Raw genomic sequence first — 130602 nt, forward strand, 5'->3', positions numbered from 1 at the left:
GACTTATTTCCCTCAGCATAATACCCTCCAGTCCCACCCTTGTCGATGTAAATGGTAAGTATTCTTCCTTTCTAATGGCAAGGGAATATTCCATTGTATATATACACATCTTCTTTATCCATTCATCTGTTGATGGACATCTCAGCTCTTTCCACAGTCTAGCTATTGTGGACATTGCTGCTATGAACACTGGGGTGCAGGTGTCCCTTCAGATCACTACATTTATATCTTTGGGGTAAATACCTAGTAGTGTAATTGCTGGGTCATAGGGTATCTCTATTTTCAACTTCTTGAGGAACCTCCATACTGTCTTCCAGAATGTCTGTACTCGCTTACATTTCCACCAGCAGTATAAGAGGGTTCCCTTTTCTCCACACCGTTTCCAACATCTGTTGTTTTAGCCATTCTGACTGTACACTAGAATTCTTTAGATGGCAGATTTATGAGTCAATTAAACACAAAGCATGTTTACCAATCGACTTAAATATCCTTGGTTTGTGTGCAGTAAGAAGCCAAAAGCACAAACCTAAGTTCAGTAATCAACGCTTTAATATCTTACCGTATTCAGGAAAGATTTAGATGGCCAATGAACTCATCCAATTTATCACTCAAGCAAAACTTTAAAGTTTCAGGTTACCAAACACTTTGAAAAGTATGGTACAAATTAACCTGGAAAATGTTAAGTTGGACAAAACTAACCATCTTGTAAAGTTATCTTTTTGTGAATAAATTGCAAGATTATTTGACCTTGAGTAAACCTTGGTAGAATAAAAGTTTCAACTAGTTTAAATACCAAATTACATTCCACTTGGGTCTGCTTAGAGTGCGTCCACTGAGGGAAAGTCCTGAGAAATTCCTGGAGAACCCGGGAAGAGTCCGGACTGGCAAAGGCTCTTTATCAGTGGCCACCAAATGTGTGTGTGTCGGGGGGGGGCAGGCTCCCCATGTGGGACCACCAAATGTGATGTTTAAATGGGGTGCCTGTCCCATTCGGATGGGGCCCCCCAAATGCGGGGCAATGATTGGGAAGAAACTGGTGGTACAATCTGTGAAAGAATTCACCTGAGACAGAACAAAGGAGATAGACGTTTATTGGTTACACTGCAAGGACACAGTGGCTGGGGACTGTTTGGGGGAAGATGAGGCATGGTGACAAAGGGCATTTTCTCTTTTTTGGTAACTGTGCAGAGTTGTAAGTAGCCCATTGGTAAGATTGGGTCTATGGATATTTTGAGATGGGTCACCTGATGGGCCTGTCTGTATTCAGCCAGGGGGACGCAATGGGCCATTTCTACAATCCATCACTCAAGCTTGTTTGCCTAAAAGTGACTTCTATGGTACGTTCTTTCCAGCAGAGAAGGAGAAGCTGGGAAGGCTGTTATGAACTGGAGTCTATTGAAGTCATCCGGGAATTAGAAGTGTGGAGGCTTCTCATTGGTGGAGCTCTTGTGATGCAGAAGGGGTGGTGGGTTGTGGTGACAAGGAGAGCCTTTCTTCCTCCCGCTGAGATAGTAAGGTAGGGCAAGGTCCAAGTCCCTGCAAGGTCAAGTCCATCGCTTCCTGCTGGGTCTGCATGGTAGGATGCGAGGGCGCCCCCTGCTGACACCTCCCTGCTCCAACTCAGTGAGGTTCACATTATTCTCTCTTGACAGAGGCACTTCTAGAAGGGGGATGTTTATATGGTCCTTTGGAAAATTCCTGAAGAACATCAGCTGAGACATCAATACCTTCATAGTTAAACCTCCATGGAAGATGTCTGCAATTACTTTCTCAAATGGCAGATTGAAGCTGGACAGCCATTGGGCTGGAGCCCAAATGTCCAAATGAACATGGCCTCCTGAGGACTGAGGATAACAATGCTACGAAAGTAATAGCTGACATTGATTATGTGCTCACCGCGTGCTCCGTGGCCTGTGTCCTAAACACTTCACATACATCGTCTGGCTTCATCGTCATGTCAGATAGGCACTGGCATCATCCCCTGATTTTAAGAATCTGAAGGACTAAGTCCTGAGCGGGGAGGTATTCGGTCATTTGTTCAAGGTACCTGTACTGGAGGGTGGCCCAAGCCCTGTGGGCCCAGCCATGCAAAAGGGGCACCTTTTCTTCATTTACCCAAAGCCACTGATTGGTCTAAACTCAGTCCTGGACTGAGCTGGATTCAAACCCCAGGAGCTCCAGCCTCAGAGGTCCCCACCTCTCATCACTGTGTGGTCCTGCCTTGTTGCATTAAATAATATGAGTCAGACTAAGGTAGGGATGTGGAGAGCTGTGTAGGCTCAAGCTGCTTCTGTGACCCTCTTCTCCTGAGAACAATCACAAGCTTCCAGAAGAGTCTCTTCCAAGAACTCTGCTCCTGACCCATCTCAGAGTAAATTGCTGACCTAATGTTTCAGAATCTCCTCTCATTCCTACAAAGACATTCTCCCTCAAAGTTAGGAAGTGGAAGCTGACACATTACTGCCGAGTAACCATCATAGCCTGTCTCCCCAGTGTCCCCACAATGTCCTTTATAGCCGAAGGACTTCACTTGGTCACTGATTTTACATTTCACCTATCTTTAGTCTCTTTACTTCAGTCTGAAACACTTACTTTGTCTCAGTTAAGGCTTTTGTTAAAGAACAGAATTCCAGCAATCAAGTTGAAGCTGTAATTGGCTTTATGAAGGGTTTCATGAACTGGCACCATCCCATCTGGCAAGTAGGTAGTTGCTTCCAAGAGGTGTACAAAATGCAGGGTTTTCTAGGAAGGACGGTGGGGCAAGAAGTGCACAGAGGGAAAAGAAAGGATTGTTTCTGGTCAAGACACCTTCCTTCTGGGGGATGGACTTTCAGGGTTTCTATCCTGAAGATGACTCACCAGTGGCAATCAGGAAATTTTAGATGGACTGTCAAAACGTCACCTTCCGGGGCGCCTGGGTGGCTCAGTGGGTTAAGCCGCTGCCTTCGGCTCGGGTCATGATCTCACGGTCCTGGGATCGAGTCCCGCATCGGGCTCTCTGCTCGGCAGAGAGCCTGCTACCCTCTCTCTCTCTCTCTGCCTGCCTCTCTATCTACTTGTGATCTCTCTCTGTCAAATAAATAAATAAAATCTTTAAAAAAAAAAAAGTCACCTTCCTGGGATAGGTTGAAACTCATTAGTCTTGGTTTGCTTTGAGGTGGGGCTGGGGGGGGGCAAGTGTCTCCAATCTGGGCTTGTTTTTTCTTTCTTTTTTTTTTTTATCACTTTCAAGACCTTGATTTTATCGAAGATTATACACTAGTTATAGATTAAGAATAGATATTCTTTTATTTGGTTTTGTCTGATCTTTTTGAGAATTTCTTGCAGGTTTGCCTCCCTGGTAAGAATATGCCAGAGGTGATGTTGAGGTCTTCTTACCCTGTCCCATTGGGGACTCTTGACAAACCACCCCTATGTGTGGACATCTTTCTTACCTAGCTTGGGCTCCCACACCCATGCCAGGCTGCTTCTTCATGCGAACACCCTTCGCACCCTACTTAGTTTCTGATTTTTCTGATTTGGAGTCAGTGTGACTCCCTTCTCAGCCCCTGACCCCAAATATGGGGCTGCCCACCTGGCTGTGCCCCACCTATGGCTTTAGGACTGAATTATCTAGGAAGGGAGGCAAAGGAAGGGAAGAGAGGAAAGAGAAAGTAGGGATAGGGTGGGGAAGGAAACAGAAGACTCCTCTGCAGCTCCTGATACCAGCCGAAATGGACAAATGCTTTTAGCTTTTCTGTCTAATGCACTGGCCAGTCAACCGTCCCTGATTTGATGTTCATTGTGTCAGGGCAGTTGGGAGCTGAGGCTGAAACACAAAGAGAAAGCATGTTCCCTGCCTACCAGAACAACACGTTAGATGAGATGAAAACATGAAATCAAAAGGAATCATATAATACTAAGTGCCTCAATCGAAAGTTACAAAAAACATGTGCTCCACAACGTGTAGAATTAAATTGTGAATATACTTTCTGACCAATGGGCAAAGTCACAGTGGATTAACTCTCACTTATCTTCATATATGACATTGGAGTTCTGAACGAGCTTCACCCACCCAGCGACTGGGATGGTCAAAACATTCAGTCACTGGCTCTCACTCCTTCAGTTCTACGGATTCCGCCTTAATGTACACAAAGGCATTGGTTAGTATTTTTGTCAAGAGCTGTTGACTGACTGGCTCAGTGTAATATTTCTTGTAGAATATTCAAAATAAGACATGTGATATAAATGTCACTACCACGGTCACCACAGTAATTCTTGTCTCCATTAACGTTTGTTGATAAAATTGTTGAGGAAGTTTTATTCTTGATCAACGGTCAGGGGAACAGATGGTACTAACTGGGGGTAGTCTGTGTGAACCGGACCGGCTGAGTCTACATCTCTGGGACTTTTTAGCGACTTCCTTCACTTTCCACAATAAATGCTCCACACAGACCCTGGAGAAAGCTAAACGAATGTACAGAATCCCTAGTCATCCGTCACGGGCAGTACATGAAGGCCATCTTCATTTCTGGGTTTTACTCACAAAGTAAACTGAAGTCTCTGGTGATCCGGGATCTTGAAGAACAAAGGGGAAGTCCTTCGGGAAAGTCAGGCTTTGTTTTCACTCCATTCTCTTGGCTCTACCTTGAGAACAATGGGTTTTTCCAGTTTAACAGCCCCTTGAGTGCTCCTTTCCAGGTGAATCTACAATAGTTAGACAAGCATATGAGAACCAGGAATGAAGCCCATGACAAGAAACACGAAGGACAATAATGCTTTTCAAACACATAAATACTATTAGACTCAGATATCTGGGATCTTACTCCTATTCTGTAAGCTGCCGAGACTGGAGGGTGGGAGGATACATCCGTCACTCATTCAGCAAATATCTACTGAGCACCTATGCTGTACCAGGCTGGGGATAACATTTTGTTGGGCTTGCGGTCCTTTCGCTTTAATTTTAAGTAAAAGGAATAAATGTTTACATTTTAAACCAGATTCTTAGGCATCATGTCAAAGCATTTTCAAAAGCAATGCAGAGTCTATTTTGTGTATGTTCAAGCTTGCAAAGTAAACCCGAGTGGGTCTTACACACTCTAATGTGTGGCCCTCGTCCCTGCTAAAGATCCCGTCACCTCTCCCAGTGGAACCATCCATTCTTGATGGCAGGAGTTCTTCGTGAAGCATGACGGTTGTTTTCTACCATCTCCCGGCTCCAGAATATAAGGCAAATGGTGAGCTGCTGAAGACCCTACAGTGTTCTGAGTGAACCGTTAGCCCCATTCTCTCCCAGTGACTATCCTAAAGAGTGGGGGAGCCCCAGGCAGAGTTACCTTCTAATGTCGGTTGACTGAAGGGTATGCAAACACCTTGGAAGGTGAGAACTGCCAGCCCGTGGGTGAGCAGGAGCTTTCAGGGAGTGTCTGCCCCGGCTCGGGTGTGCCAGAGCCCGGCTTTCTCTCAGGGCTTAGACCCTCGTTTGTAGTCATTTAGTGCTATGCAGCTGCTGCAAAGCCACAAATAGAATGGAGACTAATTCTGGCTTCCTCCTCTTCTCTGAGGAAGTCTAATAAAGGGAGGAGCTGTATAAAAAATGCACAAGTCCTAAAAGTAGGCCATATTGTACAGCCTTGCTTGAGATGATTCAGTGGCAACAATTCTTTATGTTTTCCAGATCCTTCTAAAAATGTAACTTGTTATTTTAAAATTTTAAATGGCATGCTTGTATTTCCCCTGCAGAAAGACAGACGACACACACACACACACACACACACACACACACCCAAGCCTATACACAAATGTCATTTGTTAATTATTAAAATTAAAATTCTTTACAATTTGCATCCCAGGGCTCTCAATGAACTTCAAATCACTTGTGAACTTTACTGGATAACTATAAGCCACTGGTGGGAGTTTAAGAAAGGAATTAAATGAGATGCTAGAGTTAAAGACGCTCTTAGGTCCAAAGAAAACATAGAACGGAGTGGCTGGATTAATGACAAAGCGTTCAGCTTGGGGACTCTGCTGATGACAGTGGCCTGTAGTAGCCTCTAACAGAGCAGAGGAGGGAATGGGATCTGGTGCATGGGAAGGCTCCAGGGAGGGGCTTGGCAGGGACTGACCAGGCCTGGAAGGATGAGAACAGATGGGAGGAGAGCGTGCTGAGCCTTCACACAACTCGGACTGGGAAGGAAAGGGAACACAGCCTGACTGGAGCCCGGCTTGCAGAAGGTGGGGCCAAGCACACAGGATGGCCTGGATCATGGGAGTCCGTCACATCTGGCAGACACGCTTCACACCATGGATTCTCAACCTTGTGTCCTCATGAGAATCCATGGAGGCAGTTTTAAAGCCACATTCTGGGTGAACTATGTTAGAAAATCTCAGATGACCTGGGCATCAGGATTTTTATTGATTTTTAAAAAATTTTTCTTATTTAAATTCCAGTTAGTTAATGTAGTATAATATGAGATTCAGGCATACAACATAGTGATTCAACACTTCCACACATCTCCCTGCGCTTATCACAGTGTACTCCTTAATCTCCATCACCCATTTCACCCTTCCTCCCACCCCTCCCTCTCTGGTAACCATCAGATTGTTCTTTATCATCACGAGTCTGTTTCTTGGGGTGCCTGGGTGGCTCAGTGGGTTAAGGCCTCTGCCTTCAGCTCAGGTCATGATCCTGGGGTCCTGGGATCGAGCCCTGCATCGGAATTTCTGCTCGGCAGGGAGCCTGCTTCCCTTCCTCTCTCTCTGCCTGCCTCTCTGCCTACTTGTGATCTCTGTCTGTCAAATAAATAAATAAAATCTTTAAAACAAAAAAAAAAGAGTCTGTTTCTTGGTTTGCTACTCTCTCTCTTTTTTCCCCTTTGTTTTGTTTCTTAAATTCCATATACGAGTGAAATCATACATTTGTCTTTCTCGGACTTATTTTATTTAGTGTAATACTCTCTAGCTCTATCCAGGTTGTTGCGAATGGCAAGACTTCATTCTTTTTTAAGGCCGAGTAACATTCCATTGTATATACATGCTACACCTTCCTTGTCCATTCATCAGTCAGTGGACGTTTGGGTTCTTTCCATAATTTGGCTATCGTAGATAATGTTGCGAGTAACATCAGAGTGTACGTATCCCTTTGAATTTGTATTTTTGTATTCTTTCGATAAATACCTAGTAGTACAACTGTAGGGTAGTACTATTGTTTTTGGTATCGATTTTTAATTTACATTGTAGTTAATTGACATACAGTGTAATACTGGTTTCTGGAGTAGAATTTAGTGATTAGTCACTTACATATAACATCCAGAGCTCATCACAAGAAGTCCCCTCCTTCATACCTATCATGGTAGTCATATTTTTGAACTTTTTAAGGAACCTCGATACTGTTTTCCAGAGTGGCTGCACCCGTTTGCATTCTCATGACCAGTGCAAGAGGGTTCTCCTTTCTCTGCACCCTCGCCAACACCTGTTGTTTCTTATGTTGTTGATTTTAGCCATTCTGACAGGTGGGAGGTGATATCTCATTGTAGTTTTGATTTGTATTTCCCTGAAGATGAGAGACGTTGAGTATCTTTTCCTGTGTATGTTCATCATCTGTATGCCTTCTTTGGGAAAATGTCTATTCATGCATTCTGCCCATTTTTTAACCTGGATTATTTCTGTTTTGTTTTTTATTATGTTCAATTAGCCAACATATAGTTAAGTACATCATTAGTGTTTGATGTAGTGTTCAACGATTCATTAGTTGTGTATAATAACCAGTGCTCATCACCACACGGGCCCTCCTTAATTATTTTCAGGGTGTTCACTTTTATAAGTTCTTATATCTTTTGCTATCAGTCCTTTATCAGATACGTGATTTGCAAATATCTTCTTCCATTCTGTCGATTGCCTTTAGTTCTGTTATTTCCTTCATTGTTCAGAAGCTTTTTATTTTGATGAAGTCCTAGTAGTATTTTCGTTTGTTTTCTTGTTTTTGTTTTTGCTATTGTCTCCTCTGCCTCAGGAGACGTATGTATAAAGAAGTTGCTGTAGATGATGCCAAAGAGATTTCTGACCATATTCTCCTGTAGGACTTTTATGGTGTCAGTCTCACATTAAATCTTTTTTTTTTATTTAATTTCTTTTCAGTGTAACAGAATTCATTGTTTATGCACCACACCCAGTGCTCCATGCAATACGTGTCCTTCCTAATACCCACCACCAGGTTAGATCTTTAATCCATTTTGAATTTATTTTTGTGTATTGTGTAAGAATGTGGCCCAGTTTCATTCTTTTGCACGTTGCTGTCCGGTTTAATAAACAGCATCTGTGGAACACGCTGTCTTTTCCCCGTTGGTATTCTTCCCTGCTTTGTCAAAGATTCTTTGACCATAGAGTTGTGTGTTCATTTCTGGGCTTTCGAATCTGTTTCACTCACCTGTGTGTCTATTTTTGTGCTACTGTCATTTTGTTTTGATCATTACAGCTTTGTAATATAACCTGATGTCTGGAATTGTGATGCCTCCAGCTTTGCTCTTCTTTTCAAGGTTGCTTTGGCTGTTTGGATTCTTTTTGTGGTTCCTTTCAAATGTTAGGATTATTTGCTCCAGATTCATGAAAAATGCCGTTGGTATTTGAAACACATTGCATTAAACATGGACATTGCTTTGGGTAGTATGGACATTTTAACAATATTTGTTCTTCCAATCCAAGAGCATGGAAGGTCTTCCCATTTCTTTGTGTCCTCTTCAATTTCTTTCATCTCTGTTTTATAGTTTTCAGAGCACAGTTCTTTCACTTCTTTGGTTAGGCTTATTCCTAGACATCTTAATTTTTGGTGCAGTTTTAAATGGGATTGATTCCTTGATTTCTCTTTCTGTTGCTACCTTATTGGTGTATAGAAATGCAACCAATTCCTGGCATTGATTTTGTATCCTGCAATTTTACTGAATTCATTGATCAGTTCTAGCAGCTTTTTAGTGGAGGCTTTGGGTTTTCTATATAGAGTATCACGCCATCTGCATGTAGTGAGAGTTCAACTTCTTCCTTGCTGACTTGGAAGCATTTTATTCGTGTTGTCGGACTGCTGTGGCTAGGACTTCCAGTATTATGTTAAATAACAGTGATGTCTGTGGACATCTGTCTTGTTCCTGACCATAGAGGAAAAACTCTCCGTTTTTCCCCTACTGAGGATGATATTAGCTGTGGGTTTTTCATATGTGGCCTTTATTATGTTCCCTCAAAATGTGCCTTGTTGAGGACTTTTACCATGAATGGTTGTTGTACTTTGTCAAATACTTGAAATGATATCTTCCTATCCTTTCTTTTTTTAATGTGGTGTATCACATTGATTGATTTTCAAATACTGAATCACCCTTGCAAGCCAGGAATAAATCCTACTTTATTGTGGTGAATGATTTTTTTTTTTTTTAATGTACTGTTGGATTCAGTTTGCCAGTATTCATTGGGAATTTTTACATCATGTTCATCAGGGATATTGCCCTGTAGTTTTCTCTCTCTCTCTTTTAAAGATTTTATTTACTTATTTGACAGAGAGACAGATCACAAGTAGACAGAGAGGCAGGCAAAGGCTCCCTGGCCAAGCAGAGAGCCTGATGTGGGGCTCCATCCCAGGACCCTGAGATCATGTCCTGGGCCAAAGGCAGAGGCTTAACCCATTGAGTCACCCAGGCGCCCCTACAGTTCTCTTCTTTAGTGGAGTCTTTTATCTGGTGCTGGTATCAGGGCAATGCTGGTCTTATAGAAGAGACTTGTGAGATGAATAGGCGTGAATTCTTCTTTAAATATTTGGTAGAATTTGCCTGTAAAACCATCTGGCCCTGGACTCTGGTCTGTTAGGAGTTTTTTGATTACTGATTCAATTTCTTTGCTGATTATTGATCTGTTCAAGTTTTCTATTTCTTCCTGTTTCAGTTTCAGTAGTTTATATATTGCTAGGAATTTATCCATTTCTTCCAGGTTGTCCAATTTGTTGGCATACGGGTTTTCATAATATTCTCTTATAAAAAAAAATTCTGTGGTATTGGTTGTTATTTCCCATCTCTTGTTTGTGATTTTATTTATTGGGGGTAATTTCTCTTTTCTTTTTGATAAGCCTGGCTGGAGGTTTGTCAATTTCACCCATTTTTTTTTTTTTTCAAAGGAGCAGCTCCTGGTTTCATTGATCTGTTCTATTGTTTTTATAGTTTCTATATCATTTATTCCTGTTCTAATCTTTATTATTTCCTTCCTCTGGCTGGTTTTAGGCTTCACTTACTGTTCTTTTTCTAGCTCCTTTAAGTATAGGGTTAAGTTGTTTATATGAGATTTTTCTTGTTCTTGAGGCACACCTCTATGCTACATACTTCCCTCTTAGGACTGCTTTTCCTGCATCCCAAAGGTTTGGGGTCATTGTGTTTTCATTTTCATTTGTATCCATGTATTTTTTTAAGGTCTTCTTTGATTTCCTGGCTGACCCATGCATTGTTAGTAACATTATTCAGTCTCCATGTATTTGTGGTCTGTCCAAATTTGTTATTGTGTTTGATGTCTCTTTTCATAGTGTTGTGGTCAGCAAAGGTGCGTGGTATGATTTCAATCTTATTGTATTTTTTGAGGCTTGTTTTGTGACCCAGTACGTGATTTATTCTGAAGAATGTTCCATATGCACTTGAATAGAATGTGTATTCTGCTGCTTTGGGATGGCATGCTCTCAATATATCTATTAAGACCCCTCTAAGGAAGATGTCTCAAGACAGCTAGAGAACAGATGAGTTTGCTTTTAATGAAGCCTAGATACCAAGAGCAGCACAGGACTGCAGCCACACATAGCATGGGACCTGTGTGTGCTCCTGAAAGTAATGGCCTTATGGATAAGAGGTCAGGTAGCACCTTTTGATAAGAGGTCAGGGCCCGGAGCTTCACAGAGTGTCACTGGTGTGTGGTGCCTGGGCTCTGCTGTTGTGTTTTGGCAGCTCTATCGTTCAGGCTGGCTGTCTGTAGAGCCCCTCCTTGCTTGCTGTGGGCAGTGTTTGGTCCCTGGCCTGAATGTGGTGAGCTTTAACTAGGTGTGCTCTGGTCTGCTTGTGAAATGAGACCTGACACCGACTCCACCAGAACCGAGGCCCTGTAGAACCCTCTGGTCAGGAGGCTTGGTGTGGGGAAGGGTTTATGCTGGTCTTCTGGGGAAAGGGTCTGCTATGCTGGGAGGCAAGCCTGACTGAGAAGTGCAGTCCCACCAAGCACAGGGAGGTGGGGCTCGGTGTAAGCGAGTTGGGCAGCCAGTACTGGCACTGTGCTGCTTCCGACAGATGACTCTGTGTTTGTGGTGAGGGGTGGGGGAGGAAGAGGCACCAGCCCGCTCATTTGTTCCTGGAGAGGCATCTTCGTGAACACTGCCTCTCAAGGATGCACTTCTAGAAGAGGGACGATCTCCCCTCTGTGCGCCCCAGGTGCTCTTCAGTCAGGATTTTCAAAAGAACCCACTGATTCCAATGTACAAACAGGGGTTGAGAACCACAGTCATGAGAGTGTCTGTAAGTTGTGGTGGAGAAGATCATCCTTCAAAAGTCATGTCATGGGGGCGCCTGGGTGGCTCAGTGGGTTGAAGCCTCCGCCTGTGGTCGTGATCCCAGGATCCTGGGATTGAGCCTCGCATCAGACTCTTTGCTCAGCGGGGAGCCTGCTTCCTCTTCTCTCTCTGCCTGCCTCTCTGCCTACCTGTGATCTCTGTCTGTCAATAAATAAACAAAATCTTATAAAAAACCAAAACAACAACAAAAAAGTCATGTCATGATAATCACTGCATGTCAAGACTATGCATGTTTCCTTCCTTTCAGTGACCTTGAGAGAAATTTAAAACATCGCTCAAGTTCAAAAGTCTGCATAAGCATGTCAAGCTATGTAACTGACTAGCTGACCCTTATGGTTGAGTGGTTATAAACCACAGACATGGCACTCATGAGCTGAATAATGGCCACGCATGACTCCAAATAGATTCTCTTGGCTGATAGAACAAATTATTAAGGATAAATGACCCCTCCCCGCTGACACACACATATCCATTATTTACCTCTTAGTTTGAAAAAAAACCCAGTAATATACTATTTATGTAGAAAGCAATCTCTCTGACCTGTGTTTCTTTACAAGGTTTGAAGGAGAAGTTCTGCAGGACTTTGACAAGGGCAAGTTTCATGCTCGTGGTCGCAAACCTCATCCCAATGCAGTTTCGGGGTCCGGTTCCAAAAGGCAGGTATGTATAAGGATTTATGCTGTCCTTGTTCTTCTTGCTGAACCTGGTTTCATGATACAAATTGGGAACACATTAGTGAAACACAGAAACCATAAGAGCCTACACGTTTGGGATTTGGGATTCTTACCAGGACTGTATGGGACACACTTTTGGGGGTTGGCGACTGAAATCTTGCTATGCTGATTCTGTGGTGACAACAGTAAACTATAGATCCTCCGCATTTCCCATACCCTATGGGAGCATTTAGTCTTGTTGAGATGAGACGAATGCTGTTGAAAAGAAGATTTATCTTAAACACTAGAATTACATTTGGCATGGTGAGATGTTCACACCCTGAAAGGCAAGCAGGAAATGAGCCTGACTGAAGGAAAGGTCGATTCCTGCCTCCACTCCCACTTACATAGGTCACATGCTCATGGAAAAAGAAAGTAGAGAAAATGCCTCCTATGACGGATTGATTGACTGACCGATCGATTTGACAGAGAGAGTGAGAGCATATAAGCAGTGAGGAGTAGCAGGCAGAGGGTGAGGAAGAAGCAGGCTACCCACGGAGGAGGGAGCCTGAAGTGGGGCCCAATCCCAGGACCCTAGGACCATGACCTGATACTTAACCAACTGAGTCACCCAGGCACCCCACCCTCCAGGATTTAAAGTTCTATTTTTCTCTTTTCATCCCTATCGTCTCCACCTGCACCTCCTCTCACTTTCAAAAACAAGTCAGAAGATTCACACGGGCACGTGATGCTGCTCTACTGTCGTCAAACTCTCCGATATGTATAACCAGTATAACTACTGTCTGTCTGTTTCATGAGGGTATAAATTCCTTGAAGGTCAATCCTAGATCTTATTTAAAACTGATTCCTGAATATTTGATTATATTAAGGGAAAATGTGGATTTTGGAAAAGTGATAATGGCATTGTGATGAGGTTATTTTTTAAAGTCCTTATGCTATGGAGAGCATTCTAGAATGATCACAGATGATGTACATAAATGTAATATGGGAATCAGATGAAGGATTACAACGGCATGTGGATGGGTTCGTGGTTGTTGGGCAGGTGACAGGCACACACGATGCATTAAAAGTATTTCATAGATGTGTGTCTCTAGGATATGCCTGTGTTGTGTCAAAAATGCTCCGTAGTAGCCTTTTTTTAATATGTGGATTTCTTACTCTCTGGCCCAGTCCCTGAAACACATAGGTAAGCACTTCTTCTCATGATTGAATGAATCACAGAGAAGCACCTGGAGTGCTCTCTGGTTTCTGTTTGAGAAGCCACAGGAGTGGGGACTGCTGAACTTGCGGGAACCACCAGGGTTCCTGGTCTAAAGAACAGACAACTTGGTCAATTCTGACTTTTTCCAGCAAGTACTGAAAACGTGATGCTAGCACTAGGGACACCACACAACAAGATAAGGCCTCTGCCATAAGGGCTTAGAGTCGGTGGCTTAAAGTCTAGATCTCTAAAAAGTTCACTCCAAATTTTGTTCACCGATACAATAAACAGGAAAGCACCAACTCTTTTAAGGAGTCAAGCTTTGCCCAAAGCCAGACTCTGCTTTGAATTCCCAGAAGAGAAAGCTCAAGACCCCTCTAAAGAAGATGTCTCAAGACAGCTAGAGAACAGATGAGTTTGCTTTTAATGAAGCCTAGATACCAAGAGCAGCACAGGACTGCAGCCACACATAGCATGGGACCTGTGTGTGCTCCTGAAAGTAATGGCCTTATGGATAAGAGGTCAGGTAGCACCCAGGGCCCGGAGCTTCACAGAGTGTCACTGGTGTGTGGTGCCTGGGCTCTGCTGTTGTGTTTTGGCAGCTCTATCGTTCAGGCTGGCTGTCTGTAGAGGCCCTCCTTGCTTGCTGTGGGCAATGTTTGGTCCCTGGCCTGAATGTGGTGAGTTTTAACTAGGTGTGCTCTGGTCTGCTTGTGAAATGAGACCTGACACCGACTCCACCAGAACCAAGGCCCTGTAGAAGCCTGGACCACAGCCAGAGATTTATGTAAAACAGATACAAGTAATAGGCCTAATGGAGAATTTAAAGCAACAATTGTAAGAACATTCACTGGGCTTGAGAAAAGAAGACATCAGTGATATCCTAAACTCTTTTAAAAATAAAAGAGTTCAAAAAGAATCAGAGATGAGCAGCCATGAGGCTGCTCCTCCTGCCAGGGATGAGGACTCAGGTCACAGCATCTGCTCTCCCACTAAGGCCAGTAGGAACAGGGCCAAGGTTAATAAACATGGAATGTGGGGGCTGGAGGGTGAATTCAGAGACCTGGAGAGGACAGAAAAACTTAAAGGGCAAAAAGGCCTATTTCCTGAAAGATGATAGTGGTTACAAAAAAATAAGTCATAAAAATATAATCGCACACAGAAATATAGCATGTTGTTTGTAGTCTAATGTTTCATTAGGCAGTTCAAAACCAAAAATTATAATATCATCCTATTTTTTAGTAATCTATAGTACACAGAAAAATGTCCATAAGGAGATACATGACATTATTATTAATTTTAATATATTCGGTCTGTAGATGAGTATAATTTTCTTCATTTCTATAGTTTCTAAGTCTATAGCTTATAAAATATTGACAACAAAGAATGATGATTTTGTAATAAGAAAAAAACTTCTAGGAGCACAAAGATGTCCAAATGAATAATTGTACAACCACATGCTTGTCATCTATATGAAGGAAATATCAGAATATCATCCAGTATGAGGGTGGGTTCCTCATACCTTTCGGGATGGAACTCCTCAGGCTCTGGCCAGAGATCCTGATCGCGGTGAAGAGTAAAGACTGGCACCATCACCACTGTCCCTTTGGGAATGAACACACCACCGATCTCCACATCTTTCTTACAGACCCTCTCAAGTCTACCACCGATTGGATGTAATCTCAGAGTTTCATTCAACACCATGTCCAGATACTCCATCTGTACAAGGGCATCATAAGTGGGTGGTGCCTGGAAGGAAAGAAACAGATTTTGATACATTGAGATTTGGAATCAACATTCAACTCACTCTATACACTACTGAAGTGTTAGGGACACCTAAGAATCATGTATTTTGGTAAAGGGCATTTACGGACATTTTCATATCTACCATGTCCTTTGACCTGCTCAGTGGCCCACTGACATGTGTAGAGACACAAGTCACTAGGGGAGACCGTTGGGACAACCCCCTAAACAGGGCCTAAGTCCCTCTCACCACCATGTAGTAGTTATTCTTCCTCATGTAAACAAAAGTGATTAAAAGTCTATAACCCTTACTCTTACTTGGAATATGCTGAAGTCACTGTTTGCTTTCAAAAGAGGGCCCACACTTCTGTACCAAGGAGAGAGAACGGACAACAGAAAAATTCCCTATTCCACATAAAGTCTTCTAGTTGAAATATCCTGCTTCCTAGTTTTTGATTATATATATAAAGTTTGGAGAGAAGCACTATATTATGTAAAAAGTCTATAAATAATCTGGGGAGTAATGAGCTCTTCTCTAACACAAATATGAGAAAAGAAGACTGAGATTAGATGGTCCCATGGTACACAATTTCAGTTCTAGGGAAAGATGTAAAGGGAATAAGAACCCTACCCTCAGCCCCACCCTCTGTTGCTGGAAGGGTCTCATAGTTGTTGCGTCAAGGTTGACAATAAACCAAGTAAGCTGCTCCAGTCCCAGAGGCCAGGTGTCTTCATAAGCAGAGAATTTCAGTTTGCGCAGAGGCCTGAAAACTGTGGGCAATTGTATCTATCGCTTAGTGTTATATTTAAGAGCCAACACCGTAGGAGTTATGAGTTCCATCAGGATCCAGGCAACCTGGTTTGTAACTTGGCTTTTTCACCACTAGGTATGTGATGTGGAAGAAAGTTATGTTATGTCTCTGTAGCTCAGTTTCTGACTTGTTACGTTGAGCTAATTAGAGTTGACCCTTCAGAGTGTGTGGGGCATAGACACTTACTGCTCACCCAAGATGCACGTAGACCCCCATAGTTCCCAGCCCACCCGACCTTAGGAGAAACCACTTTGCAAATGGGCTGTGATCTGAGGATCTGTATGTCAGTTTGGGGCCAAATACTGGAAAAGCAAGTGAGCAACACTCAAGTTTTTTGTTCTCCGGCCAACACAAAGTCTTCGCGTTCTAGATAACGCTGGTCTAAGAAAGCAGAGCCTCTTTACCTGTATCACTGAATACTCCCATCCTCAACTAATACCCATCGTGGACATGGGAATGTGAGTCAAAAGTAAACTTTTGCTACATAAACCCACAAGATTTGAGGGCTCTTCTGTTACTAAGGCATCACAGAGCTCATCCTGACCTCCCTCCTCAGATATGACCTGCTCACCTTACTCGGGAAAGTCACATCAATCTCCTCCTGTAGTTTCTGCTGGACATCAGGGTGAGTGGCCAATTCATATGCCAAGAAGGAAAGAGCAGTGCTAGTGGTCTCGTAGCCAGCAAAAAGAAAGGTCATAGATTGGGCCACGAGCTCCAGATCAGACAGAGCTAAGAGGAGAAGAAAGACATTTTAGCTAAAGCTGGTGAATGAAAAACATCACAGTTCAGATGACAAGAAACCCAAATGAAATTCCCAGATCCCTTGGGGGAAAATAGGTAAAAGCAGTTCGGAATCAGACTAGGAGTGGTCTGCATTCTGATGTCTATCCTACAGAGCCAGAAAGAGGCAAAAGTTGTTTTGATCTGCTTATTCCCCAGGATTATAACTATTTTCAGCCATCTGCTCCTGCTTATGCCACCTTCCCCACCAACACAGGTGGCTAATTTCAGGAGATGGCTTTTCTGTCTCACATACATAGTGTTTTCCGTCTATCTCTGAAGAGTCCTAAAAGTACTTTCGCTGTAAGTAACACAGGCTAGTATTCTTCCCCGGGAAAAATTTACATTCTTCTACAGCTTAATTTTTTTTTTTTTTTTTTTTTGAGAGAGAGTATGCAATGCTAAGGCTTAATTGTCAGGAAAATTCAATGAACTTTTATCTAAACATTTTGGCAGGAACTTAAGAGAACAATATTGGGCTACAGAAAAACTTTTGTCCTATGTGTGCTCCATGGACCAGCAGCATCAACAGCATCCGGGAGCTTACTGGAAATGCAGAATTTCAAACCTCATCCTAGCACAATGGAACCCAAATCTGAGCTTTCACAAAATGTGATGAGATGCACGGATTATACCTTCGGGAAGAATCTAGTAATAGCAGACCCGGGGCCCACTACTCTTCAAGTGGATCATCTCAGATGCGTACAGAAACTGTAACACAGACAAGAAGCTAGAAGAGGGGAGACTATGCCAGGTAGCTAATGCCATTAAAAGAGCATAAGAAGGGACCGGGGATGGAGACAAACCATAAGAGACTCTGAATCTTAGGAAACAAACTGGGGGTTGCTGGGGGATTGGGGGGGCAGGGTTGGGTTATGGACATTGGGGAGGGTATGTGCTACGGTGAGTGCTGTGCATTGTGCAGTCAAATGCTCTACCCCTGAGCTATACCCCCCGAGGGCTGTGCATTGTGTAAGACTGATGATTCACAGATCCGTACCCCTGGGGGCAAATAATACCCTCTATGTTAATTAGAAAAAAAAGCATAAGAAAGAATGCGTCAATAGAAGGGTACTGGCCAGCATGAAATACAGAGAAATAGAATCCAGTGAGTAGTGGCTCCACCCTATATGTAAGTTGGCCTCTCTGATTTTCTCCTGGTAGAAACTAAGCTGCCCAGGCTCTAACCTATTTGACTGGAACTGGATTAGGACCTTTAGATCCTTAGAGCACTGAAATGAACAAGGTACCTGCAACAGACATGAAATTCACAACTAGAAACAACACAGGGACATTGTAAGAAAGATTTTCAATGATACTTTCTGTGATGTCACTGTGGATAAATTCAACTATCCAACCTTTCCTCCTTTAGCGTGGACCCAGAGACATTCAAGTTTAGATCTACACTGCTCAATGTGACGGCCACTTGCCAGATGTGGCTGTTTAAATATAAATTTTAATCGAGTACATTAAACGCAATATAAGATTCAGCTCTTCAGAGGCACTAACCACATGTCAAGTGCTCAGTAGCCACGTGTGTGCCACGGTCACTGTACCGAACAGGGCAGATATATTCATCACAAAAATTTCTTGAACCAAACACACAGATAGATAGAGGTAGATGTATACATAGGTATAGATCTATTTTAGTGATGTGATAGAGTAAGGCTGTCCTTTTTCTCCAGAATCCATTGTTAAATATATAGGAATTTTGTGAGATGGTTGTGAAACCTTGATAGCTTGAAGTTAACCATGATGGGAATGTTTCTGACATTGAAAGAAATTATAAATCAAGGCAGAGAGCATGTCTACAATCACTGGTTATGGAGATATAAAGAAATATTTAGGTTTATCATTCCTGTGTAATATATATTTGATGTGATTAGCCTGGTCCACTGAGAGGATCTAGAAAAAAAAGCAACCCTAATAGCAATGAGCACTCCTAGATCCCAGGTTTTGGTTTCTTTTTTTTTTTTTTAAGATTTTATTTATTTATTTGACAGAGAGAGAGATCACAAGTAGGCAGAGAGGCAGGCAGAGAGAGAGGAGGAAGCAGGCTTCCCGCGGAGCAGAGAGCCCGATGTGGGGCTCGAACCCAGGACCCTGGGATCATGACCTGAGCCGAAGGCAGAGGCTTTAACCCACTGAGCCACCCAGGCGCCCCTCTTTTTTTTTTTTTTAAAGTTAAAATTCATTCATTTATTTTACAGAAAGGGAAAGCACACACATGTGTGGTAGGGGCAGAGGGACAGAATCTCCAAGCAGATTCCCCGACGAGCACAAAGCCAGATATGGAGCTTGATCCTATGATCCTTGAGATCATGACCTGAGTTGAAACCAAGAGTCAGATGCTCAAGTGACTGTGCCATCCATGCATCCCAGAGTTTGTTTTCTAAATACCCTTCTCACTAAAAGGAAACAGAGCTCCTTGAAGTAATGGCTGATTTCAAGGCTCATCAGGGGAAGTAAAAGGGAGACCTAGAATGTCTCATGTCAGAAGCAACAAGTGCTCATACAGTAATCTGTGAAAAGGATACAGGAAACTCTATGTACTATAATGGTAGATATGCACCATTCCACATTTGTCAAAACTCATAGAAATATCACATCAACAATAAATCCTAATTTAAACTATGGACTTAAACGGTAATAATGTGTCATTGTATGTATACTGATTGTGACAAAATTAGCACATGCGGAGAGATTTTGAAAGTGGGGGTGGCTGTGTGCAGGTGGAAAATACTGGAAATCTCTGTGCCTTTCACTCAATATTGCTTGAATCTAAAGCTGCTATTAAAAAATCTACTCAAGGGGCGCCTGGGTGGCTCAGTGGGTTAAAGCCTCTGCCTTCGGCTCAGGTCATGGTCCCGGGGTCCTGGGATCGAGCCCCACATCGGGCTCTCTGCTCAGCAGGGAGCCTGCTTCCTCCTCTCTCTCTGCCTGCCTCTCTGCCTACTTGTGATTTCTGTCTCTCAAATAAATAAATAAATAAACAAATAATCTTAAAAAAAAAAATCTACTCAAAACAAAACAAAACCCCAAAAAAGAAAGAAAAGAAAAGAAAAGGAGTAAAGAGAAAAGAAAGCACACAGGATCCCACTTGCAAGGGCTTCCAATGGACAAACCTGAGTGAATTTGAGGATCCAAATAAAGAATGATTTAAGAGACTAAGTTAGCAATATATGAGATCAGACGGACATAAATAAATTAATGAGAGAGAACGTGAAGCTCCCTTATAATGGACTATCACCCATAAATGTAGAAGAAATGATGGGATTAGAAAGTCACCATTTTGAAGCCATTACAGGAATAATGGTTTCAGTTAAATACCGTCCATGGATAATAAAAGTAGTAGATGAATGTTTGAAGAAAAACACAGTATTTACACAGTCGCAAAGGCATCTTGCACCAGTCACTTCTTAATTACAAAATGAGAAATAAAACTTTATAGCACATTAAGGCAGTGAACACAAGTTCAACCAAGTGTTCCAGGTGAAGGTCACCAACACTGGGCCCAAGTGCCTCCTGATGTGATTAAAAGACTTGATGCAAATTTTTAGGTAGAGGTTCCCATTCAGAGGGTCTGATTTGACCGGAGAATTGACATTGGAAGGAAGCTCCCCAAGAGTTCTGATGCAGACCAGTCCACCGACGGCCATGTTTATGGCTGCCCTTCAAGTACTGAACAGAGTTGTGGCTGCATGCTTCTGGAAAGTGGTTCTGGCTACCCTTTATATCTGAACATGTGTCTTTCTTCAATTTGCAGAAATTCCATCTGCTAAAATCTTCCTTCGCATCTCAGAACCACCTCTTGCCTCTGAACCTCCCCATTGCTGGCCCTCAGAAGCTCTCCTTGCTCACCTGTATGGGTGTCTGTTTCTTTAGAATTCTGGGAGTCAATCATCAGTTGGAGAAAATCCACTCGGTGCTGGAAGTAGAAAGAGAAGTTTCAATGATAAAATGTCACTTAGGAAGTCAGAAATAAATCAGGGGTGTGGTATCTAACTTCTTTCCTGAGAATATTGACCCTTTATGGCCAGAAGTCTGAATAGTGTTGCCCAAATCATCAGTGAAAAAAAAAAACCCAGTTATGAAACTTGCAGGGCAGAATGTTTCTCTGATAGGAATCCAGCCATCATGTCCAACTGATTTTTGGTTCTTGCCCTCTCTGATCTTCAGCTCGTCTGGCTTTTGAATATAGCTTTCTGGCCAAAGAGTTGTCTGCTCCCTGTCCTGTCACGCCTGGTTCCTTAAGAGAAAGTCCCTGACTTCAGTTCTTTTTTTTTTTTTTTAATATTTTATTTATTTATCAGAGAGAGAGGTCACAAGTAGGCAGAGAGGCAGGCAGAGAGAGAGGGAGAAACAGGCTCCTCACTGAGCAGAGAGCCTGATGCGGGGCTCGATCCCAGGACCCTGAGATCATGACCTGAGCCGAAGGCAGAGGCTTAAACCACTGAGCCACCCAGGTGCCCCTCTCCAGCTTCAGTTCTTAATGAATGGCCACATAGATCAATCCCCTGACCTCTGCTGAGTCCACCAGCAACCTCTGTGTCAGCATCTTCCAATGCCCCACCCTTCCAGCACTCTGGAATCTTCAGTGACATCCTGAGGCACCCAGCCCTGTATCCCTGTCTTACACACATCCTTGTTCTGACTGCCAGGTCTCAGGAAGGCAAAGCGGGCTTAGCCATCTTGCAGTCTCCTGCCCACTCCAGCCTATCACAAGCTCAAATTTAACACAGACACCAGGTGTCTGCTAGGAACTTCACTGGAGAATGTGTGAAGTAAAGGCTTGAAATGGAAGGGATCTCTGCCAATGTAAGATATGGCAAAATTATACTACCCGGAAAGTGATTTTTACATAGTGATTTTTATCCTCTGACAATTTATTGAGGGGAAGTGGTAGTTTTTCTCTCAACAAATCTTATGCAGTGACATACTAATTGCCATGCTTATTACTAAATTTTAATTGTTGTCTCTTTGGCTCCTAAACCTCCACCTTCTTCATTCTGCCCGAAATGACAGAACTCTTCTGATCTGAATACCGCATTTTTCTATCCACCCTAAAAATGCTGAGCGAAATAAGTCAAGCAGAGAGAGTCAAGTATCATATGGTCTCACTTATTTGTGGAGCATAACAAATAACACGGAGGACATGGGGAGATGGAGAGGAGAGGGAGTTGAGGGAAACTGGAAGGGGAGATGAACCATGAGAGACTATGGACTCTGAAAAACAACCAGAGGGTTTTGAAGGGGCGGGGGGGGGGGGGGGGGAGGGTGGGTGGGAGGTTGAGGAACCAGGTGGTGGGTAATAGGGAGGGCACGTACTGCATGGAGCACTGGGTGTGGTGCCAAAACAATGAACACTGTTATGCTGTAAATAAACAAATTTAAAAAAAAAACACACATAGAAGAGCACACACCACAGCTCAATTATCAAAAAGTAAAATACTGCATGTTAACGATCAACAGATTTACCTTCTGTTCATCTTTGACACGACTTTCTTTCATCCTTTTTACAGATTTTGTAAAAAAATCAGTAACCCTCTTCGGAAACACAGAGATATTGAATATTTCAAAAACCGGGGTAAGGAATGGAAAGAGTACTGTAAGGAAAAAGAACAACGGAAAGCACCGTGAAAATGGAACATTTACCCAGAGCAATTATAATTCGGTCTACCAATTAGAAAAGCAAAGACACAAGGAGTCATTGAAACTAGGAGTCATTCCCTCTATGTCCTTTCCTTCAACTTTCAAGCCAAGGACTAAGCCGGCGCAAGTCATTTGTAAGGCCACCACTACAGTAGTGAGATCAGTGGCCTCGTGGATATTTCTGGAGTGACTAAAGGAACAGGAGAACATTCCTAGACCTCTTAGCCTTTTATCTTTTGGACTAGAACCTCTTGGGATGGGGTGCCTGGGTGGCTCAGTGGATTAAGCCGCTGCCTTCGGCTCAGGTCATGATCTCAGGGTCCTGGGATCGAGCCCCGTGTCGGGCTCTCTGCTCCGCAGGGAGCCTGCTTCCTCCTCTCTCTGCCTACCTCTCTGCCTACTTGTGATCTCTCTCTCTCTGTCAAGTAAATAAAATGAAAAATTAAAAAAAAAACAAACTTAAAAAAAAAAAAAAAAAAAAAAGAACCTCTTGGGATAAACCAGACCATAATATGCTACTTCAATTAATTGTACCATTTAAGAAATTGTTGTCCGGATGCAAATAACGCAGAGTATGCCCTTCAACTGCAATAGAATAAAATTAGAAATCAAGAACAGAAAGAACATTAGGAAACTCACAAATATGTGGAAATTAAACAAGACACTGCTATATAACAATGCTTCAAAGAAAAAGTCAAAAGGGCACTTAGGAGTTCCTTGGAGACTGATAAAATGTGTCTGATATACCAAAACTCAAGGGATGTAGCAAAAGCAGTCACCAGAGAGAAAAACTGCTATATGTCTACATTCAAAATGGACCAAGATCTCAGATCAACAACCTAACTTTCCATCTTAAACACGCTGAAATAACAAGACCAAACTGCACATTAAGCAAGCAGATGGAAGCAAATAATAGAGACAAGAGGAGAAACTCATGAAATGAAGAATAAAAAAACAATAGGAAAAAAAAAATCAAGGAAACCAAGGCTGATTTCTTTCAAAAGACCTTTAGCTAGACGATCAAGAGAAAAGGAGAAAAGATTCAAATTCTATCATCTGAAATGAAAGGGGAGATTTGTACTAACATTAAAAAGGTTTTATTTTTCATTAAAAATTTTTTTATTTAAGTTCAATTAATTAACATATAGTATAGTACTAGTTTCAGAAGCAGAGATCAGTGATTCATCAATTGCATGTAATACCCAGTACTTATCACATCACATGCTCCCCCTTAATGCCCTTTCCCCAGTTATCCCATCCCGCCACCTACTCCCCCTTCAGCAACCCTCAGTTTGTTTCCTGTAGATAAGAGTCTCTCATGGTTTTTCTTCTCCATCTCTGATGATTTCCCATTCAGTGTTCCCTCCCTTCCCCTATGATCCTCTGCACTGTTTATTATATTCTACATATGAGTGAAACCGTATGATAATTGTCTTTTTGTGATTGACCGATTTTGCTCAGCATAATACCCTCCAGTTCCACCCATGTCGATGCAAATGGTAAATATTCATCCTTTCTGATGGCTGAGTAATATTCCATTGTATATATATACCACACTTTCTTTATCCATTCACTTATTGATGGACATCCTGGCTCTCTCCAAGTTTGGTTATTGTGGACATAGCTGCTATGAACATTGGGGTGCAGGTGCCCCTTTTTGTATTCTTTGGGTAAATACCTAGTAGTACGATTGTTGGGTCATAGGGTAGCTCTATTTTCAACTTTTTGAGGAACCTCCATACTGTTTTCTAGAGTGTCTGTACCAGTTTGCATTCCCATCAGCATTGTAAGAGGATTCCTCTTTCTTATACCCTCGCCAACATCTGTTGTTTCCTGATTTGTTAATTTTAGCCATTCCGACTGGTGTGAGGTGGTATCTCACAATAATATGGCGGTATCTTGTAATACTACGAACAAGAACATACTAATAGATTAGGTAACTTAGACAAAACAGAAAAATTCCCAGGGAGATACAAACAGGAAACGGACATAAAAAAGTAGACAATCTTAAAGACAAGTAAAACATTGAGTTGGTAGTGAAGAAACTCCACTACCAAATATTGAAAGTAGAATCAACACCAATTCTAAACCAGTCTTCCCCAAAGAGAGGAGGACATAGTATTTCCAGACATACTCTATGAGGGAGGTATTACCCTGATACTAAAAACAGACAAAGGTATCATGTCAAAAGAGAACTATGGGCCAATGTATCTTATGACACGGATGCACAAACCCTCAACAAAATGCTAGCAAACTGAACCCAGCAACACACCAAACAAAGGAAGGATATACCATAACTAAGAGGGGTTTATCCCAGCAATGTGAGTTTGTGTAATACACTCTATCAACAGAATAAACAGAATAAAACACAAAAACAATATAATCATCTCTATAGCTGTGGAAAAGTATTTGACAAAAATGCAATACCCTTTTGCAATAATTACACTCATCAAACTAGGAATAGAAAGGAATATTCTCAGTCTATTAAAGGGCATCCATGAAAAGCTCATAGCTAACACCATACTTAACAGTGAAAGACTGGGCATTTTCTCCTAAGATTAAAAACAAAACAAGTATTTGCCTTGTTTTAGTGCCTGTTGCCACTTCTATTCAACACTGTACTAAAGGTTCTAGCTGGGAAAGTAGGCAAGAAAAAGAAAAAAAGACATTCGTATAAGAAATAAGTAGGGACACCTGGGTGGCTCAGTGGGTTAAGCCTCTGCCTTCAGCTCAGGTCATGATCTCAGGGTCCTGGGATCGAGCCCCGCATCGGGCTCTCTGCTCAGTGGGGAGCCTGCTTCCCTCTCTCTCTGCCTGCTTGTGATCTCTGTCAAATAAATAAATAAATAAAATCTTAAGAAAAAAAGAAATAAAGAAGTAAAACCATCTGTATTATCAGATAACATGATGTTGTATATAGAAAATCTGGAGGAATGAACTGATAAAGTTTAGCAGGGTTTCAGGATACAAGATCCACATACAAAATCAATTGTATGTCTATATGCTGCAATGAACAATCCAAAAGTGAAATTAAGAATAAAACTCCATTCAGAGTAACACCGAGAACAATAAAATACTTAAGGATAACTTTCACAAAAGAAGTGCAAAACTTATGTTCTGGAAACTACAAAAATTGTTGAGAAAAATTACAGAAGATATGTAAATGGAGAAACATCACATGTTCACGGATCAGAAACCTTAACATTATCAAGATGGCAAGATTTCCTGAATCGATCTACAGATTAATGCATTCTGTTGTCAGAATCCTAGCAGGGTACTTTGTAAGAATCGGCATTCTAAACAACCAGAGGGTTTTGAAGGGGTGGCGGGGGGGAGGTTGAGGAACCAGGTGGTGGGTAATAGGGAGGGCACGTACTGCATGGAGCACTGGGTGTGGTGCAAAAACAATGAACACTGTTACGCTGAAAATAAACAAATAAAAATAATAATAATAAAAAAATCATATGGAATTGTAAGCGACCCAGAACAGCCAAAAACAACCTTGAAAAATGAGAAGAATAATGTTGTAGAACTCCAGGTTCCCATTTCGAAACTTACCACAAAGCTATGATGATCAAGGCAATGTGGTACTGGCGTAGAGAAAGGAATACAGATCAGTGGAATTGAATTTAGACTCCAAAAATATACGTATGTGTTTATGGTCAGTGGAATTTTGAGAAGGTTTCTGAGACCATTCAATGGAGAGAGACAGTCTTTACAAAAAACGGTGCTGAGACAAGAGGATAGTCACACGCAAAAGAATGAAGTTGAATTCTTACCTCATACAAAAATAAACCCAAAAGGAATCGAAGACCCAAATATGAGAGCTAAAACTACAAAATTCTTAGAAGAAAACTCAGGTGTGTTCATGACCTCAGATTTTGCAATGAATTCTTAGATATGACACCAAGGTGGTGGGTATTATGGAGGGCACGAATTGCATGGAGCACTGGGTGTGGTGCATAAACAATGAATTCTGGAACACTGAAAAGAAATGTTTAAGAAATTGGCCAACAAGCATATAAAAAGTGGTTCAACCTCACTAGCCATTAGAAAATGCAAAACAGGGGCACCTGGGTGGCTCAGTGGGCTGAGGCCTCTGCCTTCAGCTTAAGTCATGATCCCAGCGTCCTGGGATCAAGCCCCGCATCCGGCTCTCACTCTGCATGCCTCTCTGCCTACTTGTGATCTCTGTCAAATAAACAAATAAAATCTTAAATAAAAAAAGAGAATGCAAAACAAGAGCACACCCATTAAAGTGGATTATTAAAGAGACATCATTAAAAAAGACAGAAAAGTGTTGGCCAAGTGTTGGAAAGGACGGAGAAATCAGAACCTTCACATTTTACTACTGGGAATGTACAATGGTGTAGCTATTATGGAAAAACAGTTTGGCAGTTCCTTATTAACTTAAACACAGAATTAACTACATACCTTAGCAATTCCACCCCTGAGTCCATTCCAAAGAGACTTGAAAACAGGCAATCAAGCAAAAACCTGTGTGTGAATGTGGATAGCACCACTACCCAAAATAGCCAAGAGCTGGAAACAACCCAAACGTCCATCAAATGATGAAAGGATAAATAAAATGCAGTATGTCCTCAAAATGGAATATTTTTTGGCCATAAAAAGAAAGAAGGTACTGATGCATGGTGCCACATGGATAAACCTTGAACACATTACAGTAACGCAGGAAGGCAGCCACAAAGATCAGATGTTCTATGGTTCCGCCTCTATGAAGAATCCAGAAGAGGCAAATCTACTAAGACAGAAAGTAGATTACTGGCTGCTTAGGACTAAGGAATGTAGGTAGTGATAGTAAAAAAGTACCGATTTCTGAGTTGGCAACAATGGTCTAACAATTGACTATAGTAATGGTTGCACATATTTTTGAATGCACCAAAACCATTTTTTTTTTCAGTTTGAGTTTACAGATATACAGTATTATACAAGTTAAGGTACTGAATAAGGCTTTGGCATACACATATCAAGAGATGATTACCATAATAACATGTCCATCATCTCATGTATTTACAAAATAAAATTTTTTAATCCTTGTGATGAGAACTTCTGGGATCTACTCTCGTAGCAACTTTGAAACAATTTACACAGCTGTGTTAACTAGACTTATCCTGTTGTATATTACAAGCCAGCTTTTTTATCTTATAATCAAAACTTTGTACCTTTTCATCACCTTCATTCAGTTCCCACCCCCGTAACTCCTGCCTCTAGTAATCACAAATCTCACCTTGTTTTTGTATGAAGTTGGTTTCGGGGGGGGGGGGGTGTTTGATTCCATGTAGAAGTAAGCCCATACAGAATTTGTCTTCCTCTAACTTATTTAAGTTCCATCCATGTTGTCACAAATATAGGATCCCCTTCCTGTTATGGCTAAATAGATTTCATTGTGTATGTATGTATATACGTGTGTGTATGTGTGTATGTGTACACATTTTCTACATTCATTCGTTGATAGATACTAAGGTCATAAAAACCATTGAATTTTATATTCTAAATGGGTAACATATATAATAAGTGAATTATATCTCAATAAACCTATTGTAGAAAGAAAGAAAAAAGTGAAGGAAGGGAGGGAGGGAGGAAGGAAGGGAGGGAGGAAGGGAGGGAAAAAAAGGCAAGAGAAAGAGAAAAGAAAAAACAGTAGTGTACATACATATTAAGAACAAAAGTGGGTCAAAGAACTCAAATCTGAAGAGCTTCTTGGCATTTTCCACAAAGGGATCCTGTGGGTTGTTGAGGGAATCGATGTTCACTCCAAACGATGTGCTGGTAATCACGTCCATGCTGTAGGCCCCAAAGATGCTGTGAGAGAAAGAAAAAACGTGTGTAATTAAAATCACCACCTCTCAACACATGCAGCAAAACGTGCACGTAGATTCCGACGTCCAGACAAGACAAAAACCGCACATTCAGAACCAGCTGCTGCTTCATCTGAAGAGTCTAGGTGCCATCACACTCACTCACGAGGTGCTCGTGAGGTGCCAGTGATGCAGCTGGCCTTGTGTTAGGGGTGATGGGGACCCTGCGACATGTTAGACACACCTCTGAGCTCAAGGAGCTTAGTCACGAAGGGATAGAGACCCGAAGTTGGACAAATTACAGTAGCATGTTTTGAGTATGGGCAGCAGAAGGTGGATAAGCGCTGTGTCTGAGCAGGACAAATGGTGGGATAATTAACTCTTCCTCGTGGAGTCAAGATCCGTGAAACTGATCTGGATCTTCTCTCACCACAGTATCTGTGCTCAGAGCTGATTCCTCTTCAGCACATCACAGAACACCAACACCCTGTTCTGCGCTGCCAAGAACACCATCCCTCCTTCTCTACACCCTGGCTAAGTGTCCTGCAAGACCCACTCTGTCTCATCTTCACGGATCTTCTCATCTTCACCGAGATTGCCCTGAGGACTCATTCATTTTTGGAAAATGTGAGAACTATGAATGTTCCCAGAAAAATAGTAGATCACTCCAAAACTGGTTCACGGAAGCCCATAACTAGGTGATCATATGCTCCTAGTTTTCACAGGATAACCCAGTGTACCTCAGTTACTTCTGCATGATTAAAAAATACCCAAATTTAGGGGTGCCTGGGTGGCTCAGTGGGTTGGGCCTCTGCTTTCGGCTCAGGTCATGATCCCAGGGTCCTGGGATCGAGCCCCGCAAATATCCACACAAAAAAATCATGAAACTTTTAAAAGTTGTCCCGTATTCCACCTTGTAACTTTCCTGCCCCACCTACTGCCTGCCAATATGTACCTTCCCCTCCCACCACTGCACACATTCTACTCTCAAAACTTGGGTACAATTCTGTTTCTTCATTTCAAGAATGTATTTTGGTCTTCCAGAATAACCAAAGTGACAATTAAGTAGATAATTTAATCCTTGCTCCCGAAAGCAGGAGCCAATGCTCTCTCTTCTGGCTGCCCTGCCTTTCTAGGTGAGTTACCTCTTCGTGACTCACCCATCGGAGTTTAACACCAGACGCCTACTTCAGCTTGTTTGCTGGAGTAACTCAACAGTAAGAACTGGGCTTTACGGCAGCAGCTGGAAAGTGTCGTGACAGAGTTGGAATCCCAGCAACTGGACTCCTACTTACTCTTTCAAGTTGATAGGTTTGCCTTTCTCTGCCTCCTTCCTCAGGTTCCTCACCAACACATCTCCATACTGGCCAATGATGGGAAACATCTACACACAAAATATAACACCACCTGAAGTTAAATTGGAAAATCAAGTCCCAGAATGATCTGGCTTTCACAAACATGGAGAAGTAAGGGACTTTTTTAAAAAATTAAATTGTGTTTATGCAATTAATTTAAAAAAATTAATTGTTTTATTTTTATTTTTAATTATATATATAAATTATATACAAATATATAAAAATATAAAAATATAATTAATTTTTAAAAATTTCTTTTCAGCATAACAGTATGCATTGTTTTTGCACCACACCCAGTGCCCCATGCAATACGTGCCCTCCCTAATACCCACCACCTGGTTTCCCCATCCTCCCACCCCTGGCCTCTTCAAAACCCTCAGGTTGTTTTTCAGTGTCCATAGTCTCTCATGGTTCACCTCCCCTTCCAATTTCCCTCAATTCCCTCTCCTCTCCATCTCCCCATGTCCTCCATGTTCTTTGTTATGCTCCACAAATAAGTGAAACCATATGATAATTGTCTCTCTCTGCTTGACTTATTTCACTCAGCATAATCTCTTCCAGTCCCATCCATGTTGCTACAAAAGTTGGGTATTCATCCTTTCTGATGGAGGCATAATACTCCATCGTGTATATGGACCACATCTTCCTTACCCATTTGTCTGTCGAAGGGCATCTTGGTTCTTTCCACAGTTTGGCGACCGTGGCCATTGCTGCTATAAACACTGGGGTACAGATGGCCCTTCTTTTCACCACATCTGTATCTTTGGGGTAAATACCCAGTAGTGCAATTGCAGGGTCATAGGGAAGCTCTATTCTTAATTTCTTGAGGAGTCTCCTCACTGTTCTCCAATGTGGCTGCACCAACTTGCATTCCCACCAACAGTGTAAGAGGGTTCCCCTTTCTCCACATCCTCTCCAACACACGTTGTTTCCTGTCTTGCTAATTTTGGCCATTCTAACTGGTGTCAGGTGGTATCTCAATGTGGTTTTAATTTGAATCTCCCTGATGGCTAGTGATGATGAACATTTTTTCATGTGTCTGATAGCCATTTGTATTCTTCGTTGGAGAAGTGTCTGTTCATATCTTCTGCCCATTTTTTGATATGATTATCTGTTTTGCGTGTGTTGAATTTGAGAAGTTCTTTATAGATCCTGGATATCAACCTTTTGTCTCTACTGTCATTTGCAAATATCTTCTCCCATTCCGTGGGTTGCCTCTTGTTTTGTTGACTGTTTCCTTTGCTGTGCAGAAACTTTTGATCTTGATGAAGTCCCAAAAGTTCATTTTCCCTTTTGTTTCTTTTGCCTTTGGAGACATTTCAGACCAATATCACTGATGAATATGGGTGCTAAGATTCTCAACAAGATCCTAGCAAACAGGATCCAGCAGCACATTAAAAAGATTATCCACCATGACCAGGTGGGATTCATCCCTGGGTTACAAGGATGGTTCAACATTCGCAAAGCAATCAATGTGATAGAACAAATCAACAAGAGAAGAGAGAAGAACCACATGGTCCTCTCAATTGATGCAGAGAAAGCATTTGACAAAATCCAGCATCCCTTCCTGATGAAAACGCTTCAAAGTATAGGGATAGAGGGAACATTCCTGAACTTCATAAAATCTATCTATGAAAGACCCACAGCAAATATCATCCTCAATGGGAAAAAGCTTGCAGTCTTCCCGTTGAGATCAGGAACATGACAAGGATGCCCACTCTCACCACTCTTGTTCAACATAGTATTAGAATTCCTAGCAACAGGAATCAGACAACAAAGAGAAATAAAAGGTATCCAAATTGGCAATGAAGAAGTCAAACTCTCTCTCTTTGCAGATGAGCATAAAATATACCACCACCTGAAGTTAAATTGGAAAATCAAGTCCAAGAATGATCTGGCTTTCACAAACATGGAGCAGTAAGGGACTTTTTAAAAAAATTAAATTGTGTTTACTTAATTAATTTTTAAAAATTGTTTTAGTTTTATTTTTAATTAATTATATATATAATTTATATATAAATATATAACAATATAATATAATTAATTATTTTTAACTAATTGTTAATTAATTTAAATTGTGTTACTCAACATATAGTGCAATATTGATTTCTGGAGTGGAATTCAATGACTCATCGCTTTCATACAACACCCAGTACTCATCACAACAATCACCCTCTTTAGTAACTATCACCCATCTAGCCCCTAGCCCACCCACCTCCCGCCACCAACCCTCAGCTTGTTCTCTCCTTAAGAGTCACTTAGGGCTTGTTTCCCTCCTCCTTTCTTCTTTTTTCCCATTCCCATACGTTTATCTTTTTTCTTTCTTAAATTCTACATATAAGTGAGAACCTTAAAAAAAAAAAAAAAAGATGTGGCATATAAACATAATGGAATATTATTCAGTCTTCAAAAAGAATGAAATCTTGCCTTTTATAATAATGTAGATAGAACTAGGGTGTATTATGCTAAGCAAAATAAGTCAGCCAGAGTAAGAGACATTTAATGACAAATCTTATCATGTGTTTACTAGGACAGAAAGAGAAAAGACCATTTTTGGGAAGCCCAAATATAGAGCAGACTACTCCCTAGAAATAGAATATGTTCTTATTTCCTACCTGTCCCCAGATGTATTCCTTAACTTTTTAATTAAAATCCTCTTCTTTCTTACCTCTTTGATCTTTCCACTGGTGAAGGTTGGAGATAGCAATGTTCGTATTCTCTTCCATTCTTCATCGTCAGACATAGAGACGGAATTTTTCATAAATCCCACTGGACCAAGAAACTAATCAAAGAAAAACACATTTTACCCCACATAAGTTTTGGAGATCTCCAAGTTTGTAGAAAACCTGTTAAATAGGTGTGAATTACTCACCAAATATTTTGTGACTGCCTACTTAATAGTAGGCCATATGCTAGATGCTTAATAGATATTAATCCCAAACGCCTAGCTTCCTGCAAGGTTGAAGGAGGCATCCAGCCACCTGATATGCTTTCTAGCTTTTATGTCCCAGTTTCCTTTCCAATATAAAGATGGTATGGAATAATTTGGTAGGGAAACTACATCTCTAGGGGAATACACACAATTAACAACTGGTACATTCTCTTAAACTATGCAGAGTAGAATTGCAAAGATGGAAGGCAGCCAAATAGACTGGCAATGTGTGTTGCTTCTGAGCAGTTCAGTATTTACATATATGTACAGCATGCGAATCTGGAAAAGCAGATGTCTTGATACAGTGATTCTTTAAAAAAAATAGTACTGAAGACTAAAACCATTAGGAATCTATATGTTATTGTGAAGAAATGGTACAGTTACACGGAAATCTCCCCCCCACCCCCTTATTTCTCCAAAGGGACAGAAGGAAAAAGAGATAATTCTATTTCTCAGCTTGGGACTGGCCTACCAAGCTAACTATCCCCAATCTTTCCCCCATCTTCCCAAACTCTATGCATTCATGATAAAAACTCACAAAGAACAGAAGGAACTTTCTCTGCTTAATAAAGAGCATCTAAAACCCTACACCTAACGTTACCTCAGTGAGGAAAGACTGACGTGATATCACGAAGATGATGGAACAGGACACTCCAGCCTCTGTCACCCCACAAAGGACAACAATCAGACAGCTATCCACAAACAAAAATAGGCCTCAGAGCTTAGGAGCCCATTGAAGGAGTTTCAACAACAGTGGGGCAAAACTCTTGAGAAGAACTGTACAAGAAAAGTAGGGAGATTTAGCTTCATTTTGCCTGCATCACCCCATGACCCAGGACGGCACTGCTCAGCACCAAGAGGACACCCTCTGACCCGAGATAGTTCCCCTTCCTGGTAAATGGGCAGAAGGGTGAGTGGCCATTGGTCCCTCCCCTTCAGGGCATGGTCCAAATGATGCACTTCGGTTTCACCGCACCCAGAGACTGGCATGGCTGACACATCTAGACACCGCTAGGGACAAGGAGGGACAGGACTTCCAGCATTAGCCACCTGGCACGAGCGACCATGTTTCTCTGTGTCCTGTTCTGCAGAAGACCCTGACAGCCTGAGCTGCTAAGGAAACCAATAGCTGGCACAGCACTGTGCACCCTCTAAGATTTTGCTGTTGATGGTCTCACAGGTTTTCATATTCACAGACTCCAGCTGCCTGAGTCCAGCTCTGCTCCCTCGGCCCCTACTTGAATCCTGTCACTGGACTGCACTGCCACATGAGTCCACAGCTAAACCCTGTACTTTGCCAGCCTGAAGTCCGGTCCCAAGTCCCAGTGCCATGCATGCAACAGTGGCTAGCCCCCGAAGTCACACGAGTGCACACAGACAGCACTCAGTGCTACCTATGTGCCTGCATTCGTCCTTGGCCCCTGCTGCGGGGCCTAGCCCTCATTTGGGGCAGGTGCCTCCGTTCAGTGCCTGCAGGTGAATGGGTGTGCAGCACCAACCCTGGCCACCATTCTGCCTGCTCCAGTCCACTGATGCGGGATCTGGGGGTGCTACTGAACAACCAGAGAGCAACACAGCCACAGTGAGCCCTCACAGCTCTTGCTACTACGGACTACGCACTTGCTGATGTTGTGGACCCCAACTGCCTGAGCCAATCACACTTCTCTGCATTTGAAATTCTGCAGTCAGTGTCAGGGAAAAACATGAAAAGAACTGGGCAAGAAAGCCTACAGGATTTACAGGACACCGTCAAGTGGAACAATACATTACGGGAATCCTACTAGGACAAAATTTAGAGGGCAGAATGCTTACTTATAGGAACATTGGCTGAAAATGTCCCAAACCTAGGGCAATATATGAAAATCTGGAATATGAAGGTTAAAGGTCCCCAGTCACCTAATGTCCTCCATGCTATTCCTTATGTTCCACATATAAGTGAAACCATATGATATTTGTCTTTCTCTGCTGGACTTATTTCACTCAGCATAATTCGCTTATATGTGGAACATAAGGAATAGCATAGAGGACATTAGGAAAAGGGAGGGAAAAAGGAAGAGGGGGAAATCAGAAGGGGAGATGAATCACGAGAGACTATGGACTCCGGGAAACAAACTGATGGTTTTACGGGAAAGGGGATGGGGGAATGGGTTCGCCCAGTAATGGGTATTAAGGAAGGCACGTATTGCATGGAACACTGGGTTTTATACACAAACAATGAATCATGGAGCACTACATCAAAAACTAATGATGTACTGTATGGCAACTAACATAACATAATAAAAAAAAATGTCCCCAATCAGATTGAATCCTAAAAAGACTTCACCAAGACATGTTATTAAAAAACTGTCAAAAACCAAAGACAGAGAACCTGGAAAGCAGCAAGAAAAAAGGAGCTCATCGTAGACAAGGGAACACCTACAAGGCTATTCAGTGGATCTAGCAGCAGAAATCTTGAAAACCAAAAGAGAGTGAAATAAAATATTCAAAGTCGTAAAAGAAACAAACAAAAAAGCCCCCCAAAGCAAACATTAGCAACCACAAATAATTTACCTGGAAAAGCAGGTAATGAGGGAGAGAGAAAGTCACTTCCAGACAAACACAAGTGGAAAATTTCATCACCACTAAAGCTGCCTTACAAGAAACACTAAAGGGAGTTCTTCAAGGTGAAAAGAGAGGACACTTACTAGTAACATGAAATCATATGAAAGTACAAAACCCATTGGTAAATGTAAATATATACTCAAATTCAGAATACAGTAATATTGTAATGGTGATATACAAATCACTTATAACTCAAGTGTAAAAGATAAAACAAAAATACCTATAACTATAAGAATTTGTTTATGGATACACAGTATAAATATATGTAAATTGTGAATTCAAATACATAAAGTAGAGGGGGAGTAAAAGCACTGAGGTTTTGAACGAGAACAAAGTTAAGTTCTTTTTTTTTTTTTTAAGATTTTATTTATTTATTTGTCAGAGAGAGAGAGTGCGCACAAGCAGGCAGAGAGAGAAGCAGGCTCCCCGCCAAGCAAGGAGCACTACATGGGACTTGATCCCAGGACCCCGGGATCATGACCTGAGCTGAAGGCAGCAGCCCAACCCACTGAGCCACCCAGGCATCCCCAAAGTTAAGTTCTTATGACCTTAAAACAGGGTGGTATATCTATAAGACTATAAAAAGTTTCATGTAAGCCTCTTGGCAACTGCAATTCAAAAACCTAGAGTAGATATGGAAAAGGCAAAAATAAAGGAATGAAAGCATTCCCCCATAAAAAACACCCATGAAATCACAAAGGAAGACAGGAAGAAGGAACAAGTAATCTATGAAAAACTTGGGCTAATGAAATGCAACAGTAAATCCTTACCCATTAATATATACTTTAATGTAAGTGGACAGATGAATGCATAAAGAACATGGAATTTGTATGGAGCACTGGGTGTGGTGCATAAACAATGAATCTTGGAACACTGAAAAAATAAAATTAAATTAAAAAAAGAAAAGAAAATGGAATATTTCTTAAATAGAAAGAAATTCTGTGCTCTCCAAAAAACATGGACAAACCTGGAGGACAACATGCTAATAAGTACAACTGAATCAGACACAGAAGGACAGATAGATACTGTATGATCTCACTGATAAGTGAAATCTAAAAATAAAACCAAACTCAGTAACAGAGGGTAGAATGATAGTTATGAGAACCTAGAGAGGGGGGTGAAGGGCAGTTGTTAATCAAATGGTACAAACTTTTGGTTATAAGAGGAAAAATGTCTGAAGACTAAATGTACTGCATGGTGATCATAGTAAACACTGAAGTGTATACTTGAATTTGCTAAAAAAAAAAGTAGATCTTACATATTACATCTTACATAAAGATAACTCTGGGTGGTAACGGTTATGTTAATTCATTTGTGTTCATCATTTCAAAATGTAAATACATACATTACAACAGCCCACTGCGCACCTTAAAAATACATACTTTTAGTTGTAGTAAATAAACAAAAAAATTTTTAATTGGTGAAAGACCAAATGCTTCCCCTTAAGATCAGAACAAGAAAAAATGTCCACTCTCGCTGCTCTTATTAAAATCTCATTGGAGGGGCGCCTGGGTGGCTCAGTGGTTTAAGCCGCTGCCTTCGGCTCAGGTCATGATCTCAGGGTCCTGGGATGGAGCCCCGCATCGGGCTCTCTGCTCGGCAGGGGGCCTGCTTCCCTCTCACTCTCTCTGCCTGCCTCTCTGCCTACTTGTGATCTCTCTCTGTCAAATAAATAAATAAAATCTTAAAAAAAAAAATCTCATTGGAAATTCTAGCTGGCACAAGAGAGGAAACAAAGAAAAAAAGGTATACAGATTGGAAAGATAAAAATCGTAGTGATCCTATTTTAGGCGACATAATTGTCAATGCCGAAAATCTTAAGAAATATAAAAAAGAACACCTCTGCATCTAATAAATGAGCTAAGCTAGTTGTAGAAAATAAGGTCAACACACAAAAATCAACCACTTTTCTCTCTCTATACATACAACAGAATATTATGCAGCCATCAAAAAACCCTGATTAACTTGCCATTTGCAACGAGGTGGATGGAACTAGAGGGTATTATGCTAAGTGAAATAAGTCAATCAGAGAAAGACAACTATCATATGATCTCACTGATATGAGGTATTTGAGAAATAAGATACAGGATCATAGGGGAAGGGAGAGAAAAAGGAAACTACATGAAACCAGAGAGGGAAACAAACCATAAAAGACTCTTAATCTCAGGAAACAAACTGACAGTTGCTGGAGGGTGGGGGTGAAAGGGATGGGGTGTCTGGGGGATGGGCACTGGGGAGGGTATGTGCTATGGTGAGCGCTGTGAATTGTGTAAGACTGATGATTCACAAACCTATACCCCTGAAACAAATAATACATTATATGTTAATAAAAAAAATCAACTACATTTCTATATAACAACAATGAATATTGTAAGGACCTATTTAGCCAGAGGGAGCCATTTTGTTGTTTATGCAGTAAACTTAGATTGACCCTATGCAATAAACTTAGATTGACCCTGCCCCTCCCAGAGAAACTTACTTGCAAAGCCCAGATACAAGGGCGGGTCAGGCCAGGTGGAGACATCCAATCAGCAGGGCGTGCATACTGTCTCCCTAGCTACCAAGGAGAGTGGGCCCCGCCTTTTCCAATTCTGACCAAGGTGATAGGCTAGTTCAAATATCTACTAGGGTAAATTGTAATTCAACTGGCCGCCCATGTGTGACCTAGCATGACTGTACAGTTTTCTCTGTGTAATGTAATCTCATTGGCCACCTGTGTGTAGCCAGGCTCAACTACCTCTATAAAAGTTAGTCTGTGAGGCTGGGAGAGGTCGCCTCTTTGTAAGAGACGGCCCCGACCAGTCGGTTTGATTCTCGATGCTTGGCACGAAATAAAGCTTTGCTTGACCTTCGCTTTGTATCAGTCTCATTCCTTTGATTACGAACCCTAACAAATATGTCAAAACACATGCAAAAAACAGTAACAATTATAATCATCCAAAGAGTTGAAATACTTTATGTGCTCATTTAACAAAATAGGTGTGAGGTCTCTACATGAAGAACTAAATGTTGGTGAAAAGAATCAAAGAAAACCTAAATAAATGAATGAGCGTATGGTGTTCATACCTTGAAAGATAGGACTTAGTAAAGACATAGATTTCCCCCAAACTGATCTGTGGGTTTAAATCAATTCTTATCAAAATCTCAGCAAATTGTTTGTAAACAAAGATAAGCTGACTCTAAATTTGTATGGAAAGGCAAAGGAGCTAAAATAGTCAACACAATTCAAACAAACAAAAAAAAATGGAAGGCTCATGGCTCACAATGCTGAGATTTACTATATGGCTGCAGTAATCAAGAGAGCCTGGTACTGGCAGAGGAAGAGATACAGAGATCAGTGAACAGAACACAGAATGAGAAACAGCTACATGCCCATGGGCCCAACTCAATTTTGATCCTGGTACAAAAGCAATTTAGCGGAGGAAGTATAGTCTTCTCACAAATGGTGCTGGAGCAATTAGACATCCATTGGCCAAAAACAAAGATCTTTGACCTAAACTTCACACCTCACAAATAACAGGACTCTTTTTTTTTTTAAAAGATTTTATTTATTTGTTAGAGATTACAAGCAGTCAGAGAGGCAGGCAGAGAGAGAGAGAGGAGGAAGCAGGCTCCCCACTGAGCAGAGAGCCCCACGCGGGGCTCGATCCCAGGACCCTGAGATCACGACCTGAGCCGAAGGCAGAGGATTTAACCCACTGAGCCACCCAGGCGCCCCCAGGACTCTTAACTATAGGAAATAAACTGAGGGTTGCTGGAGGTGAGGTGGGGGAGGGGATGGGGTAAGTGGGTGATGAGCATTAAGGGGGGCACCTGATGTAATGAGCACTGCATGTTACATGCCACTGATGAATCACTAAACTCTACCCCTCAAACTAATAAAGCACCCCATTAATAACAATCTGTTAATTAACTGAATACTTAATTGAATATTTAAATGCAAATACAACTTTAAAAAATTATAACACAAAATGTATCAGACTTCCATGTAAAACATCACACTATATAAGATTTACATTATAAATGTAAAACATAGAATACATAATATATTAAATATAAAACATAAGGGGCACCCGGGTGGCTCAGTGGGTTAAGCCGCTGCCTACGGCTTGGGTCATGATCTCAGGGTCCTGGGATTGAGTCCTGCATCGGGCTCTCTGCTCAGCAGGGAGCCTGCTTTCCTCTCTCTCTCTCTCTCTCTGCCTGCCTCTCTGCCTACCTGTGATCTCTCTGTGTCAAATAAATAAATAAAATCTTAAAAAAAATATATATATATAAAACATAAAACTAAATACTTGGAGAAAGTCTTGGGACCTAGGGCTAGGTAAAGAGTTTTCAAACTTGATGCCAAACTCACAACCCATAAAAGGAAAAAAGGATAAACTGGCCTAATTAAAAAAAAAAAAGGGGTGCCTGGGTGGCTCAGTGAGTTAAGCTGCTGCCTTCAGCTCGGGTCATGATCTCAGGGTCCTGGGATCAAGTCCCACATCGGGCTCTCTGCTCAGCAGGGAGCCTGCTTCCCTCTCTCTTCCTGCCTCTCTATCTACTTGTGATCTCTCTCTGTCAAATAAATAAATAAAATTAAAAAAAAAAAAGTTTGCTCTGCTGAAGACCCTGAGACAATGAAGAGAAAAGCTACACACTGTGCCTATACAAGAATAGTAAGAGGGAGATTTTTGGTGATGGGAAAGCTCTCTAACGTGACTGGGGTGGTGGATACACAAATCTACATGTAAGATAAATATTCAGAGACACGTGCACACGCGCGCATACGCACATACACACACACACAAATGAGTGCACAAAAAACTTGAAATCTTAATCTAACTCTGTGGCTAGAACCAATGTCAATTTCCATTTCCATACAAATTATAGTTTTATTACCTAAGGGGAAATAATCTGAAGGCCACAGGACATGGGATCTCCTGAGACAACTTCCTATGAATCTATAATTATTTCCAAATAAGAGCTTTATAGATTAATCAATCTGTGAATTAAAACTAAACTGATGCCTACCCGCCGGTTTGTGAAGACAGAATAACATTCTTTCACTAGTACTGTTTTGATCATGTCCAGATCCGTGATAGCCAACACAGGCTGTCGTCCATCATAAAACCTGTGTCGGGAAAACAGACCTGATTACACTTAACATAGCGCTTTCTGTAGCTGTAGCCATGCCTGGAAGTCCAGGCCTTATCTTGGCATTACATAATCCAAACTCTGACATCTGATTAGAAATAACATTAGAGGGGCACCTGGGTGGCTCAGTGGGTTAAGCCTCTGCCTTGGGCTCAGGTCATGGTCTCAGGGTCCTGGGATCGAGCCCCGCATCGGGCTCTCTGCTCCGCAGGGAGCCTGCTTCCCCCTCTCTCTCTGCCTGCCTCTCTGCCTACCTGTGATCTCTGTCTGTCAAATAAATAAAAAATATTAAAAAAAAAAGAAATAACATTAGAGGGGCACCTGGGTGGCTCAGTTGGTTAAGCGTCTGCCTTCCGTTCAGGTCATGATCCCAGGGTTCTGGAATGGAGCCCCACGTCAGGCTCCCTGCTCAGCGGGGAGTCTGCTTCTCCCTCTACCTCTGCTGTTCTCTCTGCTTGTGCTCCCTCTCTCCCTCACTTGCTCTCATTCTATCTGAAATAAATAAATAAAATCTTAAAAAAAAAATAAATAACATTAAAATATTTGTTAACTCTAGGCGATGTGTACATGGGTATTTCCTGGGTCATTCTCTGTAATTTTTTGCATGTTTAGAATATTTCAAACATCTTAGAAGTATTTCAAACATTTCAAATAATTTATCTATATTATCAAAAAGAAAGTTGGGTTAGTAAGTAACTGAAGGCAAGTGAATTATCTAGGAAGAAAAAAATAACAAGGGAGTCTACCCACCAGGAAAGAAAAATTATAATTTTTAAAGAAATATCAAACACGTGGAAGACATATGTTAGAATATTAGATGAAAATTGTAGATACACTGATCACACACATATAAAGATATATCTGCAAATGACAAAATCTTGGAATGCTCAAAAAGTGATGGTAGGATTATGAATGATTTCTTTGCCCTATTTTCTAAAATTTCCTTCCTAGTTTGTAACTTTTCTTTTTAAAGATTTAATTAATTTATTTGACACAGAGAGACACAGCAAGAGAGGGAACACAAGCAGGGGGAGGAGGGGAGGGGAAAATGGGCTTCGCATGGAGCAGGGAGCCCAATGCGGGGCTTGAACCCAGGACTCCGGGATCATGATCCGAGCCAAAGAAGATGCCTAATGACTGACCCACCCAGGTGCCCCAGTTTATAACATATTAAAGAAAATATTATTTTAACCATTAAAGAGATGTCTTTGGTAAGATCAAAGTCAGAAAAATTTGAAAAGAAAGGACAAAGAAAATGAATAAAGAGAAACATGCATAATCCATTTTCGAAGTATTTTCTTTTTATTACTTGTGTTTATTCTTGTATGTGGGTCCCAAGTGTGAGCTCCTTGGGCTCCCGTAGGTGACATCCCAGAGCATCATAGCATGTCTCCTTTTGACGCATGTCTCACACACCAAGCTGACTCTTTGTATGTGATCCATCCCCATCCAGCCTGACCTCCTAACTGTCAGTATGCCTGTAAAAGGCAAGGGGCAACTGGCCCCTTGAGGTTTATTTTAATCTTAATTACACCACCCTCTGGCATTTTATTTTCCATTAGAAATCATTTGCCAGAACAAAATGGAAGATTTTCCACAAGTCCCCTGCTCTTTCTTTGATGTCACAGAGGAATTTTAAGTGGTTTTATCATCACATCTAAAAATGGCTGAGAACCACTGTACTAAGTGTTCCCCAAGTCTAAAAAGTAAAATGCAGAAAGCTGAAGTGGGAGTCGAGTATATTTAGTACTGAAGCGGTGATAGAAATTACTGAAGTAGCACATAAGTTCACTCTCCCATCAGCCTGGTCCTATTTCTTGAATGATTCCCCTCGTCTCATCCTGTTTGTTCAAAAACACCTGGATGGACAAGAGACAGTGGTTTGGTGTAACCCTTTACCTTCATGGTCTCACCCAGCCCTAATATTGCTTCCACCGCCAGTTAAATTCAGCTTTGGGGTCCCACCCCACATCCTCCAGATTTGGTGTTGCTGAGGGATGGAAACCAAATATCTATTTTAATTTTAATTTTATTTATTTAAAAGGGTTTTAAGATTTTATTTATTTATTTGACAGAGATCACAAGCAGGCAGAAAGAGAGAGGAGGAGGCAGACTCCCTGCTGAACAGAGAGCCCGATGCGGGGCTCGATCCCAGGACCCTGGGATCATGACCTGAGCTGAAGGCAGAGGCTTTAACCCACTGAGCCACCCAGGGGCCCCAAGAAGATCCATTTTTAGCCAGATCTCCCATGAGGTTCTTTTCTATCGCTAAGCACAAGAATCACGTACTAAGGACAGAACTGGGGCCAATGACGTAAGACTGACTCCATCCAGAGCTGACCAGTATCGACTACAGGAAGTGGCAGGGGAATGCAACTAGCAGCGACCCAGCGATCTGTATTCTTTCTAGTCTACCATGTTGCTTATGGGCCACACCAACTCAGCAGGACCCTATGGTGTCTGAGGACTTGATGAGAGAAGGTAAAGAGGTGCGAGAAGGTACAATGCTGGCTGTGAGCATCCCAGCACCACAGTGTACCTCTCCCTCTACTTCACCAGACCTCCAGCCGCTCTGAATGGGAGCAGCCACTGCAAGCAGCAGAGAACACTCTACATAATCACAAGTCCATCACTGCACGAAGAACACTGGTTTAGAAATATTCTACATCTCTTCAAGTCTGTAGAATCAAGAGAAACATATATATATCTGCACTGAAAGAAAAGACTTGGCCCCATTAAAACAAACAAACAAACAAACAAACTCCACAGTTGCAGAGAAAGAAAAAACTGAGCAGAAATGGCTTCCCATTGGAGCGCCTGGGTGACTCAGTGGGTTAAGCCTCTGCCTTCAGCTCAGGTCATGATCTCAGGGTCCTGGGATCGAGCCCCACATCGGGCGGGGAGCCTACTTCTCCCTCTATCTCTGCTATCTCTATATCTGCTGCTCTGCCGACCTGTGATCTCTCTGTCAAATAAATAAAATCTTAAAAAAAAAAAAAAGAAATGGGTTCCCATTCTGTCCACCGACACCCCCACAGCCACCTTTCAAAAGGACATATTTAATACAAAATTTAGGTATGGGACCTTTGGCTCTTAATGAAAAGTGAATCATGTGGGAAAGAGGTAATGAGAGGCACTGATGGGCACATATTAGAAAGGCTTGAAATAATGCATTTTTGCAATTAAAGGGGACATAAGGAGGGAAAATGGGGAAGAGGGTAATCACAAGACAGAGTAGAGAGCGATGTTAGGAGTCCCTGGGCAGCAATGTCTGGAGATCAGTGATGACCTGCAGCTCTCCAGGTCCGAGCACATTTAGATCTGTACTCTGGTGATACATGGGATCCCAGGAAAAGACTCCAGAAGCTTTACTACAGCAGGCTTCACCCCAAGAGGCTCTCAACTGAGACTGTGTATGTGGCTGGGAGCCTCATCATAACAAGCCTATCCAATGGAAGTTTCCAGAATACTCACCCCCAGAATCTTCCATATTTCTTAAAACATTTCTTGTCAACATTCCAAAAGCCCTGCAAGAAGAAACAAAACATAGTACTAATCTAAATGTACTGAGCCCTACCTCTAATGGGGACAAAAATAACTCAGATCTCATGAAATGTAAGGCTTACTACATCTCACTGGCAGTTAGAGAGAAGTTCTTGCTCACAGGCCTCTTACCAGAAAGGAGAGAAAGCAGAGGAGATATTGAAACAGAATTTCAGGTCCTTCTTAAATCCCAAGTATTGTAGATACTGAACATCTTACCCCGCCTGTGAGGACTGTGTAACCCCCATCTTTCCGACACGTTTGGCTTGTGCGTGAGTTTTCTCTAAAACTCAGAACCCTCTGAATTATCACCTCCAGGGCCAACTGGAGCTGAGGGAAAGTGGCTTGCATCCTCTGAACCCTCAAGTTTCCACCCTGTTCATTGATCTCAGGAGCCCTACTAGAATTCCAAGGGATTTAGAAAATTAAGACACCAGAGATCTCTTTCAGTCTACAGATTTACAGAAGTCTGAGACACGTTTGTTGAGGGAGAAAGTGAGTGATGAATGAATGAATGAAAAGGTGGACTCACCTTCCAGTCATCTACCTCAACACGGGAAAGAGGGGATGGTCCCACTACTTCACAAAGGACAGAGCAAGTTAAAACACTTGCTTGTGTCCACAGTAGTGAAATTGTGGAAGGAGCCAAGATGTCTTATCAACAGATTAATGGATGAAGAAGATGTGGATCATATATACAATGGAATATTACTCAGCCATCAGAAAGGATGAATACCTACCATCTGCATTGGCATGGAAGGAACGGGAGAGGGTTATGCTAAGTGAAATAAGTCAAGGAGAGAAAGACAATTATCATATGTTTCATTCATATGTGCAACTTAAGGAATAGGGTGGACAACCACAGAGGAAGGGAGGGAAAATTGAATGTGAAGAAATCAGAGAAGGAGACAAACCATGAGAGACTCTGGACTGGGGGAAACAAACTGAAGGTTACAGAAGGGAGGTGGGTGGGTGGATGGGGTAACCAGGTGATGGGTATTGAGGAGGGCACGTGTCATGACGAGCACTGGGTATTATATGCAACTAAGGAATTGTTGAACACTACATCAAAAACTAATGACGTACTATATGTTGACTCACTGAATATAATAATAAAATAATAAAAATTTAAAACTTAATTCAAAAATAAGACACTTGTTCTGTGTTTTCACTTTTGTCAGTTAGGAAAAAAAACAATACTTCCTGTTGCTAAGTTTTGTTGTGATATTTGATGTTTTAACTACACAAAGGAAGGTCTCAGAAATGTGGGTCTTAGGTGTATCTACTAAGTAGTTGATCTGGGAAAAGTGGAAAGGAAATTACTGTTTTGGAGGGGAAAAGTCCAGGAGTTCTTAGGCAGTTTTGGACACTGTGAGCCTCAGAGGGGAGGAGTGGGATTTGAGAAACAAGCCTCAGGTCTACAGGACAGGAACTCTACAGCAGACAGCAGCCTGCACATGAGACACTACCTGTCCGCCTTGGACATGAGCTCCTAAACTTCTGTCCAGAGGCCCACCCTCAGGTGAGGCATCAGACCTAGATTAGCCACAATGGCTCCACCAACATTCAGTCCGTGTGTCAGATACCACATTCCATTGAGTTACATTAATTTCTTAATAATTTTCTTAAAGTGTCTCTTTTCTAATGATTTTATATGAGCAGTTCTACCATTGTGTGCAAAACAACCTACATGCACAACTTGTTCAAAAGTTAAAACCTGCAGTCAATGGACAAGCACCATCTACTCTCAGTTATACTCTCTCCCAGCTCAACTCACCCGGAAAGTGCCTTCTTTGAAGATAGAGAAATAAAGCAGACAACTCTAGTTCAACCTCACGAATCCCGAAAGATGTCGCGGGTGACAAAGGGAGAATTAGAGCCATGGAAATAACTGCAGGGGTTGGCCAGTTATTGAGGGAATTCAAGTATGTGCAAATTCCCCAGAAATGAATCCTGGGCTTCCCAATAACCTGAAGTTCCAGAGCTACCCAGGAAAATGAAAAGGCTACCCAGAGATCGTGCTAGGAACTTAAAAGTCTGACTCTAGGGTACGCAGCTTAATGGACCACTTGTCGACCTCCTTGATGCTCTTCTCCTATTTCCAAATATAATAGTGCCTTCCTGGGAATCTGTACCTGCCAGAAACAGCTTCTTCATGATGCTCACAAGCTAGAACATCAAGTCCTGTGCTAATTCAGTCAGAGAGCTGGGCAACCTACTGAGGGAAGCCCTGAGGCTCCAAACAGCAGATAACAGAGCCCTGGGGTAGACCTGGTCATGTGCTGGGTAGGGCCCAAGACATCATTTCTCCAAAGTCTGAGACTTAAGCACTTCCTCCCAAGGAGGAGAGTATTCACTGTGGAATTAAGCTGGGATTCGCAAACACAAGATGCAAAGAGGGAGCTCAAACAACACGCACCTCACGGTAGTCCAGAATATTTCCCACAAAGGGCAGGGGTTTTGGCCCAGGAATTCCCAGCTTCTTAAAAAGTCCATGTGTGGAGGTCCCATATCTATAAAGTAAAAGAGAAAGCCAGGTCACAGGAATGATGTAATAGGTGCTGGGTCTGGCCAGTCATTGATGCAGAAGTGGAACAGGTGAGGGAGGGAGGTAACATGTAGGCAATAAATAATACCAGCAATTCCAACGGCAATAATTAATTCCCTCATCATCTCCTTTCCCACCTCCACAGTGAGACCAACAAAAAGAAAGGATGATTAGCTAAGAGCAGCAAAATACCACACGGTCTCAATCCTAGAATGAATGCTTGAGCAATGTGTCCACCCTTGAGAGCTCCTGAAAGTTTCATGCCAATTTCTTTCAGGAAATTCATTCACGCTTATTTAGTAAATGACTCTTCCATGATTTTGGAGATTCTCATTCTAGGTCGAAAGGGGAAAAAGTGTTTCTCTCCTCCAATGATGAGATTTTTTTTAATTAATTTTTTTTATTTGTTTATTTACAGCATAACAGTGTTCATTGTTTTGGCATCACACCCAGTGCTCCATGCAGTACGTGCCCTCCCTATTACCCACCACCTGGTTCTTCAACCTCCCCCCCCCCCACCCCCCCCCCTTCAAAACCCTCTGGTTGATTTTCAGAGTCCATAGTCTCTCATGGTTCATCTCCCCTTCCAGTTTCCCTCAACTCCCTCTCCTCTCCATCTCCCCATGTCCTCCATGTTATTCGTTATGCTCCACAAATAAGTGAGCAATGATGAGATTTTGCTTAATTGTATCCACTCAAGAGCCGAGGGTTACTGAAAGCCTACCACGAAAATGTTCTTATAGTTTCCTCAGAGGTTTTCCTTCCTTGTAGGCCCTGTCGTTCTTTGGGATCTGGTCCCTCTTAAATCTCTCATCATAGAGAGGCTCTGAGCAGCCACAGAATTCTCATTCTATACAATGAAAACTGTGTCCAAGGTTCCACTGGCTCATAAAAAAGTGAGATGCTTTCAGCTCCGTCTGTCTGTTTTCAGGCACTCTGGTTCTCTTGAGCTGCAGAGAAGGGGGACTGACTCATATGTCCCCTTAATGATACAGTATTAAGGAATCAGTGACTAAACAATCCATTTTTGGACCATTCTTCCCTGTGGGACATCTGGTCTTCTAACCTGTAATACTCGTGTTCAGCACACTGCCAGGCACACTCACTTTTTTCAAGATGGCCACTCACAAAACTGTCAGTTTATTGACTGTGAATCACCTATCTCAGAAACCCATTACGGATGGTGCCCCTTATGACACAACGGCTTATAATTCATCTTTCATTAGACTGATGAGGAATTTCATAACTTGGTGTTCTGGATCTTTGCAAGCTTTCTTCTTGGGTGTTGGTGAGTGATGGCAGAGTGGAGGAAGAGGAGAGGCTGAGCGAAAAGGCTGCCAAAACCAATTTCAACCATGAACTTGCCAGGCCTAAATGGCTAATCCCATAGTGGCAAATTAGGAAAGTATGGTGGGAAAGAATGCTAGGTAGAAATGGTTCAGCTACCCTGTAGGTGCTTCTAGCTAACAGATAGGGGACCCTCCAAAGTTCAGATACCCCCAACTGATGGCAGATTGTGTTACAAAACATAAAATGAGTAATAATAAAATGTTCCGTAGAATGGAATGAAGACCTTATCTCTTCATCTCTGGAGTGTAGCCTTTAAGACAGTACAGTTCCAAATATTCTGTAGAAGTCCAGCAAATCTTATATTGTGTAACCAAATAAACCCACACAATTGCCTAAAAGGACATGTGTTTGAGGGACCAGCAGAGAGGGACCACAGCTGGTCTCAGCTGGATGTTTAGTACTTCCTCCAGAGCAGGTCACAGATGCATGAGCACCAAATGCCAGAAGTAGGGTGACCTTGGTTAGTCCCACTTCCATTTCTTCTTGCCATCATGACCCAACACATGGATTTCTGCTTCTGTTTTTTTTTTTTTTTTAAGGATTTATTTATTTATTTATTTATTTGACAGAGAGAGATCACAAGTAGGCAGAGAGGCAGAGAGAGAGGAGGAAGCAGGCTCCCCGTGGAGCAGAGAGCCCGATGTGGGGCTCGATCCCAGGACCCTGAGATCATGACCTGAGCCGAAGGCAGAGGCTTTAACCCACTGAGCCACCCAGGTGCCCCGGATTTCTGCTTCTGATCATTCAATGTGCTCCATGAACTCCCAAGTGAGGCCAAGCAAATGAGCGAATGTGTCAGCAACACCGGTCCCAAGGAAAGATCTGGTTTAGAGTCTAAACTCACATGGCTCCATAAGAAGGCAGAGGGTGGGCTGGGTGAATTTTTCTGATTCTTTCCAGCTTCCTTCTTCTTGGGAGAGTCATGCTGCTGCTGGCACAAATGAAGGGGCCAACAGTGAAGCTACTCCGTTTTATTGCCATTACACGGCATTGCCTGCAGAGGGCGCTGTCTACAGCTACAGACTCCCCGCTACACCAGCGTCAGAATTCTAAGTCCCCGCGCAGCTTTGATTGCCTGGTGGTGACGGGATCCAGTGACCGCCGCACTGCCATACAGACAACACACAGTGTAGCTTACATGGTGGTCCTGTCCCCTGGCTTCAAAGAGATGAGATGCTAACCCTGTGGTCCCGTGACGACCTTCTGTAGGACCAGGATCAAGGAGTATCTCTCAGAGGTCTGCTCTGAGGGAGAATGTTCTCCCACTCCATACTGAGTACCACCTGGATGCTTCTCACATCAGTACTGGCTCACAGTCTCACTACTCACCTGTGCAGAGAGGTTAAAATAACTTGCTGTGTATATTTAAAAATATACACAGCTTATATCATAGAAGTATGTGTGGGTCCACTAAATTCATATTCTCAGCGTTATTCTAGAAGGCTGAGGTTATCTATGTACCTTGATTGTCAGAAAGGCTGAACCACCAGCCCTCTTTTATCCTTCGGAAGAACATGCTAGAAATAGCCTTATCTCAGCAAAAAAAATCTATTATTAAATACAATGAAATTAAACCACATCAATTAATCTTAAATGTCATCACACACAAAAATATGTTGCCACAATACCTGGCATTCCGGCTTCTGACCTCCTGAACTGTAAGAGAATAAATCGGTGCTTTTTAAAAAAAAAGCCGCTTAATTAATATAATAGGAGAAGATAAAGGGGAGAGAAAGTTGTGGTGGGTGTTAGATCTTAAAATGGGTATTGTTAAATCCAAATAAACAGCGCTAGATTGGGGAAATGCCAGATATGGGGAAAAAATGAAAATGAGGCTTCCGTATTCTATGTTCATGTCCTCGTGACTTCCTACTCTTAAGAAAGTGCAATTGAGACAGAAGTTAAATGTGATGGGGGGGTCTGTCCCTACCCATGGTGTGAAACTAAGTCCTTTCCCACCCTGCTCCATGATGCCAGGAATCCCACCACTGAAAGGAATTCCTCTGCTAGATGTTTTAATTCCTCCTCCTGTACTATAACATAAAGGGAAAAATAATGCCTAAAGTTCACACTGGCTTTCAGGGCCTGCCTTTGCAGGCTGCTAGCAGACTTCATATTGGGGAATAGGGGGAAGAAATTTCCATACCGGTGCCAACCCTCCCAGAGACTGGAAGGAAAAGGTGAAATGAATAAAATTTGAAGATTTCTGCCCAATCTCCTCAGTTCTAAAGATGCTCTCTTAGGGGTAAGGAGTTCTGCATATTATAGGACTGGCTAGGAGAGGGACACAGAAAAGAGGGAAGAACCCAGACAGAAGAGGGAGATGAGGCATCTCCAGGCCCCTTAGAAGTCTGGGTGCCCAGGTGCCTTGAGTACATGGGGCCTGGTGGTGGAGGGAGGGGATCAGGACCACCCGAGTGACACAGGCCCAGTCTTTCTACATGTCTCCTGCAGCAGACACAGATCAGAAGGTGAAGATAGTGAGACAAAGACCCAAGTCACTCGTCTGCCTCCAGAATCCCCACAGCTTGGGAAGCAGGTGAGGACCTCAGAGTCTGCGTCTGCTGAATTCTGCTGGACTCTGCTGGACTGGTCTAGGTCCGCACTGGTGGCCAATGAGAAGATCAGCCCCAGGAGCAAATAAGGTCACTCAATCCTGCTAGCTACAGAAAAGCGATTGGAGGACGGAGCTACTCCTCCAGCCGGTTTGGGGGAGGTCAATAATAACCCCTATGTGTTCCTAGCATTTCTGAAGCACCCAACACTTATGCAACTCCCCTTCTGTTAACTCTTGATCCTCCAAACAGACAAGGAAAAGGGGGTGGATGGTGATTAGCAACCCAACTCAAAGGTTCTGGAGGCGATGAGCCTGGACAGTTACTCACAGATAGAGGGGGACCAGGCTGGTAGCCAGGAGAAGCCAGGTTTCCATGGAAAAGCTTGGGATCAGGTCCATGGCCACTTTTCCTCTGTGAATTCTCTCTGCTTCCGTTCAGCAGTGTGTGCTAGTCCTTGCTGGCTTGTGTGTGTGGAGCTTCCCTTCCCACCGGCGGTGATTCAGTGAGGCTGGACTATATATAATGAAAAGGGGGTGGGGCTGGACTGCAGTCACTAGCCCGCTCCCCCCCACCCAGCCCCACCAGCCATGAGTGTTGGCAAAGCACTGTGGACACTCCCAGATTGACCTTTGAGTTCATATTCTGTCCAAAATCAGTAAACAACTCAGTCAGTATTATTGGTAATTTTAAAGGTTACAGAAACTGAGGTAGTCACTGTCCTTAAATCTCTAACTTGCCCTTGTCACATGGCTGCCTCTACCTTTAAATACATGAAATCATTCAAACAAGCTTGGTCTGCACATCTTTACCCATGAAGGTTCCTCTGCCTAGAAATGCCACCGTGGCCCTTACAAGGAACTACTTATCCTTCAAACCCATCTCTGGCAGGATCCCCTGTGTTAGGGTCTTTCCTCACATGCCTCCTTTAACACATAAACCAACCACTTCCTCCTCTGGGAAATTTCTGCCTCTCCTCCCTCCACCCCCGCCCTGCCCTACCCCAGCCCCAGTTCTGTTATTGTCTTCTCCACCTTCTAACCCCATTATTGGTCTCCACACCTATTAGCCTTAGATAGAGAGCTTCTCAAGGGTGAGTCTGAGTATTGTCAACATTATGTCCCTAGTCCCTAGCAATGCTCTGTATACTCAGTGGGCACCCAGAAAGGTTACTGGATTTGAGTTTTTGAAGTGAAATTGTTGGGCTTCTTGTGTGTCCTTTCCATGAAACTTTTTGGACCATGCCACATACCTGCTGAGAAAGATCCAGGGACAGAGGATCTGGAAATTACGCTTGTTCATTATCATCACTCTGACCCATGATCTGTGTCTGCATGGCCTGAGAATGTGTGGTTTAATGCAGCATACCTCTGGAATCTCTGGGACAATGGAGGTATTAAGAGAGAAGTAGCTCTATGCTTGCAGACCACCAGTGGAAAGACATTAAGAAGCTGGAAGATGAACCCCAGGTAAAGGAGAAGAGAGAGTCCAAGGAATTCTGAAATATTTCCCAGGGCACCATTCAATAGGGTTGTGCTATTATCCCTGTTTACAGAAGTGTATACTGAGACTCAGTGACTGCATCGGGCTTTCCAACCACCATTGATCACAACAAGAACATGTTGTAAATAAGCAAACAGGAAGTGAGATTGAAAAGTCTTCTGGATTCTGCAGTACCGACATTCAATGTTTGCCCTTCCCTGAGAAGAGTCGCTATGGGAAATAGTGAGACCCTGGTTACACAGCAAACTGGTTAAAAGTCTGTTCCTATCTACATGGCAACCTGCACAACAGCCTTATCATGGGTCTTCCACATCAAAGGTCCACCTCGTCTTAGCAGGGAAGACATGTGTTAATCAAGATGATACTAAGGGTAATTGTCGCGTAGAATCTCCCTCCCTATGTTCCCCAGAAGAGAGCTACAGAGAATATGTGCAAACAAGGAAGGATGTGTGTCATCTGATAATTTTTTTTCTTTTTCTTTTTCTTTTTTTTTTTTTAGAGAGAGTGAGCATGAGTTGGGGGAGAGTCAGAGGGACAGATTCTTGAAGCAGACTCCCCGCTGACTTCAGAGCCCAATGTGTGGCTAGACCTGAGCCAAGACCAAAAAGTCAGTTGCTCAACCCATGAGCCACCCAGGCAGTCTCATGATAGTTCTTGACCATTCTGTCACCTAAACACAAAGCTTTTCTTATTTTACTGGAAACTAAGTCTCTGTGGCAACTCATATGTTTTCATCCTTCTCCAAAAGGCAAAGCTATCTATGATGATTTCATAAGTGAGCCTAATAGGATCATCTGTAGCTCTAGTCCCCTCAGGGCCTGCGCCAGCTGGTTGCAATCTAGAGACAGGCTAGTTGCTCCTGAGGACCAAAATGCAGCCAGCACTGAATCAATGCAGATGACCTGTCTACAAAAGGACACTATAGAAGTGTGAGCTTTGTGCCCCATCCTTCCCCAGAAGGGAACACCTGACATGAAGAGACTCGAATCCTCAGAGTTGTACAGAAGGTGTGAAGGAAGACATGTGTGTCAGAACACCCCCCACACCCCGTGGCTCTCATCCACTCCTTTCTGTACTACGCTCATCATGAAGTCTCCAAACTCTGCTCTAAATTCATGGGGTAAAAACTTATCTAAGATACAGACATCATTCAGGTTGAAGATAGAGAAACCGACAGATAATTATTGTAGAGCCAAGTGAAAGTACCTACTCGTCCATCCTTCTCAACAGCGAAGGATTTATCTGTTTTCTCAGTCTCCCTAGATACTGGCCAAAACAGAATCTCAAATACCATTCAGGGAAGCCTTAGGCTCGGGTATCAGTGTAGGTGGACAAGTTGGGAGAAACCGATGATACAGGAGCTCTGGCTAATATTCCCATCCCTTTCCATCAGGAATGGGACGCCTCTTTCAGAAGTTGTGCCTGATTTCCACTGGCCAAGAGAACTGCTCACAGTAACAGAATCAGTATTTCTCTGGAATGATTTGTGCATTACATCCAAATTTCACAGGTCACGATCTTGAGTGTGCAAAAATGAAAGAAAAGTTAGGTGTCTGTTTTTCCTGTCTCAGGTCCCCATTCTTCTCAGTAAGACCACAGTTGATGTTGCCAATTTCTAGGTGGTATCTATGTTTTGGTGGGTGGGCCCTATGGTTGGTGTGGGAGTGGGGAAGGAAGTGAATGGTCCATGGACATTCTTGGCATTGGAGGAGGTGGGAGCTCCTCCCATTGTCATTAGATGTTGGTTGGGTTCTACACCTGCTGTTTTCAGTCCGTGCACCAAGCATTAAATATAAAATAGTAAAAATCCTTCCTTTGTGAATCCAACACTCTAAAGGGGAGAGACACTAAACAACCACTGAAATATTGAGCTATAAATCAAAATACCTGCTATAAAATAATGGTATTGGTATATCTGGTGACTTTGCTCACCCAGATATCTGACCCTTGGCAGGCCCTTTAGAAATGTTCACTCAATATGTAAACAGTTCAATTTGTATCTAAGAGAGGATAAGAGTTAAAGAGTAACCCCAAATTATGCAATGTATTTTCTTCAGCAGGAGGTGGAGACATGAGTTCAAGATTAACTGAGACATAATTCTGGGGCGCCTAGGTGGCTCAGTGGGTTAGGCCTCTGCCTTCGACTCAGGTCATGATCTCAGGGTCCTGGGATCCAGCCCCACATCAGGCTCTTTGCTCAGTAGGGAGCCTGCTTCCCCCTCTCTCTCTGCCTGCCTCTCTGCCTCCTTGTGATCTCTCTCTTTGTCAAATAAATAAATAAGATCTTAAAAAAAAAAAAAAGAAAGAAACATAATTCTGAAGGTCTTCTTTTAGTTCTTTTGACTGTTTGCTTTGAGGTGCAGAAGGCTTTCATCTTGATGAAATCCCAATAGCTCATTTTTGTTTTTGTCTCCCTTGCCTCCAGAGACATGTCTAGTAAGAAGTTGCTATGACCTATATCAAAGAGGTTGCTGCCTGTGTTCTCATCTAGGGTTTTGATGATTTCCTGTCTCATATTTAGGTCTTTCATCCATTTTGATGAAGGTACCCTTCTCCTTCAGAATGAGAGAAGATATGTGCAAATCACATATCTGATAAAGGGGTTAGTATCCAAAATCTATAAAGAACTTATGCTAACTGAAATAAGTCAGTGAGAGAAAGACAAATACCATTATGATTTCACTCATATGTGGAATTTAAGAAACAAAATAGATGAACATGGGGGGAAAGACAGAGGCAAACCACAAACTAGACTCTTCACTATAGAGAACAAATTGACAGTTGCTGGAGGGGAGGTGGGCAGGGATGGGTTAAATAAATGGGTGATGGGTATTAAGTGAGGGTACTTGTGATGAGCACTGGGGGTTATATGTAAGTGATGAATCACTAAATTCTCCTCCTGAAACTAATATTATAGTGTATGTTAACTAACTAGAATTTAAATAAGAATTTGAAAAAGAAAGAAACATAATTAAAAGACTGGGAGTTTGCTGGGTATGGATTGTTTACTTTTTCCTTCTTTTTGAGTGTATTTAACTGGCTCTTTTTACCTCCTGGTCTGTGAGGAGTCCTTGAGCTTGTAAATGTTTAGAGACTTCATTTCCTGGATTCTAACTGGAGCCTGCAGTGTTTGTCCAGCTGTGTAAACACAGGGTGGGCAGTAGGACAACCACACCTCACTTTTCCCTACCCCTGTAGGACCCAAGGCCCCATTAGGTTGCTACAACTCTTGTTCAACTTCTCCTAGTGTGCAGAATTTATCTCTGAACAATTTACTAAGTAAAGTGCCTTGTAGGCCAAGAAATGTTATACCCTAAAAAAAATAAAATACAGGAGTAAGGATGGTTCATTCTCTCCTTATCAACACAGTGACTCTATAGAATTCAGTTGGGACTTCAAGATAGGGCTGGGACAAGAGAAGAGTGAGAAGTTCCACTTGACCACAAAATTGCCAAAAATCTCAGTAATTGGAGATGCAGCAATAGCAGTCCTAAGAGGGAAGTATATAGACATATAGACCTAGGTCAAGAATCAAGAAAAATCTCAAATAAACAACCTAAACTCATACTGAAAGGAGGTAGAAAAAGAACAACAAATGAAGCTTAAAGCCAGCAAAAGGAAGGAAACAATAAAGATTAGAGCAGGAATAAATGATATAGAAATTATAAAAGCCAATAGTACAGATCAGTGAAACCAGGAGCTGGTTCTTTGAAAAAATTAGTAATATTGATAAACCTCTAGACAGACAGATACATCAAAAAGAAAAAAGACCCAAATAAATAAAATCACAAATGAGAGAGAGGAAATAACAACCAGTAGCACAGCAACACAAGCAATTATAAGAGAATATTATGAACATCTGGGCTCTTTCCATATTTGGCTATTGTGGACATTGCTGCTATAAACTTTGGGGCACAGGTGTCTCTTTGGATCACTATGTTTGTATTCTTTGGGTAAATACCTTGTAGTGCCATTGCTGAGTTATAGGGTAGCTCTACTTTTTGAGGAACCTCCATCTTGTTCCTGATGTCCATCAACAGATGAATGGATAAAGAAGATGTGGTATATATATACAATGGGATATTACTCAGCTATCAGAAAATGAAATCTCACCATTTGCAATGACAGAGATGGAACTAGAGGGTATTATGCTAAGCGGAGTAAGTCAACCAGAGAAAGACAATTCTATGATTTAATTCATATGTGGAATTTAAGAAACAAAACAGAGGATCATAGGGGAAGGGAGGGAAAAATAAAGTAAGACAAAATCAGAGAGGGAGATAAACCGTAAGAGACTCTTAACTATAGGAAACAAATGAGGGTTTCTGGAGGGGAGGTGGGTGGGTGAATGGCATAGGCAGGTGATGGGCATTAAGGAGGGCATTTGATGTAATGAGCATTGGGTGTTACATGCAACTGATGAATCACTAAACTCTACCTCTGAAACTAACAATATGCTATATGTTAATTAATTGAATTTAATATTTTTAAAAGATTTTATTTATTTATTTGACAGAGAGAGAGGGAACACAAGCTGGGGAAGTGGGAGAGGGAGAAGCAGGCTTCCTACTGGGTAGGGAGCCCAATGCAGGGCTCAATCCAAGGACCCTGGGATCATGACCTGAGCCAAAGGCAGACACTTAATGACTGTGCCACCCAGGCGCCCCTGAATTTAAATTTTAAACAGGAGAATATTATGAAAACCTACATGCCAACAAATTGGATAACCTGGAAGAAATGGATACATTCCTAGCAGCATCTAAACTATGAAAACTGAAAGAGGAATAAATAGAAAACTTGAACAGACCCACAACCAGCAAAGAAATTGAATAAGTAATCAAAAAACTCCCAACAAACAAAAATCCAGGGCCAGATGGCTTCACAGGCAAATTCTACCAAACATTTAAAGACAAATTAATGCCTATTCTTCTCAAACTATTCCAAAGAATAGAAAAAGAAAAAAAACTTCCAAACTCATTCTATGAGGTCAGCATTCCCTGATACTAGCACCAGATAAAGACTCTACTAAAAAAGAGCACTACAAGCCAGTATCTCTAATGAATGTGGGTGCAAAAATTCTCACTAAACTACTAGCAAACCAAATCCAGCCACACATTAAAAAAAATCACTCACCATGATCAAGTGGGATTTATTCCTGGGTTGCAAGAAGGTTTAATAATCACAAATCAATCAATGTACTACATCACATCAATAAAAGAATGGATAAGAACAATATCATCATTTCTATAGATGTAAGCAAGCATTTGAAAAGTATAACATCAGTGACACCTGCGTGGCTCAATCACTTAAGCATCTGCCTTTGGCTCAGGTCATGATCCCAGGGTCCTGGGATTGAGTTCCACATTGGGCTCCTTGCTCTGCAAGGAGCCTGCTTCCCCTCTGCCTGCTGCTCCCCGTGCTGTGCGCTCTCTCTCTCTCTTTCTGACAAATAAATAAATAAATAAAATCTTTTAAAAAAAGTATAACATCCATTTGTGATAAACACCCTCAACAAAGTAGGTTTAGAGGGAACATATCTCAACATAATAAAGGCCATACATGAAAAACCCACAACTAATATCCTCCATGGGGAAAGACTGAGCACTTTACCTCTGCGGTCAGGAATAAGACAGGGATGTCCACTCTCACCAATGTTATTTAACATAGTACTGGAAATCCTAGCCACAGAAATCAGACAACACGAAGAAATAAAAGGCATCCAACTCAGCAAGGAAGAAATCAAACTCTATTTCAGAAGATATGAAACTCTACACAGAAAATCCAAAAGACTCCACCAAAGAACCGCTAGAACTGATCAATGAATTTCAGCAAAGTCATAGGACACAAAATCAACATCCAGAAATCTGGTGCAGTTCTACACACCAATAATGAAGCAGCAGAGAGAGAAATTAAGAAATCAATCCCATTTATAATCACACCCCATGTAAACCTGGTGATTCACAGACCTGTACCCCTAGGGATAAAAAGACATTCTATGCAGCCACATGCAGAAAAATGAAATTGGACCACTTCCTTACACCACACACGAAAATAGACTCCAAATGGATGAAGGACCTCAATGTGAGAAAGGAATCCATCAAAATCCTTGAGGAGAACGCAGGCAGCAACCTCTTCGACCTCAGCCGCAGCAACATCTTCCTAGGAACAACGGCAAAGGCAAGGGAAGCAAGGGCGAAAATGAACTATTGGGATTTCATCAAGATCAAAAGCTTTTGCACAGCAAAGGAAACAGTTAACAAAACCAAAAGACAGCTGACAGAATGGGAGAAGATATTTGCAAACGACATATCAGATAAAGGGCTAGTATCCAAAATCTATAAGGAACTTAGCAAACTCAACACCCAAAGAACAAACAATCCAATCAAGAAATGGGCAGAGGACATGAACAGACATTTCTGCAAAGAAGACATCCAGATGGCCAACAGACACATGAAAAAGTGCTCCACGTCACTCGGCATCAGGGAAATACAAATCAAAACCACAATGAGATATCACCTCACACCAGTCAGAATGGCTAAAATTAACAAGTCAGGAAATGACAGATGCTGGAGAGGATGTGGAGAAAGGGGAACCCTCCTCCACTGTTGGTGGGAATGCAAGCTGGTCCAACCACTCTGGAAAACAGCATGGAGGTTCCTCAAAATGTTGAAAATAGAACTACCCTATGACCCAGCAATTGCACTACTGGGTATTTACCCTAAAGATACAAACATAGTGATCCGAAGGGGCACGTGTACCCGAATGTTTATAGCAGCAATGTCTACAATAGCCAGACTATGGAAAGAACCTAGATGTCCATCAACAGATGAATGGATCAAGAAGATGTGGTATATATACACAATGGAATACTATGCAGCCATCAAAAGAAATGAAATCTTGCCATTTGCGACGACATGGATGGAACTAGAGCGTATCATGCTTAGTGAAATAAGTCAATCGGAGAAAGACAACTATCATATGATCTCCCTGATATGAGGACATGGAGAAGCAACATGGGGGGGTAGGGGGATAGGAGAAGAATAAATGAAACAAGATGGGATTGGGAGGGAGACAAACCATAAATGACTCTTAATCTCACAAAACAAAGTGGGGGTTGCTGGGGGGAGGTGGGATTGGGAGAGGGGGAGCGGGCTATGGACATTGGGGAGGGGAGGCGAACCATAAGAGACTATGTACTCTGAAAAACAACCTGAGGGTTTTGAAGGGTCAGGGGTGGGAGGTTGGGGGAACAGGTGGTGGGTGATGGGGAGGGCACGTTTTGCATGGAGCACTGGGTGTTGTGCAAAAAGAATGAATACTGTTACGCTGAAAAAATAAATAAAAAGGGGGAAAAAAAAAGACATTCTATGTTTATTAAAAAAAAAAAAAGAAAGAAAGAAAAGAAAGGATGAATACCCAACTTTTGTAGCAACATGGACGGGACTGGAAGTGATGATGCTGAGTGAAATAAGTCAAGCAGAGAGAGTCAAGTATCATATGGTCTCACTTATTTGTGGAGCATAACAAATGACATGGAGGACAAGGGGAGATGGAGAGGAGAAGGAAGTTGAGGGAAATTGGAAGGGGAGGCGAACCATAAGAGACTATGGACTCTGAAAAACAACCTGAGGGTTTTGAAGGGGTGGGGGTGGGAGGTTGGGCGAACCAGGTGGTGGGTAATAGGGAGGGCACGTATTGCATCGAGCACTGGGTGTTGTGCAAAAACACTGAATATTGTTATGCTGAAAAAAATAAATTAATTAATTTTAAAAAATTAAATAAATAAAAGTTATAATCACACCCCAAATTATAAGATTTTTTAAATTTTTTATTATTATTATTTTTTAATTATAAGATTTCTAAGAACACATCTAATCAAAGAGGTGAAAGACCTGTACTCTGAAAATTGTAACAGTGATGAAAGAAATTGAAGAAGACACAAAGAAATGAAAGACCTTCCATGCTCATGGATTGGAAGAACGAATATTGTTAAAAATGTCTCTACTGCCCAAAGCAACCTATACATTTAATGCAAACCCTATCAAAACACCAACAGCATTTTTCACAGAGGTGGAATAGATAATCCTAAAATCCCAAAGAACCTGAACAGCCAAAGCAACCTTGAAAAAGAAAAGCGAAGCTGGAGGCATCACAATTCCAGATATCAAAACATGTTAGAAAGCTGCCGTTATCAAAACAGTGTGGTACAGGCACAAAACAGACACATAGATGAATGGAAGAGATTACAAAACCCAGAAAGGAACTCATTAACTATATGGTCCATGAACCTTCAACAAAGTAGGAAAGAATATTGAATGGGAAAAAGATAGTCTCTCCCACAAATGCTGCTGGTTAAATGGAACAGCAACGTGCAAAAGAATGAAACTGGACCACTTTCTTATACCATATACAAAAACAAATTCAAAACGGATTAAAGACCTAAATGTGAGACCTGAAACCATAAAAATCCTACTGGAGAACGCAGGTAGTATCCTCCCCGCTGAGCAGAGAGCCCGATGCGGGGCTCGGTCCCAGGACCCTGAGATCATGACCTGAGCTGAAGGCAGAGGCTTTAACCCACTGAGCCACCCAGGCGCCCGGGAGGCAGAATCTTAAGTCATCTTCTTGGTGAGGTTGGAGACGGAGCTAAGGCTCCATCTCACACCCTGAGATCTTGACCCGGACAAAAACCAAAAGTTGCATGCTCAAAGGACTGAGTCACCCGGACGTCCCAAATTTCTTCCAGCTTTTTAATAAATAGAGCCCAAGGGGAATCCCACAGTGAGAAAGACCCGCTACTATCCCAAGGGGCATCCGGCCAAAGGGACTGGAGCTCCGGCTGGGGGGTCCGGATTTCACTCAGGGCGACCCGCTGACCTGAAGCGGAGGACCCACAGGAGGCGGCAGACTGTTCCAGGGGCGTCCCACCACGGCGCGGGTCACAGCAACCGGCCTGGCACTTCCTGTGGGGACGTCCCCTGGCAACAGGGAGAGCCGCACACCAGTTTGGCCAGACCGGCTGGGGAAAAGGAACGGGAGGACTCACCGCTCACAGGAGCGGGAATGGCGTTGCCCGAAGATCCACACCGCGGCCGGACTCGCAGGGAGAGAGGAAAAGGAGCCGAGGCTGAAGAAGCTGGGCGGCGGCGAGACGCCAGCGTCGGGACACACCCCTGCCCCGCCCCCCACCAAGCCACGCCCCGAACCTCCCCTGTGCGGATCCGCCCCGGGCCAGCCAATTGCGCAGGAAGCTGGAAACACACCTCCCAGGGCGGGGTGCGGAAGCCCCGGGAAGGGGTCCTTCGCCCTCCCAAGTGCCGGCAGTCTGAGCTGGTGGCCCTCAGACCGCGTGGGAGAGCAGCCCCAGCCGGAGGAGACCTTCAGTTGTCTGAGAAGTACTAGGGTTAGACTGTGGAAGGGCCGCAAAGAGGGGGGGATCGGGCGGGGCGGGGGGAGGACCTCCCCGAAGGGCAGACGGGGAAATCCCTCACCCTTCGGGGCAGGGGCGTTTGAGCTGTTTCCCCTTTTGGGGCTGGGGACCCTCAGCAAGGAGTCACCTCAGCGGAGGTGGTCAGTTCCCTGAGGAGTACTGGAGTGAGTCCACCGAGGGAAAGTCCCCATAAATTCCTGGAGAATCCGGGGGGAGTCACGGGACCGATAAAGGGATCTTGTGTGGGGGGTTCCCCCCGCCATGGGCCACTAAATGTGGTGTCTGAATGCAGTGTCTGTCCCGATCAGGGGGGCCCCCGAATGTGGGTCGACGATCTGGTGGAAGCCTGCGCAGAGGCTGCGAGAGAATTCTGAGGCAGAAGGAAGGAATCAATAAACAAGTACTTTATTGGATACACTGCAAGAGAGCGGAGGGCGGGATAGCAAAGCAGAGACCGTTTGCAAGGAGGCAGTGCCTGGAGGTTGTTTTTTTGTTTTTTTTTTTTTCTTTTTTTTAAAGATTTCATTTATATATTTGGCAGAGAGAGAGATCACAAGTAGGCAGAGAGGCAGGTAGAGAGACTGGAGGAAGTAGGCTCCCTGCTGAGCAGAAAGCCCCATGCGGGGCTCGATCCGAGGACCCTGAGATCATGACTTGAGCTGAAGGCAGAGGCTTAACCCACTGAGCCACCCAGGCGCTCCCTGGAGGTCGTTTTTAAAGGGGGGCGGTGAGGAAGTATGGCCACAAATGGCATTTTTCCTTTTTTGGTAAGTGGGCCATCGGTGAGTTAGGGCATGTGGATATTTTGAGGTGGGTCCCCGATGGGCCTGTCTGTATTCAGCCAGGGGAACACGGTGGGCCCTTTCAACATTCCATCCCGCAAACCTGTTTGCCTAAAAGTGGCCTCTACAGTTTTGCTTCCATCAGGAGAAAAGGGGAAGCAGGGAAGGCTATTACAAACTGGAGTCCCTTGGAGTAATCCAGGATTTAGAAGTGTAGAGGCTTCTCATTGCCCGAGCTCTTGTGAGGCAGAAGGGGTGGTGAGTTGTGGTGACAAGGAGAGCCCTTCTTCCTCCAGCCGGGATAGTAAGGTAGGGCAAGGTCCAAGTCCCTGTGAGGTCAAGTCCATCTCTTCCTGTTGGGTCTGTGTGGTGGGGCATGGGGGTACCCCTCCAACCCAGTGAGCTTCACATTATTCTCTCTTGACAAAGGCACTTCGAGAAGAGGGATTTTATATCGTTCTTTCGAAATTCCTGAAGAAATCAGCTGAGACATCAGTACCTTCATAGTTAAACCTCCATGGAAGATGTCTGCAATTACTTTCTCAAATGGCAGATTGAAGCTGGACTTGCCTCGGCTGGAGCTCAGATGTCCAAACCAACTTGGCCTCCTGAGGACTGAGGATAACAATGCTACGAAAGTAATAGCTGACTTGATTATGAGCTTGCTGCATGTTCCTTGTTTGGTGTCCCAAACACCTCACACACATTAGCTGGTTCTGTCATCAGGTCAGATAGGCAGTGGCATTATCCCCATATTTTAACTGTCGGAGGAACCAAGTCCTGAGGAGTAAGGTATTAGGTAATTTGTTCAACGTCGCATGTCTGTAGTGGAGGGTGGCCCAAGTCCTGTGGGCCCAGTTATGCAAAGGGAGCACTTTTTCCTCATTTATCCAAAGTCACTGACTGGTCTAGACTCAGCCCTGGACTGAGCTGGCATTCAAACCCCAGGATCTCCAGCTTCAGAGCTCCCCATTTCTCAGTCACTGTGTGGTGCTGCATCATTGTATTAAATTATGCAAGTTAGACTAAGACAAAGGATAGGGAGAGCTGTGTAGGCCCAAGGTGCTTTTTTGTGACCCACTTCTCCCAGAAATAGTCACAAGCTTCCAGAAGAGTCTCTTCCAAGAACTATGTTCCTGATCCATCTCAGAGTAAATTGCTAACCTGATATTTCATAATCCCCTGTAATTCCTACAAAGACATTCTCCATCTCCACTGACACATTACTGCCATGTAATCATCAGGGCTGGTTTCCCTATCATCCCCAGAATGTCCTTTACAGCAGAAGGACCCCACTCGGACACTCATTTTGCATGTCACCCCTCTTTAGTAACTTTGTTTCAGTCTGGAACCCTTCCTTAGTTTGTCTCTGGCTTTTACTAAAAAAAATAGAATTCTAGAAAGTCAAGTTGAAGACCCAAATGAGTTTATTAAGTGGTTCATGAATCAACACCATCCCAACTAGCAAGTAGACAGAAGCTTCCAAGAGGTGTACAAAATGCAGGGTTTTATAGGAAGGACGGTGGGGCAAGAAGTGCACAGAGGGAAAAGAAAGGATTGTTTCTGGGGCGCCTGGGTGGCTCAGTGGGTTAAGCCATTGCCTTCGGCTCAGGTCATGATCTCAGGGTCCTGGGATCGAGTCCCGCATCGGGCTCTCTGCTCAGCAGGGAGCCTGCTTTCCTCTCTCTCTCTCTCTCTGCCTACTTGTGATCTCTCTGTCAAATAAATAAATAAAATCTTAAAAAAAAAAAGAAAAAAAAAAAAAGGATTGTTTCTGGTCAAGACACCTTCCTTCCGGGGGATGGACTTCCAGGGTTTCTATCCTGAAGATGACTCACTAGTGGCCATCAGGAGATTTCAGATGGACTGTTAGAAGTTCACGTTCCTGGGATGGGTTGGAACTCATTAGTCTTGGTTTGCTGTGAGGTGGGGCTGAGGTTGGGCAAGTGCCTCCAATCTGGGCTTGTTTTTTTCTTTTCTTATCACTTTCAAGACCTTGACTTTATTGAAGATAACCCACCAGTTACAGATTAAGAGTAGATATTCCTTTATTTTGTTTTGCCTGACTTTTTTGAGGATTTCTTGCAGGTTTTCCTCCCTGGCAAGAATATGCCAGAGGTAGGTGATGTTGAGGTCTTCTTACCCTGTCTCATTGGGCGATGGGCCATCACTTTTTCCTGTTCCTGATTAACTTCACTCCTTTGCCATGTCTCTGCTCTGCGGGCTGCTCTTTCCTCAGTAACTCATGGGTGTTTGAGTGGTAAGTACTATGAAACTGTGTGAGTATCCTCATTGATTGGAATATATCCCTGTATTTATCTATACCTGTGTATACTTGTGTATTCTTATTTTATTCAATGAGTCATTATTCCTTCATATTGTCAGTTATGAAATTGTGCCTGATGGGTCAGTGAAGCCCCGCAGGCTGGCTCTGCGTCCTGTGGATGTGTCCTCATCACTGTGGAGCACAAGATGCTCCAGGCTCAAATTGTGTGCTGTCCCAGCCTGGAATCAGCCATTTCTCCAAAAAGCCCTAGTTCCTTTGAGAGGGAAATGACATTTATAAGCCAAGATCTGGTCACAAGGTATGCTCATTGCTCTTATAATGTCACTGTTTCTAAGAACTGTCTGTAGAGAGAGGTAGGGAAAAGGAAGAGGAGATAGAAGGGACTGGAGGGGAGGAGAGAAATAGGAAGAATCCTATGCAGCTTCTGATACCAGCTGAAATGGACAAATGCTTTTAGCCGTTCTGTCCAATGAACTGGCCAATCAGCCATCTCTGATTTGATGTTCATTCTGTCAGGAAAGTTGGGAGCTGAGGCTGAAACACAAAAAGAAAGCATGTTCCCTGCCTACAAGAACATCAGGGCAGATGAGATGAAAACATTAAATCAAACTCAACTTTTGTATCAACATGGACAGGACTGGAAGAGATTATGCTGAGTGAAATAAGTCAAGCAGAGAGAGTCAATTATCATATGGTTTCACTTATTTGCGGAGCATAAGAAATAACACGGAGGACATGGGGAGATGGAGAGGAGAAGGGAGTTGAGGGAAATTGGAGGGGGAGATGAACCATGAGAGACTATGGACTCTGAAAAACAGTCTGAGGGTTTTGAAGGGGTGGGGGGTGGGAGGTTGGGCGAACCTGGTGGTGGGTAATAGGGAGGGCACGTATTGCATGGAGCACTGGGTGTGGTGCATAAACAATGAATTCTGGTACACTGAAAAGAAATTTTAAAATTAAAAATAAAAAAACTAATCATGGGGGCGCCTGGGTGGCTCAGTGGATTAAGCCGCTGCCTCTGGCTCAGGTCATGATCTCAGGGTCCTGGGATGGAGCCCCGCCTCGGGCTCTCTGCTCCGCAGGGAGCCTGCTTTCTCCTCTCTCTGCCTGCCTCTCTGCCTACTTGTGATCTCTCTCTCTGTCAAATAAATAAATAAAATCTTTAAAAAAAAACTAATCATGTAATACTATGTGCCTCACTCAAGTGTTATTAAAAAAAACAAAACCAAAAACTTGTGCTCTAAAACCTGAAGAATTAAGACATCCAGATGGCCCACAGACACATGAAAAAGTGCTCCACATCACTCGGCATCAGGGAAATACAAATCAAAACCACAATGAGATACTACCTCACACCAGTCAGAATGGCTAAAATTAACAAGTCAGGAAATGACGGATGCTGGCCAGGATGCGGAGAAAGGGGAACCCTCCCACACTGTTGGTGGGAATGCAAGCTGGTGCAGCCATTCTGGAAAACAGCATGGAGGTTCCTCCAAAAGTTGAAAATAGAGCTACTCTAACACCCAGCAATTGCACTATTGGGTATTTACCGTAAAGATACAAATTTAGTGATCTGAAGGGGCGTGTGCACCCGAATGTTCATAGCAGCAATGTCCACTTAATAATAGCCCAACAATGGAAAGAGTCGAGATGTCCATCAACAGATGAATGGATAAAGAAGATGTGGTATATATATACAATGGAATACTATGCAGCCATCAAAAGAAATGAAATCTTGCCATTTGCGACGACGTGGATGGAACCAGAGGGTATTATGCTGAATGAAATAAGTCAATCAGAGAAAGACAATTATCATATGATCTCCCTGATATGAGGAATTTGAGAGGCAAAGTGAAGGGTTTGGAGGGTAGAGTAGGAAAAAAAATGAAACAAGATGCGATTGGGAGGGAGACAAACCATAAGAGACTCTTAATCTCACAAAACAAACTGAGGGTTGCTGGTGGGTATAGAGAGGGTGTTTGGGTTATGGGCATTGGGGAGGTTATGTTCTGTGGTGAGTGCTGTGAAGTGTGTAAGCCTGATGATACACAGACCTGTACCCCTGGGACAAATAATACATTATATACTAATTTTAAAAAGGCTTTTTAAAATAAAATAACAAAAAAAAATAAAACCTGTAGAATTAAACTATGAACAAACTTGCTGAGCCATGGGCAAAGTCTCAAAGTCACAGTGGATTAAATCTCACCTACCCCTAATATATCACTTTGGAAATCTGAACAAGCCCCATCTACCCAGTGACTGTGATGGTCAAAAATACTTAGTCACTGGCTCTCACGCATTCATTCCTCAGATTCTCCATTAGCGTGCACAAAGGCATCGGTCAGCATTTTTGTAAAGAGATGTTGATTGACGGGTTCAGTATAATATTTAATGTGGAATATTCAAAATAAGATGTGATATAAATGTCACTACCACATTCACCAGAATAATTCTCGTTTCCATCAAAGTAGGTTGACAAAATTGTTGAGGAAGTTTTATTCTCGATCAGGGGAACAGATGGTACTAACTGCGGGTAGTCTGTATGAACCAGACAGGCTGAGTCTACATCTCTGGCATTTATTGGTCATCTCCTTTACTCTCTGCAATAGAGAATGCTCCACACAGACACCAAAAAAGCTAAGCGAATGTATGGAAGCCCTAGTCATCCGTCACGGGCAGTACATGCAGGCCATCTTCATTTCTGGGTTTTACTCATAAAGGAAATTGAGGTCTCTGGTGATCTGGGATACAACTTCTTGGAGAACAAAGGGGAAGTCCATAGGGAAAGTCAGGCTCCACTCACACTCCCATCTCTTGGCTCAACCTTGAGAACAATGGGTTTTTCTGGTCGAATTAACCCTTGAGCACTTAATTTCAGGGGGATCTGCAACAGTTAAACAAGGATTGAGAACCAGGAATGAAGCCCGGGCAATGACAGTTGCAAAGCCGGCAAGACACATGAAGGACAATAATGTATTACAAAAACAGAAATATGCTGTTTAGCATCATCTATCTGATTCTTTAAAATCACCCCGTAAGCTCTCAAGACTGGAGCATGGATGCATTCATCCATCAGTCATTCATCAGAATATCTACTGAATATTTACTGTGTACCAGGCTGGGGACAAACTCATGTTGGCTTATGTTCTGTTTTGATTTATATTTTAAGGGCATAAGGAATAGCATGGAGGACATTAAGAGAAGGGAAAATGAAGGTGGGGGGCGCAGGGAATCGGAGGGCGAGATGAACCATGAGAGAGTATGGACTCCGAGAAACAAACTGAGGGTTTTAGAGGGGTGGGGGTAGGGGGATGGGTTAGTCTGGTGATGGGTATTAAGGAGGGCACGTATTGCATGGAGTACTGGGTGTTGTAGGCAAACAATGAACTGTGGAACACGACATCAAAAACTAATGAAGTACTGTATGGTAACTAATATAACATAATAAAAAATAAATAAATAGGGGTGCCTGGGTGGCTCAATCATTAGGTGTCTGCCTTCGGCTCAGGTCATGATCTCAGGGTCCTGGGATAGAGCCCTGTGTCGGGCTCCCGGCTCAGTGGGGAGTCTGCTTCTGTCTTTCACTCTTCACCCCCTGCTTGTGTTCTCTCTCTCTTTATCTCAAATAAATAAATAAAATCTTAAAAAAAAGAATTTCTGAGATGACTTGGGCATCAGGATTTGGAACAAACCCACTGATTCCAGTGTATAACCAGGGTTTGAGAACCATAGTCTTGAGAGTGCCTGTAAGCTGTGGTGGAGAAGAGAGTAATTCAAAGTTATGTTGCAGTAATCACTGCATGTCATGATTGTATACGTGTTCCCTTCCTTTCTTTGGACTTGAAAAAAATTTAATACTTTGATGAAGTTCATAGATCCATGCATAATGATGTCACATGAACTGCATTGACCAGATGACCCTTATGGCTGGGTGGTCATAAACCACAGACATGACAATCAGGAGCTGAAGGACCCTTAGAAGTTCACAAGTTCTCTACATAGATTCTTCGGGCAATAGGACAAATTATTAAGGATAAATGAGCCCTCTCTCTCACAGACACGGACACATACACACACATACACACACATCTTTTAGGTTAAAAACACAATAAGATACTAGTTAAGCAGAAAGTAATCTCTCTGACCTGTGTTTCTTTACAAGGTTTGAAGGAGAAGTTCTGCAGGACTCTGACAAGGGCAAGTTTCATGTTCATGATCGCAAACCTCATCCCAAGGCAGTTTCGGGGTCCAGTTCCAAAAGGCAGGTATGTATAAGGATTTATGCTGTCCTTGTTCTTCTTGCTGAACCTGGTTCCACAATACAAGTTGGAAACAAGTTAGGAAACAAAAACCACAAGAGCTACATATTGGGAGTTCTCAACCAGGGGTACATAAGAAGCTCTGACGGGCTGGTTACTACAATCCGGCTATGCTTATTGTGCTGTGACAATTATAAGCTACAGGTTGTTGGATACCCCCTTCCCCTATAGGAGCATTCAGTCTTGTTGAGGAGATGAGACAAATGCTGTTGAAACAAGCTTTGTCTTAAACACTGGGGTTATATTCAGCGTAGGGAGTAGTTCATACTCTGAAAGGTGAGCAGGATATGAGTCTGATTGAAGGTAAGGTAGGATCCTGCATCCACTGACTTACACTGGTTACATGCCCATGGACAAAGGAAGCAGGAGAGATGCTTCCCGTGATTTACGTTGTTAATTTTCCCTTTACTTCCCTGCCTTCTCCACTGGAACTCCCCAACCACTTGCACAGAACAGCATGTTAGATGATTTACCTGAGCACATAATGCTACTCCTCTATATCCATCCTCATGGTTATGTATAACCAGGACGATCACTGAATTCTTCTCTATCTGTTCCGTGAGGTTATAAATTCCTTGAAGGTTAGACTTACATTTTATTCAAGACTCATTCCTCAATATTTATATTAAGGAAAAATGTGGATTTGGGGAAAGTAATAATGGCATTCTCAGTAGGTATTTTTAAAAACCGTATATTGTGAAGAACATACTGGAATGTTTATAGATGATGAACCTTAAAATTAAGTGCGAATCAGACAAGGAATTGCAATGGTGTGTGGATGGGGCAGCTGACATGGGTTCGTGGTTGTTGGGCAGGTGATGGGCACATACAGATGCATCAGAAGTATTTCTTAGCATATGATTGTGCACGTGTTAAAAATTCCCCATAATAGGCATTTTTAACATGTGGATCTTGCATTGCCTGGCAGGGTCCCTAACACATACATAAGCACTTCCTTTCATAACTGAATGAATCATGACGAAGTACTGTCAAGAAGTGGTCTCTGGTTTCTGTTCAAGAAGGTATAGGACCAGAGACTGCTGAGCTTGTGAGAACCACCAGGGCTTCTGGTCCAGAAAACAGATGACTCGGTCAATTCTGACTTCTTTCAGCAAGTACCATGCACAGATGTGATTTTAGCACTAAGGACACCATACAACAGGACAAGAGCTCTGTCGTCAGGGAGCTTAGATTCAGGGGCTAAAAGTCTAGATCCCTAAAAGCTTCACTCCAAATTTTGTCATCAATAAAATAAACCAACTTTTGCAGAATTCAAACTGTGCCTAAAGCCAGACTCTGCTCTGAATTCCCAGAAGAGAAAGCTCAAGATGCCTTCAAGGAGGATGTTTCAGACAGCTAGAGAGCAGACTTTTCAAATGACTTTGCTTTGGACAAGGCCCAGATACCAACAAAGGTGGGAGCTGGCTCAGGACTGCAGCCACCCACAGCAAAGGACCCGTGTGCCCTTATGTCCTCTTGAGGCTGTTCCTCCTGTGGATGAGAACTCTCAGGTCCACAGCCTTTGCTCTCCCACTATGGCTAGCAGAAGAGTGGCCAAGGTTCACAAACATGGAATGGGGGATGTAAGGGTGAATTCAAAGAGCTAAAGGGGATCAAAAAACTTAAAGGAAAAGAAAAGACCTATTTCTTTCAATAAGATGGTGGCTAAGTAAATTATGAAATATGCATATAATCACAAACACAAATATAGTATGTTGTTATAGTTTAATGTAACATTAAGTAAGTCATTCAAAAAATGTAATGCCATTATAATTTTTAGTAGTCAATATGTGCATAGAAAAATGCCCACAAGGGCATACATATTATTATTAATAATCTTGATATATTGGGACTGAGGATGACTTTAATATTCTTTTTTAGGGTCTACAGTTTATAAAATTTTGACAATAATGATCATTTTTCAATAAGAAAATTACTTCTAAAAATAAAAAGATGTACAAGCAAATAATTATACAACCACACAGTTGTCTTCTATACTAAGAAAATATCACAATATCCTTCAATATGAGGGTGGGTTCCCTGTACCTTTCAGGACGGAACTCCTCAGGCTCTGGCCAGAGATCCTGGTTTCGGTGAAGAGAAAAGGTTGGCACTATCACCAACATCCCTTTGGGAATGAAGACACCACTGATTTCCACATCTTTCTTACAGGTCCTCTCAAGTCTCCCAGCAATTGGGTATAATCTAAGACTTTCACTCAACACCATGTTCAGATACTCCATCTGTACAAGGGCATCGTAAGTGGGCAGTGTCTGGTAGGAAAGAAACAGATTTTCACAAATTAAGATCTGGGTCCATTTCAGCTCAGTCAGTGCACTACTACTGAAGTGTTAGGAAAGAAAACTTAAAAATCATTTGTTTTGGTAACAGCCATTTAAGGGCATTTTAGTCTATCATGTCCTTTGACTTGCTCAATGGCCCACTGACTTATATGCAGTAGTAACAATTAGAAGAGACTGCTAGGACAATCCTCTAAACAGGGCCTGACATCCTTTCCACTACCAAGTAGTGGTATTTCTTCCTCATATGAACAAAAGTGACTAATAAACTATGACACTTAATCTTAAGTGAAATACGTTGAAGTCACTGTTTCCTTTCAAAACAGGGGCCTCACATCTCTGGAACATCTTTACCCTTTATACCCAAGCAACTGTGTGGAGCAGAGACTCACTCCTATCCTCTATGATACCCATTTTGGACATGCACATGTGGGTTAGAAGTAACCTTTTGCTATGAAAACCCACTAGATTTGAGGGCTAATCTTACTGGTTACTGAGACATAACTGAGCCTATCTTGACTCCCTCTTCCAGTAGGACCCCCTTACCTTATTGGGGAAAGTCTCATCAATCTCCTTCTGTAGTTTCTGTTGAACATCGGGATGAGTGGCCAATTCATACATAAGGAGGGAAAGAGAAGTACTAGTGGTCTCGTAGCCACCAAAAATAAAGATAATAGACTGGGCCACAAGCTCCAGATCAGAAAGAGCTAAAAGGAAGGGAAAGACATTTTAGCTAAAACAGGTGAATATGAAACATCATAGATTAGATGATGACAAATGCATTTGAAACCCCCAAATCCCTGGTGGAATATGTAAAAGCAATTCAGAATCAAACTGGGAGTGGTTTCACTCTAATGTCTATCTTGTAGAGACAGAAAGAGGCAAAGTTTGTCTTGATCTGGTTATTCCAAAAGTTCATAATATTCTTTGACATCTGTTACTGGTTATGCCACCCTCCCCACAAACACTGGTGAGTAAATTTCAGGAGATGGTATTTCTGTCTAACATACACAGAGTTATCGGTATTGTCTTTTAGAAAATTGTAAAAGTACTTCTGTCCTAAGTAACATGGGAATAACATCTTCCACCAGGAAAAATATAATTTCTTCCAGCTAAAATACAGCTTAATTTTTATTTTTTTTTATTTGTTTATTTACAGCATAACAGTGTTCATTGTTTTGGCATCACACCCAGTGCTCCATGCAGTACGTGCCCTCCCTATTATGCCTCCATAAGAAAGGATGAATACCCAACTTTTGTAGCAACTTGGACGGGACTGGAAGAAATTATGCTGAGCGAAATAAGTCAAGCAGCTTAATTTTTTGAGAGTATGCAATGCTAAGGCTAATTATCAGGAAAATTGAATGATCTTTCATCTAAACATTATTTGCAGGAGTTTAAGTGGACAATATTGGGTTGCAGATAAACTCTTGCTATCCTAGTGTGGTCCATGGACTAGCAGCATCTGCAGAACCTGGGATCTTATTAGAAATGCAGAATCTCAAACCTTACCCTAGAACTATGGAATAAAAATCTGAGCTTCCTGAGATGTGATTTGTGTGTCCAACCTAGCTTGAGAAGCATGGATTATACCTTTGAGAGGTTTCAGGTAAAAGAAGCCCTGGGGCACATTCTTCACATGGATAATCTCAAATATGTATAGAAACCATGACACAGACAAAATGCTAGAAGACTGGTGAATGATGTTAGTCTATTCAACTGCATAAGATAGCAAAAAAAAATAATGATAAATAGGAGGACATGGGTCAGCATGAATTCTAGACAAACAGAATCTAGTGAGTGGAATTAGCAATGCCTATTCAATCATGGCCTGAAGGTTACCTTCCTTAGTAAATGGCCCCACTCTGAGTATAAGCTGGCCTCCCTTTTGACTTTCTTGTGGTAGAAGCAAAGCATGGTCATGCTCTAATCTATTTGATCAGAACTGGATTAGATAATATGTAAGGCACTGAAATTAACATGATACTTGTCACAGACATGAAATTCTCAACTAAAAATAATAAAAATGAGTGTAAGAAAAGTCTACAGAATTCTGATTTCCCAGTCATACTTTCTGTGATGCTGCTGTGGATAAATTCATCTATGACAGTCTTTCCCCAACTGCCATGAACCCCATGCTAATCACATTTTGTAGCTCCTGCTGTCTGATATGGTAGCCACTTACCAGACATGTCTATTTCTATTTAAATATTAACTAATTACATTTAAACCAATATACAATTTAGTTACCCAGTGACACTAGCCACATGTCAAGTGTTCAATTAACCACATGTGTGTAGTGGTTCTGTACTGAACTGGGCATATATAGAATATTTTCTGTATCACAGAAAATAGTAGAACTAGATAGATAGATGACAGATAGATAAAAGTAGATGTATACATATGTATGCATATATTTTACTGGTGTGATGGAGTAAACCCATCCTTATTCTCTAGAATCAATTGTTAAATATTCAAGAATTTTGGGAGATGGTTGTCAAATCATATTTAGCCTGAAATTAACCATGATGGGAATATTTCTGTCATAGAAGCAAACTATAAATCAAGGCTCTTTTTTTCTTTCAGACTCAGAGACCATAACCACATCACTGGTGATGGATAGATATAGAAATATTTATGTTTATCGGTGCTGTGTAAATATATTTGATATTCTTAATTTGGCCCACTGAGAGGAAATAGAAGCAAAGAAACTTTATAGCAGTGAGGACTCCTAGCTCCCAGATTTTGGTTTCTACATACCATTTCTCACTGAAAGGAAACAAAGCTTCTGGAGAACTGGCTGATTCCAGGGCTCATCAAGGGAAAGAGAAGAGAAACCAGGGATGTCTTACACTAGAATGGAAGCAAATTCTTGGGAAATAATATGGGAAAGTAAATAGAATGCTCTGTACTGTAATGGTGGATAGACCATTATACCTTTGCCAAAATTCACAAAATATACAACACCAAGGGTGAACTGTAATGTAAACTATGGATTTTGAGTGGTAATAATGTGTCATTGTAGGGACATTAATTGTAATAAATGTATGACATGGTGAGGATTTTGACAGTGGGGGATACTATGTGTAGGTGGGGCAGGGGGAAGGGATATCTCTATGTCTTTCACTAACTTTTGCAGTGAACCTAAAATGGCTATAAAAAATGAAGTCTAAAAAAAAGTCTATTGAAAACATTAAAAAAGAGGAAGAAAAAAATAACAGGGAGCCCACTTGAAAGGGCGTCCAGAAGACAAATCTGAGACAATTGCAGATCTAAGTAAAGAATGATGTAAGAGACTAAGCTAGTAATATATGAAATCGTACTAACATTAATTAATTAATTGCAGAGAGAGAATGAAAAGCTCCCTCACAATGGACAATCACTTATCAAAGTGGGAGAATTGATGGGATTAGAAGGTCACCATTTTGGAGCCATCATAGTAATAATTGTTTCAAATTCCATCCATGGACAATAAAAGCAGTAGGTGAAAGTTTGAAGAGAAACAGCATTTACACAGTTGAAAAGGCATCTTGCACCAGTTCTTAATTACAAAATGAAAAGTAAAACTTTACAGTACATTAAGCCAGTGAATACAATTTTAACCAAATGTTCCAGGTCACCAAACACTGGGGTCATGTGTCTTCTGAGGTGATGAAGCCTTGATGTGAATTTCCAGTTTCAAATTCACTGGTCTGACTTAGGCCAGATGATTGACATGGAAAATAAGCTCCCCAGAGGTTCTGATGCAGGTGATCCATGAACCACTGACTTCCTTGTCTATGGTTGCCCTTAAGGCTTTGAACAAACTTATTGCTTCTGGATGATTCTGGAAGGTGCTTCTACTACCACTTGTACCTGAACTTGTGTCTTTCTTCAATTTGCAGAAATTCCATCTGCTAAAAAATTTCCTCCACATCTCAGAACCCTGCATCAGAAACTCTCCATCACTGGCTCTCTGAAGCTCTCATTACTTACCTTTGTGGGTATTCATTTCTTTGGAATTCTGGGCGTTAATCATCAGTTGGAGTAAATCCACTCGGTGCTACAAGCAGAAAGAATAATTTTAACAAAAAAAATTTAAAAAATCACTCGTGGAAGTCAGAAATAAATTAGGGATGCAGGACTTAGCTTTTTTCCTGAGAATATGGTCCCTTCAAGTCCAGAAGTCTGACTTGTCAGTGGCAAAAACATCCAGCTACAAATCTTGCAGCAGGATGTTTTCCTGACAGGAATCCAGCTATTGTGTTCCACTGCTTTTTGGTTCTTTCTCCCTTGATCCTGAGTTTCTCTGGATTTTGAACACAACTTTCTGACCAAAGTGTTGCATACTCCCTCTCCTGTCATGCTTGCCAACTCAGGGGAAAGTCCCTGATTTGATCCTTTTTTTCTCCAGCCTTAATTCTTAACGAATGGCCACATAGGCCAAATCCCTGATCTCTGCAGGATCCAAGGGCAGCTTCTGTGTCAATATCTTCCAATGCCCCCACCCTCCCAGAATTCTGCACAATTTTCAGTGACATTCTGGGGTACCCAGCCCTGTCTCCCTGGGAGACACACATCCTTGTGCTGGTTGCCAGGCCTCAGGAAGGTGAAGCTGGCTCAACTTGCAACCTCAGTGCCCAGAGAAGACTCCTGCCCACTCCAGACTATGACAGCCTCAAATTTAACACAGATTATCTTCCAGCAGATGCCTCTTGGACCTTCCCCCTGGAGAATGTGTGAAACAAGAGGCTTAGAATTAAAGGGATTCTTTGCCAGTATAACATCTGGGGACGTTATACTACCAGAAAAATGATTTTTACACAGTAATTTTTACCCTTTGATAATTTATTGAAGAGAGATCTCATGCAGGGACACACTAGGTTCCACCTTTATTATTAAATCTTAAACATTGAATCTTATATCCTTTTTCTTATATCCTTTCCTGAATTCCACCTTCTTCATTTTCTTATATCCTTTCCTGAATTCTACCTTCTTCATTCTCTCTAAAATGTTAGAAGTCTCCTGCTCCAAACCCTACAGTTCACTACTATATACTGTCAAAACATACATAGAAGTGTACATATGAGATATATACAACTAAATAAAAGATCAAAAGTAAACACACACATATTTACCACCATATTTACCTTTTGCTTATCTTTTAGGCGACTCTCCTTTATTCTTCTTATAGATTTTGTGAAAAAATCAGTAACTTTTTTGGGAAATAGCCAGATATTTAATATTTCATAAACTGGGGTAAGGAATGGAAAGAGTACTGTAAGGAAAAAGAACAATGGAAATCACAGTGAAAATGCAAAATTTACCCAGAGCAATTATAATTTGGACTATAACCAGAAAAGTAAAAAAACACCAGGAGTCACTGAAACTGGGAGTCATTCCCTCTATTAACTTTACTTGAAATTTCAAGCCATTGGGTGAGCCAGGGCAAGTCTCAAGTAGGCACCACCACTAGAGCAGTGAGATCAGTGTCCCCATCCACATCTTTGGGTAACCAAAGCAACAGGATTATATTCCTAGATCTCTTAGCCTTTTAAATTTGGACTAGAGTCTCTTTGGATATACCAGACCATAAGATGTTACTTCAATTATCATGCTGTTTAAGAAGGTGTTGTCAGGATGCAAATAATACATAGCATGCCCTTCAACCACAATGGAATAAAATTAGAAATTGAGAATACAAACATTGGATTTTGCAAATATGTAGAAAAACATTACAGTCCTATATAGACAGTGGTCAAAGAAGAAATCAAAAGCGCACTTAGGAATTACTTAGAGATTACAAAAACGAAGAAACCATGCACAAAAGCTCATAGGATAAGAAAAAGCAGTGACTAGGAAGAAATTTATCATTATATATGTCTACATTTTAAAACATTTATTTATTTATTTATTATGTTATGTTAGTCACCATATAGTACTTCATCAGTTTTTCATGTAGTGTTCCATGGTTCATTGTCCAGCAATTTTGCACAAATTCTTCCAACAAACAGAATAGATATGAATACTTCCAAACTCATTCTATGAAATTATTATTATCCTTGATACTAAAACCAGACAAAGAAATAACAGAAAAAGAAAACTACAGACCAATGTATCTTATGACATGTCATCTTATGACATCACAAATCCTCAACAAAATACTAGCAAAATAAACCTAGGACAACATATCAAAGAAGGATATACCATAACTAAGAGGCGATTAACTCAGTTATTTAGGGTTATATAATAAAATATAACAACGACAACAATCAGAACCACCACAACACATGGTCGTCATCTCAATAGATGCAGCAAAAGTATTTGACAGAACTCCAATACCATGTAGTAACAAAAAATATTCAACAAACTAGGAACAGAAAAGAATATCCTCAACCTGATGATTGTCCTCTGCAAAAAACTCATAGCTAATATCACACTTAACAGATGCAGACTGGACACTTTCCACTAAGAATAAGCAAAACTAGGATTTTTCTATCGCCATTCCTATTCAGCATTGTACTACAAGTTCTAACCAGGAAAGGTAGGCAAAATCAAACAAACAAAAAAACCAAAAGCTTTTCATAGAGGAAATAAAGAAGCAAAAGCATCTTTATTATCATATAATATCATGTTGTACATAAAAAATCTGAAGGAATGCATTAAAAGTCACTGGAAGTAATAAATCAGTTTACCAAGGTTTCAGGATACAAGATTAACATACAAAATCAATTATATTTCTATATTCTGCAATAGAAAAATCCAAAAGCAAAACTAGGAGTATAATTCCATTTACAATAACCTCAAGAAGAACAGAATATTTAAGAATAGCTTTAACAAAAGAAGCATAAAACTTATACTCTAAAAACCACAAAGACAAAACCAGAGAGGGAGACAAATCAGAAGAGACTTTTAACATAGGAAACAAACTGAGGGTTGCTGGAGGGGAGGTGGGTGTGAGGATGGAGTAACTGGATGATAGGGATTAAGGAGGGCAATGTAGTGAGTACTGGGTGTTACACAAAACTGATGAATCACTAAATTCTAACTCTGGAACTAATAATACACTATATGTTAATTAAATTGAATTAAAGTTAAAATTTTTTACAAAAGATTTTATTATTACTTGACAGAGAGGGGAGAGAGAGAAAGTGAGCACACAAGCAGGGGGAGTGGGAGAAGAAGAAGCAGGCTCCCACGCTGAGCAGAGAGCCCAATTTGGGGCTCCATCCTAGGACCCTGTGATCATGACTCGAGCTGAAGGCAGGCACCCAACCGACTGAGCCACAAGACACTCCTTTAAAAAGGTTTTTAAAGAAATAAAGAAGATCTATGTAAATGGAAAAGGGTGTTGTGCAAAAAGAACGAATACTGTTACGCTGAAAAAATTAATAAAAGGGGGAAAAAAAAAAAAAAAAAAAAAAAAAAAAAGAAAAACATTCAGTGATCATGGATTAGAACTTAACATTGTCAAGATGGCAGTATTTGTCAAATTGATCTACAGATTAATGTATTTCTATGTATGTAGAAATTGACATACTGAATTTTAAATTTATATGGAATTGTAAGGGACCCAGAATAGTCAAAACAATCTTGGGGGGGGCGGATAAAATTGTAAACTTCAGACTTCCAGTTTCGAAACTAAACACAAAGCTATAGTAATCAAGACAATGTGGTACAAGCATAACATAAGCATAGATATATAGATCAATGGAATTGAACTTAGGGTCCAAAATGATACCTATGTGTTCCTGGTCAACTGATTTTGCTCAGGTCTCTAAGACCATTCAATGAAGAAAAAATAGTCTTTTTAATCAATGGTGCTGGGACAAGAGGACAGTCTCAAGGGGAAAAAAAAATGAAGTTGGACTCTTACCTAATACAACATATAAAAATAAATTCATAATGGATCAAAGACCCAAATCTAAGAGAGTAAAACTTTATGTCCCTTAGGAGAAAACCAAGGGATAAATTTTGATGATCTAGATTTCTCACTGAAATCTAAGATCTGACACCAAAAGCACAGAAATAAAAGGAAAAATACATGCATTGTGCATCATCAACATTTAAAATTTTTTTGATGAACACTGAGACCATAAAAATTGAATTCTACATTTTAAGGGGGGGGGACTTATATGTTAGTTACATGGAGGTATATCTCAGTACAATCACTGTAGAAAAGTAGAATTTTTGGGACACCTGGGTGGCTCAGTCTGGTTAAGCACCTGCCTTCAGCTCAGGTCATGATCTCAGGGTCCTGGGATCAAGTCCAGCATTGGGCTTCTGCTCTGCCTGCTAGTCCCCCTGCTTGTGCTCTCTCTCTGAAAAATAAATGAAATCTTTACAAAAAGTAAATTTGGAAAATAAGAAAAGAAAAGTGGAAGGGAGGAAGTGAGAGAGAAAGGAAGCAAGGGAAGAAAAAGGAAGGAAGAGAAAAGAAGAAACACTAGTGTACATACCTATGGAGAGTAAAAATGGATCAGGGAAATCAAATTTTAAGATCTTCTTGGCATTTTCCACAAAGGGATCTTGTGGGTTGTTGAGAGAATCAATGTTCACTCCAAATGATGTGCTGGTAATCACGTCCATGCTGTAGGCCCCAAAGATGCTGTGGGAGAAACAAAGACATGGATAGTTAAGATCAGCACCTCTTTAATATTCTTATCCAACACATGCAACAAGAAGTGCATGTAGATCCCATGCTCAGGCACAAGAGCCACACTTTCAGAACCACCATCTGGGTCATCTGAAGAGTCTATACGTCATCACATTCACTCATGTGGTGTTCATGAGGTGCCAGTGATACAGCTGGCCTTGTCCTGGGGTGATGGGGACATTAGGGCACGTTAGACACATCTCTGAGTTCAAAGAGCTCAGTCCTGGAGGGATAGAGACACAAAGTCTGACAAATTACAGTAATAAATTTTGAGTATGGGCAATAGACGGTGGATAAGCACTGTGTCTGAGCAGGACGAATGGTGGAATAATGAACCCTTTCTCAGGGAATCAAGAAAGGTGAAACTGGTCTAGATCTCTCACCACAGTAACTATGCTCAGAGGTTATTCCTCAACAGTACATTACAGAACACCAACACCATATTCTGTGCTGCCAGAAACATCATCCCTTCTTCTCCACACCCCAACTAAGGCTTCTTCATGAAAGACCCACTCTTTCTCAACAACAGAGATCTAGCTTGCCCTGAGGTCATACTCATTTCTGGAAAATGTAAGAACAAAGAATGTTCCTAGTTAAAACATATATTAAATCAATCCAAAATTGAAATGGGGGTGCCATATCTAAGTGGTCATATGGCCTAGTTTCCCCAGGACAGTTGCAATGTACATCTGTTCAACCTGCATAATTAAAATATATCCAATTTAGGAAAAAAAAAATCTATCACCTATCTATCTATCATCTATCTATCATCATCATCACCCTACCTATCCCATGTGCAGGGCCTTCACCCTTTTGAGATTAAAAGATGGACAAATGATTATAAAAGTTAATATTTAGTATTCGCTAATATCCTCAACAAAATCAGGGAAGGGTTTAAGTTGTTCCAAGTTCCATAGGGTAACTTTTGTGCCCCACCCGGTGCCCAGGAATATGTACCAAGTACGTTCCCCTCCCATGATTCCATTCTCTCTACACTCATGTTTCTTCTTTTCAAACAATGTATTTTTGTCTCTAAAATGTCCAAGGTGATGATTAAGCAAGGAAATAAATCCCAACTCATGCACACAAAAGAAGACTGTTTTTCTTCGGACAGCCCTGCGTTTTGAGGTGAGCTACCTCTTCTTGACTGGCCCGCTGGAGTTGTAACACCATACACCTACGTCACCTTGTTCACAGGAGTGATTCAGCAAGTTCACTGAATTTGACTCTGTGGCAGCAGCTGGAAAGTGTCATGACAGAGTTGGAATCCCAGCAACTGGACTCCTACTTACTCTTTCAAGTTGATAGGCTTGCCTTTCTCTGCCTCCTTCCTCAGGTTCCTCACCAACACATCTCCATACTGGCCAATGATGGGGAACATCTACACACAAAATACATAACCACCTGAAGTTAAATCTGAGAATCAAGTCCTAGGATGACATGGCTTTCACAAGCATGTAGCAGTAAGGGCATTTAAAAACAAATTTTATCATGTCTCTTCCAAAACATGAAGATGAAAGACCATTTTGGGGAAGCCCAAATACAGTAGAGTACCACTTAGAGATGGACTATGACCTTATTTTCTATCTGTCCCCAGGAATATTCCTTAACTTCCTGATTAAAAGTCCTGATCTTTTCTTACCTCCTTGAGTTTTCCGCTGGTGAAAGCTGGAGACAGCAATGTTCGTATTCTCTTCCATTGTTCATCCTCAGACATAGAGATGGCATTTTTCATAAATCCCACAGGACCAAAAGACTAGAGTCAAAGCAAAACACATTTGCCCTACATAAGTTTTGTAGGTCTCCACAGTTTGAAAAATTTGTTAAATAGGCATAAATTGCTCATCAAATGTTTATTATTATTATATTTATCATTATATTATATTAATATTATATTATATTTATAATATGTTATATGTTATAATATATTATGTATAATATATTATATTATACATATATACAGTATAATATATGTTATAATATATTATGTATAAATAATATATTATATTCTATTATATTTTATTAATATTTATTATTATATATTTATAATATTTCTATTATTATTTTAAAATTTTTATTAATTATTATTATTTATTCATTTCCTTATTTGAGAGAGAGAAAGAGAGCATGAACAAGGGAATAAGCAGAGTCAGACTCCCCACTGAGCAGGGAGCCAGAATCAGGGCTCAATCCAGGGACTCTGGGATTATGACCTGAGCAAAGGCAGATGCTTAACTGACTGGGCCACACTTACACACCAAATACTTAGTGGCTGTCTACTTAGTAGGAGCCCCTATGCTAGATGCTCAATAGATATTTATCCTAAATGCCTAGTGTCCTGTAAGGCTGAAGGAGGCGTCAAGCCACCTGACATGCTTTCCAGCTTTTATATTCCAATCTCCTTTTTGATGTAAATGTGGTATGGAAAATTTGGCAGGGAAACTACTCCTCCAGGGGAATTGGTAGAATTGGATTGGTGGGAGATGGAGAGGAGAAGGGAGTTGAGGGAAACTGGAAGGGGAGGTGAACCATGAGAGACTATGGACTCTGAAAAACAACCTGAGGGTCTTGAAGGGGCGGGGAGTGGGAGGTTGAGAGAACAAGGTGGTGGGTATTAGGGAGGGCACGTATTGCATGGAGCACTGGGTGTGGTGCAAAAACAATGAATACTGTTACGCTGAAAAGAAAAAAAAGAATTGGATTGGTGGAAGATAGCCAGATAGCCTGGCAAACTGTATGTTGCCTCAGACCACTTGTCTTCACATATATGTACAGCATGAGCATCTGTAAAAACATGTCTTGATATGGTGATTTTTTTTATTAACATATAATGTATTATTTGTTTCAGAACTCAGGTCTGTGATTCACTAGTCTTACACAATTCACAGCACTCACCATAACACATACCCTCCCCTATGTCCATCACCCAGCGACCCCATTCCTCCCCCTTCCACTCCAGCAACCCTCAGTTTGTTTCTTGAGATTAAGAGTCTCTTACGGTTTTGTCTTGTTTCATTTTTCCCTCCCTTCCCCTAAGATCTTATATCTTGTTTCTCAAATTCCTCATACATTGAGATCATATGAGAATTGTCTTTCTCTGATTGACCGATTTCACTTAGCATAATACCCTCTAGTTCCATCCACATTGTTGCAAATCACAAGATTTCATATTTTTGATGGCTGAGTGGTATTCCATTGTATTTATATATCCCACATCTTCTTTATCCATTCATCTGTTGATGGACATGTAGACTCTTTCCATAGTTGGGCTATTGTGGACATTGCTACTATAAATACTGCAATGCATGTACCCCTTCAGATCATTACATTTGTATGTTTGGGGTAAATGCCCAGTAGTACAATTGCTGGGTTGTAGGGTAGCTCTATTTTCAACTTTTTGAGGAAGCTCCATACTGCTTTCCAGAGTGGATGTACCAGCTTGCATTCCCACCAACAGTGTAGGAGGGTTCCCCTTTCTCTGCAACCTCCCCAACATCTGTCATTTCCTGACCTGTTAATTTTAGCCATTCTGCCTGGTGTGTGGTGCTATCTCATTGTTGTTTTTTTATTTGTATTTCCCTGATGCCAAGGGATGTTGAGCACTTTTTCACGTGTCTGTTGCCCATTTGTATGTCTTCATTGGAAAAATGTCTGTTCATGTCTTCTGTCAATTTCTTGATTAGATGGTTTGTTCTTTGGTGTTGAGTTTGATAAATTCTTTATAGATTTTGGATACTAGCCCTTTATCTGATATCATTTGCAAATATATTCTCCCATTCTGTCAGTTGACTTTTGGTTAGTTTTCTTTGCTGTGAAAAAAGGTTTTTTTTTTACTCTTGATGAAGTCCCAATTATTCATTTTGCCCCTGCTTTCCTGGTCTGTGGCGATATTTCAAGGAAGAAGTTGCTGCGGCTGAGGTCAAAGCGATTGCTGCCTGTGTTATCCTCAAGGATTTTGACGGGTTCCTATTTCACATTGAGGTCTTTCATCCATTTTAGGTCTGTTTTTGTGTGTGGTGTAAGGAAATGGTCCAGTTTTATTCTTCTGTGTGTGGCTGTCCAATTTTTGCAATACCATTTGTTGAAGAGACTGTCTTTTTTCCATTGGACATTTTTTCCTTCTTTGTTGAAGATTATTTGACCATAGAGTTGAGGGTCCATTTCTGGGCTCTCTAGTCTGTTCCACTGATCTGTGTGTCTGTTTTTGTGCCTGTACCATACTGTCTTGATGATTACAACTTTGTAATAGAGCTTGAAGTCTGGAATTGTGATGCCACCAATTTTGGTTTTCTTTTTCAATATTCCTCTGGCTATTTGGAGTCTTTTCTTGTTCTATATAAATTTCAGGATTATTTGTTTCATTTCTTTGAAAAAAATTGATGGCATTTTGATAGGGACTGCATTAAATGTGTAGATTGCTCTAGGTAGCATAGACATTTTCACAATATATGTTTTTCCAATCCATGAGCATGGAACATTTTTAGATTTCTTTGTGTCTTCCTCAATTTCTTTTGTGAGTATTCTATAGTTTTCTGAGTACAGATCCTTTGCCTCTTTGGTTAGATTTATTCCTAGGTATCTTATGGGTTTGGGTGCAATTGTAAATGGGACCAACTACTTAATTTCTCTTTCTTCTGTTTTGTTGCTGGTGTATAGAAATGCAACTGATTTCTGTGTATTGATTTTATATCGTGATGCTTTACTGAATTCCTGTATGAGTTCTAGCAGTTTTGGGTGGAGTCTTTTTGGGTTGTTCACATAAAATATCATATCATCTGCAAAGAGTTTGAGTTTGACTTCTTTGCTGATTCAGATGCCTTTTATTTCCTTTTGCTGTCTGATTGTTGAGGCTAGGACTTCTAGTACTAAGCTGAATAACGGTGGTGATAGTGGACATCCCTGCTGTGTTCCTGACCTTAGGGAAAAAGCTCTCAGTTTTTCCTCATTCAGAATGATAGTCACTGTGGGTTTTTCACAGGTGGCTTCTATGATATTGAGGTATGTACCCTCTATCCATACACTGTGAAGAGTTTCGATCAAGAAAGAATGCTGTACTTTGTCAAATGCTTTTTCTGCTTCTACTGAGAGTATGATATGGTTCTTGTTCTTTCTTTTATTAATGTATTGTATCATACTGATCCAACCACCTTTGCAGGAATAAATACCACTTGGTCATGGTGAATAATCCTTTTAATGGACAGTTGGATCCTATTGGCTAGTATTTTGGTGAGAATTTTGCATCCATGTTCATCAGGGATATGGTTTGGTAATTCTCCTTTTTGATGGGGTCTTTATCTGATTTCAGGATCAAGAAAATGTTGGCCTCATAAAATGAGTTTGTAAGTTTTTCTTCCATTTTATTTTTTCAAACAGTTTCGGGAGAATAGGTATTAATTCTTCTTTAAATGTTTGGTAGAATTCCCCTGAGAAGCCATCTGGCCTTGGACTCTTATTTGTTGGAAAATTTTTGATCCCTGCTTCAATTTCCTTACAGGTTATGGGTCTGTTCAGGTTTTCTATTTCTTCCTGGTTCAGTTTTGGTAGTTTGCACTTCTCTAGAAATGCATCCATTTCTTCCAGATTGTTTCAGTTGCTGGCATATAGTTGCTTATACTATGTTGTTATAATTGTTGGTATTTCTTTGGTGTTGGTTGTGATCTCTCCTCTATCATTCATATTTTATCAATTTGGGTCCTTTCTCTTTTCTTTTTGATAAGTCTGGCTAGGAATTTATCAACCTTATTAACTCTTTCAAAGAACCAGATCCTAGTTTTGTTGATCTGTTCTACTGCTCTTTGGTTTCTATTTCATTGATTTATGCTCTCATCTTTATTATTTTTCTTCTACTGGGTTTAGGCTTTATTTACTGTTCTTTCCCCAGCTCCTTAAGTGTAGGGTTAGTCTGTGTATTGAGACCTTTCTTGTTTCTTGAGAAAGGCTTGTATTGCTATAGACTTTCCTCTTAGGACTGCCTTTGCTGTGTCCCAAAGATTTTGAACAGTTGTGTTTTCATTATCATTGGTTCCCATGAATTTTTTCAATTCTTTGATTTCCTGGTTGACCCATTCATTCTTTAGTGGGATGCTCTTTAGCCTCCACGTATTTGAGTTCTTTCCAACTTTCTTCTGTGGTTGAGCTCTAGTTTCAAAGAATTGTGGTCTGAAAATATGCAGGGAACAATCCTAGTCTTTTGGTACCAGTTGACACCTGATTTGTGACCCAGGATGTGATCTCTTTTGGAGAATGTTCCATGGGCACTAGAGAAGAATATTTATTCTGTTGCTTTGGGATGGAATGTTCTGAATATATATCTATGAAGTCCATCTGGTCCAGTGTGTCATTTAAAGTCTTTATTTCCTTGTTGACCTTTTGCTTAGATGATCTGTCCATTTCAGTGAGGGGAGTGTTAAAGTCTCCTACTATTATTGTATTATTGTTGATGTGTTTCTTTGATTTTGTAATTTAATTGGCTTATATAATTGGCTGCTCCCATGTTAGGGGCATAGATATTTTAAATTGTTAGACCTTCTTGGTCTAAATATAAATTAAATATAAATTGTTAGATCTTCTTGTTGGACAGACCCTTTATGTATGATATAGTGTCCTTCCTCATTTCTTATTATAGTGTTTGGTTTAAAATGTAATTTGTTTGATATAAGGATTGCCATCTCAGCTTTCCTTTGATGTCCATTAGCATGGTAAATTGTTTTCCACCTTCTCACTTTAAATCTGGAGGTGTCTTTGGGTCTAAATGAGTTGCTTGCAGACAGCATAACAATGGGTCTTATTTTTTTTAATCCAATCTGATACCCTGTGTCTTTTTTTTTCATTTTATTTATTTTTTCAGTGTAACAGTATTCATTCTTTTTGCACAACACCCAGTGCTCCATGCAAAACGTGCCCTCCCCATTACCCACCACCTGTTCCCCCAACCTCCCACCCCTGACCCTTCAAAACCCTCAGGTTGCCCCAACCTCCCACCCCTGACCCTTCAAAACCCTCAGGTTGTTTTTCAGAGTACATAGTCTCTTATGGTTCACCTCCCCTCCCCAATGTCCATAGCCCGCTCCCCCTCTCCCAATCCCACCTCCCCCCAGCAACCCCCAGTTTGTTTTGTGAGATTAAGAGTCATTTATGGTTTGTCTCCCTCCCAATCCCATCTTGTTTCATTTACTCTTCTCCTATCCCCCTACCCCCCCATGTTGCTTCTCCATGTCCTCATATCAGGGAGATCATATGATAGTTGTCTTTCTCCGATTGACTTATTTCACTAAGCATGATACGCTCTAGTTCCATCCACGTCGTCGCAAATGGCATATACACAATGGAATACTATGCAGCCATCAAAAGAAATGAAATCATGCCATTTACCCTGTGTCTTTTGATTGGAACATTTAGCCTATTTACATTCAGGGTAACCATTAAAAGATATGAATTTAGTGCCATTGCATTGCCTGTAAGGTGACTGTTACTGTATATTGTCTCTGTTCCTTTCTAGTCTATGTTACTTTTAGGGTCTCTCTTTGCTCAGAGCACTCCTTTTGATATTTCCTGTAGGGCTGATTTGGTGTTCACAAATTCTTTTAAATTTGTTTAATCTGTCCTTCTATTTTCTATGATTTAATCTGTCCTATTTTCAATGACACCCTACCTGACTATAGTATTCTTGGCTGCATATTTTCTCATTTAGTTCTCTGAATATATCATGCCAGTCCTTCCTGACCTGCCAGGTCTCTGTGGATAGATCTGCTGCCAATCTAATGTTTCTATCATTGTAGGTTACAGAACTCTTGTCCCAAGTTGCTTTCAGGATTTTCTCTTTGTCTCTGAGACTTATAAGTTTTACTATTAGATGATGGGGTGTTGACCAATTTTTATTTATTTTGAGAGGGGTTCTCTGTGCCTCCTGGATTTTGATGCCTGTCTCCTTACCCAAATTAGGGAAGTTCTCCACCATAATTTTCTCCACTATGCCTTCTGCCCCTTTCTTTTTCTTCTTCTTCTGGGATCCCAATTATACTAATATTGTTTCATTTTATGGTATCACTTATCTCTTGAATTCTTCCCTTGTGATCCAGTAGTTGTTAATCTCTCTTCTCAGCTTCTTTATTCTCCAACATTTGGTCTTCTATATCACTAATTCTCTCTTCTGCCTCATTTATCCTAGCAGTGAGAGCTTCCACTTTTTATTGCATCTCATTAATAGCCTTTTTGATTTTGACTTGGTTAGATTTTAGTTCCTTTCTTTCTCCAGACAGGGATTCTCTAGTATATTCTATGCTTTTTCAAGCCCAGCTAGTATCTTTATAATCATCATTCTGAACTGTAGTTCCAACATCTTACTAATGTCTGTATTTATTGGTTAGGTCCCTGGCAGTCAGTACTGCCTCTTGTTCCATTTTTTGTTTGTTTGTTTGTTTGTTTGTTTGAGGTGAGCTTTTCCATTTTGTCATTTTGTCCAGAGAATAGATGAATGAGAGAACAAAATGCTAAAAATATAACAACAACTCCAGAAAAATATACACTAAACAAATCAGAAAAGACCTGAAACCAGGGGGGAAAGAAAAAAAAATGATCAGGCTGGTGAATAGAAGAGAGCCACATACTAGATTTTGGGTGTATTTTGGTCTGTTAGGAAAAACTGCCTCCCCAAATTTTGAAGACAGAAGAATATATATATATATACACACACACACATACACACACATACACACACACACACACATACATACATACACAAATAAGGGTAAATACAATGAGGATGGAATATGACTGTAAAGATGAAAATGTAAAAATATTTTAAAAAGAAATTGATAAGATAAAAAGTTGATTGAAAAAGTAAATTAAAAAATTAAAAATTTTTAAAAAAAGGAGAAAATGTAATCAGGCAGTAGACTAGAACAAAGCCATACACTAGATTTAGGGTATATTTTGTTCTGTTGGAAGAAACTGTATCACAAAATTTTAATGAAAGAAAACCTTAGTTTTAGAAGAGAGGGGGTGGGGGGGATAGGTGAGTCTGGTGATGGGTATTAAGGAGGGCATGGATTGCATGGAGTACTGGGTGTTATATGCAAACAATAAACCATGGAACACTACATCAAAAACTAATGATGTACGGTATGGTGACTAACATAACACAATAAAAAAGAGAAAGAAAAAGAAAACACACACACACATATATATATATATATGCAAAAAACAAGGTTAAATACAATAAAGGGATAGAATACAACTATAAAAATGGAAATTAAAAATATTTTAAATATTTTAATATTTAAAAATATTTTTAAAAAGGAATTGGTAAGATAAGATGTTGGTTGAAAAAGGAAAGAAGAAAAATTAAAAAAAAAACAGAAAAAATATATAAAGAAATTTTTAAAAATTAACTTTGAAAGACTACAGAATTTTGGGGGAAACCATGAATTCTATGTACTGAATGCCCCTAGCACTGGAGTTTTGTAGCTCTCATTGATTGGTAAACTTGGTCTTGGCTGAATGGTCTTGCTGATCTTTTGGGGGAGGTGCCTGTTGTAGTGCTTCTCAAATGTCTTTGCCTGAGGTGGAGTTGTACCACCCTTCCCAGGAGCCAGGCTAAGTAATCTGCTCAGGTTTGCTCTTGGTAGCTTTTGTTCCCTGAAAGCTTTCCATACGACTTTGGAGGATGAGAATGAACATGGTGGCTTCCCAATCTCTGGCCCCAGAGGAGCTGAGAGCTTGGGGCCCCACTCCTCAGTGAGCCCTCAGAGAAAAGCAGTCAATCACTCCTGTCTTTCTGGTCTCTGACCACACTTCGTGTTCACCCAGCCTCTGACTGCACGTTTCTATCTCTGGTACACAACCCCGTTTAGAGTTTCCAAACCCAGCAGATGCCTGTGGTATGCACCCATGCCACTCCTCCTGGGGGAGGAAAGGGAGTCTTCCTGGATCTGCCACTTGTTGGGTCCCTGCTCAAAGAGTAGTGGGCTGACTGTGCCATGGATCGTGGTTTATGGCAACCCCCAGTTGAGAGCCCACTCCTTAGCTCCATCTTTGCAGCTGGCTACCCCACTTTGATACTTGGGGCTCTGCCACACTCAAGCACCCCTGGTCTTTTTGTGACCCTAAGGGTCCTAAGACCACACCATCCCAGTGTGTGTGCTTAGCCACTGCTAGCACTTAAGCACTGCTCCCTGCTTAGCCACTGGAGTGACATCCCTCAGTGGAGCAGACTTCTAAAAGTTTTGAATTTTGTGCTCCAATGCTCTATCACTTGTTCATTAGTGATGGAGGCTCCCTACACCCTGGGTCTATCTTTCCAAATTTAGCCTCAGATTCCCTTCTGTGCATGTCCTACCTTCCAGAAAGTGGTCACTTTTCTGTTCCTAGAATTGCTACTATTCTTTTCTTCGATCTCCTGTTGAGTTTGTAGGTGTTCAGAATGGTTTGATAACTATCTAGCTGAATTCCTGGGACCAGACAAAATTCAGATCTCCTACTCCTCTGCCATCTTACTCCTCTCCATATAGTGATTAAAAAAAAAGTAGTAGTTTACACTAAAAAGATTGATAATCTATTTGGATTACATAATAAAAAACCTATTGGTTTAAAATAACAACAGCAAATAATCTATTTGCTATTCTCAAGAAATGATGCAGTTACATGAAAATCTTTTCCCCTGTATTTTCTCCAGGGACATAAAGAAAAAGAGAGAGATAATTCTGTTTCTCAGAATTGAGACTGACCTATCAAACCAACAACCTTGAATCTTTTTTCCATCTTCCAAAACCATATTTTGTTTTAAAACAGATATCTCCAATATACATTCATGGTAAAAACTCACAAACTAGGAAGAGAGGAAAACTTCCTCAGCTTAATAAAGAGCATCCAAAAACCCTACACCTAATATCACCTCAATGAGGAAAGACTGATGTCACCAGGATGATGGGACAGGACATTCCAGTTTCTGTTACCCCATGAAGAACAACAATTAGTTGTCCACAAATAAAAATAGGTCTAAGGGCTTGGGAGTCCATTTAAGAAGCTTCAACAACACAGTAGAGTAAAGCTCCTAAGAATAATGGCATTAAAAAGGTAGGGAGAATAGCTTCATTTTGCCTGCCTCACACCAGGAGCCAGGCCAGCACTGCTCAGCACTGAGAGGACACTCTGTGGCCTCAGAGAATTCTCCTATTGGGAAAAGGATAGAAGAGTAAGAGGCCATTAGCCCAGCCCTTCAGGGCATGGCACAAATTACCTGTTTTGGTTTCAAACCTTCCAGAGACTGGCATGGCTGACATCTAAACACAGGTAGGAACAAAGAAGAGCAGGACTACCAGTACGTCAAGTGGCAGGAGTGACTATGCTTCTCTGTGTCCTCCTCTGCAGAATACCCTAGCAACCTTAGCTGCTGAGGAACCAATGGCTGGCCTAGCACTGTGTATCCTCTAAGATTTTGCTGTTGATGGTCCCAGAGGTTTTCATATTTGCAGACTCCAGCTGCCAGAGTCCTGCTGTGTCCCATCTGCACTCACTTGAGTTGCCTCAGTCAGGGCCACCACCTACACTCTGAGCCCTGTAATCTGTATACTTTTGTGACTGGGCTTATGTACAACACCAGCTCAAATACCAGCACATTTCAGATATAAGGCCAGGCCTGACTCCTGTCCCTGGATTGCACTGCCACATGAGACCACAGCTAAACCTTGAAGCTATACAATTACACACTGCCAGCCTGAACTCCAATAACAATCACCCACTGCTGTGCATGCAGTAACAACTATCCCTGAAGCCACATAAGTGCACACAGGCAGCCCAGACACTCAAGCCTACCTGTGTGTTCACAGTTGGCCATGGTACTTCTGCTGGACCCAGGCTTGTTTGGGGCATGTGATTGCTTTCAGCTTCCACAGATGAGTGTGTGCATAGGACCAACTCTGGCTACCACTCTGCATGGTGTAGTTCCAGTCTCCTGGTGCTGGATCTGGTGCTGCTGCTGAAGACCTCAATAGCTATGGCAGCCATAAAGAACCCTCCACTGTTTTACTACCAAGGATCATACAATTTCTGATGGTGTGGACCCCAACTGCCTGAACAAATGGTGCCCTCTAGATTATTTCAGATTATTCGGTCAAATATAATGGGGAAAAAAACTGGGGAGAAACACCTCCAAGATGTATAGGACACCATCAAATGAAACAATATTCACACTATGGGAGTCACAGCAGAAGAGAGAAGTGGGCAGAATACTTACTAAAGAAACAACAGCTGAAATATTCCCCAAATTGGGAAATATATGAAAATCTTGGGATGTGAAGCTTAAAGTCCCCTGTAAGACTGAATCCAAAAAAGACTTCACTAAGACACAGGATAATAAAATTGTTAAAATTTAAAGACAAAGAAAAAAAATAAGAGACAAAGAAAATGTCTTGAAAGGAGGCAGGGATGAGGAACACATCCCAAAGAAGGCAACACCCATAAGGCTGTCAGTGGATTCCTCAGCAGAAATCTGGAAATCCAGAAGACAGTGGATGATTTATTCAAACTGCTGAAAAATAAACACTAACCAAGAATACTTTACCCAGAATAGAAGGCCTTCAGAAATGAGAGAGAAAGACATTTCTGGACAATCAAAAAGTGGAAAGAATTCACCACTGAACCTGCCTTACAAGAAATACTAAAGGGAATTCTACAAGCTAAAATAAAAGGACACTTACTAAGAACATGAAATCACATGAAAGTACAAATCTTAATGGTAAATATAAATATATAATCAAATTCAGAACACAGTGATATTATACTAGTGACATGCAAATCCCTCATAACTCTAGTGAAAGGTTAAAAGAAAATTAAAATAACATAGCTAAAATAATTTTTAAACACACAATATGAAAATATATAAATTTTGACATCAAAACCATAAAACTCATGGAGGAGGAGTAAAAGTGTTGTTTTGAATACAATTTTAGTATATGTGCTGCCTAAGCAAGCACTGTTGTTTTGAATACAAAGTTAAGTTCTCATCGGCTTAAAATAGACTGCTACATGTATAAGATATTCTGTGTAAGCCTCCTAGTAACTTCAAAGCAAAAACCTAGAGTAGATTCAGAAAAGATAAAGAGGAAAAAAAAATCAAAGCGTGCCACTGTAACAAAAACCATGAAATTACAAAGGAAGATGAGAAGAAGGAACAACGGTTCTATGAAACACTTGGATTACTGAAATAATCATACTAAATCTTTACCTATCAATGATTACTTTAAATGTCAATGTAACAGAACAGGAAATCCAGAAATGGACCCTGATCCAGAAATCAGGAAACAATATCCAACAGAAAGAAGACAGTGTCTTCAACAAATGGTGCTGGGAAAACTGGACAGCCACATGCAGAAGAATAAAACTGGATCACTTTTTCTACCATATACAAAAATAAGTTCAAAATGGATAAAAGACCCAAATGTGAGACAGGAAACCATCAAAATTCCAGAGGAGAACACAGGCAGAAACCTCTTTGATCTCGGCCATAGCAACTGCTTACCAGACATGTTGCTGGATACAAGGGAAACCAAAGCCAAAATGAACTATTGGGACTTCATCAAGATGAAAATCTTCTGCATAGTGAAGGAAACACTTGACAAAACTAAAAGGCAGTCTATGGAATGGGAGAAGATACTTGCAAATAACGTATGTGATAAAGGGCTAGTGTCCAAAAACTATAAAGAACTTACCAAACTCCACACCCAAAAAAAAAACAAATGATCCAGTTAAGAAATGGGCAAAAGGCATGAATAGACACTTTCCAAAGACACCTAGATGGCTAACAGACACAGGAAAAGATGCTCAACAACACTCATCATTAGTGGAATACAAATCAAATCCATTATGAGATATCACCTCACACCTCCCAGAAGGTCTAAAATTAACAACTCTGGAAACAACAGATTGCTGGTGAGGATGCAGAGAAAGGGGAATTTGCACTGTTGGTGGAAATGTAAACTGACGCTGTCACTCTGGAAAACAGTATGGAGGTTTCTAAGAAGTTAAAAATACAACTATCCTATGACCTGGCAATTAAACTACTAGGTATTTACCCCATAGGATACAAAAATACATATTCAAAAGGATACATGCATCTCAGTGTTTATAGCAGCTTAGCAACATTAGGCAAACTATGGATTGAGCACAAATATACCCATAGACTGATTAATGGATGAAGATGTTAGATCTATATCTATCTATATCTATATCTTTGTGTGTGTATGTCTGTATATATACATATATATGTATGTATATATACACACACATATATATATTCCACAATACATATATAATGGAATATTATTCAGCCACCAAAAAGAAAGAAATCTTGCTATTTGCAACAATGTGAATGAAGCAAAAGAGTGTTCTGCTAAGTGAAACAAGTCAGTCAGAGAAAGACAAACACCATATGATTTCACTGTACATGGAATTTAAGAAAGAACACAGAAGAAAATTTAGGAAGGGGTAAAAAGGGGGTTTTAAGAAAGAAACAACCCATAAGAGATTCTTTTTTATTTTTTATTTTCAGCATAACAGTATTCATTGTTTTTGCACCACACCCAGTGCTCTATGAAATATGTGCCCTCCCTATTACCCACCATCTGGTTCCCCAACCTCCCAACCCCCCCCTTCAAAACCCTCAGGTTGTTTTTCAGAGTCCATAGCCCATAAGAGATTCTAAATGATAGAGAATAAACTGAGGGCTGATGGAGGGAGGTGGGTGGGGAATGGGCTAGATGGGTGATAGGTATTAAGGAGGACACTTGTGATAAGCATTGGGTGTTGTATGTAAGTGATGAATCACTGAATTGTACTCCTAAAGCCAATATTGCATTGCATGTTAACTAACTGGAATTTAAAGACAGACAGATAGATAGATAGATAGATAGATAAATATATGTAAATGGACAGATAAATGGATAGAGAATATGGAATATTGATCAGTCTTAAAAAGGAAGGAAATCTTGTCATATCCTGGCATGGATGAACTTAGACAACATGGACAATGGGCTAGGAGCACTGCACCAGACACAGGAGGACAGGTGTCTCATGATCTCACTTATAAGTGGAATCTAGAAAAATAAAGTCAGCTTAGTAACAGAGGGAAAATGGTAGCTATCAGAGGCTGAGGAGGAGGGCAGAGGGCAGATAGTAATAAAATGGTAAAAACTTTCAATTTTAAGATGAGTAAGTACTGGAGACAATATACTACATGGTGATTATAATTATTGATACTGTACTATATACTTGAAATTTGCTTAAAAAGTAGATCTTACATGTTATTAATATACATGCACACCCACATACAAAGTAACTGGATGCTGATAGATTTGTTACTATGTTTCATTTGTCATAATCACTTTATAAATGAAAACATCACATTTAAATATATGTTTTCATTGTAAAAATATATACATACATTGATAAATGGCAAAAGATTGAATGTTTTGCCTTAACATCAGGAAGAAAGCAAAAATGTCCACTCTTACCACTCTTAGTCAACATCGTAATAGATCTCCTAGCTAATGCAATAAGACAAAGTGAAGAAATGAAGGCATACAGATTGGAAAGATAAAATAGGAGTGTCCCTATTTCAGGTGATATAATTGTCAATGTAGAAAATTTTGATGAATATGAAAAGAACACCTCTGCATCTAATAAATGAGCTAAGCTAGGTTATAGGAAATAAGATCAACACCAAAACCCAACCACATTTCTACAAAATGAATATGTGAAAACACATTAAGAACACAATAACAATTATAATCACACAAAGAAGGTGAAACATTTGAGATGTGTGTTGAACAAAACATGTGTTCCTGCACTGAGAACTTAATGTTGGTGAAAAAAATTAAAGAAAACCTAAATAAACACATATTGTGTTCATGCATTAAAAGACATGACTTAGTAAAGATAGAAATTTTGTACAAATGATTGATAAGTTTAAATCATGTCTTTAAAAAAATCCCAGCGAACATTATGTAAATATAGATTAGCTAATTCTAAATTTGTATGGAAAGGCAAAGGAGCTAAAATACCTAAAACAATTCCAACAAAAAATAAAATGGGAAGAATCACTGCTTGTGATGCTGAGACTCACTATATGGCTGCAGTAATCAAGAGAACCTGGTATTGGTGGAGGGAGAGATACAGAGATCAATGAACAGAACAAAGAATGAGAAATAAATAACATGGAGGACATGAGGAGATGGAGAGGAGAAGGGAGTTGAGGGAAATTGGAAGGGGAGGTGAACCATGAGAGACTATGGACTCTGAAAAACAACCTGAGGGTTTTGAAGGGGCGGGAGGTGGGGGGTTGGGGGAACCAGGTGGTGGGTAATAGGGAGGGCACATATTGCATGGAACACTGGGTTTGGTGCAAAAACAACGAATACTGTTACGCTGAAAAGAATTTTTTTTAAAAAATTTATTTGACACAGAGAGAGAGAGATCACAGGTAGGCAGAGAGAGAGAGGAGGAAGCAGGCTCCCCGCCGAGCAGAGAGCTTGATGTGGGGCTCGATCCCAGGACCCTAGGATCACGACCTGAGCCGAAGGCAGAGGCTTAACCCACTGAGCCACCCAGGTGCCCCTGAAAAGAATTTTTTTTAAAAAAGTGAAAAAAAAAGAATGAGAAATAGACACACACATAGGCCCAACTCAATTTTGATCTGGGTACAAAAGCGATTCAATGGAGGAAATATAGCCTTTTCACAAATGGTGCTGGAGCAATTAGACATCCATTGGCCAAAAACAAGGATCTTTGACTTAAATTTCACACCTCCCAATTAACACTAAAAATTGACACAAAATGGATCATAGAATTAAATGTGAAACATAAAATTATATAATGTTTATATTATAGATGTAAAACATAAAACAATATAAAACTGTATACTTAAATGTAAAACATAAAATGAACTACTTTGAGAAAATCCTGGGGATGTAGGGCTAGATAAATATTTTTCAAACTTGAGGCCAAACTCATAACCCATAAAAGGAAAAAAAAAGTTAAATTGGCCTTATCAAAATAAAAAATATTTGCTCATAACTTCATAAAATCTATATATGAAAAACCCACAGTGAATATCATTCTCAATGGGGAAAAGTTGACAGACTTCCCTTTGAGATAAGGAACATGACAAGGATGTCCACTCTTGCCACTGTTGTTCAACATAGTACTGGAAGTCCTAGCAACAGCAATCAGAAAACAAAAAGAAATAAAAGGTATTAAAATTTGCAAAGAAGAAGTCAAACTTTCTCTCTTCGCTGATGACCTGATACTCTATATGGAAAACCCAAACCTCCACCTCCAAACTACAAGAACTCATACAACGATTTAGTAATGTGGCAGGATACAAAGTCAATGCACAGACATCAGTTGCATTCTTATACACTAAGAATGAAAATACAGGAAGGGAAATTAGAGAATCGGTTCCATTTACTACAGCACCAAGAACCATAAGACACCTGGGAATAAACCTAACCAAAGAGGTAAAGGATCTATACTTGAGAGGCTACAGAACACTCATGAAAGAAATTGAAGAAGACAAAAAAGATGGAAAAGCATTCCGTGCTCATGGATTGGAAGAATAAACATTGTTAAAATGTCTATACTGCCCAGAGCAATCTATACTTTCAAGGCCATCCTTATCAAAATTCTACAGGCATTTTTCAAAATGCTGGAACAAACAATCCTAAAATTTGTATGGAACCAGAAAAGACCCCGAATTGCTAAGGAAATGTTGAAAAAGAAAAACAAAACTCACGTTGCCTGATTTCAAGCTTTACTACAAAGCTGTGATCACCAAGACAGCATGGTACTGGCATAAAAACAGACACATAGACCAGTGGAGCAGAGTAGAGTCCAGATATGGATCACAAGTCTATGGTCAAATAATCTTTGACAAAGCAGGAAAAAATATCCAGTGGAAAAAAGACAGTCTCTTCAATAACTGGTGCTGGAAAAATTAGACACCTATGTATAGAAGAATGAAACTTGACCATTCTCTTACATCATATACACAGATAAACTCGAGATGGATAAAAGACCTCAACATGAGGCAGAATTCTATCAAAATCCTAAAGGAGAACATAGGCAATAAACTCTTCAACATCAGCCACAGCAACTTCTTTAAAGACATGTCTCCAAAGGCAAATGAAACAAAAGCAAAAATGAACTTTTGGGACTTCATCAAGATAAAATGCTTCTGCACAGCAAAGGAAACAGCCAACAAAACAAAGAGGCAACCCACGGAATGGGAGAAGGTATTCGCAAATGACACTACATACAAAGGGCTGATATCTAAGACCTATAAAGACCTCCTCAAATTCAAAACTCAAAAAACAGATAATCATGTCAAAAAATGGGTAGAAGACATGAACACATGCTTCTCCAAAGAAGATATACAGATACATGTCCATCATCATCAGCCATCAGGGAGATTCAAATCAAGTCACTAGGTGTGGGGCATAAATAATGAATCTTGGAACACTGAAAAAATAAATTAAATTAAAAAAATAAAACCAGGGGAAAAAATGTTTGTTCTGCTGAAGACCCTGATACAACAAAAAGACAAGCCATACACCATGCCTACAAAAGAATAGTAAGTGGGAGACTTTTGTTGATGGAACAGTTCTGTAATGTGATTGGGGTGGTGGGTACACAAATCCACATGAAAGATAAATGCTCAGAAAGCAACACACACATGCACACATACACACACAAATGAGTGCACATAAAAAATTGAAATCTGAATAAGTTCTGTGGCTACAACCAAAGTCAATTTCCAATTCCATACTATATATAGCTTTGCAGGATATTAGGGAAAAGAGCTTGAAGACCATACGGCACGGGAACTCCTGTGACAACTTCCTGTGAATCTATAATTGTGTCAAAATGAAAGTTTTACCATAGAGTTGAGGGTCCATATCTGGGCTCTCCACTCTGTTCCACTGGTCTATGTGTCTGTTTTTATGCCAGTACCACGCTGTCTTGGTGATCACAGCTTTGTAGTAAAGCTTGAAATCGGGGTAACGTGATGCCGCCAGTTTTGTTTTTGTTTTTCAACATTTCCTTAGCAATTCGGGGTCTCTTCTGGCTCCATACAAATTTTAGGATTATTTGCTCCAGCTCTTTGAAAAATATCGGTGGAATTTTGATCGGAATGGCATTAAAAGTATAGATTGCTCTAGGCAGTATAGACATTTTAACAATGTTTATTCTTCCAATCCAAGAGCATGGAACAGTCTTCCATCTTTTTGTGTCTTCTTCAATTTCTTTCATGAGTGTTCTGTAGTTCTTCGAGTATAGGTCCTTTACTTCTTTGGTTAGGTTTATGCCCAGGTATCTTATGGTTCTTGGTGCTATAGTAAATGGAATCGATTCTCTAATTTCCCTTTCTGTATTTTCATTGTTGGTGTATAAAAAAGCCACTGATTTCTGTACATTGACTTTGTATCCTGCCACGTTACTGAATTGCTGTATGAGTTCTAGTAGTTTGGGGGTGGAGTCTTTGGGGTTTTCCATATAAAGAATCATGTCATCTGCGAAGAGAGAGAGTTTGACTTCTTCCTTGCCAATTTGGATACCTTTTATTTCTCTTTGTTGTCTGATTGCTGTTGCTAGAACTTCTAAAACTATGTTGAACAAGAGTGGTGAGAGTGGGCATCCTTGTCGTGTTCCTGACCTCAACCGGAAGGCTGCAAGCTTTTTCCCATTGAGGATGATATTTGCTGTGGGTCTTTCATAGATAGATTTTATGAAGTTCAGGAATGTTCCCTCTATCCCTATACTTTGAAGCGTTTTCATCAGGAACGGATGCTGGATTTTGTCAAATGCTTTTTCTGCATCAATTGAGAGGACCATGTGGTTCTTCTCTCTTCTCTTATTGATGTGTTCTATCACACTGATTGATTTGCGAATGTTGAACCAACCTTGCAACCCAGGGATGAATCCCACCTGGTCATGGTGGATAATCTTTTTAATGTGCTGCTGGATCCTGTTTGCTAGGATCTTGTTGAGAATCTTTGCATCCATATTCATCAGTGATATTGGTCTGAAATTCTCTTTTTTGGTAGGGTCTTTGCCTGGTTTGGGGATCAGGGTAATGCTGGCTTCATAAAAAGAGTCTGGAAGTTTTCCTTCTGCTTCAATTTTTTGGAACAGCTTCAGGAGAATTGGTGTTATTTCTTCTTTGAAAGTTTGGTAGAATTCCCCAGGGAATCCGTCAGGTCCTGGGCTCTTGTTTTTTGGGAGGTTTTTGATCACTGCTTCAATCTCATTGCTAGATATCGGTTTATTCAGGTTGTCAATTTCTTCCTGGTTCAATTTTGGGAGTTTGTAGCTTTCCAGGAATGCATCCATTTCATCTAGGTTGCTTAGCTTATGGGCATATAACTGTTGGTAATAATTTCTGATGATTGTTTCTATTTCCTTGGTGTTAGTTGTGATCTCTCCCTTTTCATTCATAATTTTATTAATTTGGGCTTTCTCTCTTTTCTTTTGGATTAGTGTGGCCAACGGTTTATCGATCTTATTGATTCTTTCAAAAAACCAGCTTCTAGTTTCATTGATACGTTCTACTATATCTCTCGTTTCTACCTCATTGATCTCTGCTCTAATCTTGATTATTTCCCTTCTTGCATGTGGAGTTGGTTTGATTTGTTGTTGATTCTCCAGTTCTTTAAGGTGTAGAGACAGCTGGTGTATTCTGGATTTTTCAATGTTTTTGAGGGAGGCTTGGATGGCTATGTATTTCCCCCTTAGAACCACCTTTGCTGTATCCCATAGGTTTTGGACTGAGGTGTCTTCATTCTCATTGGTTTCCATGAATTGTTTAAGTTCGTCTTTGATCTCCTGGTTGATCCAAGCATTCTTAAGCAAGGTGGTCTTTAGCTTCCAGGTGTTTGAGTTCCTTCTGAACTTTTCCTTGTGATTGAGCTCCAGTTTCAAAGCATTGTGATCGGAGAATATGCAGGGAATAATGTCAGTCTTTTGGTATCGGTTGAGTCCTGCTTTGTGACCCAGTATGTGGTCTATTCTGGAGAAGGTTCCATGTGCACTTGAGAAGAATGAGTATTCTGTTGTTTTAGGGTGGAATGTTCTATATACGTCGATGAGGTCCATCTGGTCCAATGTTTCATTCAATGCTCTTATTTCTTTATTAATTTTCTGCCTCGATGATCTGTCTATTTCTGAGAGAGGCGTATTAAGATCTCCTACTATTATTGTATTCGTATCAATATGACTCTTTATCTTGATTAATAGTTTTCTTATGTAATTGGGTGCTCCCATATTGGGGGCATAGATATTCACAATTGTTAGATCGTCTTGTCGGATAGTCCCTTTAAGAATTATGTAGTGTCCTTCTGTATCTCTGACTACAGTCTTCCCTATGACCCTGCAATTGCACTGCTGGGTATTTACCCCAAAGATACAGATGTAGTGAAAAGAAGGGCCATTTGTACCCCAATGTTTATTGCAGCAATGGCTACGGTCGCCAAACTGTGGAAAGAGCCAAGATGCCCTTCAACGGATGAATGGATAAGGAAGATGTGGTCCATATACACAATGGAGTATTATGCCTCCATCAGAAAGGACGAATACCCAACTTTTGTAGCAACATGGACGGGACTGGAAGAGATTATGCTGAGCGAAATAAGTCAAGCAGAGAGAGTCAAGTATCATATGGTCTCACTTATTTGTGGAGCATAACAAATAACATGGAGGACATGGGGAGATGGAGAGGAGAGGGAGTTGAGGGAAACTGGAAGGGGAGATGAACCATGAGAGACTATGGACTCTGAAAAACAACTAGAGGGTTATGAAGGGGCGGCGGGGGTTGGGGGGGTTGGGAGGTTGAGGGACCAGGTGGTGGGTAATGAGGAGGGCACGTACTGCATGGAGCACTGGGTGTGATGCCAAAACAATGAACACTGTTATGCTGTAAATAAACAAATAAAAATAAATAAATTTAAAAAAAAAAAAGAAGGTCCAAGACCTGGAGGGAATTTTAGGAAAGATATGAAAAAAAAAAATGAAAGTTTTATAAATAAGTAAGTAGATAAATAAATAAATATATATATAAATTTAAAATAACTCCATGCCTACCCGCCGGTTTGTGAAGACAGAATAACATTCTTTCACTAGTACTGTTTTGATCATGTCTGGATCCGTGATAGCCAACACAGGTTGTCGCCCATCATAAAACCTGTTTTGGGAAAACAGAACTGATTACATTTAACATGTCAGTTTCTGTAGCTGCAGCTATGCCTGGAAGCCCAAACTTTCATCCCGATGTTATATAATCTAAAATATGTCATCATGATTAGAAATAACATTAGAAAAAAAAGGAATTACATTAGAACATTTATCAACTCTAGGTAATGTGTACATGTGTATTTCCTGGACCATTTTCCATAATTTTTTGCATGTTTAGAATATTTCAAGTATTTTTATGTGTTTCAGACATTTCAAGTAATTTTTATATATTATCAAGAAGATACTTAGGTTAGTGAATACCTGAAGGCAAGTAAATGATCTAGGAACAAAAAAATAGGGAGAGACCACCCACTTAGCTATGAAAAATTATAATTTTAAAGAAATTCCTGTTTCAGTCTCGGAAGTTTACAGGTTTCTGGGAATGCATCCATTTCTTCTAGGTTGCTTAACTTATTGGCTTATAACTGTTGATAATAATTTCTGGTGATTGTTTCTATTTCCTTGGATCTCTCCCCTTTCATTCATAATTTTATTAATTTGGTCTTCTCTCTTTTCTTCTGCATTAGTTTGACCAATGGTTTATCAATCTTATTGATTCTTTAAAAGAACCGTCATTGGGGTGCCTGGGTGGCTCAGTGGATTAAGCCGCTGCCTTCGGCTCAGGTCATGATCTCAGGGTCCTGGGATCGAGCCCCGCATCAGGCTCTCTGCTCCGCAGGGAGCCTGCTTCCTCCTCTCTCTCTGCCTGCCTCTCTGCCTACTTGTGATCTCTCTCTCTCTGTCAAATAAATGAATAAAATCTTTAAAAAAAAAAAAAAGAACCGTCATCTAGTTTCATTATGTGTTCTGCTGTATCTCTAGTTTCTAACTCTTTGATCTCTGCTCTAATCTTGATTATTTCCCTTCTTGTGCATGGAGTTCGCTTACTTTGTTGTTAATTTTCCAGTTCTTTCATGTGTAAAGAAAGCTGGTGTATTCAGGATTTTTCGATTTTTTTGAGGGAGGCTTGGATGGCTATGTATTTCCCCTTTAGGGCCATCTTTGCCATATCCCATAGGTTTTGGAGTGATGTGTCTTCATTCTCATTGGTTTCCTTGAATTGTTTAAGTTCTTCTTTGATTTCCTGATTGATCCAAACATTCTTGAGCAGGATGGTCTTTAGCTTCCAAGTGTTTGAACTCCTTCCAAACTTTTTCTTGTGGTTGAGTTTGAGTTTCAAAGCATTGTGGTCTGAGAATATGCAGGGAATAATCTCAATCTTTTGTTATCAGTTGAGCCCTTATTTGTGACCCAGTATATGGTCCATTCTGAAGAAAGTTCAATGTGCACTCGAGAAGAATGAGTATTCTGTTGTTTTAGGGTGGAATGTTCTATATATATCTGTGAGGTCCCTCTGGTGCAATGTGTCATTCAAAGGTCTTTTTTCTTTATTGATTTTCTGCTTGGATGATCTGTTTATTACTGAGAATGGCATGTTAAGATCCCCTAAAATTAATGTATTCATATCAATATGACTCTTTATTTTGATTAATAGTTGGCTTATGTAGTTGGCTGCTCCCATATTGGGGGGATAAATATTAACAATTATTCGATCTTCTTGGTGGATAGATCCTTTAAGAATGATGTAGTGTCCTTCTGTATCTCTGACTACCCTATGACCCTGCAATTTCACTACCGGGTATTTACCCCGAAGATACAAAGGTAGTGAAAAGTAGGGCCATATGTACCCCAATGTTCATAGCAACAATGGCCACCACCACCAAAGTGTGGAAAGAGCCAAGATGCCCTTCAACAGATGAATGGATAAAGAAGATGCAGTCCATATACACAATGCAATATGCACCTCCATCAGAAAGGATAAATACCAAATTTTTGTATCAACATGGACAGAACTGGAGGAGATTATGCTGAGTGAATTAGGTCAAACAGAGAGAGTCAATTATCATATGGTTTCACTTACTGGTGTAGCATAAGGAATAACATGGAGAACATTAGGAGAAGGGAAGGAAAAGTGAATTGGGGAAAATCAGAGGGGGAGATGAAGCATGAGAGACTGTGGACCCTGAGAAACTAACTGAGGGTTTTGGAAGTGAGGGGAATGGGGGAATGGGTGAGCCTGGTGGTGGGTAATAGGGAGGGCATGTTTTGCATGGAGCACTGGGTGTTGTGCAAAAACAATGAATACTGTTACGCTGAAAAAATAAATAAATTTTTTTAAAAATTAAAAACAAAATTAAATTAAATTAAAAAAAGAAATTCCAAACACACAAAATGCATAGGAGAGAATATTAGATGAAAATTTTAGACACACTGATCACAAATATGTAAGATGTCTGCAAATGAAAAAGTCTTGAAATGCTCAAAAAGTGATGGTAGGATAATGAATGATTTCTTTGCCCTATTTTCTAAAATCTCTTTCCTCGCTCCATTTTTTGAAGATCTTATTTATTTATTTATGTGTTTATTTGGTATAGAGAGAGAGAGAGAGAAAGCCCACAAGCAGGGGGAGAGGGAGAGAGGAAGAGGAAGAAGCAGGCTCTCTGCAGGACCCCAAGATCATGACCAACTGATGTATAACCAACTGATGCACTCAGATGCCCCCTTTCCTAATTAAATTTTAAAGGAAATATTATTTTAACTATTAAAGAGAGGTTCTTGGTAACATAAAAGTTAGAAAAATTTGAAACAGGAGGGCAAAGAGAATAAATACAAAGGAACATGTATAATTCATTTTAGACATATTTCCTTTTCATTACTTGCATTTATTCTTATATGTGGGTCCCAAGTGTGAGTTTCTTGGGCTTCATGTAGGTGACATCCTGGAGCAACAGGGCATGCCCACTTTTGAACATGTCTCACACACAAAGCTGACTCTTTATATTTGATGCATCCCTATCTCGCGTGACCTCCTGATTATCAATATGGCACATTAATAGGAATTGGTCGCCAGCATGAGGTTAACTTTAATCACATTGTCCTCTAACATTGTATTTTCCTCTATAACTCATTTGCATTTACTAGAACAAAATGAAAAAATTTCCACAAGTCCCCTATTCTTTCTTTGACATCATAGAGAAATTTCATAGTTTTGTTATCACATCTAAAAATGAATTGTTGAACACTACACCAAAAACTAATGATGTACTATATGTTGGCTAGTTGAACTGAATATAAATAAATAATAAATAAATAAATATGAGAATCAATGAACTAAATGCTATGCATCCCTAAAATGTATTCTAAAACTCAGAAGGTTTCAGTGGGAATCATGTTCCTTTACTGTTGTAGCAGCGATAGAACTTAGCGAGGTATTATATAGGACAACTCTCCCATCAGCCTGATCATATTTTCCCTTGTCCCACCATATTTGTTCAAAAACACCTGGATGGGGTGCCTGGGTGGCTCAGTGGGTTGAAGTCTGTGCCTTCAGCCCAGGTCATGATCTCAGGGTCCTGGGATTGAGCCCTGCATCAGGCTCTCAGCTTGGTGGGAAGCCTTCTTCCCTTTCTCTCTCTGCCTGCTTGTGATCTCTGTCTGTCAAATAAATAAATTAAATCTTTAAAAAAAAAAACACCTGGATGAACAATGTACAGTAGTTTGGGGCAACCCTTTATATTCATGATCCCACACAACCATAACATAGCTTCCTCTATCAGTTAATTTGAGATTCTTAGGACCCACCCCATATCCTCCAGATTTGGTGTTGCTGGGGCATGGAGCCCAAGAAGCTGCATTTTTTTTTAATATTTATTTTTATTTGTTTATTTACAGCATAACAGTGTTCATTGTTTTGGCATCACACCCAGTGCTCCATGCAGTACGTGCCCTCCCTATTACCCACCACCTGGTTCCTCAACCTCCCCCCCACCCCCCCACCCCCCTGCCGCCCCTTCATAACCCTCTGGTTGTTTTTCAGAGTCCATAGTCTCTCATGGTTCATCTCCCCTTCCAGTTTCCCTCAACTCCCTCTCCTCTCCATCTCCCCATGTCCTCCATGTTATTTGTTATGCTCCACAAATAAGTGAGACCATATGATACTTGATTCTCTCTGCTTGACTTATTTTGCTCAGCATAATTTCTTCCAGTCCCCTCCATGTTGCTACAAAAGTTGGGTATTCGTCCTTTCTGATGGAGGCATAATACTCCATTGTGTATATGGACCACATCTTCCTTATCCATTCATCCGTTGAAGGGCATCTTGGTTCTTTCCACAGTTTGGCGACCGTAGCCATTGCTGCAATAAACATTGGGGTACAAATGGCCCTTCTTTTCACTACATCTGTATCTTTGGGGTAAATACCCAGCAGTGCAATTGCAGGGTCATAGGGAAGGAAGCTGCATTTTTAACAAGCTCTCCCAGGTGGTTCTAATCTACAGTCAAGCATGAGAACCATGTACTAAAGACAGAGCTGGGCCCCACAATGTAAGTCTGGCTCCATCCAGAGCTGACCAGCACTGAATGTAGGAAGGGGCAGTGGAGCTGAACCAGTGGTGATCCAGAGATCTGGGTTCTTTCTATTCCATAATGTTGCTTATGGGCCATGCAACTCAGAGCCCTATGGTTTCTGAGGACTTGACCAGAGAAGATAGAGAGGTAAAGAGGTACACTACTAGCTGTGAGCATCCCAGCACCACACTGTACCTCTTCCCCTACCTCACCAAACCCCTGGCAAAACAGAGCAGAACCATCTAATAAAAGCAGCCGAGGCCATACTACAAAATCACCAAGTCCATCACCCCACCAGGAAACACTGTGGTTTAAAATTTTCCTACATCTTTTCAAGGCCATAGAATAAAGAAACATTTGTATATTGAATACTCCTATTGAAAGAAAAATCTTGGCCTGATATTTTTTTTCACCATAATTAAGTGGGATTAATTCTTGGGTTGCAATTGTGGTTTAATACCCATCACCTGGTTACCCCATCCTCCCACCCCTTTCCTTCTGTAACCCTCAGTTTGTTTCCCGGAGTCCAGAGTCTCTCGTGGTTTGTCTCCCTCTCTGTTTCTTCCCATTTAGTTTTCCCTCCCTTCTCCTGTGGTCCTCTGCTCTATTCCTTATGCTCCACATACAAGTGAAACCATATGATAATTGCCTTTCTCAGAAAACAAACTCCACCCTTATAGTGAAAGTAAGAAAAGGTGAGTAGAAATGATTTTCCATTGTGTTTACCCCAACCCTTCTTTCCAAAGGACATATTTAATCCAAAATATAAATAAAGAATACCCTCCAGGCCCAATCTGCATTTGTACCTGCGTACCTGGTAACACAGGGGGTCCTAGAAAGCAGAGGCTGAAGCTTTACTACAGTGGTCTGCATCCCAAGGGTTCTTGACTGAGACAATCCACACCATAGGGTCCTCATCATAACAAGTCCCTCTACCAGAAATGTCCAGAATACTCACCCCCACATTCTTCCATACTTTCTAAAACATTTCTCATCAAAATCGCAAAAACCCTGCAAGAAGAAACAGAATGTATTACTAATCTAAATTTACAGAGCCCTACCTCTAATTAGGACCAAAATGACTTAGATCACATGAAATGTGGCTTACTGTCTCTGACTGGCAGTTAGAAAGAAGCTCTTACTCACAGGTGACTTACCAAAAATAAAAGAAAACAGAGGAAATACTGAAACAGAATTTCAAGTCCATCTTGAATTATGTCCAAGTATTGTAGATACTGAACAACTTACCCTATCTGTGAAGACTACATAACCTCTCTCGGATGTGTTTTTATTATGCATGTGCTGTGTCTAAATCTCAGAACCCTCTGAATTATTACCTTCAGGGCCACATGGAAAAACTGAAGCCACTTGGGCACCTCCAGTACATTAATTTCTTAATAATTTTGTCAAAGTATCTCTTTTCTAGTGAGATTATAAGGGCAGTTCTTCCTTTGTATGAAGAACAAAGCACACACCAACAACTCATTTGAAGCTTAAAATCTGAAGTCAATAGTCACATACCATCTCACCTCAGTTATATTCCTTCCCTGTTCAACTCTCTCATAGGGTGCCTCCTCTGAAGGTTGAGAAGTAAAGCTGAGAGCTCCCTGTCAACCTCTCAAATCCCAAGAGATTTCACCATTAGCAAAGGGAGAATTAGAGCCATGGAAATAACTGCAGGGGATTGGCCAGTTCTTGAGAGAATTCAAGTATGTATGGACTCTGAAAAACAACCTGAGGGTTTTGAAGGGTCAGGGGTGGGAGGTTGGGGCAACCTGAGGGTTTTGAAGGGTCAGGGGTGGGAGGTTGGGGGAACAGGTGGTGGGTAATGGGGAGGGCACGTTTTGCATGGAGCACTGGGTGTTGTGCAAAAAGAATGAATACTGTTACGCTGAAAAAATAAATAAAATGAGAAAAAAAAAAATTCCCCAAAAGTGAATCTTGGGCTGCCTAATAAACTGAAGTTCTAGAGCTATCCTGGGTGGGGGTGGGGGAAGACTATCCATAGCTTGTGCTATGAACAAAAAAGTCTGACTCTAGCATACACAGCTTAATGGAGAAGTAACATGGACACCTTTGTTGCTCTTCTCCAAATACCAAGTACAATTATGCCTTCCTGGGAATCTTCACCTGCCAGAAACAAAAGCCTCTTCATGATGTTCACAAGCTAAAACATCAAGTCCTTTGCTGAATTAGCCAGAGAGCTGGGCTCCCCACTGGGTCAAACCCTGAGGCTCTAACAACAGACAACAGAGGCCTGGGGTAGACTCGGCCAGTGCTGGGTGGAGCCTATTACATCATTTCTGGAAAGTCAGGAAACCTAAGAATTACCTCCTGAGGGGGAATATTTTTACTACAGAACTAAAGTGGGATTTGCAACCTTAAAAAGCGAAAGAGGGAGCTCAAGCAACACTCACATTTCGGTAGGCCACAACAGTTCCCACAAAAGGGAGAGGTTTGGGCCCAGGAATTCCCAGCTTCTTAAAAAGTCCATGTGTGGAAGTCCCATAGCTATAAAGTGAAAGAGAAGGCCAGGTCACAGGGATGGTGTAATAAGTGCTGGGGCTGGCCAGCCACTGATGCAGAACTTCCACAGAAAAGGGAGGGAAATAACATATAGGAGAGAAATAATAACAGCAGTTCCAACAGCAATAATTACATTCATTCATCATCTATTGTACCACCTCCATTGTGAGACCCACACAAAGTAAGGATGATTAGCGAAGAGTAGCTGAAAACGTCATCCTGGAGTGAATACTTGAGAATAAAATGCTTGAGAAATACTTCAGAAATACTTGAGAATACTTGAGAAACACTTGAGAACTCCTGAAAGGTTAATGCTGACTTCCTCCAGGAAATTCACTCATCCCTACTTAGTAAATGACTCTTCCATGATTTTGGAGATTCTCATTCTAGGTGGAAAGAGGAAAAATTATTTCTCTTGTCCAATGATGAGATTTTGCTTAATTGCACCTACTCAAGTAGTCTGGAGCCCACCAGCCTACTTATGAACTGAGGGTTATTGAGAGTCTACCATGAAAATGCCCACACAGTTGCTCAGAGACCTTTGTGCTTTTCCTACCTTGTTGGCTCTGTATTGGTTCTGGATCTGGCCTTCTTAAATCTATATTTGTAGAGAGGCCTTGAGCAACAACAGTCTTATTTCTGTACAATGAAAACTGTGTTCAAGGCTCTACTGGCCTTACTGAAAATTGAGATACTTTCAGCTCCACCCAAGTCTGTTGTCAGGCATTCTGGTTCTCTTGTAACCACAGAGAAGGGGGACTGACCTGTGTGTGCCCTAAATGATACCATATAAAAGAATCAGTAAGAAACAATCCATTTCCTGGCCATTCTTTCCCTCATGGAATCTGGTCCTTCAATCTGAGATACCCACCAGCTCAGCACACTGTAAGGTATACTCATTTTTTTCAAGATGGTCACTCACAAAGAGTTAATTTACCAACTTTGTGCATCAATTATCTAAAAAAAAACCCATTACGGATGGTGCTTCCAATGGCAGGGCTACCTGCCATTATCTTTCATGTGTCCCACAACTGAGGGTTCTAGATCCTTGAAATCCTTCCTCTTAGGTGTTGCTGGGAGATGGCAGAGTGGTGGAAGAAGAGAGGTGAGGGAAGAGGCTGCCAGAAACCATTTTAACCATGAGCCTGCTAAGCCTACAAGGCTAACCCCATAGAGGCAAATAAGGAAAGTATGGAACGTAGAAACGGCTCAGCAAGCCCTGCAGTGTTTTCAGCTAACTGATAGGGGGCCTTCCAAAATCCAGATACCTCCAGTTGGCAGCAGAATATGTGTTATGCTACATAAAATGAGTAATGATAAAATGTTCCAGAGGAGTCAAGATGGCGGAGAAGTAGCAGGCTGAGACTACATCTGGTAGCAGGAGATCAGCTCAATAGCTTATCTAAACATTGCAAACACCTACAAATCCAATGGGAGATCGAAGAGAAGAAGAACAGCAATTCTAGAAACAGAAAATCAACCACTTTCTGAAAGGTAGGACTAGTAGAGACGAGAATCCAAAATGACAGGAAGATAGACCCCGGGGGGAGGGGCCGGCTCCCTGCAAGCAGCGGAGCAATGGAGCACAAAATCAGGACTTTTAAAAGTCTGTCCCACTGAGGGACATTACTCCAGAGGCTAAACTGGAGTGAAGCCCACACGGGGTCAGTGTGGCCCCAGGTCCTGCAGGGTCACAGAAGGATCGGGAGTGTCGGAGTGTCGCAGAGCTCACAGGTATTCAGAGCCAAGGAGTGAGCTCTCAGCTCGGGGTTACCTTGAACTGGTCGCGGGCTGGGTGAGCTCGGAGCACGGCTGGAGGCTGGGGATACGGGAGTGATTGGGTGCTGTCCTCTGGGGGCGCACTGAGGAGTGGGGCCCCGGGCTCTCGGCTCCTCCGGGCCAGAGACTAGGAGGCCGCCATCTTCATTCCTGTCCTCCGGAACTCTACGGAAAGCGTTCAGGGAACAAAAGCTCCCAAAAGTGAACCCGAGCGGGTTACTTAGTCCGGAACCTGGAAAGGGCGGTGCAATAACGCCTCGGGCAAAGACACTTGAGAGTCACTACAACAGGCCCCTCCCCCAGAAGATCAACAAAATATCCAGCCAAGACGAAGTTCATCTACCAAGGAAAGCAGGTTCAATACCTAGGCCACCAGTGGAATTCCAGAGGAGGGGAAAGCAAAGCACGGAACTCATGGCTTTCTCTCCATGATTCTTTAGTCTTGCGGTTAATTTATTTTTTTTTCTTTTTCAATTTTTTTCCTTCTTTTTTTTCTTCTGATAAATTAAAAAAAAACTTTTACCCTTTTCTTTTTTAACGTTTTTAAACTAGATTATCTTATATATATTTTTTCTTTTGTTTTTATATTTTTTCTTTGTTTTCTTTTTAAAATTTTCTTCTTTTTTTTTCTGAACCTCTTTTTATCCCTTTCTCCTCCCCCCCCCCCCACGATTTGGGGTCTCTTCAGATTTGGTTAAAGCGCATTTTTGGGGGGTCTTTGCCACCCTTTTAGTATTTTATTTGCTCCTTCATATACACTTATCTGGACAAAATGACAAGGCAGAAAAATTCACCAAAAAAAAAAGAACAAGAGGCAGTACCAAAGGCTAGGGACCTAATCAATACAGACATTGGTAATATGTCAGATCTAGAGTTCAGAATGACAATTCTGAAGGTTCTAGCTGGGCTCGAGAAAGGCATGGAAGATATTAGAGAAACCCTCTCTGGAGATATAAAAGCCCTTTCTGGAGAAATAAAAGAACTAAAATCTAACCAAGTTGAAATCAAAAAAGCTATTAAGGAGGTGCAATAAAAAATGGTGGCTCTCACTGCTAGGATCAATGAGGCAGAAGAAAGAATTAGTGCTATAGAAGACCAAATGACAGAGAATAAAGACCTGAGCAAAAGAGGGACAAACAGCTACTGGACCACGAGGGGAGAATTTGAGAGATAAGTGACACCATCAGACATAACAACATTAGAATAATTGGGATTCCAGGAGAAGAAGAAAGCGAGAGGGGAGCAGAAGGTCTATTGGAGAGAATTATTGGAGAGAATTTCACTAATATGTCAAAGGGAACAAGCAACAAAATCCAGGAGGTGCAGAGAACCCCCCTCAAAATCAACAAGAATAGGTCCACACTCCGTCACCTAACAGGAAAATTTACAAGTCTTAGTGACAAAGAGAAAATCCTGAAAGCAGCCCGGGAAAAGAAGTCTGTAACATACAATGGTAAAAATATTAGATTGGCAGCAGACTTATCCACAGAGACCTGGCAGGCCAGAAAGAGCTGGCATGATATATTCAGAGCATTAAACGAGAAAAGCATGCAGTCAAGAATACTATATCTAGCTAGACTATCATTGAAAATAGAAGGAGAGATAAAAAGCTTCCAGGACAAATAAAAACTGAAAGAATTTGCAAACACCAAATCAGCTCTACAGGAAATATTGAAAGGGGTCCTCTAAGCAAAGAGAGAGCCTAAAAGTAGTAGATCAGAAAGGTACAGAGACAATATACAGTAACAGTCACCTTCCAGGCAATACAATGGCACTAAATTCATATATCTCAATAGTTACCCTGAATGTTAATGGGCTAAATGCCCCAATCAAAAGACACAGGGTATCAGAATGGATAAAAAAACAAAACCCATCTATATGTTGCCTACAAGAAACTCATCTTAGACGCGAAGACACCTCCAGATTTAAAGTGGGGGGGGGAACAATTTACCATGCTAATGGGCATCAGAAGAAAGCTGGGGATATAAGCAATCCTTATATCAGATCAATTAGATTATCAGCCAAAGACTATAATAAGAGATGAGGAAGGACACTATATCCTACTCAAAGGGTCTGTCCAACAAGAAGATCTAACAATTTTAAATATCTATGCCCCTAACGTGGGAGCAGCCAACTATATCAACCAATTAATAATAAAATCAAAGGAACACATCAATAATAATACAATAATAGTAGGGGACTTTAACACTCCCCTCACTGAAATGGACAGATCATCCAAGCAAAAGATCAACAAGGAAATATAGGCCTTAAATGACACACTGGACCAGATGGACATCACAGATATATTCAGAACATTTCATCCCAAAGTAACAGAATACACATTCTTCTCTAGTGCACATGGAACATTCTCCAGAATAGATCACATCCTGGGTCACAAATAAGGTCTCAATTGGTATCAAAAGATTAGGATCATTCCCAGCATATCTTCAGACCACAATGCTCTGAAGCTAGAACTCAATCACAAGAGGAAAGCTGGAAAGAACCCAAATACATGGAGACTAAACAGCATCCTTCTAAAGAATGAATGGGTCAACCAGGAAATTAAAGAAGAATTGAAAAAATTCATGGAAACAAATGATAATGAAAACACAACAATTCAAAATCTGTGAGATGAAGCAAAGGCAGTCCTGCGAGGAAAATATATAGCGGTACAAGCCTTTCTAAAGAAACAAGAAAGGTCTCAAGTACACAACCTAACCCTACACATAAAGGAGCTGGAGAAAGAACAAGAAAGAAACCCTAAACCCAGCAGGAGAAGAGAAATCATAAAGATCAGAGCAGAAATCAATGAAATAGAAACCAAAAAAGCAATAGAACAAATCAACAAAACTAGGAGCTGGTTCTTTGAAAGAATTAATAAGATTGATAAACCTCTGGCCAGACTTATCAAAAAGAAAAGAGAAAGGATCCAAATAAGTGAAATCATGAATGAAAGAGGAGAGATCACAACTAACACCAAGAAATACAGACAATTATAAGAACATATTATGAGCAACTCTATGCCAACAAATTTGACAATCTGGAAAGAAATGGATGCATTCCTAGAGACATATAAACTACCACAACTGAACCAGGAAGAAATAGAAAACCTGAACAGGCCCATAACCACTAAGGAGATTGAAACAGTCATCAAAAATCTCCAAACAAACAAAAGCCCAGGGCCAGACAGCTTCCCAGGGGAATTCTACCAAACATTTAAAGAAGAATTAATTCCTATTGTCCTGAAACTGTTCCAAAAAAATAGAAATGGAAGGAAAACTTCCAAACTCATTTTATGAGTCCGGCATCACCTTGATCCCAAAACCATACAAGGACCCCACCAAAAAAGAGAACTACAGACCAATATCCTTGATGAACGCAGATGCAAAAATTCTCACCAAAATACTAGCCAATAGGATCCAAAAGTACATTAAAAGGATTATTCAACACGACCAAGTGAGATTTATTCCAGGGCTGCAAGGTTTGGTTCAACATCCAGAAATCAATCAATGTGATAGAATACATTAATAAAAGAAAGAACAAGAACCATATGATACTCTCAATAGATGCTGAAAAAGCATTTGACAAAGTACAGCATCCCTTCCTGATCAAAACTCTTCAAAGTGTAGGGATAGAGGGCACATACCTCAAATTATCAAAGCCATCTATGAAAAATCCACTGCAAATATCATTCTCAATGGAGAAAAACTGAAAGCTTTTCCGTTAAGGTCAGGAACATGGCAGGGATGTCCATTATCACCACTGCTATTCAACATAGTACTAGAAGTCTTAGCCTCAGCAATCAGAAAACAAAAGGAACTTAAAGGCATCCAAATCAGCAAAGAAGAAGTCAAACTATCACTCTTCACAGATGATATGATACTATATGTGGAAAAACCAAAAGACTCCACTCCCAAACTGCTAGAACTTGTACAGGAATTCAGTAAAGTGTCGGGATATAAAATCAATGCACAGAAATCAGTTGCATTTCTGTACACCAACAACAAGACAGAAGAAAGAGAAATTAAGGAGTCAATCCCATTTACAATTGCACCCAAAACTATAAGATACCTAGGAATAAACCTAACCAAAGAGGCTAAGAATCTATATGCAGAAAACTATAAAGTACTCATGAAAGAAATTGAGGAAGACACAAAGAAATGGATAAATGTTCCATGCTCCCGGATTGGAAGAATAAATATTGTGAAAATGTCTATGCTACCTAAAGCAATCTACACATTTAATGCAATCCCTATCAAACTACCATCCATTTTTTTCCAAGAAATGGAACAAATAATCCTAAAATTTATATGGAACCAGAAAAGACCTCGAATAGCCAAAGGAATATTGAAAAAGAAAGAAAAAGTTGGTGGCATCACAATTCCGGACTTCAATCTCTATTCCAAAGCTGTCATCATCAAGACAGCATGGTACTGGCACAAAAACAGACACATAGATCAATGGAACAGAATAGAGAGCCCAGAAATAGACCCTCAACTCTATGGTCAACTCATCTTTGACAAAGCAGGAAAGAATGTCCAATGGAAAAGAGACAGCCTCTTCAATAAATGGTGCTGGGAAAATTGGACAGCCACAAGCAGAAAAATGAAATTGGACCCTTCCTTACACCACTCATGTAAATAGACTCCAAATGGATGAAGGATGTCAGTGTGAGAAAGGAATCCATCAAAATCCTTGAGGAGAATACAGGAAGCAACCTCTTCGACCTCAGCCGCAGCAACATCCTCCTAGGAACATCGGCAAAGGCAAGGGAAGCAAGGGCAAAAATGAACTATTGGGACTTCATCAAGATCAAAAGCTTTTGCACAGCAAAGGAAACAGTTAACAAAACCAAAAGACAACTGACAGAATGGGAGAAGATATTTGCAAACGACATATCAGATAAAGGGCTAGTATCCAAAATCTATAAGGAACTTAGTAAACTCAACACCCAAAGAACAAACAATCCAATCAAGAAATGGGCAGAGAACATGAACAGACATTTCTGCAAAGAAGACATCCAGATGGCCAACAGACACATGAAAAAGTGCTCCACGTCACTCGGCATCAGGGAAATACAAATCAAAACCACAATGAGATATCACCTCACACCAGTCAGAATGGCTAAAATTAACAAGTCAGGAAATGACAGATGCTGGCGAGGATGTGGAGAAAGGGGAACCCTCCTACACTGTTGGTGGGAATGCAAGCTGGTGCAACCACTCTGGAAAACAGCATGGAGGTTCCTCAAAATGTTGAAAATAGAACTACCCTATGACCCAGCAATTGCACTACTGGGTATTTACCCTAAAGATACAAACGTAGTGGTCCGAAGGGGCACGTGCACCCGAATGTTTATGACAGCAATGTCTACAATAGCCAAACTATGGAAAGAACCTAAATGTCCATCAACAGATGAATGGATAAAGAAGAGGTGGTATATATACACAATGGAATACTATGCAGCCATCAAAAGAAATGAAATCTTGCCATTTGCAACGACGTGGATGGAACTAGAGGGTATCATGCTTAGTGAAATAAGTCAATCGGAGAAAGACAACTATCATATGATCTCCCTGATATGAGGACGTGGAGATACAACATGAGGGGTTAGGGGGATAGGAGAAGAATAAATGAAACAAGATGGGATTGGGAGGGAGATAAACCATAAGTGACTGTTAATCTCACAAAACAAACTGAGGGTTGCTGGGGGGATGAGGGGTTGGGAGAGGGGAAGGGGGGTTATGGACATTGGGGAGGGTATGTGCTATGGAGAGTGCTGTGAAGTTGTAAACCTAGCAATTCACAGACCTGTACCCCTGGGGATAAAAATACATTATATGTTTATAAAAAATAAGAAATAAATAAAAATTTTTAAAAAATGTTCCAGAGATTGGGATTAAGGCCTTGTCTCCTCTTCTTTGGAGGCTAGCCTTTAATGCAGTACAGGTTCTGAATGTTCTGTTCAAATCCAGCAAATATTATATTTTATAGTCAAATAAACCCACAAAATTGCATGAAAGGACATGTGCTTTAGGGACCCAGCAGAGACACCTCAGGTCCACCTGGGTATTTGGATCCTTCCTCTACTACAGCTGGATGCATCAGTACCAATTGCAGAAGCCAGGGTGGCCTTGGTTAGTCCCACCTCCATTCCCTCTTTACCATCCCAACCACAACAAATCAGTTCCTGTTTCTGAACATTCAACATGCTACATGAACTCCCAAGTGAAGCCAAGCAAGTGAGTGAATGTGTCAGCAACACCGGACCCAAGGAAAGATCTGGTCTAGTGTCTAAACTCACATGGATCCATAAGAAGGCAGAGGGTGGACTGGGTGAATTTTTGTGATTCTTTCTAGCTTCCCTCTTCTTGGTAGAGTCATGCTGGTGTTGGCACAAATGAAGGAGCTAAAAATACAGCCACTCACTTTTGTTGCTATTACATTATTTTCCATGCAGAGGGCACAGTCTATAGCTACTGACTCTTGGCCACACCTGTGTCTTCTAAGTCTACAGGGTTGTTTGCCTGGTGGTTATAGGATCCAGTGACAGCTCCACTACTGGACAGACAACACACAATATGGCTTACATGGTTACATGGTTACACATCTGGCTTCAAGCAGATGAGATGCTAATCCTGTGGTCCTGTGATAACCTTCTGTAGGACCAGGACCAAGGAGTATCCCCAGAGGTCTTCTCTGAGGCAGGAATATTCTCCCACTTCATCCCCAGTCCTATCTGGATGCTTCTCACATCAGTTCTGAATCACAGTCTCACTACTCACCTGTGCTGAAAGGTTAAAATAGTTGCTGGGGTACATGTATTAAAAATACACGGTAGTCCATCAGAAGATTATCCCCAAAACAAATAATGTCACTTAAACCCTCCTAACTACAGAAATTGTAGTTGAGGTCTGGTGGGGACACTCCTTTAGAAGATCTGGTAAGGCAATTATGACCCTTAAGCATGCCTAGCATTTTTGAAGTACCCAACACTATAGCAACTTCCCCATTGTTAACTCTTGATCCTCAAAACAGACGAGGAAAAGGGGGTGGTTGCTGATTAGCAAAGCAACTCAAAGGTTCTCCAGGCAATGAATCTGGACAATTACTTACAGATAGAACAGAACCAGGCTGGTAGCCAGAAGAAGCCAGGTTTCCATGGAAAAGCTTGGAATCAGGTCCATGGCCACTTTCTCTCTGTGAATCTCCTCTACTGTTGTTCAGCAGTGTGTGCTAGTCTTTGCTGGCCTGTGTGTGCAGAGCTTCCCTTCCCACCAGTGATGATTCAGTGAGGCTGAACAATATATAATGAAAAGGGGGTGGGGCTGGACTGCAGTCCCTAGCACTCTCCCCCCCCATCCCCCATCTGCCATGAGTGTTGGCAAAGCATTGTGGACACTCCCAGATTGACCTTTGAGTTCATATTCTGTCCAAAATCAGTAAACAACTCAATCAGTGTTATCGGTAATTTCAAAGGTTGCAGAAACTCAGGTAGTCACTGTCCTTAAATCTCTAACTTGCCCTTGTCACATGGCTGCCTCTACCTTTAAAAACATTAAAGTTTTAAAGTCATTCAAACAAGCTTGGTCTGAACATCTTTACCCATGAAGGTTTCTCTGCCTAGAAATGCCACCATGGCCCTTAGAAGGAACTTTTCATCCTTCAAACCCAGCTCTGACAGGATCCCCTGTGTTAGTTAGGGTCTTTCCTCACATACCTCCTTTAACACATATAACCAACCTCCTCCTCCTCTGGGGGAGTTCTATTATTCTATTATTACTATCCTCTCCACCCTCTAGCCCCTTTGTTGGGCTCTGCACCTATTAGCCATAGATAGAGAGCTTCTCAAAGATGAGTCTGAGTATTTGTCAACATTATGTCCCTAGTCTCCTGCAAACCACTATATGCTCAGGGGGGCGTTCAGAAAGGTGGTCGGAGTTGAGCTGGTAGAGGTGAAATTGCTGGGCTTCCTGTGTGTCCTTTCTGGGTGGATTGTTGGTGACCAGGCCACATGCGTGATGGGAGAGATTTAAGAATATAGCATCTGGAAATTACTCAGGCTCATTATCATCATTCTGACACATGCTCTGTGTCTGCATGGCCTCAGAAGCTGTGGATTATGTGGCATACCTCAGGAATCACTGTGAAAATGGAGCCCTACAAATAGAGAATAAGAAAGAAGTGGCTGCAACTTGAATATCAACAATGGATAGGCATGGGAAGTGGGAAGATGATCCTCAGATAAAGTAGGAGAGAAAGTTCTAGGAATTCTGAAATATTTCTGCCCCCTTTTGGTGCCTTCACTGGGCACCATTTAATAGGGTCTTGTTATTATTCCTGCTTACAGGGGCACCTGGGTGGCTCAGTGGATTAAGCCGCTGCCTTCAGCTCGGGTCATGATCTCAGGGTCCTGGGATTGAGCTCCGCACCGGGCTCTCTGCTCCGCAGGGAGCCTGCTTCCTCCTCTCTCTCTCTGCCTGCCTCTCTGCCTACTTGTGATCTCTCTCTCTGTCAGATAAAAAAATAAAATCTTTTTAAAAAAATATTATTCCTGCTTACAGAAGTGGAGACTGAGACTCAGTGACTGCAATGGGCTTTTCAACAGCCAGTGATCACAAGAACAAATTGTAAATAAGGAAACATGAAGGGAGACTGAAAAGCCTTCTGGATTATGTAACACTGGTAATCAACATTTGCCCATCCTGATAAGGGTCATCAGAAAACTGAGACCCAAGACAACAAAAGCAAATTAGTTAACTTTCTGTTCCTACCTTCTTGGTGACCTGAACAACAGCTTCCTTATGTGTCTTCCTGAACAACGGACTATGCCTCATCTCAGCGGGGAAGACAGATACTAGTCAAGATGAAAGTAAGAGTATTGTTGGGAGGGAACTGTCTCCCTATGTTCCCTAGTACACAGAATACATGCAAACAAGGAAAGAATCAAGTCATGATAAACTGGACAACTTAATTCTCTCACCTGAACAGAAAGCCTTTCTCATTTTACTTAGAAACCAAGCCTCTGTGGAAACTAATGGACTTTCATCTTCCTCCAAAATTCATGCTTGGCTATGAGATTTCATAACTAATCCTAATATAAGCATCCACCTGCCTTTATCATCTTAGGGTTTCCTCCAGCTAGTTGGAATCTATCCCAGTCATTGCTGGAGACTATAATGCAGCCATCACTGACCCAATGCAAATGGTTTTGTCTGCAAGGGGGAAATAACAGAGGCATGAGATATGTGCCCCATCCTTCCCCAGAAGGGAACACCTGACAAGAGGAAACTTGCATCCTCAGAGTTGTATAGAAGGTGTGAAGGAAGGCACCGTGTGTCAGAAGAACACCCCACACACCCCATGGCTCTCATCTACTCTGTCCTGCACTATGCTCATCATGTACTTTCCATTCTCTGCTCTAATGCGTGAGGTAGAAATATAACTAAGACTCAGACATGATTCGGGGTGAAGATAGTGGTTGGTGTGGCAGTAGTGAGGTAAGTGACAGGTCTGTGGACATTCCTCCTATTGGAGGAGGTAGGCCCCTCTGCACTGTCATTCAGGATTGGTTGGGTTTTATACCTGCTGCATTTATTCCATGGACTAAATGCATTTAGTCCATGTTTAGTGTTCTTCTGACACACACATTTAGTCCAAGCACTAAATATTAAAAAGTCAAAATCCTTGCCTTATGAACTTGATACTCTAAAGGGATGAGAGACACTAAACAAATAACCACACAACTATCAAGCTATAAATCAAAACCTGCTATAAAGTAATGGTATTTGGCATATCTGTTGACTTTGCCCAGCCAGATACCTGACCCTCACAGGCCCTTTAGAAACGTTCATTGGATATGAACTCAGAAACAGTTCGACTGGTGGCTGAGAGAGGACAAGAGTTATAGAGCCACCCCAAATGATGCAATGCCATTTCTTTTAGCAGGAGGAGGAGACATGAGTTCAAGTTTTAAATGAAACATAAGTAAAAAGGTGAGAGTTCACTGGGTGTGGACTATTGACCCTTTTCCTTTCTATCCATTATGTGTAAATGGCTCTTTTTTCCCCCACCTGATGAGTGAGGAGCCACTGAGGACATAAATGTTTAGAAACCTCATTTCCTGGATTCTAATTGGAGCCTGCAGTATCTGTCCAGCTGTGTACACACAGGGCAGAGAGAAGGACAACACACCTCACTTTTCCCCACCTCTGTAGGATCTAAAGAAACTCTAGGATGAGAACCCATTTGTCCTCCTTTCCTAGTGGGTAGAATTTGTCTCTAAACAGATCCCTAAGTGGAGGGACTTGTGGGTCAAGAAAACTTAAACTCCAAAAGCACCAAACAGCAGGAGAAAGGACAACTCATTCTCTCTTTACCAACACAGTGTTTTAGAAAATTCAGTCGGACATCCAGGCAGGACTAGGACCAGAGAAGAGAGTGACACATTCCACTTAAGGGCAAAATTGCCAAATTATCAGTAATCATACAAGTAACACACTTGATTTGAGCATGATGTTTTAAAAATCAATAGTCTTCTAAATTTATTTATTTATTTATTTATTTTTAGTTTTTTAAAAATTTATTCATTTATTTTTTCAGCGTAACAGTACTCATTGTTTTTTTTTCTCCATTTTATTTATTTTTTCAGCGTAACAGTACTCATTGTTTTTTTTTTCTCCATTTTATTTATTTTTTCAGCGTAACAGTATTCATTGTTTTTACACCACACCCAGTGCTCCATGCAATACGTGCCCTCTCTATTACCCTCCACCAACTGGTTCCCCAACCTCCCACCCCCGCCCCTTCAAAACCCTCAGGTTGTTTTTCAGAGTCCATAGTCTCTCATGGTTCATCTCCCCTTCCAATTTCCCACAACTCCCTTCTCCTCTCCATCTCCCCATGTCCTCCATGTTCTTTGTTATGCTCCACAAATAAGTGAAACCATATGATAATTGTCTCTCTCTGCTTGACTTATTTCGCTCAGCATAATCTCTTCCAGTTCCGTCCATGTTGCTACAAAAGTTGGGTATTCATCCCCTCTGAGGGAGGCATAATACTCCATCGTGTATATGGACCACATCTTCCTTATCCATTCATCCGTTGAAGGGCATCTCGGTTCTTTGCACAGTTTGGTGACTGTGGCCATTGCTGCTATAAACATTGGGGTACAGATGGCCCTTCTTTTCACTACATCTGTATCTTTGAGGTAAATACCCAGTAGTGCAATTGCAGGGTTATAGGGAAACTCTATTTTTAATTTCTTGAGGAATCTCCACACTGTTCTCTAGAGCGGCTGCACCAACTTGCATTCCCACCAACAGTGTAAGAGGGTTCCCCTTTCTCCACAACCTCTCCAACACACGTTGTTTCCTGTCTTGCTAATTTTGGCCATTCTAACTGGTGTCAGGTGGTATCTCAGTGTGGTTTGAATTTGAATCTCCCTGATGGCTAGTGATGATGAACATTTTTTCATGTGTCTTCATTGTATGTCTTCATTGCAGAAGTGTCTGTTCATATCTTCTGCCCATTTTTTGATATGATTATCTGTTTTGTGTGTGTTGAGTTTGAGGAGTTCTTTATAGATGCTGGATATCAACCTTTTGTCTGTACTGTCATTTGAAAATATCTTCTCCATTCCGTGGGTTGCCTTTTTGTTTTGTTGACTGTTTCCTTTGCTGTGCAGAAGTTTTTGACCTCAATGACGTCCCAGAAATTCATTTTTGCTTTTGTTTCTTTTGCCTTTGGAGACATATCTTGAAAGAAGTTGCTGTGGCTGATATTGAAGAGGTTACTGCTTATGTCCTCCTCTAGGATTCTGATGGATTCCTGCCTCACACTGAGGTCTTTTAACCATTTCGAGTTTATCTTTGTGTATGGTATAAGAGAATGGTCGAGTTTCATTCTTCTACACATAGCTGTCCACTTTTCCCAGCACCATTTATTGAGGAGACTGTCTTTTTTCCACTGTATTTTTTTTCCTGCTTTGTCAAAGATTATTTGACCATAGAGTTGAGGACATGATACTTTATATGGAAAACCCAAAAACTCCACCCACAAACCACTAGAACTCATTCAGCAATTCAGTAATGTGGAAGGATACAAAATCAATTTACAGAAATCAGTTGCTTTCTTATACACTAACAATGAAAATATAGAAAGGGAAATTAGAGAATTGATTCCATTTACTATAGCACAAGGAACTACAAGATACCTGGAAATAAACCTAACCAAAGAGGTAAAGGATTTGTACTTGAGGAAGTACAGAACACTCACGAAATAAATTGAAGAAGACACGAAAAGATGGAAGACCATTCCATGCTCTTGGATCAGAAAAATAAACATTGTTAAAATGTCTATACTGCCTAGAGCAATCTATACTTTCAATGCCATTCTGATCAAAATTCCACCAGCATTTTTCAAAGAGCTGGAACAAACAATCCTAAAATTTGTATGGAATCAGAAGAGACCACAAATTGCTAAGGAAATGTTGAAAAAGAAAAACAAAACTGGGGCATCATGTTGAATGATTTCAAGCTTTACTACAAGACAGCATGGTACTGGCATAAAAACAGACACATAGACCAGTGGAAGAGAATAGAGAGCCCAGATATGGACCCTCAACTCTATGGTCAGACACACTTTTTTTTTCTTTTAATTGGGAATAAGTAGTGATAATATCTTTACACTACACTTAAAGAAGTGTAAAAGTGAAGATGGACTCAGATTATTTAAAAATCTTTACTTTAAACCCTAAGGCACCTACTAAAAAAGTTAAAGTTATAAATATTAATCAATTGAGGAGCTAAAAGTGAATAATAGAAAATTCACAATTAAAGCAAGGAAAAGTAAAAAAATAAGGAAAATTAAACAATAAATTAAATTAAATTAATTTTTAAAATAAATGAAATAAAATAAAACAAGGAAAAGTAGAGAAAGAAAAAGGAAATAAAGACAAAATACAACAAATAGAAAACAAGCAAGAAGATAGATTTCTAATCCAATTATGTCAATAATAACTTTCAATGTTTATGTCTAAACACAGTTAAAATACAGAAATTCTCAGATCTGATTTTTTTTTATGTAAATAATATTCATAATATTTATTTATTTTTTTCAGCGTAACAGTATTCATTCTTTTTGCACAACACCCAGTGCTCCATGCAAAACGTGCCCTCCCCATCACCCACCACCTGTTCCCCCAACCTCCCACCCCTGACCCTTCAAAACCCTCAGGTTGTTTTTCAGAGTCCATAGTCTCTTATGGTTCGCCTCCCCTCCCCAATGTCCATAGCCCGCTCCCCCTCTCCCAATCCCACCTCCCCCCAGCAACCCCCAGTTTGTTTTGTGAGATTAAGAGTCATTTATGGTTTGTCTCCCTCCCAATCCCATCTTGTTTCATCGATTTTTAAAAAGCAGTAACTAAGCCAGTTATATGCACACAAAGACCCGTTTTATTTTTTTTTATTTTTATTTTTTTATTAACATATAGTGAATTTTTATCGCCAGGGGTACAGGTCTGCGAATTGCCAGGTAAAGCCCCATTTTAAATATGGAGACCTTTATAAATTAAAAGCAATGTGATAAAGAAATATGCCATTCAAATACTAACCAAAAATAGCTAGAGTAGCTATATTTACTTCAGATAATTAGACTTCAAGAAGAGAGAAGATTCTCAGGGATAAATATGGACAGATATTATATATAGTAATAAAGATAAATTCTCAAAGAAGACATAACACTCCTAAACATGTATTCAGCTTATAACAAAGTTGTATAATATAGGAGGCGAAAAACAGTCAATTTTTTTATTTGTTTATTTTCAGCTAACAGTATTCATTGTTTTTGCACCACACCCAGTGCTCCATGCAATAGGTCTCTATTACCCACCACCTGCTTCCCCAACCTCCCACCCCCCACCCCTTCAAAACTCTCAGGTTGTTTTTCAGAGTCCATAGTCTCTCTCGGTTCATCTCCCCTTCCCATTTCTCTCAACTCCGTTCTCCTCTCCATCTCCCCGTGAAAAACAGTCAATTTTAATGGAAAAATAAACAAGTCCGCATGATGGGGACTATGGTGAATATAGAAATTATGGTCCACCTAATGGACCAACATTCAAAGGAAATAATGTTATTCTATTAAGAAAAACTGTGACCCACTCTACTAATATGCTGAAAGTTTACACCAATGTGGAACTTCTGACAAGAAGTGAGTAATTTACAAGGGAACTGGATCTGGGAGACGAGAGGAAATGACGGGTATTATGAGGAAAGTCAACAAATATCCATGCTCTATATCGATCCTGTGAGAGCAATTTCCTTTGGGATAGGGTTCCTAACTCCTGTTGCAGTGGTTTTTATAGTGCCAGAGCAGATATTATGGGCAATAAGTCAACACCTGATAAGCTGCACTTAGTATTGGAGGGGAAGGTAATTATGAGAGGTGCCTGTCATGGAAAGGAGAAGGGAGTTGAGGGTAATTGGAAGGGGAGGCGAACCATGAGAGACTATGGACTCTGAAAAACAACCTGAGGGTTTTGAAGGGGCGGGGGGTGGGAGGTTGAGGGAACCAGCTGGTGGGTCATAGGGAGGGCACATATTGCATGGAGCACTGGGTGTGGTGCAAAAACAATGAATACTGTTACACTGAAAAGAAAAAAAAAAAAGAAGACACAAAGATCTGTGTATAGGTCTAGTTCCTTGATGTTTCAATTATTTTTGCCTCAGAACCCTTAATATGAAACTCAGCATTGGGATGCAGTAAGATAGGGAGTCTTACTATGCCCAGCTGCTTCTAAGCTATATTCTTCATCTCTGAATTAATATTGCATATTAAGTCTCTCTGATGGATTGCACACAATGGAAAGCAGCTTTGAAAAACCCAGAATTACTGAGCTTCTCCTCTTGCAGATTTTCTGAAATATCACTACTCTTAGTGAATTACAGCTTTTCAACAATGTTCTGAGAGTTTTCTGGAAGACAAATGCCCATACATGATCACTGAGTTCTATAATCAATGTACATGAATGCATGTATGGAAACTCAGAGAATTTCTAGGTATGGCCTTCTAAGTACTCTTACAGAGTGAACTACATTTTATTGTGGTGACTTGTTCTTATAAACTTTTGCATTAAGAAAATAATTGGACATTTATTATGATGAATTTTTATTAGAGTGGTCTCAGGAAACCTTTCAGAAAGTGGTTGATTTTCTGTTTCTAGAATTGCTGCTCTTCTTCTCTTCGATCTCCTGTTGGAATTGCCCAGACACACACATTCTTAAGAAAAATTTGCTCCTCTCCGTCATTCTTCTGAAAGCTGCAAGGAGATGGCCTCTGCCAAGATGAGGGAGAAAACCAAGAAAGGTGCCACTGCCTTTGTTATAACCACTATAGTACTGGTTCAACTTTCTAAAGCATGCACATCTATACATTTGTTCTTAAAGATAAATTTTTAGAAGCCTCAGACAAGGTATCAGCTCCTCCCAGCCCCCTCTGGAGACAAGCGTTCCTTCTCTGTGCTCTAAAACCACCGAGTTGACCTTCCACCATAGTGAATCTATGGAGTCTATCCACGCAGGCCAGACTGAACTGGAAGCTACATCCTAAGTAGCTCACTCGTGGGCCTGGCAGGTCAGCACCAACTCTGGCAGGAGGTCTCAGGTGTGTACCATGTGGCTGCTTGACTGTCCTTACGACATAGCACTGACTTGCCCCAGTCAAGTGACCATGAGGGACAAGGTGGAAGCATCTTTTTCTCATATGACTCAGCTGCGGTCATTGATACTGATATGCCCACAATATCCTCCTGGTATCCCAGGCCAGCCCTATTCATGGGGCGGGACTACACACCAGGAGGAGAGATACTGGGGTGCTCTTCAAACCTGGCTACCCCTACAGACAAATTGTTGTCCTACTGAGAGGCATATAGGGGCATAAAGCCTTGGTGTCATCAAGGTCTAGCATGTGACAGGTGCTCAAGAAAGTCAGTCTTCTCCCTTCTTCCCTTTTGTCCTGGTCCACAGGACTCCAAGAACCACCCCTGTTTAGACAACCACACTCCTTTCTCTGACCTCATCCACAACCCCACTGCTGCCTCCATAATTCACAGGAACTGAAAGGTGATGGCTTCCTCCAGTTTCCCCCAGTAGTCACCTCTCTTCTGGGTCCTATACATCTGACTCCACTGAAATTAAGTAGAGGTATTGCAATGATTTAATGTAGCATGACAGACCACCCAAAAGGACCGTACAATCTTTTCTTTTACCCATGAAATAAGGGACTGGACTCAGCTGGCCAGCCCTTGCTTGGAGTCTCGTGGTTGGAGACAGGTTGGGGCTGGGGTCACCCTGAAGGCTCTCTTTCCATGTCTTGTTTGAAGAGACCTGAACAGCTGGGCCTGAAATGCCTGGGGCTCCTAGGGATTCCAGTGTTTCTAGATACATACAAGGATGACTGGTGATGATGAGGATAGATAGATTGATCGATAGATCGATCTATAGATTGACAGGGATAGATATAGATGACAGCTAGGTAAAGAGGTCAATATGATTAGGTGATAAAGAGATAGAGATAGAGACAGGTAAATAGAGAATCCTATATGCTTACATACAGACTTACAGTACTACATTTACAAACAAGGATTTGCATTCAAACAAGATTCCACGGAAAAGACAATTCTTGGACTACAGAAGTAAATATGGAAGTTCACACATCCTACAGGTCCTTCTAGTCCCATGAACAGTCATCTACTCTGCAGAAGCCAGACTGTCACAGGAGAGGAAACAAACCCCTGAATGAGCTAATTTTGACTTGACTTTTCTCTGGTCCTGCCTGTCTTTGACCCTCAAAGATTTAAGCAGCTCTCATCCGAGCTCTTCATGTATCCTGGACACCGTACAGCCTGGAGATGACCAGACACACTAGGCAGAACTCTGGTACCAGAAAAGCAATTCTAAGACAGCCCTGGAGAGATGCCATCAGAACATGGAGCTATTACTGCAGTGCATCCCAAGCCCCAAGACTGCCTGCTCCTAGTTGTGATGACTGTTAACCCTAAAACTAAAACCTGCCAGTTGTTTTAATAGCATAGAGGAAGTTAATCAGGAAGAAATGAGAACTGCAATCCAGAACAAACAAGCTGCGGCAACCATAGCCAAGTCTGAAGAACAAAAGGGAAGTATTCCTTCTCAGGAGAAAAGGGGAAGCAGGGAAGGCTGTTATAAACTGGAGTCCATTGGAGTAATGCAAGAGTTTGAAGTGGAGGCTTCTCATTGCCAGAGCTCTTGTGGGACAGAGGGAGTGGTGGTTGTGGTGACAAGTAGAGCCCTTCTTCCTGCAGCTGGGATAGTAAGGTAGAGCAAGGTCAAGTCCCTTTGAGGTCAAGTCCATCACTTCTTGTTGGGTCTGGGTGCTATGGCATGAGGGTGCCCCTGCTGAAACCCCACTCCATCTCAGTGAGTTTCGCATATTGATTATCATCTGACAAAGTTACTTCTAGAAGGGGGATGTTTATATTATTCTTCGGAAAATTCCTGGACAACACCAGCTGAGGCATTAGTATCTTCATAGTTAAACTTCTGGGAAAGATGTCTGCAATTACTTTCTCAAATGGCAGATTGAAGCTGGATTTGACAGGGATGGAGCCCAAATGTCCAAATGAACATGGTCTCTAGAGGACTGAGGATAATACAGCTAGGAGAGTAATACCAACATTGATTATGCGCTCACTGCATGCTCTGTGGTCTGTGTCCCAAACACTTCACACACATCATCTGGTTTCATAGTCATGTCAGACAGGCACTGCTATTATGTCCCTATTTGACACAATCTGAGGCACTAAGTACCAAGGCAGGAAGGTGTTAACTAATTAACTCCAGGTTCCCCATAAAAGTGTCTGTAGAGGAGGAGGGTACCAGACTCCTGTCACTGGGCAGCATACTCATCCCCCAGTCGCTGGCAATATTCAATCTTATGAGCTCACAGCTGCCCCACTCTCTGGAGAATCGCCTTGGCCAAACTGAACCCACTTCACTCTTGGAGGCAGTGGGGCAGTCTATGACCCATTAATGGGGTACAAAATGCCAGTGATATTGACTCTGTAATACAATTTTGGTTCCAGAGCTCTCCATGATATTGCCTTCCCCCTACCACAGCTTTGCTCAGCTTCTGCTCCTGCCCTACCAAATTCCCCTCAATCCTTTCTCCTGAGAGCATTGTCTTAGTAGACCATTTGCTCTAGAACCCCCACCTCAGGCTCTACTTTTAGGGGCCTGACATGAGACAAAGACAAAGCCCAAGCTAACTTGTGCACAGTGGCATTCAGCTACGGGGCATACAGGTGCTGAAATGTGGCCCAAAGCTTGTCGGCCCAGCTATGCAAAGGGGGTACCTTTTCTTCATTTACCCAAGGCCACTGATTGGTCTAGACTCAGCCCTGGACTAAGCTGGGATTCAAACCCCAGGAGCTTCAGCCTCAGAGCTCCCCATCTCTCGTTCATTGTGTGGTGCTGTCTCGTTGCTTTAAATAATTTAAGTTAGATTCAGGCAAAGGACGCAGAGAGCAGTGTAGGCTCAAGCTGCTTTTGTGACCCGCTTCTCCCAGAAAACAATTATAACCTTCCTGGAGAGTCTCTTCCAAGAACTATGCTCTGACATATCTTTGAGTAAATGCTGACCTGATATTTCAAAATCCCCCATATTCCTGCAAAGACATCTCTATCAAAGTCAGGACGTGGACGCTGACACATTATAGCAAGGAACTATCAGAACCTTCAATTCCCTCAACTGTTCCCACAATGTCCTTCATAGCAGAAGCACCCTGCTCACACACTGAGGTTACATGTCACCCTTCTTTAGTCTCTTTTGTTCAGTCTGGAACACTGCCTTATTTTGTCTCTGGTTTTTGTTAAAAAAACAAAACAAAACAAAATTCTGCAAGCAACTTGAACATCTGATTGGTTTTATTAAGCAATTCATGAATGGGCACCCTCCCACCTGCCAACTCGACAGATGCTCCCAGGAGGTGTACAAATGCAGGGTTTTCTAGGGGCAAGAGTGGGGCAGGAAGAGCACAGAGGGAAAAGGAAGCGTTGCTTCAGGACAGGACACCTTCATTCTGGGGAATGGACTTGCAGGGTTTCTATCCTGCAGATGACTCACTGGTGCCCATCAGGAAATTTCAGACAGACTCTTGAAAGGTCCCCTTCCTGGGATAGGTTGAAACACAGTTGTTTGCTGTGAGGTGGGGTTGCGGACCAGTGACTCCAATCCTGGCTTGTGTTTTCTTTTTTAATTGCTTTCAGGACCGTGATGTTGTAGAAAATTACACACCAGTTACAAAGTAGGAGTAGATATTCTTTTATTTCAGTCTGTCTCACAATTTGGGGGATTTCTTTTCAGGTTTGCCTCCTTGGCAAGAATATCCCAGAGGGGACGCTGGGTTCCTCTCACCGCATCCTTTCTGGTGATGCTCCATCCCTTCCTCCTGTTCCTGATGATACTCACTGGTCTGTGGGGTCTCTGCTCTGTGAGCTGCTCTTTCTTCAGGAACTCAGGGTGTCTGACCTGTAGTACTTTGAAACTGTATGAGCGTCCTCATCGATTATAATCTGTTCCTACATTTCTCTCCATCTGTGTGTACTTGAGTGTCCAGTTTTATTCAATGGGCTATAATCTCTCCCTATCGTTAGTTATCATGATGCCCAAATCATGCCTGAGGGGTAGAGGAGACCCCGCATGTTAGCTCTGTGTCCTGTGGACGTTTCCCCATCATTGTGGAGCACAAGATGCTCCTGGCTCATCATGTGCTCTCCCAGCCTGGAACCAGTCATTTCTCTGAATATACGTAGTTCCCTTCAGTGGAAACTGACATTTGTGAGCCATGATCTGGGCACTAGGGGTGCTCTTTTCACTTACTGCGTGACTGTTTCTAAGAACTGTCCATGGAGAGAGGTAGGGGCTATGTATTCTTGCACACACACAGACAGACACACATATTTCTATCTCTCTACCAATCTATCATCTATCCATAGGAAATCACGACATTACATTGACACACTCACTTCCAGTCTCTGAATACACAGGCTTCAT

The 130602-nt window shown here is 41.2% G+C and overlaps 2 protein-coding genes across 3 annotated transcripts; both read right to left on the reverse strand.

Moving 5' to 3' along the window:
* Positions 1-1074: 1074 nt before the first annotated feature.
* Positions 1075-60937, reverse strand: LOC123933470 (cytochrome P450 3A12-like). Its single transcript, XM_045992661.1, has 15 exons — positions 60814-60937; positions 50595-50780; positions 48554-48670; positions 46231-46324; positions 43743-43795; positions 40146-40245; positions 32265-32378; positions 29537-29625; positions 28097-28245; positions 22249-22376; positions 20632-20698; positions 16559-16719; positions 14955-15181; positions 12098-12260; positions 1075-4686 (listed from the first exon to the last, which is right to left on the reverse strand). Exons 2-15 carry the CDS (start codon positions 50663-50665, stop codon positions 4591-4593), a joined length of 1629 nt encoding a protein of 542 aa, XP_045848617.1. The 5' UTR covers positions 50666-50780; positions 60814-60937; the 3' UTR covers positions 1075-4590.
* A 5800-nt stretch (positions 60938-66737) lies between these two features.
* Positions 66738-117808, reverse strand: LOC123933458 (cytochrome P450 3A12-like). Of its 2 annotated transcripts, XM_045992644.1 has the most exons (13): positions 117631-117808; positions 108627-108720; positions 107168-107220; positions 101652-101751; positions 81166-81279; positions 80816-80904; positions 79327-79475; positions 76018-76145; positions 74864-74930; positions 71435-71595; positions 70635-70861; positions 68415-68577; positions 66738-67153 (listed from the first exon to the last, which is right to left on the reverse strand). In XM_045992644.1, the coding sequence occupies exons 1-13, from the start codon at positions 117699-117701 to the stop codon at positions 67058-67060; spliced, it is 1512 nt and encodes a 503-aa protein (XP_045848600.1). In that variant the 5' UTR covers positions 117702-117808; the 3' UTR covers positions 66738-67057. The 2 variants fall into 2 exon arrangements, with proteins under 2 accessions (XP_045848600.1, XP_045848601.1); XM_045992645.1 differs by lacking the exons at positions 107168-107220; positions 108627-108720.
* Positions 117809-130602: the final 12794 nt, after the last annotated feature.

This window comes from Meles meles, chromosome 21, assembly GCF_922984935.1.
Source record: "Meles meles chromosome 21, mMelMel3.1 paternal haplotype, whole genome shotgun sequence".
Taxonomy (NCBI): Eukaryota; Metazoa; Chordata; class Mammalia; order Carnivora; family Mustelidae; genus Meles; species Meles meles.

Bases quoted from the DNA above. Each gene is read 5' to 3' on its own strand.
- LOC123933470 (XM_045992661.1), bottom strand. From the start codon at position 50,665: ATGGACCTGATCCCAAGCTTTTCCATGGAAACCTGGCTTCTCCTGGCT. The intron at 22,377-28,096 runs GTATGTACACTA...TTTTCCTTACAG, and splicing joins CCCACTTTTGTTCTTAATAT to TACTCTTTCCATTCCTTACC. The intron at 12,261-14,954 runs GTATGAGGAACC...TCATGAAACCAG, and splicing joins GAGGAGTTCCATCCCGAAAG to GTTCAGCAAGAAGAACAAGG.
- LOC123933458 (XM_045992644.1), bottom strand. From the start codon at position 117,701: ATGGACCTGATTCCAAGCTTTTCCATGGAAACCTGGCTTCTTCTGGCT. The intron at 81,280-101,651 runs GTAGGCATGGAG...CTTTGACTCTAG, and splicing joins CTGTCTTCACAAACCGGCGG to TCTTTTGGTCCTGTGGGATT. The intron at 71,596-74,863 runs GTAAGTAATGAG...CCTTCCTTTTAG, and splicing joins AGAAATGAATACCCACAAAG to CTCTTTCTGATCTGGAGCTT.